The following is a 106,230-nucleotide window of genomic DNA, read 5'->3' on the forward strand; positions in this document are numbered from 1 at the left end:
GCTTTCACCCCAGACATGACCCCTTCTCCGCTCAGGCCTCACCTGGGGTTTGGCAGGGAGAGCTGGAGAGGAAGATCCAGGAGGGGACAGCATGCACTGTCCCAGGAATTAGAATCAGCAGAGACAGCACAGCTGGGTTTGACAGAGAGGGACTCAATGAGGAAGGTGGTGGGCAGTGGGCAGTGGACACGGCCTCCCTTCCACTTGGCTCTCTCTCTCCTCCTGGCCCCTTCCTCCCTCCCTTGCTGGGATCTGGTCTGCTTCCAACCCCAGCAGCCAGTGTTACCTGTCACTGCCTGTCAGCTTCCCCCCTCCACACAGCTGCCTCCGTCTGGGCCCAGAATAATAATCAGGAAGCCACAGACACGAGAGGAAAGGGGCCCAAGAGACACTGCTCTGGTCCAGATAGCCACCCTCTTTCCTTAGCTCTCTTTTGCTTATTAAGATGGGATGTCCCAAACTCCTGGACCCTCTCACCAAACGCACACCTATTCCCAGAGAGGCAGCCACATTCACAGACCCAGGTGTCCTGGGGTGACGAGTCCATGGAAAGGCTCTCAGGCCAGACAGTGCCAAGAAGAAGCAGAATGCCTGTTAAAGCAGAGAGGGAGTGAGATGCCCATGGAAGGGGCACTTTAAATGGTCTCATCTCTACCATGTCTGGTGGAGGAGACCTCAGATTACCAAGAACTGAACTTATGTTATAGACAGAGAGCGCCTGGAGCGCTGTGGATATAGGCAGAGGATGCCTACATTTGCTGCAGAGTAAACAGGATGCAGTGCGAACCCTGGGAAGTGAAGGTCGCCTGGAGTAGAAGGCCCAAAGCAGCACCTGAACACCGTACCTGGCTCATGGGGGGCATTTAGAAAAAGCTTTGATCTGCCTTCTTTGGGCTCCTCTGGGGAAATCCTCCTGCACTCCATTGATTCTAGGGAGCTTAAAACATGGCGGCCTGAACCCCCATGCCATGACCACAGATGTGATCACGTAATTCGGATTGAATTGCCATGGCGTTGCATTCCCCTGGCACAGTGATTGGTTCAGAGACAGACATGAGGTTTGAACCAGCCAATCAGAGCCCTGCTTGGGATGATTCCATCGATCCTGTTGGAAAAATGGTATCTGCATTGTGGCTGCAATCACAGGGAGGGGAGAGCCTGTGGGACCAGTTACCATCTTGCCTGTACTGTGGGGAGAGCTTGCCTAGAGAACGAGGCCAAGTAGAAATTTGGGGAGGAGAGGAGAGAAAGTCCTGGAAATATTGTCTGAACCCCCGTAAAGAGCTATACCTAAAGTCAACACAACTCCTGGACATCCCAGGAACATAGGCCAATAAATTCTAAATTCAAGTTAGGTTTATATTACTTGCAACAAAAATCCCTAAACAGATGATTGAATGAATGAATGAGCATGCAAGCTCAGGGTTTGAGAGAGAAAGAAACAACCCCAACTCCAGCTCCTGTGTTCAAAGCCACAAGACCCACTAGGGTGGAGTAGGGTGGAGCAGCTACCCTACAGAGCTTAGAGCCAGAAAAAGGCAGCAAGTTCCCTCTGTTTTACCAAATTATCTTGTGAAAAGGAAGGGTCTGGTCTGGTGACCCAGCTCAACTCCATGACCCAAGGGTTTGTGCACAAGAACAGATTTTACTGGAGCATACAGCTGGGGTCTAAAGCTCCCCCCAGATCAAATCACCCTGTTTGTACAGTGGGAATTGCTGGCAGAGCCTGGGAGCCTGAGCTGAAAGGAGCTGTGGGCGCGGTGCCCTTACTGATAGCAAATGCCATTCGTTGAGCTGTGCGGGACTGGTCTCCAACAGCGACACCATGTGGTCGCAGGTGGAAATGGTAGTCATCGAGCAAGTGCGGTGTTGTGGCCACATCTGTCCACTCAGCTAATGGCACTGGGTGTGCACCTCAGTACAAGATGAATCTCAGGGGTTTTTGGGCAAACCAAACATGAGGGAAGCCACAGGAGGGAGCACCTACGCATTTTGAGAATTCCAGCAAATAACTGGTGGGCAGTTGGGGGGGCGGGGGGGAGGTGTGTCATCTGTTTATATCCCAAGCTGGATAATCAGGTCTTGTATTTCTCAAGCACTGTTCAGGTAGAAGATCAAGAGCTAGAGATCTGATTCCGGTTTGGTTGCTCATTTAGTGGCCTTGTGTGAGTCACGTTCACTCATTTCTCCATTAACAAGACCCTCCAGCTCTAACACATTTGATTCTGGGATACATGTTGTCTGTCCTACTCAAGACAAAGAAGAGCCACGTGTTCCCGATTGGGGTGTGTCCCTGTCCACTGCACCCAAGACCACGTGCACAAAGCTCTCCAAAGGCCTGACCTATCAGGTGGGGAGGCTCCAGCAGGCATCTCCCCACCACACATTCCAGAACAGCAGACATGGAAGAGAACATTCTCCCAGGGTGAGGAATGATGCAGAAAGCTGTGTGGAGCCAGCTGTAGCATTGGCCATTAGGGCGCCACCTCCTGTAAAGCAGGGCTCACCGCTCCACCCCACCCCAGAGGCCAGGACACCAGCCTGGCACCCTCTCAGACCTCGACATTTCTCCCACCACACCCCCACCTTCCTCTGGAGAAAGTGTCAGCAAGGCAGGGTCACACAGGCTCCAGACACTGGGCTGCAACACCCTGGGAGGAGGCCGAATCTGTCTGACACCAGCAGGAGGGGAATCCTTGCCATCGGGGTTGGGGGTCTGAGCTAGAGGAAACCACTGGAATCTACTCACATTGCCTCATTTTACAGTCAAAGAAACAGAAGCTCAGTGGGTGAATTGAGTAGAACGTGCCTGTCTCCTAGCCAACACTCTCTCCTCTGCCCCACGGCCCACCCCCAGGGCCATACTGGGGAGAGTGCACTGGCCCCCTTGGCACAGCATGCCTGTCTGGTGGCAGCAATCAGATTGGTGAGTATTGGGGGACCAGCAATCCCTCAGCCTGCACCACTGCCACTCTCCGCCCCTCTGCCAGCCCTGCGAGGCTCTGAGCCCGCCGCATTAATCCCTTGAGATTCCCAAGTCCAGGGAAGCTGCTGAAACTCCGACCCCAAGAGCACAGACTTAAGGGGATTTGAGTTGAGCAGGGAGGATGGGGGTGGAGGAGGCTGAGGCCCACGGTTGTGTTACAGCGGATTGGCTGAGATGCAAAGAGCATCATGTGTCAAAGCTGGATCCAGGCTCAGATCTAAGCGCCTTCCTCTCCTTAGAGGGAAAATATACAAGCCGCCTTCAATGGAGGCTTTAAATGGAACGTGGCCAGGCACTTCAATGTTCTCTTCCCAGAAATAGGCCCCTCGATTCCATCTTTTCTGAGCTGGCAGCTAAGAAGGGCATCTCTAACCTTGCTTGGAAGTTAAAAGGCTGCACTTGCAGTTTCCCTCAAAGAGACAATGTGGCTCAGTGGATAGCCTGGAGAGCTGCGCTTAGGTTCTGGGGGAGGACAGCCTCAAATCGTGGCTCTACCCTTTCCTGGCTGGGTGAACTTGGATCATTCCTTTCCCTCTCTGAGCTCCAGTGTTTGTTCACTTATAAAATGATGAAATAACATTACCTACTAGGTTTGTTTTCTATGGCTGCTGTAGCAAATTACCACAAACTTACTGCCTTAAAACAACTCAAATTTATTATCTCATGGTTCTGTTGGTTGAAAGTTCCACATGGGTCTTGATGGGCTGAAAGCAAGGTGTCGGCCCGGCTGCATTCCTTCTGCAGGCTCCGGGGGAGAATCTGTTCCATTGCTTTTTCCAGCTCCTAGAGGCCGTCCACATTCCTGGGCTCAGAGTCCCCTTTCTCCATCTTCAAAATCAGCACCATAGCATCTCTCTGGCCTTCTGCTGTCACATCTCTTTCCCCAGCCCCCATGCCTTCTGCCTCCCTCTTCCACTTTTAAGGACACTTGTGATTCCTTTGGGTCCACCCAAGTATTCCAGCAGAGTCTTCCCATCTCAAGGTCCTTAACTTGATCACATCTGCCAAGTCCCTTTGGCCACATGAGGTATCGTATTCGCTGGTTCTGGGCATCAGGACGGGTACATCTTGGTGGGAAGGGGGTCTTTATTCTGCTGACCACACCCACCTCTTAGTGTTGCCGAGTGGACTTCACAAGAAAATGCACGTTAGGGACTTAGCACAGGGCCTGGGACCTAGGGACCTTGTCGTTATGGTCTCATTTTGTGATATCTTAAAAGGACAGCTCTGTCTGTCAGGTGGCACTGGGCCCCCACCCCGGGGCCCACCATGCCCTGTGCCCACTGGCAGTGCCCAGGGCTCGCTCTGTAGGATAGGCCTGTCTACTTGTGCTCCCTCTGCACACAGCCTGCCTCTGGTATGAGGCTCCAGATGCTGGCATGCATTTTTGTTTACGGCCAGGCCATTGCAGCCTCGTGCCATGACACAGATGTTCACACAGATGCTCACCTGCTGGTGCACACGGGCGCACACACATGCCCTGCCACTCGAGCTCAGCAAAGTGTGTGCACACGCACACACACTTGCCCCATCCAGACACACCCGCACCCCGCCAGACCCGTCACTGTCCAGAGGTCGGCCAGCATTGCCTGTCCTTGAACAGACCCTGCTGCATCTATTATTCCCCAGAGTGATGGTCAGGTGGTCCTAGGGAGACCCCACAACCTGCACTCAGAAGCTCCATCCCATCCCGGGAGCCACCACCTCCCCCTGGCACTCTGAGAGTGCGGGTTCCATTGATTGGCCTTGCAGCTCAGCAGCCGGAGATGTGCCCCAGCTGGAGGAAAACACTTGTAATTTATGGAGTGTCTGATTTTTAATCAGTTTTTTGTTCCTGTGCTGTAATTGTCCTAATTAGATATACATATTTTGATGAAGGTTTTTCCAAAATAAAAATTGTAATCGAATCTTGCTTGACATTCTTTACACCCACTCGCTCTGATCCAAACTCGCACTGCAATGGCGTCTAGAAATCATGTATACAGTTTAGGCATTTCTGCATTCCTCCCCTGGGCCTCTGCGAGCTGGGAGGCAGACCCCAGGGGCGCCAGGGCAGGTTCCTTTTCCCCTGGACCTCCAAGTGGCCCACCAGGGTGCAGCAGCTTCCCTCCTATGGACGTGCAGGGTCTCCAAAGCTTGCCTGAATAGGGCTTTTGACTGGTGAAGGCTCAGGAGCCCTGGAGAGAGATGCGGCCCCTCCGCTCCTGCTTCTGCTCCTTAAGTCCCCGCCACCCCCACCGGGAAATGAGGTCATCCGGCAGGTCTGGGGGCAAAGGCTGGCTTCTGCCATCCCCTATTCTTCTGAAGGATCATACTTCCTGCCATTTTTTGAGTGTTGACCTTGTGCCAAGCACTGTGCTTTATACACGTAATCCCTAAACAGTACAACCTTCCAAGGGAATTTTACAGAAGAAGAAATCAGGACTGGAGGAGGTCATTTGCTTGCTCAAGGTCACAAAGCTGGAAGTGGGAGTGTTGTCGTCCCACTTGAGCTCAGCCACAAAGCTGAGAGACGACGGCTGCCTTCCTGGGAGGGCCAGAGAGGATCTGCAGCTCTCTGCAGTCCCTCCAGGTGGGAAACACACACAGCTGCTCCCCTTAACATCCCCCCAGTGGAGAACTCCCCTCTGCACCCCTGCATGAGCATGCACCTGCTCTGGCACAGCTCATGATGCAAAAGTCCTCCCGCAGAGACTACAGCACAGACTGTGTGGGGGTCTGCCTGAAGTCTGTCTTTGCTCGACTCCCCAGGATCTGGAAACCCAGGTCCAGGACTAATGGTTGCTCAGACTGGCTGGGAGGTTGTGACAAGGGCTGATGGCTAGAATCTTAGACTCCAGAGAGGGCCCCCACAGCACACCGCCCAGAGATGAAGATTCAAGCTGAAAACTGTTCTTGCTGGCTATTGCAGTTGTCTCTCTGCTCCAGCCTTGCCCCCCTAACTCTGCTTTGGGATGTTGGGGCCCGGACTCCGCAAACCACACCTCTGCTTTGCCAGCGCGCCCAGCTAGTTGCTGACAGTAGGGGGCGCTAGAGGAGACGGGAAGGCGGGAACAGGAAGAAGCGACTTATTCCTTCATTTTTGCTTCTGTTCCTCTCAGTTCCTCCCTCCGGCAGTGGAGTTGGTTCCACTATCAGGCTGGCTCCAGTTGGCAGTTTTCTTATGCCACGTGACCAGAACCAGCCTCCTCAGAGACGCCAGGAGCAACTGGCAGCACCTGCCCCTCCCTGCAGAGGTCTAAGTCCCAGCTCCATGGGGGCTCTCCTCTAAGCTTCCAAATTCTAACAATCCAACCTCTTCCTTTGTTCCCCCCGCCCTAGGGGTGGTTGTTTCCTGGCTGAATGACAAGACAAGGCTCATGCCAGCAAAACACGTCCAGGCCAGTCCAAGGCTGATGTGACCCACGAATCTGTGCAGACACGAATCAAGTCTCATGAATGACCAGGCTAGCATTCATGCCGCTACCAAATTCCCTCCCATTTCCATCTCAGCGGCATCATCTTGATGAGCTGACCTTAACAAGATCTTTAAAAGATCTCACTCATTACTAGAAGAATGGTGCTTCCATCCACCACATTGCAACAGAGCTTCCATTTTCTAAGAAAAATCTAGTCAGCCGTCAGTGTGGCTTGACTGTAATGGACTGTGTCCTATTGTCTGCTCGGCACCCCTTCCTTGATGGCTCACTCCCTCTGTCACCCAATGCCCTGAACCTTCTCCAGCCTAGGGTAAGGATAGTTGAGCCAATAAAATTCCTTCTCTATAATTAATGTAATGATGTTGTTGGGGGGGAGAATCTTTTCCCGCTGATGTTGACAAACTGGGAGAATATGAATTTATGCCTATTTGTGGGCCTCTTCCTCCCTACATGGAGAAATCCTTTAGTGGAATGAAGCCAAATAAAAGATGAGCAACAGAAGGAGTGAGAGCTTTGAGTCCTTAGCCCAACCCCCCAAGGAATATCCCAGAATCCCTTGCAGTCCCTGGACCAATACAAATCTTGTTTGCTAAAACTGGTTGAGTTGGGTTTCTAAAACTTTCAGGCAAACGGTTCCTGATTAATACATTGGCTTCATACGGCATAGTCCAGTTCATTTTACCTACACATCTCTGTTTTCCTGCAGAAAAACAGCTCATCGACAGAACCGGACATTGAGCTTTTCTTAAAAGTACATATTCCTGAGCCTAAACCCAGACTTAGGTTTATCAGTCCAGAGTCTCTAAGGATGGTGCCCAGGTATCTCTGTAACGCTGCAGGAGATACTGATGCAGATGCAACATCAAGGTTTCAAAGTAGGCTCGCCATGTCCCAACGGTTGGTTGCTGGAGCCCCTCTGGAGGGTTTTGCTCGGGCAGGCATCCTTTAAGAGAGTCGGTGGAGAGCATGGACAGGGGAAACCAGGTCAGTGAGGGCACTTGGGCTGTTCCTCCTCTGATGTGCTTTTCAGAAACCAGAGAGTTTACCCAGGGAAAGAGAGAATCCATGAGGGACATGCTAACTGTCCTCAACAGTGTGAAAGCTGTCATGTGGAAGAGGAACAGATCAACTCTGCAGTGCTCCGGAGGGCAGGCCTTCAACCACGGGCATCCTGGTGCCAGATTTTAGCTCAACAAAGAGGAGAACTTTCCAGCAATTACAGTGGCCCCAGAGTGGAAGGGCTGCCCCAGCAGGTAGTGAGCTGCCCGCCACGGCAGGAGGCACGCATCAGTTGCTCACTATCTGTCAGTCATCCTGGCGGGGATTGCTAGTTACACCGAGAAGAAGGTTGGAGGAGCTGCCCTTTCCTTGCCACGATCCTACAATTCTAGAACATGGTCTGAGGACAAATGAGATCATACAGACTAGAGGGGCTGAGTGTCCAGGAAGGAGAGAAACGAACACAGAATTGCTGGGAAGGAATCATCCACAAGGCTTGGGATCGATCTTGAAGAGCCATGTATGGAACTGGTAATACAGCATGAACTATCATGAAAGTCAGGGAATGTTCTTCCTCACATAACTTGGTTTTCTTTTACTATATTATCTTATGACTGTGAGTTCCTTTTTTTTTTTTTTTTTTGGTGCCGAAACTCGTGAATTACTTCTATAAAACAAAACAAAACAAAACAAAAATACCAGATACTTCTATTTTGAAAAAAAAGTCTGGTGAACTAGCTGATGTCTAATAGTGGATAGTCACACCATGGGTATAAACATGGTGAGTGAAAGGAGGGAAGGACATTGAAGATGAAGGGGGCTTCTCTCATGAAAAGCAGAGTCCGGTGGTCCCGAGCGCCACCCTCCTTCTGCCTGTCTCAACCCTTCCTCCTTGTCCCTACATGTCCGAGTGGGCAGGAGTGACTGAGTCTAGTCTTCACCCAGGGCTTCCCCACCTTTTTCATAGTGAGACATCTAGAAACTTCTATAAGTATGCTGCTTTATTTTTGGAGCAGGGAGAAAAGCAGAGGCCACGTGCCACATCAGCAACTGAAACAGAAGGGGGAGAAAGGCAGGGGTGCCTGAAAAAGGTGTATCTGATAACCTCGCAGGGGGAGGAGAGCGGAGAGGACTGAGATGAATCCCAGCCGCCGCCGCTCCAGGGAACGAGGACACGCAGATGGGCTGGGACACGGCGCTGTGAAGGCCAACACACTGGTCTGGGCTCTGCAAGTGACAGAAACTGAACTCAATTAGGCTAAGCAAGGAGAAAATTTAATTGGCTCTCATAGCTGGGAGGATCCTGGGATGGCTCACAGATTTAAAGGGGAGCTGTAGGAACCAGAACGTCGGGGCCAGTATCGTTTCCCCGTGTCTGTGCCCATGCCTATCCCTACGTCCCTGCCTCTATCTCTGTCTGTCGGTCCCTCTCACTGCCCCCCACCCAGTTTCCAGCTTTGCTTACGTCTGTGGCTGACAATCTCTCTCGTGCATGTGATGGTGAAGATGGCCAGCGACCCCTCGGGCTGATGTCTTCCCACTCTGGCACCTTCAGCAAGAAAAGTTTCCTTCTCGGAGGGCCCATGGGCCAATTCCAAGGAAGAACTTTGGCCCTGCTCTCCTGTCCCCTTCACCCCTTGGGCCAATCGTTCTTGCCCAGGAAATGGGTACTGTGACAGGCCAGGTATGAGTGACATGCCCGTCCCTAGGGGCTCGGGGAGGCCGAGGTGCATTAACAGCAGCCTGTCTGGGGGTTCGACTTCAGTTCTGGGAGGGGCTGGGGAAGGCACTGGGGATTCGGGGGTCCGGTCGGGGTAGAAGAGGAGATTGGAGAAAAGAGGGAGAGGAACTTTCACTTCCCAGCGGGGAAGTCCTCGTGGGCCAGTGTCACTGTGGGAACTCGCTCCAGACGGGCCCTCCGGACACGCCGCCCCAGCCAGGGGACCCTGCCCTACCACGTGGGAGGTGAGTGCCCGGAGCTGGCGGCTGGCGCCTCATCCTGGCCCTCGGGGGAACGGAGCTCAGCGGGATTCTTGATGCTGGCGCACCCCTACACTTACACATACATGTGTACACACTGACACCTCTCACACACATTCACTCCTGCCTACTCACAGTCACACACTTGCTCACACATACACACGCCTACATTTGCACTCATCTACTCACACGTGCTCTCACACACTCACACACATTCTTGCTCACGTTCACACACAGCTACTCTCACACACTCACTCTCACTCACTCTTGTGCTCCCACACTTACTCCTACACACTCACACACTCATCCAGACACCTACTCTCATGCACACTTCTGCACACAGCCCTCTGTCCCGTGGTCCCTTTGGAGGCTCCGAGGATGACCGCCACACCGCCTCCAGCACTGGCAGCAGGGCAGGCCCAGAAGCTGTACCCTCCACCCTCCAGACAACCGGACAGTCCCCGGTGGACAAACTTCTGTCCCATTTCTAATCCCCATGAGGAAATTTCCATTCCCAGGGAAGATGAGAACAGAGTGAAAGTGGGCAATCGCCTCTAAACTACCAGCAGCCGGGGGCGGCGTCCTATGGATGACAGGGAACGGGATGGAGTGTCTGTGTCACACTGACCCGCCTTTGAGCCCCGAGACCGAGCCCCCAGCTTCCTCATCCGCACAGTGAGGCCAACACGCCTGCCTCCAGGGTCCCCAAGGGGATGCCCCAAGAGAGCACAGCCCCCCAAATGCAGTGCCTCCTGCATGGGGCAGAGCCAGCGAGGTGGGCTTCCTTCCCCAGCTACAGAGCTTCCAGCCGGGCCCCAGCTGGGTGGCTCCCTGTGAGCTCTGGGGAGAGAGACCCCGGGCCCAGCAGAAAACCCAAAAACCTCAGGGTCACTGGTGCCCCAGAGCTCGCTCCCCAAGCAGCCAAAGAAGGAAAGGAGCTCTGATTCCTCCTGGCCCAGAGGCTGCACTTCCCCTATGGGGCTTGGACAACCCCAAACGACCGCCCCTCATTCTCCCTCTGCCCGTGCACTTTCCTCCCCTTCTCTACCTTACACTCCCCCCTCACAGGGTCCCAGCCACTCTCACCACCCTCAGGCAGCCCTCCAGGCTTTGGCTCATATGCTCCCCCACCTGGAATGCCCCCCTTCCTCTCCTCACTCAACAAGGCCTTTGCAAAAGTCACCTTGTCCATGAAGTGTCCTGACAACCGTGGCCTCACTCCGGCCCTCTGGTCACCTCCTCGGGGCACCCTGCCACAGGCTGGGTGTCTGTGTTACAGTCCCTGGCTGGTCAGAGGCAGAAGGGCACTGGCTGTGCCTGAGCTGCCCTTGCAGGCCGGGGCTCCTCTGTGTCAGCGACAGCAGGTGTTCGGGGCCCGCTGGATTGAATCGTGGGGACCGGTCACGAGAACAGTTTCCTCGTCGCCCCTGGGAATACATCAGCTTTTGCTCTCCCTCCAAAACCTCCACATCTCTCCCAGAGAACACGCCTTCTCTGCTAGGTGATATTTATGGGGAATGAGTCAAGCACATCAAAACGTGAGGTGAAATGCCTCTTAAAATAAATACTCTCCCAACAAGTCAATCCATCTAGGTTGGATGGGCTTAGCTGGCCGCCGGGTAATGCGGGCAGGAGCAGTGGGGGTGAGGGGTGGGCACCCATGGCTCCGGGGCCATGAGGGGTGGGGCGGGGCAGCGTTACCCCATTGGGCACTATGGGAAAGCATGGAAATGACGCACATCACTTCTCAGCCTCTCGGACTCGGATTGCAGCTAGAGACGAAGAGGTCATTTTAAAGGCAGGCTGTGGAGTGGCAGAGACGGGCTGAGCAGTGCTGAGCCTCTCCATCCAAGCGGCAGGGGGAGGAGTCAAGGTCACCGACTAAGCAATGCCTCCTTCGGTGCTCCCTCCAGCCGGGAGGGTCCTGGGAAATGAGAGAAGCCAGGGTGACAAAGGGTCCCAGGGCCTGGGGTGGGTCTAGCCAAGTGAGCTGTGCTCATTGGAAGTCATTGGGTGTAGCCCCTGCATCTTAGCACCTCACTAACCTCCCCGCCCCCCTACCTTGGTCTATGACAGCTTCTTCCATTGTCAGTGTCTTCCCAGGGAAATAGGCATTCAGGTGGGTGGCCCAGGTACCACTGGGCTCTGTACCTAAGGAATAGAAGAATAACTCTGGCTCCAAATTCTAACACCTCCTATGAGGAGGGTCAGCCCCTTTCTCCTCCCAGAGGGGGTCTCTCCTCTGTCAAAGACCCACATGCACCAGCAAATGCAGAAAGCTTCACCCAAACACACATTATCAGATGTGCAGATACCCCAGAGCACACACACACACACACACAAGCATAACACATGCACACATACACACCCATGCACATACACACAGGCACCCAACACACCCACACAAACACATGCACATACATCCCCACGCATATGCACACATGTCCAATACACACACGCGCGTGTGCACGCACACCCACACTCACATGTACACACACTCAAACTATTCAAATATATCCAAATTCCTCTAGCACAGCCACACAGAGAAACAAAACAACCCCACGCTTGGTTTACACCCTTAGTTGCCAGAAAAAGCTTGGCAGCATTTTTCAGGAGCTGGGGAGGACCCAGGGAAGACGGGAGAAGATTCTTCCCCACCCACCAAAATTTCCCTGAACAATTCTCAAAGACTCATAATCCCAGTCTTTTCGTGCTGATGCCCATCACCCCTTACAGGGGCACCCTTAGGTGTAGCTTCTCCCTTTGATCTCAACAGTTTCAAAGGGGCAGGTCAGGGCCTTCTGGACCATTTTGCCAGGAGAGAGGAGAGGAGAGAAGAGGAGAGAGGCAGGCAGCTGGGCAGGCGGCTTCTGCAGCATGAAGAGCAGGTCAAGAAATGTAAGTAAAGCTGCTTGTGCCTGGTGCCCCCTCCCCTGGGGCACCCCATGAATTCAGAACAGATGCTTTGGAGGATGCCCCAAGCTGCATTCGTTTAGCATCCTTTGACCTTGAGTTGCACACACACCTCACCGGCTGCCTTCTCTCTGGTCTAAGGCAGTTGGGGACCTGGAACTGAAGACGACTAAAATGAGGTCGTTGGCTGAGCCAGTAGACAGAGGGTCACGGTCTCAGTTACAGGTAAGATTTTTGCTGCAAGCAAAGTCCCGTTTCTTCAGGCCACAGATGGGAGAAGCCAGGGTTCCTCTATTTTCTTTATACTGACCGGGGGGGGGGGGGGGGGGGGGAGGCTTAGGTATCTGTGAGAGGGTCTCTTGTGCATTGCACTGGGGAGATCTCCTGTGACTCCAGTCTCTGTGCCATTCCTCTTCTCTGCCTCTCCTTCAGGGCAGACTCATCTTGCAGGAAAGGACCAGCAGGATTCCAGCCCATTTCAGCAGGTGTTCAATAAGGAGTGTTGCATTAGTGAAAGAACTAATGAATGTGCAACCCCTAAAGAAAATTTTCCTTAAGTACATATCTTTTACTTTCCTCTTTCTCTCCCAGCCTAAAAGTGACAGCTCCTCTCTGTCCCACCTGCTCAGGTGCTGCAGTATGCCTGTTCAGAACCTAGCCCCCCAGCCCTCTTCTGAGCAGATGCCTGCTGCTCTGAAAAACATGCTCCAGTGTTCCATGTTCTTTCCCTTCCTCTCCTATCATCCTCTTTTCCTTTAATCCAATCCAGGAAGTAGCTGGGATGAGGATTGGTGGAGGGACACTGCTGGTCCCTCCCACCTACAACCCCCACCCACCACTGGATGGAAGACAGCCTCTAGTGCCCGCCTGCCTTGCAATCTCCCACTGTCACTGGGTGAGAGCTCCCAGCACCGGCCCTGCCCAGGAACCCAGGCTCCTGCACTGGTAGTCTTCATCCCCCACTAAGCCACCTGACTAAAGGCTGTGAGGGGGTCTCTGCACATCCCCACCATCCTGGCCAAGTCTACATCTGAAAACTGGCTGCAATGGAATGTACAATAGAAAAGGAAAGACCTTTCCCCAAACTGTCAGACCAAAACCCAGCCCCAGGTACAGTGTGGATACTGGAGAACTTTCCCTTGGCCCCTCTCAGCCAAATCCCTCTGGCAGGGAACCAAGAGGAGGGAGGATGGAGAAGGACCCTCCTCTTCTCCCCAGAAGCCCCATTTGATGTCATCTTCCCCAGAACTGCCTCCCTGGACAGAATCACATCCCTCAGACCTCCCTCCCTGCTCTTCTCTCCCACCTGGAAGCCTTCTCTCCATTACCTCTGAGAAGGAGCAGATGAACTAATTCACAGCACAGCGTTAATCACGCAACAATAACTTGGCACTTTCACTTTCACAGGAGTGTCTCTCTGTGTGATGGGGCAGATGCCTTCAATCCCAGAGGCAACCCACGTCAAGTGTGCCAAACGGCCTTGGCTGCCTGAAAGACTGTAAAGAGAAGTCTTCTGAAGCCACCTCTGGGCTCTATGAAGAAGAGTGTTCTAATTGATTGATAATGTCTGCCTTGGACACTGAGGGTGAAAGCCGTCCAGGTTTGCTCGGTATTTGACACTCTGGCCCTAAATTGAAAGCACCCAAGTGGTGGAATTTCAGGAACAATTGAAAGTGGGCTCTGAAGGCCCTGCCCTCAGTATACCAATGGGGTTGGCTGACTCGGCCAATCCCTGGTTGCTTCTCCAGCTCTCCACGCAGTTGACCAAACTGGAATCAGAGAGAGAAAGAACTTCTGTCATCACTGGCTTCCCGAAGTCCCTATGGAAAACACACTGGAAGGATGGATGAGCTTGCGTCAGGAAAGCTGAGCCCTGTCTGGGCCAGAAAAGTGGGTATGGCTCAGTGACTGGGAGGAAAGAAGAACAAATGTTTCCTTCTCCATTCAAGGTCAGCACTGGGTGAGACATGTTCCTGATTAGATTCTTGCAGCTGGAACAGTGGTTTTCAAACAGGGTTGTGCACTGAACTCACCTGGAGAGCTTTGAGAAAACACCAAGGCCTGGGGCTCACCCCAGAGATTCCACCTTAAGTGGTCTGGCTATACAGCATGGCCTGGGATTATTTTAAACTTCCCCAAGTGTTTCTAATGTAGAGGCAATGTTCAGACTACTGGGCTAAAAAGAACCTTGAGAAATCACTTAGGCCAGTGTTTCTCAAACCATAATAGACACACAAATCATCTTGTAAAAATGAAAATCTCGATTAGACCTGGGGTGGGACCCGGATCCTGTGTCTCTAACTAGCTCCCAGGTGGTGCTCATGCTGTTGGCCCCAGGACAATTTTAAGGATTTAAGCCAGTGGTTCGCAAAGTGTGGTCCCAGGGATCAGCAGCTTCCATATCACCCAGGAACGTGCTAGGAACGTGCTGGAGGTGGGAGCCGGGGGGCTGCTAGAGGGTGGGAAACACCGCTACAGACCATTTCCCTGCCTCCGGGGCACCTGCTTGCCTGGCCTGCAAGGTCCATTCAGAGGAGGCCTCTGGGAGGCAGCCCCCTCGGGGTCCAGCCAGGTGAGAACAAGGGCGAAGGAATAAGTGAGTCCAGATGTCAATTTCTGGCAGAGAATAAATGCACAAATTTCTAGTTTTCAGTCTTCAAAGGAGAAGGAAACAACACCTGAAACATACCAGGAGAGCTGAAATTCAATTCTGAACTAAAAATGCGCATTCTTTACCATTATCTAGAAGGCAACTGGGAGGAAGGCCATTAGCATGGGTTTTCTGGTGGCCTGCTGTTCTCACCAGCGGGGGCAGCGAGCCAGAAGCCTTGTGGTCCCCATTTCCCTTGTTGCAGTTATGTGGCAATAGCTCCGGTGCACAGAAGGCCCTGTGCCACATTCTCCCACCAGAAGTGACTTCCAACTATCTGCAGAGTAGCCAGGAAGGCATCAGGGCTCAGGAGGTGCCAGCTTCCTAAGGGGCAAGGCCATCTCTGATTCTCAAGGGAAGAACTCAAAGCCAGCAGTGCCCATGGAGACAGATGTCCCCAGAGGCTGGGGCCTGGGGCCTTGGATGGGGTGGGGTGACACCCACGGTACATTTCGAAGGAGGTCTGGCATCCTGGGTAGACCCAGTCAACTGGAGGGAGCCCCCCATTCTAGGGGTTGAGTTGGCAGGGCAACTGCTCCTGTCTCTCCCCTGCCTGGGATGCAGGGAGCCTTTGTAGAATAATGTGGACAACTTGCCCTGGAACCCATGTAGCAAGGCCAATCTCAACTGGAACTAACCTTAGCACGCAGAAGGACCCAGGAAAGGGGACGGTCAGATTTAAGTAAGGTTGAACCATAATAGGGCTGGGCTGGGAAAGGAGGGGCGGGCAAGGGGCCAGACAAGAGGGGTTCCCAGAAGTCAACAGAGGCTACTTTTACCACCACCCCCCAAAAGGACAAGAAGACAGCTGCCATCAGGGGAACAGTCTTTTTGGAGAGGAAGAGGATGTATTTCTCCTTCCTCACAGCCTGGTTCTCTCCCTCTCCTGTCACCCACCTCCCTTCCTTCTCTCCCATTTTCTTTCTCACTCACATGGACACAGAACAGAAGAAACTTGAGTGGGATGCCAGTGTTTGAAGCCTCCCCTGCCACCTCCCGTCCCTCAGCCCCTCACACAGGTCAGACAGAATCGTTTGTCTCAGAACAAGAGAATAAAATAATGGGTTTTGAGCAGGGGCTTTCAGTCAGACAAACCTGGGTTCAAATCTCAAACCCAACTCCCCCCCCTTATCAGCTGTGTGGTTTGGGGACAAATCACATAACCACTCTGTGCTCCTTTCCTCATCCATAAAATGGAGAAATCTCAGACCTTCCACTTAGGGCTTAGAGAGGGCTTAGCAGGGTGCCTGGCACAGACAGGGCACCTAACACATGCACGTGGAACTGAAAGTGTGTGAACCCCTTCGAGCCCTCACAACCACTACCTTTCAGCTCTAGAGTCGATGCTTCCAGTGAGATGTGCCTCTTCCTTCCTTTCAGTGCCAATATGAGTGAGAAGAAAAATGGGAAAGAGGGAGGGGGGGGAGGAGAGGGAATGAACCAGGCTGGGAGGAAGGAGAAGCTGCAGGGGTGAGACTGCTGGCAGGGGTGGAAGAGACCGGGCATAGCCCGGGAAACCATGCCATCGGGCAATTCCAGTGTCTCAGGCCACTCCTGGCCACCACCCTTCCCTCCCCCCCCCCCAAAGTGCAAGTGATAACCCTTCTGTCCAGGCACAAACCCCTGTGCCGGTGGGGGAGTCCAGCCCTGGCTGAACAAATGCAAATCCACTGGGCAGGGAGGTTAGCAAATGGAAGAGAGCACTAAAGCGCGAGTCTGCAGACCCCGGCACTACTGTGCAAACCCCTTCCCTCCTTCTCCATTCCTGCACCCAAAATCCTTAGGCACCGCCTGTGGCCAGGCACTGGGGGCACGCTAACCGATGAGACAGGCCCCCTGTCCTGGCGTGGCTCACTACCCAACAGCCATCTTGTTGAGCTGCAGGAAATGCACATGTTCATTCCTTCATCAGGACCAGAAGCTTCCAGGCTCCCTGCTGATGAGGACCCCTGCTCCCAGAGCTGATGCAACCTGGAGCGGCCTCCCCCAGGCTCCAGGATACCCACTGTATTTCTCTTCCTATTCTTTCCATGCTGTCTGACAGCCTGGCTGCTGCTGGCTCCCTGGGTGGTCTCTGCCTTCCTTTGCCTTCTTTGTCCATAAACCCCATTATGTGAAATAGCCCAGGTGAACCTCTGGGCCTGACACCTAAGAAACCTCTTACTGGCTGCAGGTCAGTTCCTTAAAATGCTGTTACGAAGACAAAAGGAAAACCAGTCAACAAACACTGAAGAGTTGAAGGCAGCACATAAATTGTCCTAACAGGGGCGGGCCGCGGTGGCTCAGCGGGCAAAGTGCTTGCCTGCTATGCCGGAGGACCTCGGTTCGATTCCCGGCCCCAGCCCATGTAACAAAAACGGAGAAACAGAATACAATAAAACAAGAAAATGTTTCCCTTTCTTCCTTCCTTCCTTCCTTCTATCCTTCCTTCCTTCTCTCTGTCTTTCCTTAAAAAAAAAAAAAAAAAAAAAAAAAAAAAAAAAAAAAAATTGTCCTAACAGCCAACTGGGCACACTGGGAAAATGACCTTCAGAGCATCGGGTTGTTGCTTTCCCTCAGCCCCCAACCCCCCCCCCCCCCCCCCCCCGGCCCTGGGTTGTCGTGGGCTCTTCCCACAAGCCCTCCAGGGACCATCAACAGGCTTCCCACAAATTCTCACAATCTCCCCTCTCAACATGCCCCTATGGCCCGAGGTTCCCACCCCATCCTCACTGATTCCAGTTTAGATTTCCTTCTACACTGCGGTCATAGGGGAACTCAGAAACTGCCCGGCCCTTGGGAACTTCGCAGAGTGGGGAGGGAGGGAGGAGGCACCTGGAGGCAACATGCTCACGCTGGCCCCCAGCAGCCTCTTTAGCACTTCTTCTTCCCAGCAATAGCCCCCCAAAACAACCCAGCTCACTGCCAGCTCTTCCCTTCTTGCCTGGACAGTAGGGATCAGGGGCAGTGGTGGGAGGGAAAGTAACCAGCCAGGACACACCTGCGATCCACCAGCAGCTCAAGAGTTCTCTCTGTGGGGTGACAGTTGTTCTATGCATTCAGTTGGTTTTTAAAAATGGCTCTTTGGCGCCTACTACTAACCTGCACTGTTGGCTCTGGGGGCCCCTAACTCTTCCCTGAGCTCCAGCTCTGGGGCACGGGAGGGTGCATGGGTCTCGAAATGTCTTAAGGGTCCAGACCAGAAGACCCCGTTCACCTCCAGATGTCCAGGATCAAGTGCTTGCTCCCACCTGGCCACTGAGATGCTGTAGGAGGGGCCAGGCCGCGGCTCTGGGCTGCGGGAGGCAGAACTTTTTCAGCCCCAGGACTGCGGCAACTTCCCCTAAGAGAGGTGGGCACACTAGCTCCCTGGACACGCCGCCTTTCCTGCCTCTCATCAGTCACGGAGGTCTGTTGCTTTACTCCACTGGTCACTAATTTGGGGTATAATTTAAACCTTTAAACCTGCGTTAAGCATACAACTCAATGATCGTCAGGGTCTTCCTCAGCCTTTCAGTCCGTCGCTGGTCTTTTTTGGGGTCACCCACGCCACTCCCTCTTCTATTCTGTGCCTCCTTGGAGAAGAACCCTCCATCCCTCTGCTGAAGTTGCCCCTTCTCTGCCTGAGCTCCAGGGACCTCCAACCCCACTCACCGGACTCCTGCTCTGTGTTCCTGATCACAGAGGGTGACGTTGTCACCGACCCAGTGCCAAGCCTGACGCCGCCAGGCCGAGGCTCGCCATCGCTAACAGCTCGGGGTCCTGGTTCCTCACCTCCACGACCCTGTAAGGCCACCACCGCCACCCTCACCGGCCTTCCTCTGGTGCTGCTGTCTTGACCACAACCCCAACTCCCAACTCTACGTGACATCCAAAGGAATCCAAGACACACATGGCATCCGCCACGCCCTGCTCAAAATCAATCCCTTATTAAGGTTCCAGAAGGCTCCGCCCGTGGGTGCTTCGCTGAGGTCACTTGCAACTTTGGAATGTGACAATGGCTGGTGGTCCCGGCCTCTGTCCCCAGGTCACCCCAGCCGAGATTGGAGAAGTAAAGTGGCAGTCAGGATTCAGAGGTACCGCCAGTTCTCCTGTCAGTTTCACGCTGTCCCTGTGGTCTGTGGAGTCTCACTCTGAACTGAATGAACTGGTCACTGCATTGGGCGTCAACTTCAGAGACAAAGAGGGGCCCGTGGGTCAACACCTCCCTGCTCAGCCACACACTGGGGCATGTGGGTAGCTTTGCCTTCCCATTTTGTTGCCAAGAGAAAGATAGACAGAGAGAGAGAGAGAGAGAGAGAGAGAGGGAAAGTTGGCTTTTCATCTCCAATGGGTAAAAAAAAAAAGAGGCAATTTCATCTATTTACAAAATAGGATTACAGTTTTGCAGAATCCTGCTGGGACCTGGGGGGAACTCTGAAAACACATTCATTTCGTTTCATCCTCATCAGAGCTGCCTGCTGCCCCCCTCCCCCATCCCACCCTTAATACTCCGGGACTGCACGGGAGCGGGGGCGCTCCAATTTCTGACCCTCGGCAGGCGCTGCCGCTGCTCCTCGCCCACCCGGACCCCTGGCAGGGAGAACCCCGTCCTTGGTCACAAAATGTACTGGAGAGGAAGCGGAGCGGGCAGCCCTCCCAGGAGAGCAAGTCCGCAGGCCAGCATGCCCCCCGCCCCTTCCCGAGGCCTCGGCGCAGCCCCTAACCTGCGAGGGAGGAACAATTGATTTCCCTCCTGGACCCTGGAAAAAAGAAGCAAGAACAAGAAAAGCCAGAACGAGGGAATCAAGCTATTGCAAGCGGTGCTTGGGCTCCCATAAAATAAACACATTGGGCAAATTGCAGTCTCACTTTGGAACAACTAATCTTAATGCAAAGCCTTTCTTCCCTGCACCAGAGGGGGAGAAAGCCATAGTAAACAGCAGAGGGGAAAATCAATTTCTAATGCACTTTGTTCACTGAATGAGGGAATCTCAATCCAAGCCTGTCCTTTCCTGTCTTCTATTAACTTTGTCAGTTTCCCACCTCCTGGAAACTGTCCTGGGAATTGCTGGCTTTGCAGGATGAAGTGGGGTCGGAGTTTGGGAAGGTGACTCAGAGGAGGCAGGCAGCCCCTTGGGCTTTGAACTCTGTGGCACTGGGCTGGGGGGCAGGGAGGGGCCTCCTGTTTGGCTGAAAGATACAGACTATAAAGGCCTTTGAGAGCCTCTATTTCAGCCACCTCCTTTTACAGATTAGGAAAATAAAGGGAGCAGCAGAGCCTACACAAAGGAGCTCAGTGGATGGGAGACCAGATGTCCTGTTAGCCAGGGTGGGCAGGGCTGAGCAGGAAGGCAGTCTGCGCTGCACTTCCTGGGATGCTGTTGCCCGAGGACGAATGAAGAACTCTTAAAGGGATAATGGCTTCGTAACTCAGGTGCTATCGTACTAGAAGCCAGAGGGGACCATCCCCTCCTGACTGTAAATCTCTGGGGGCAGCTATTGGTGGGAAGGGGAAGAGAAGCCAAGGGGGGCTCTGGATGCCCCTGAAACAAATCCAGAGCCCTGGCGAGAGGAGTGCTTAGGATCTAATCGCATCTAGGAGGGGCCATAGGGGTGCCCTTCAGATAGTAAATCTCTCTATTACCAAAGACGTGTCCTTTATGGGCAGTTCACAGGCTTGGCGGGGCCACCCCAGAGTATGCTCCAGAAACCTGATGTCTCCCTCGCTACGCCCATCTGTGGTGGAAGGTGACAAGTTGGGGAGGCAGGCTGGCCTCCACAGGGAGCCTGTGGGCCACTGGCCCTCTAAGAGGGAGCCGGGAGGGGCCACAGCCCCGTGGAAGTCACCAATCCCTAGGTCTGCCAGAGTTAACAAATGAAAATGCAGGATGCCCAGGTAAATTTGGAAAATGTCTCTAACTGCCCAATTTTTGCAGTTTATTGAGGAAAAGAAAAGCAGAAGTTGGGATATTCAGGATGTTCTGGCAAGGCCACAACAGCTCATAGGACATGTCTCGTGTATGCAGGGTGCCTGGTAACCGCACCCCTCCTGAGCCCCAAGCAGGCATGCGGGAACATGCTATACCCCCAAAATGGGGCCTCCTCCTTCTCGGGCGAACTCCAGTCAGGGTCGACCTGGCCATCCGGGTGTGTTTGCTCAGTGTCTCCAGTCCCTCCCTCACTGGGGCAGCAGTCCCAGAAAAGAAGGACCTCCATGAGTGGCTGATAGTCAACTTGTGCTCTTACCCCACTCATCCCAGGAGGACTTCCTGATAGAAGCAGGCTTTGAGGAAGAGGGAAGGGGAGGATTTACACACACCACAGAGTTCCAGCATCAACTACATTTACAAGTTTGGGGATAGCCTCAAAGGATCAAACAACTAACATTGGAATTTAAAAAGTGGCAGATGGTTAGTTTTAGGTGCCTGGGCTCCTCTGGCTTGCTGGGCAAGCTCTGGCCAGTCCCAGGACCTTTTGGAAACTCACTTTTGTTACTGATGAGCTGGGGCTGGGAGCAGTCCTGCCCAGCCCACAGGGTTGTTTTGAGGATTGTATGGGATGAGGGAAGTGAAAACACTTTTAAATAGTAAATTCCCACTCACCGAAACACAAGCTACTGACAAAATAGGGCATGAATGGACATGGAACCCTGTCTAAACATTTAAGTGCTTTGTCTCCATGTCTCTCAATTAATGTAACGGTCACCAGCCTGTGGGCAAGTACACGCTGCCCCACGTACAGCCCGGGAAGCTCAGAGGTCCCACGTCTCCTGGCCCCACAGTTGGCAAATGAAAGACAAAACCTAACTCCCCATCCAGTGCTCATTCATTCTTTGTTTCAACAAACATTTGGTGAGTGTTTCCAGCATTCCGAGCCCAGTGAAGGGGCATCGGAGATGAAGCCGTGGATGGAAGGGGCCCATGTCCTGCCCTCCTGGAACGTGCATTCCATTGGGTCACAACCATAAGAGAAATCATCATTTACAAAGCATTTCCTCTGCGCCAGGCACCGTGCGAGCAGCTCCAGCTGGTGCAGGAGCTAATATTATTCCCGCATCTTATAGATGAGGAAACTGTATTCGAGATGTTAAATGACAAGCTCAGAGTTCCCCAGTTAATAAGCGGGGGTACCTGAGTTCAAGTCCAGGGTATTCCACACTGCAGGTCGTGCACTTTGCCACCATGGCATACTGTACACAAGAAAAGCTTTTACTGTTGTTGTTATTATCATTATTACTAAAAACTTACCCTGAACTCCAGTGATAGCTGTCTAATCAACTGCTTTGTCAGGTTTTAGGAGTCAACTTCATGAAATTTAGAGAGAGGGAGAGAGTCACTGGGTGCAGACTCCTGAAAACGCTTTGCAGGAAGGAGCTTACATTTTTTTTCGTGCCGAGGGTGGGAGCGGCTTGCAGACAAAAGGGAGAGAAACGGGACTTAACATTTATGATCTGCGCCATTTCCAGGGCGCCTCTGCTGCATCCCATCTCCCCAGATCTCCCCGGAAGAATCTGTTCTCCTCACTTAGAGCGAGCGCAAACCCATCTGTCGGGCGGGCCCCTGGAGCTCGGGGCCAGAGTTCAGAGTCAAGGAGAGGAGGGCGGCCCCGCCCCAGGCGCAAACCGGCGCAGGCTGCAGCTGCAGCCGAGGAAGGAAAGATGGCTAGCCTGGCCTGTACATTAAGAAGCGTATAATTATGCATAATAAAAAGACGCTGGCCCTTGTGTATATAAACACAGCTTTGACTGAGTACCCTTTCCCAAACAGCCCTTCTGGCTCGCAACTGCTGCAGTCAAGTATCTGAAACATATGTTCGCCACCAAGGCCTCCGGGGCAGTGGGGATGGAGAAGGCGGGGGTGGGGGTGCAGGAGACGGTGGCCCGTCTGGGGAAGGGGGTCTGGGCCAGAGCTGGAGGGCCGGGGGAAGGGTCTTTACAGTGAGGATCAAGGCCCCCACCCCAAGTCCAGCTGTCATTCTCTTCTGCCCCCTCCCGCCCCATGTTCAGTTGCCCCAAAGACAGGGGGCTGCCTCATTTCTCCAGGAAAGGGGGCGAAGGGGAGCTGTGAGGGGCATTCGCCTCCAGGTCAGGGATATTCTCTGGTTTGATTTGAGGGTCCCCTCATTCAGTCGACATTGATTTGCACACCCATCCCCTGCAAAGCCCCGCGCCCGATGATGCAGGAGAGGCCTGCATCGGCCAGGGGTCTTTGCAGCCGGGTCCGCCCAGCAGGTGTGGTAAGCCCTCACCTGGTCAAGGCCCCAGGGTCTTGGGTTTGCCCACCTGCCACTCGGGCCCCGCCCTCTGTCACCAGCTGCCCCCTGGTCAGAGCTGTGGCTCCCGGGCTGGTACTCGGTGCTCAGAGGCCAGGCCAGGTCCCACTCCCGGTCCCCAGCGACCCCCCACCATCCCTTTGGAGGGCCTGGTCTCCTCGGTGGTGGGCTCTGTTCCTGCCTCCCCACCTCCCCAGACTACCCCCCACTTCCTGTCCTTGCTGGGAGGGCTGGTGCGGAGCTCACTCCAGACCGGGTGGCAGGAAGGGGGCCGGGCTGGTGTGCTCCGTCCCCGTCGTGGATCTGCCTTGGGCAGCTCGGCCCAGCCGAGCTGTGGGCTCGGTCCCTGCAGGGGAGAGCACTTGGTCTCCTCCTCGGCCTGCACCAGGCAGAGAGCCCCTTCCCAGCAGGCGTCGGGGGCAGCCTTGGTCTGGGTTCCCCTGCAGGCAGGCCCTGAGCCGAGGATGTCGTGCCTATAGTTTATTCGGAAAGTGACCCTAGGAAGCAAGAGCAGAGGGGAAGGGACAGTGAGACGGGAAGCCCAAAAGGTCAATGAAGACTGTGTTCTTGGGTCACTGTGGCCTCGGGACTCCATTGGGGGACCGTCGTGCCTCTGTCCACCAGCTCCCTGAGGCTCCCACGTTGCCAGCTGCACCCGTGGAGCGGCAGGGCCAGTTCCCACCTCTGGAGAAAGGCCTGGGCAGAGACTCAGGGACCCCTGGGGTGCAGCGGGGTTAGCATGAATGGACTGCCCCCCACTGCGACAGACAAAACCGCAAGTATCCAAGGATTGGGACGCAAAAGGTGCTCGCCGAGTGAATGAAAGAGTGAAAGAGCGACTTGAAGAAGGTTTCAGGACCAGGGTCTGGGGGTGGGAACCTCGCCCACCCCTTCCGCCCAAGGACAACTCCTTCGTGAGCCCAGCTTTACCTCAGGAAACAGGGCTACCCCAGGCCACGGTAGGACTGTGAGGCACCCCTCGTGCCGAGAGAGGTTCCCTGCGGCCCCAGCAGGAGGGGTTTGATCGGCACAGGGGCGGGGAAAGCCTGGCAGCTGTGAGGACGAGCAAGTGAGAAGAGGAGGGCAGCAGAAGTGGCTGGCACAGGACCTGCCATCCTCCCAGTGCCACGCTAAAAGGAGTTAGGACCTGATTTTATGACACGCACACAAGGGACCCCCTCCTCAGTGACTTCCGACAACTACGCGAGTTAGGCCACATTCACAGGTTCAAGGCACCGTCCCCACCAGGCTGCCCTCATGTCACACACCAGCCACGAGTTTGGGGGTTCCCAGGTCCGCCTTCCCTCTGGGCAAGTGGCAACACACTCGGGGACTCTCATCTCCTTCAGGTTCAATAATCCACCAGAACGACTCACAGAACCCAGGAAATGATATCCTTGGGATTAGAGTTTTGTGAGAGCAAAGAGAGGACAAATCAGAAGGAGCCAAAAGAAGGGACACAGAAGACCAGGGCTGGGAGGATTCCCAAATGTGAAGTTGCTGTGTCCTCTCCTCCTGGAATCAGAACGCATCACGTTCCAGCTCACGGAAGCTCCATGAGCTTCGGGGTTCAGAGATTTTATGGGGGACTCCTCATGTAGGTGTAATTGAAGGAATCATTGTCCACATGGTTGAACTTCATCTCCAGCCTCCAACCCTCCCGGGAGATCCGCAGATGTGACCCGGCTCAAAGCCCCAGCACTGGTCACCTGGTTAGTCCTTCTGGAGTGGGGAGCCCCCTGCGCCATTCATTATCATAAACCATCAGGCGTGGTCCGGGGCCACCAATGAATACCAAATCACTTGGGAAATCTCAAAGGTTTAGAGGTCGACCCCCAGCCCGGGAAGCCTATTCCAAGCGCAGCCCTGTCCTTGGGAAAAGCTAATTCATCACTCAGCACTCTCCTAGGCACAAGCCAGGCGCTTAACAGCTCATGGCTTGGACAAGACCAGCTGCGATGGGGCTCTGACCTAGCCAGGAGCAGGAGTGCCCACGAGTTCCTCTCCCCACCCCAGTCCAAACACGACCTCCGTCTGGGACAGCGAGACTGAGGATCACAGCTCCAGAATGTGAGAGGCCACAAAGGGGTCAAGGAGAGGACTGAAATGAGCAGCTCTTGGTTGAGAAAGATCCAAGGGTTTGTGAGAGAGCGGCTGGGAGCAGGGAAAAGGTTGGTGGTTTTCCATCACGGTGGCCCCTGAGCATTTGCACCACATCTGCGTCTTCCCTTCTTATACGGGGGGTCTCCTATGTTTAGCAGGAAGGAGCAAAGCAGCCCGTTACGCACCCAACAGCCCCCAGCAGTAAAGAACTATCCCCCCAAAATGCCACACACCCCTGATGAGAAACCCTGAAAGGGGCCCTAGGGACTAGCCCAGGTGAATAATCTGAGGGTCTGATCTAGTTATCGTTTGGCCAGAGAGAAGAGAGGGAGGCAAGTAAAGGAGGAAGGATGGCTGCCAAGTTTCTAGCCCTGGTGCCCAACAGGCCAAATGTTTAGGGATATAATGGGGGGTACGAGGTTAAAAGTGCCTGGGGACAACTGTGGGGTGATGAAAAATGGGTTTGGATGGAGACAGTCTCGATGTGCGGTTGTCATGGGAAACCATGGTGGGGCCGCCCAGTGTGGGCACCACTGAGCTGAGCTGGGCTTTTACAGATGCAGAAAAAGGTCAAACAACCAATCACTCCTCTCAGCCCCCTCCCCAACATCGCCGCCCCCTCCCCAGAGCTCCAGCGGCTGAGATGGACAGGTGCGTGGCCCAGGCACAGAATGAGGGGACTGGGCAAGAAGGGAGAGTTCCCCTTGCCCCTCTGACATCTCCCTTTAGCTCCGCATCGCAGAGACATTTTTTCACACATCCGGTAGCCAAAGGGGGATGAAGATGCTAATTTCATTTCATTAGATCCCAGCAGCCTTCGATTACAGCAGGCAGGAGGGAGGAACTGGAGCTGATGTGTTTTAAAAAGCTGCAGTTTTGCGCTGTTTTTTAATTTAATGCTGCCGGTAAAAGATGCTGCCTTAGAGGAGCTAATGATTCTCGTGAATTATTTTCGTTGATTTATACACCCCTCCGACTTTAAATAACGAGGGAGGAAAGAGAGCCGGGCCCCCCGGAGCTGGGAGCCTGCAGCTGGAAGACGAGGCTGCTAAAACTCCAGGATATTTTTCTTTGAATTATGTTTCCTTGGTGCAGGGCAACGCCAGCCACCCATCCCTGTCCTCAACCCCCAAATATTGGGCATTTATCAACACTTCGCCCATGTGGGGCACCAGTGCCTCAGACCTTCCCCTCCCGAAGCCATGTTACTCCTACTGTCACTTGCAAAATAATAACCATTCGTATATTTGCAGTCTGTACTGAGCCAGATCCTGGTCTAAGCACTTTATCTGCAAAAACTCAAATACTCACATCTAGGCTGAGAAGTCACTGTGACTTCCCCTGCATCCCTGAATAGGAAATGAAACTCTGAGAGGTTATGGAGTTTGCTCAAGGTCACACAGCTAAGAAGCAGCAAAAGCTAGAAGCAGGGCCATTTGGGTTTGGCTCAAAATTGTACTACAGGTCAGCAAGAAATGGATGGTTCCAGAGTAGAAGCTCCTCCCCTTTACTTCCAAGGACCAGGGACCCCAAAGAGTCCCTGTTGGCCAGAAAGGTTGCAATAGAGACCAAACGTGAAACTCTCCTTCCCAGACCCCAACATTGATGGGCATCCGACCACACCAAGTCCTGCTTCTGCAGCTTGCCCAGGGCCCTGGGTCTGGATTTCAGCACGTGCCTGTTGGCCAGGAGAGAGAATGCGGCAGTTGGAACAAGTACCCATAAGGAGCCTCCATTTATCTTGATTCACCACTTGCTCCACCAGGGAAACGTCTCTCATCTACCAGTGCCCCTTTGCTGCCTTCTTCCCTTCAAAATAAAATCAGAGACAGCAGCAAAAAGCATTAAGCCCCTTCCAAATTTCCTTTCCTCATCTGTCATGTCAGAGCCAGAGAGAGCCCGGCTGCTGCAGCCCGGGGTTGTGGGGAGAATCTCTGCACAGGCAGCAGCAGGCGACAGATGCCAGGCTGGGAAGGAGCCCGGGTCAGGAGACCAGGAGGAGGCCCCAGTTTTCATCCCCAAGAAGTGGGGGCAGCAATTAGAGATTCAGTCCAGCAGGGAGCTTTGAAAAAGGATGGGCCAACACAATCAGAAAAACTATCACGGGGAGAGAAAAAGAGGCCCCAGGAAGCCTCGTGACTTTCCCCATCAAAGGAGAAGCAATCAGCTATATGCAAAATCCTGCAGATTTCCAACCCAGGCTTATCACCTGGGCTCCCTGAAGTGTGAAGAACATGGGCTATGGAGGCGGATGCCCTGGGTTCAAATCCCAGCTCTGCCACTTACGAGTCGCATGGGCTAGGGCAAGACATTGAACGCCCTTCAAACTCAATTTTCTTGGATGTAAGATGGGCCTGGCAGGAAAATGGCATTCTCAAACCAGGCGACCAGGGAAGCTTGACAAAGGAACCAGGACCAGCTACATAATCTGCAGGGTTCCTTGTTAAGAAATTATTAAGAATTTCAAGATGGGACATCAGAGCATTCGACCAAGCTTAGGACCCTCCATGCAGTCGTCCAAGCGGTCCATATGGGTCATCCAAGCGGTTCACATAGGTCATCCATGGGTTCATACAGGTCATCCAAAGGTCCAGACAGGTCATCCATGGGTCCAAAGAGCTCCCCCAAGCGGCCAGGGTCTCGCTTGGGCTTGTGTTAAGGTGTCCACCAGGCTATTCATCTGAGGGGTCATTGAGCTGGAGGGTCTACTTCCAGGCTCACTCATGTGGCTGCTGGAAGGAGGCTTTGGCTTCTTACCACATGGGCCTCTCTAGATACGACAGCTGGCTTACCCCTGGAAGAGTGATCCCAGAAAAAAAGAGAAACAGAGAAGAAGATGCAGTCTTTTACAATCTCATCTCAGAAGAAGCGACGTACCATTACATCTGCCACATGCTCTTAGTCACACAGACCAACACCAGGGCCAGTGGTGGGGGGACCAGCCAATTGTCCAAAGACCAGGAGATGAGACCACTGGGGTCCACGTGCATCCTGGTAACAACAGGATCTCACACTTGATGTGCACCAAATTGAACTTCTGAAATCCCCTATCCCCACAAAACCTGCTTCTCTCGCCATCTTCCCCAGCTCCATCATTGGCAAATCTGTCTTTCCAGTTGCTCTAACCAAACCCTTGGAGATGTCCTGGGCTCCTTCCTCTCTTTCCATCAAACTTACATCTGATCCTTCAGTGACTCCTGTTAGCTCTGTCTTCAAAGTATTGCAGGATTCTGATCACTTGTCACCACCTCCACTGCTACTGTGCTGGTTTAAGGCCCCTTGTCATCTTTCTCATATTGTGCAATGGTCTCCTAAGTGGTCTCCGTGTCCACTCTTTGTGCCTCCTACAGCCCCATCCAGCAGCCAGAGTGACCCTGTTGAAATGAATTACTCTTACACTCAACATGAGAGTAAAAAGTCCTTATGGTGATCTACAGGCCCTACACTTCTGACCCCACGCCCCAATTTCACACCCTACCAGCTCCTCCCCATGCCTGCACACACTCCATCTAGCCCCACTGGATAGTCCACAGACACCCCAGGCACACTCCTGCCTCAGGACATTTGCACCTTCTGTTCCCACTGCCTGGGAAGCTCCTTTTCCAGGTGTTCACATGATTTTTCCCCTCATTTCCTTAAAGTCTTGATCCAATACCACTGCTTCCCTGCTACCCTATTTATAAAATCGTACCCCTGATACCTCTATTCCCTTCCCTGCTTTGTCTTCCTCCTTGGAACTTTTCATCACTTCAATTCCATGTTCTACTTATTTTTCTTACCTTTTGTCTGTCTCTCCTATTAGAACAAGTCCTGCAAAGGTGAGGATTCTTGTCTGCTTTTTTTTTTTTTTTAGTGCTCTATTCATAGCATCTAGAATTGTGGCTGATTCGTAATCAGAGCTAAAAAACATTTGTTGAATGAACAGAAGGAGGAAAAACGTGGGAAGATGTTCAGTTATCTATTGCTTTGTAACAAACCACCCCAACCTTAGAGGCTTCACACAACAACAATCATTTATTTAGCTTCTGAATCTGCAATTTGGGCAGGACTCAGGAAGACACTTGTCTCTGCTCCAGGAGGCCTCGGCTAGGGTAGATTGAAGGCAGGGGTGATTGAACAGCTGGGGCCTGGAATCCAAACTCACTCATTTATATCTGCCAGCTCTTACCAGCTATCTGGGACGTCGGCTGGAGCCATCAGCCAGAACATCCATGCTTGACCTCTTCATGTGGCTTTTGACCTCCTCATGGCATGGTGGCTGAATTCCAGGAACCACAGTCCCAAGAGACAGGAAGCCAAAGCAGCCCAATTAAGGCCTAGGCCTAGAAATTGGGAGAATCCCATTTTGACCATAGTCCATTGGTCAAGTCACAAGGCCACATTCAAGGGAGGAAACATCGACCCCTACCTCTTGATGGGATGAGTAGTGTTTTCATTTCCTGCCTGCTAAGCAAATACCATGCAATGGGTTGGCTTAAACAATGGGAATTTATTGGCTCATGGTCTTGAGGCTAGGAGAAGTCGAAGTCCAAGGTCATCAGGGCGATGCTTTCTCTAAGAACACTGTGGCATTGTGGGGCTGGTGATCCTTGGTCCTCTGCTTTTTTGTCACATGGCAGTGCTTCCCCCGGCTTCTCTGGGTTCCATGGACTTCCAGCTCCTTCCTGTGGCTTTCTGACCATGTGTCTGAATTTCATTCTGCTTATAAAGGACTGTAGTCCAGGACAAAGACCCATCCTGATTCACTTGGGCCACATCTTAACTGTAGTCACCTCATTCAAAGATGCTATTTACAATAGGTTCTCACCCACAGGGATGGATTTAGGTAAGAACATGTTTTTCTGGAGTACAGTGGAATATATATATAGCTCCAAGCCACCACAAACCGCAAAGACTTCTAGTGTTATGTTTTAAAACTGCTGAGGAAAGGAAAAGGCAGATAGCACTTAATGGGCACCTCCATTGTATCCCTTTCACTCCGATTCCTGAAAACTTAGACCCAAACCTGTTCCAGTCCATAGCCTGCTAGGGCATGCATTTTTAGTCTTATTTCTGCTCTACTTTACCTCCTTTCTTCTTTCATCCAAGTTTTTAATTTATGTCAGTCGTCTTATATCTTATGCATTCTTTTGGTCTGCCTTAAATCTTTTCTAGAAAAAGGGAGAGTACAGAGAGCAAAATAAATGACTGCTGTTCAGGTAAATACCCACAAGGATGACATCATTAAAAAGCAGATACTTTCCTAGAAGGAAATAGGACAAACCAGCAGGGAGGGAACAGACAGGAATGCAGAACTAGGCTGGTACAGGCCACTCACAAGAGGCAGAGAGCCAAGGGCGGGGGGGCACCCAGGATAACCATCTGGAGGGACAAATTAGAGAGCAAGATGGACAGAGGCTGGTGATGACCAAATCCTCTCCCCATGTCTAGGTGGACATGTACCCTTTTGAACCCAAGGAAAGGCCATCTGTTGGCCTTTCTGTTCACCAGAAGGAAAGGTAATTGATGGTGTTTGGCAATGGCCAGAACCGACTTGTCAACCACCCTGGAAGAGGACCCTCCAGCCTCAGTCAAGACTCCCCAACTGCCGCTGCATGGAACAGGCACCAAATGTCCACACCCGGCTCTGCCCAAATCGCAGGCCCTTGAGCATAAGAGGTGCTTGTTATTTCTAGACATTAGGTTTTCAGGTGGCTCATTGTGCAGCAACAGATAACAGGGACATCTCTGTTATGTTCTTTAACCCCACCAAAAACTCAGGCTCCTCACCTTCCAGGGCCCACCCAAGTGCCCGGCATGGAAAAGGGACTCCACTATTGGGAGGTATGAATGTTACTGCAAAGGAGGGCAGGTAAGAAGCCAAGACACAGCCCATGTCTCTAGCAGACCTGGAAGACCAAACAAGTGTGAGGATGAACACGTGGTCATCTACGCACATAAGGGAATGCTACTCAGTCACAAAAGGGGAGTGAAGAGCTGACCCACTTCAGTTTTACTTGGATAAGCCTGGAAAACATTAAACGAAAGAAGCCAGCTTCAAAAGGTCACCTATCATACGATTCCACCTTTTTTGGATAAAAAAGGTAAACCCATGGAGGCAGAATTCAGGTTGGTGTTTGCAGGGGCTGGGGGAAGGGGGCTGAGTGGAGGGTGTTTGCTAATGGGTACAGGGTTTCCTTTCAGGATGATGAAAATGTTCTGGAGCTAGTCAGAGGTATTGGCTGCACAATATTGTGGATGTACTAAATGTCACTGAATTGTTCATGTTAGAATGGTTAATTTTATGTTATGTGAATTTCACCTCAATAAAGGAGTGGAACTGCAGCAGACCATGGAATATATATTCCTTCATTCAGAAATTGCTTATGGAGCTCCTGCTGCATGCCTGAGGAAGGACCAGAAGGAAACTACAGTATTGGGGTGGGGGGGTGCAGACTAAGTCCGAAAGGGGACATCCCCAAGGCTCACCCTAAGGCCATCTTTGCTCCCTCTCTCCCTTCTCCCAGGACTCCCATCTATGCCATCCAGCTCTGTTACTGTCTCTATCCCCAGCCAAAGTCCTCCCTGAGTCCCCCACCTTTACACCTGTTGGGCCTCCTGGTGTTTCCAAGACCCCTCTGCCTTGACATGCCCAAATCCAACCTCATGCCCGCCCCCTAACTTCTCCTGCTCTCCCAAGCTCAGTGAGAGCTCGTGTCCATCCAGGACCACGAGTGACAAACTGCTGGCACTGTCACCACCTTCATCCCCCCACATCCTAAATTCACTGAGTCCTGACGGTTTTATTTCCTAAATACGCGTCCACTGTTCTCCCACCCTGCTGCTGTCACAGACCATCACCTGTTGCATGAACCATTGCCCACACTTAACTGCCCCGTGATGGTTTGCAGCTATATGTACCCCAGAAAAAGATCATGTTCTTAAGTTTAATCCACTCCTTTGGGGATATATCTACTGTGGGTGGGACCTTTTGATTCGGTTATTTCCTTTTGATTAGGTAATTCCCAGGTGGGTCTTAATCCTCTTACTGGAGTCTTACACAAACAGGATGAATATGGAGAGAAAAACACAGAAGAAATTCCCAGAGAACCAGAGAGAGGACACATAGATGCTCAGAAAGAAAACCACAGAAACAGAGAGAAAGGTACTGAAGCCAGAAACTGGAAACAACAAACCCGAGAGAGAAGGGAGAGGCCAGCAGACACTGCCATGTGACAGAGGAGCTGAGTATGGCCCGTGGCTGGTCTTTGGGGAGAAGGCATCATCCTGGTGAGGCCTTAATTTGGACATTTTCATGGCCTTAGAACTGTAAACTCGTAAGCTAATAAATCCCCATTGTTAAAAGCCAGTCCATTTCTGGTATATTGCATGTCATCAGTGCTAGCAAACTAAAACACCCCCTCTTACCTATTCTCCATACAGAAACAGTGAGCTTTTCACATACAAATCAAACCATGTCACCTCTCTCCTTAAAACTTGCCGCTGGCTTCCTACTGCTCTTGGGACCAATGCTGGTGACCTGCCCCGACCTTCAGTGGGTTCTGCATGATCTGGCCCCTGCTCTCCACTCCCACTTCCCCTCATTCCACTTTCACCCTCCAACACTGTCCTGCTTCTGTGTTTCAATCACACCAGCTTCTTTCAGTTCCCCAAATTCTCCAGGCTCCCTCCTGTCACTGAGCCTCCATGCTCTTCCTTCAACCTGAGACGCTGTCAAGCTTAAACCCTGCCCTGCCCCCACCCGGGCACACTACTCAGAAGCCTTTCCTGATCTTTCTAACCAGGCCAGCACCCCTCTGCCCAGCCCCACCAGTGCCACAAGCTGTCTCTCCTTTGTGGCACAATCTCTATTGCATTTTATGTTGATGTGTATTATCCCTTGATGACCGTGTGCCTTCTGTACTAGACTCCAAGCTCTTAAAGACCATAACTGGTTTTGGTACCATTATAATTCAAGAAGCTAGTCCAAGTGCCTGACCCATAGTAAGCCCTTGATAAATATTTGTTAAATGGACAAGAAAAGTGGATAAGTTGCTGTTGAAAGGCAAGAAAGTTAATGATAGTTAATAGTTGCTAGAAAAGCTGGGTAACATTTCATGGACTAGGTGAGCTGACCTTGAAATATGAACAGATTTTGTATTTATGGAGTTATTTGGAAGGGCATTCCAGGTATGTGGAATGGCATAAGTGAAGAAGCAGGGGTGAGTGTGTGAGTGAGTGTGTGTGTATGTGTGTTGGGGGAAGCAAAGGAGAGGGACCAGACTAGATAGAGAAAGGTGTTGCCCCAGGTCATTCGGCAGATGGATCATCAAGGATCGTGAAGCCAGATCAAAGAGTTGGTAGGTGAAGAGGTTGGGAGATTTCAGAGAAGGGTGGTAACTCCAGGCTGGCACTCAGCAGAATGAAAGGAAGCAAAGTCTTGCAGAAAGGGAGTAGGACATGGGGACATGGCAGCTGGGAGGCTGTTTAGGGCACTGGTCAGTGGTCAGGTAAGAGCTGATGAGGACCTGGTTAGTGAAGGATGTGGGGACAAAGGGGACAAGGTGGGTAAGGAGACGTTGAGAAGAAAACCATCCACCAGGCTGGCTGGCCTCAGAGGCCTTCAACACAGGAAGGTCCCTCTCCACCTGGGAGCAAAAGAAGGAGCCAGTCTATCAGACAGAGGGTGGAACATGAATGCAAAAAGCACTACTGAGATTTCCCAGATTCTCTGTCCCCACATGACTCCATACTGTGCTCTGTGCCCCCTTTTGGTCAAGCCAATCAATACCAGTCACCAGTGCTGGTGCAGGGAACAAAGAATAAGGTTAGATCCACGCGAATATACTGAAAGCCCAGTAGAGCAGTGCCGGCCTGGTGACTTATTGCTTATTAACGATACAAATATGTAAATGTTACGCGGGCCATATTGATTTCAATGTGCGAACCATCCATCATGAGGATAAGGAACGAGGTGTTATAAATATCAAACATCTGCAGCCAAGACTTATCAATGTAGATGGGTTGTGGTCAGGACAGGCCCCAGAGCAATTTTATTAATGAGAACAACTCCCAGCAACGCTCACTAAATGCGTGTGGGTTACACAATGAAGGGGTAAGCTGGTGCGATTCCCCAGAAGAAAGGGAGGTGTGTGCGTGCAGGGCTGCTAGAGAAATTCCTCCCCTTTTCACCTTTTCCATGAGACAGAAACAGCAGTCATCAGAGCTCCCGAAATCTCCTACTCAGGGATCTACCAGCCTGGACATGTACCCTCCCAGGCATGAGAAGAGTCCCCTTCCCCACTTCTCCAGAGGAAACAGTTAAGAGCTGAGATCAGGCTTACATCCACCATGGACTAGGTCTGCAAATGTCACAAGTTTAACCACTCAACTGTGAAATGGGGACAGTGAGGCCAACCTGCAAGGTTGTCATGGAGATTAAACAATTAAACGTTGACAATGTCTACAAAGCCCCTGGTCATCGAAGTCAATGGTGATTGCTGTTACCATGGCAGAGCAGCCAAGAGCTCATTTCCCTTCAGATCCCTCCCTGCACTGGGACATGGTGCTAAGCATCTCCTTTCCTGGGTATTCCATCTGTACCCCAGACCAGGTTCCCACTGAGATGGCACCACTGGGATTTGTCTGTGATGAGGAAGGAGCATTCCAATCCTCGCACTCACCTCTCCTCCAGATTGGTTTTCCCACTTGATTTCCATTTGATCGTCCACACATCCCACGCCCACCTCTGTCCATGGTGCTGACTGCAGTGCAGGAGACCCCGCCCCCATGTAAAGGAGCCTCTAGGAGCCTGTCCCTAGGGCCAAACTGCTTAGTGGGCTCTAAGTGCAGGAGGTTTAACTCTAAGCTGGGACTGAGGTGAGGTAAGGTGAGTTTTGCAAATGCAAGATTAGAGCCTGGTTTTATTTAAAATGTTGATACTTTGTTCATCATGGATGTTTTTGCATTCATTTTTGTTTTCTCAATTTCTTTAATAATGGCTTAAACTATTATTTGAATTGCTGAGGGTTTGGTGCCTCCCTTAAATTTTGTGCCCAAGGTCTGTGCCTCATCTGCCTGGCCCTGACCCTGGCCCTGCTGGTGACTGCATTTTTCCAGATCATTCTACCTCCTCTCCATCTCTCAGCTTCCCAGGTATCCATCCTGCTTTCAGTTAGCTCAGCTGCCTTTCCAGTTTTCTGTCTCTGTCTTCAATTTCAAAAGTCTGACCCCATCTCTTCTCCTATCACGACCTCCCCGGTCTCTCCAATATACCTCAATTATTCACAGTCGTCATGGCTGGTGGTGTAGGAAGCAGATGCTGGATGGATTCCCCCATCAGCGTATCATACCTAGAGAGCACCTCTGCCAGGCATGGCCAGGCCCCACTGTCAGCCAGAGGCTTCAGGCCTTCACACACATTATCTGATTTTTTCATGATCAGATCCAGAGAGGTGGGTTTCATTAGCATCATCACCCAGACTGGGAACCCAAGGCCCAGAAAGGTTGCAGGATTTACCCAAGGTCACACAGCTAGTTAGTAAGTGGTGGATCTGGGATGGGAGCAGATCAACCAATTGATGCCAAGTGCTCTTCCCTCTAGAACCTAACATTTCCCAAAATGTTGTCCTTGGAACTCAGTTTCTGTGGGCTGTGAACTAAAAGAATCGTTCCACTGCCCAAGAAGTTTAACCTGGTGGTGGGCATGGAGACCACCGAGAGGACATATGGCACATGTGAAGGTTCAGGGAAGTCCTGCAATTCAAGACTAATTCTATTTGATCTTGTTTAACTCTCATTTCTATGCATATTGGGTGCAAACCCTCATGCTCATGGAGCATCTCCCTGGCCAGCATTCCACCTCACACTCTTCAGGAAAGGCTGCACTAAGACTCTCATTGAACTGGAGAGTTTTCCAGCCTGAGTCCCACCAGAATCAGTACCTGAGCCTTGACTTCTACCCTTCATTCCCTTTACCAGTTTAGTCCATCCTGGTAGAAGAAGTAGGGAAAAGTCAAGGACGGGGCAACAGAGAACATGCACACTTCACACTAAATAGTTCTATATTGTTCGAACGTCTTGTGCTGAGCATGAATTATTTTCGTGCAAAGGAAGGAGGGAGGGAAAGAAGGAGGGAGGGAAGAGTGGAAGGGAGGAGGGAGAAAGGAGGTTCTTTTAGTTTCCAGCTCCCACAGTTCATCATCTTGAAGTGAAGGAAACCTAAGGAGAGGTGGCTCTGCAGACATCCTGCCTTCCCTCACTTGTCCTCCCTTTTCCCTACCCAATCCCCTCAGCACGAAACCCCCTCCAAGCCTGGATTCCCAGCCCAGACAGAAGCACACACTAATTAAAAGCCATTTCCAAGCCACAGGCTGTCCCTCTGCCCTCTGCCTTAGTCACACAGACTTTCATAACTCGTAATCTCTTTATCCAACTCCCCCCTCTTCCTTGTAGCTGTGCGGGGGAAGGGGGTTCAGGGCCCTGTGAGCACCTGCCCCCCTCCCCAGATCCAAATGTCATTAGTATTCAACATTTCCTCGGTAATGGGGCCTCTTCATGCCGGTTGGATTTTATTATTATGCCAACACACTTGCTTAATTTCTCCGCTGTCTTTCTTCTGCACTGTTGATTTACACTGTTAGTGTTTTAATTATACAATTCAGCACTCCTTAAAACATGAAAAACTGCTCAACTTTTCAAGCAATTAAAAGGCAGTGGAGTATATCAGCAGATCTGAGACGAGATAAGTAAATCAAGCAATTAAAAAACTCATTTGGTGAAAATGTAGCAACCCACCCAAAACGAGCGAGGTTTTGTGGGCTCGCCCGACGGCAACTGCAAGGGGCGCAGCTCCTCCATCTCACCTTCCTGGCAATCCCGGGCATGTTCTGGCTTACTCGTCACCTCCCTCTCATACTCCTGCTTTTGAACTAGCTGCCTCACTGACCCCAGCCTGCCCAGGGGTCCCCAGGCTGAGAGGAACTGGGTGGTAAGAGCCCTGGACTGGGGCAACAAAGGATTTGGGTTTGAACCTGGTCACTGAGCAACTTGTAAATGTGGCCGTGCCATTCTGCTCTCTGGCCTCAGCTTCCCATCTGCAAATAGAACTGCATGGCTGGTTTTCAAACTGGCTTCCGCAGAGTCCCAGGACTTCATCACATCCCCTGTAGGAAATCTGTAAGGAGGACTCTGGCTTCCAGACCTGGGAAGCTCTCTTTTGATCAGTTTAAGCTATTGGGCTTCTGGGTTAGGCTTCATTCATGTAAGAGAATTTGCCAATTGTTTTTTGACATTTGGAAATGACTGGACAAACTTATCTTGAAGACCTTCTAGACTAGAAAGAACCAGGCTGAGGGGCTTGAGGTTCTCCAAAAGAAAGCTTTGCCCCCCCAACCCCCAGCAAGGGGCCCAGGGACCTGCTTCTCTGAGTTCAGAGCAGGACAGCACCTCAGCCCAGAGTGGGAACCCAGCCTCCTCCCCAGCCTTGGCCTCTACCTTTCCCCTTCATGCACGTGGGACATGGTGAAGCCCAGGATTTGCAGAACTTATCGACCCGGAGATTTTTTTTTTAAACATAACAACATACAAACACGAACATTCTTACCATATGATCATTCCATTCTTAGTACATAAACAATAATTCACAATATCATCACGTAGTTGTATATTCATCACCACAATCACCTCTCAGAAGTGATCAATCCAGAAAAAGAAATAAAAAGAACAAAGAATCTGTACATACCATACCCCCTACCCCTACCCCTCACTGATCACCAGCATTCCAATCTACTAAATTTATTTTAACATTTGTTCCTCCCATTATTGATTTATTTTTAATCTGCAAATTCTACTCATCTGTCGATAAGGCAGATAAAAGGAGCATCAGATACAAGGCTTTCACAATCACACAGTTACATCGCGAAAACTTTATCATTATACAATCATCTTCAAGAAACATGGGTACTGGAACACAGCTCTACATTTTCAGGCACTTCCCTCTAGCCTCTCCATTACACCTTAACTAAAAAGGTGATACCTATACAATGCATAAGAATAACCTTGACGATAACCTCTTGACTCTGTTTGGAATCTCTCAGTCATTGACACTCTATTTGGTCTCATTTCTCTCTTCCCTCTTTTGGTTGAGAAGGTTTTCTCCTTGATGCTGAGTCCCAGTTCATTCTAGGATTTCTGTCCCATGTTGCAGGAAGGTCCACACCCCTGGGAGTCATGTCCCACATAGACGGGGGGAGGGTAGTGAGTTTGCTTGTTGTGTTGGCTGAGAGAGAGAGGCCGCATCTGAACAACAAAAAAGGTTCTCTGGGAGTGACTCTTAGGCCTAATTTTAAGTAGGCTTAGCCTATCCTTTGTGGGGTTAAGTTTCATATGAATAAGCCCCAAGATTGAGGGCTCAGCCTATTGCTTTGGTTGTCTCCACTGCTTGTGAGAATATCAGGAATTCTCTCCACATGGGGAAGTTGAATTTTCCCCTTTCTTGCCATTCCCCCAAGGGGACTTTGCAAATACTTTTTTACTCACTGTTTAAATCACTCTGGGATTTATCAGAGCATCACTCTGGACAAACCTACAAAATCTCATGCCCTACTCAAGTTCCATGTACTTATGGTGTTCAATTAAGCTGTCCACATAAGTTATGTTAGGAAATGCACTAGTCAAAATATAAATTTTGTATTAAATACACATTTTTTGCTTTAGTCTCACACATGTTTAAGTTTTAATATATGAATTATCACGTATTTTCAACACCCTGCAGTATTGACATTCCTTTGTTCTTCTTCATGCAAAAACATTTTTAAATTTGTACATTTAGTTACTATCATTATACACTCTAGGCATTCCTAGATTTTATCATCTCAGTCTTTATCATCTATCTTTCCTTCTGCAAATCGGGGATCTTCCACTGCATCCTGAAAGTCAGAGTCGGGGTGAGGTGGGAAAGGAAACAGGAGGGACCGGGCTACTCATCCACCACACTGGGAGCCAGAAAGGCCACAGGTGCCATTGGCACCACACAGTGGCCAGGCTGTCTGGGAGAAGGAAATCGACCAAGGTGAGGGGTCTGAGCATTCAGAGGGAGGTGGGAGGTGGCAGCCAGCAAGGGGTCCTGGTGTGGAAGATGGAGAGGCTGGGCGAGGCAGCCTCCATCAGAAGCAGATGCTGAGGTCTGTAACCTGAGCATGTGGTTCTGCACACGGGGTCCAGGTTTCATGCAGGACACCAGAGCACCCCTGGAGTTGTGCACAGGTCCAGTCCTCCCACCCAGTTCTTGCTGTTAGAGGGCAGACATAGAGAACATCTTTGCTTTTCCTTCTTCAACGAAACAGAGGACATCTCTGCCATTTTCTTTTCAGCATGGATCATTCTCCTTTAACAACGCCCAAGGGGCCAGCAGATCAGGTTTCAATAATGGTGCCCTTCGGGGATGTGGCTCTTTCCTAGTGTCTTTCCCTGTCTGGTCCTGCCCAGCAGAGGTGACCTTGCCATCCGCAGTGGAGGACAGTCATGGACAGAAACCAGAGATCAGGAGGGGATGGGACGGGCAACTCAGGTCCAACCTTTATGGTCACTTCCCGCCCCCCCATCCCCTGGCACCAAGCCCTGAGACATACCTCTTGGCTCCAGGGATGATCTTCTGCCAGTTGCAGCCCACCCGTGTTCCAGGTCATATCTTTCCTCAAGGACACTCAAGTCCCTGCCTGCTCCTTCTCTGGGTTCCAGCCACATCTCCCTCATCTGCGCCCGTGGTCCTCTCAAGGTTATTCCCCTTAGGAATTTCTGTTCCAAACAGTTTCTACTGGTTGCTCTTTGTAATTCTAGACCTTCCATTAATCATTCTTAAGCGCTCTGAATCTAATATTTTCTCTAAGAACTGAATTTCTTCACAACTCTGTACCCTCATGCCATCTCCAATTACCCACCCTCATCAGTCATTAACATAAAGCATTAGCATATCTATAACTTCTGTATACCTTGATTAATCTGGCCCTGACACTCTTGGATTTTTCTCCCAATCCCACTTAATTGCCTGAGGAATGACCAGTCTGGGAGGGGACATATACCTCACTCAATTTCAAAGTGGAAACACTAGAACAGAAAAAAGGTCCCAGTGTTATTAAATCCCACATAATAACAATAGCACAAAGGAATAAATAGAATTTTACTGCTGTAAAATGCTTACATTTCATGGGAAGTGTTACAGCATTAACTGTGCGCATACTACGGTAAGCTTAGGATGTATAGAACAGCCCTGGAACAACCATTTCAAAAACTACAAAGGCATATAGATAAAAAGCCAATTGAGGTCTTAAAATTTAACAATGAATTTTTTTTTAATCAACCTATAAGAAAACAGGGAAATAGGAGGAAAAGAACAAAAAACGAGAGAGACAACTAGAAAACAAGTAGCAGTGGTAGCTACCCAATGCTCCCTACCTCCTGGTAGCCATACCCTGTGTAAAACCTTCCCCTTGAGCATAGGCTAGTCCTGTGGCTTGTCTCCAACTAATTTAATACAGCAAAGGTAATGGGATGTCAATACCATGATAGTTACAGAAGTATGTTAATGCCTATCTTTCTGGCAGGCTCCCTCCTGTGCTGGTTTTGATGAAGTCAACTGTCTTGGCAAGGAATTGGGGGCAGCCTCCAACCAACAGCTGGCCAGAATTTGAGGCCCTCAGTCCATCAGCCTGCAATGAACTGAATCCAGACAATATCCTCGTGACCTTGGAAGCAGACACTTCCCCAGTCATGACTTCAGATGAGACCCTGGCCCTGGCTGGTACCTAGACTGCAGCCTCATGAAAGACCCTGCAGCACAGGACCCAGCTAAGCAATGCCCACATTGCTAACCCACAAAGATTCTGAAATAATAAATGTGTGTTGTTTAAGCAATTGAATTTGTGGTGATACGTTCTGCAGCAATAACTAATACAGCAGGACAGTAGTCTTAAATCAAACCATATCAAAAATTACATTAAGTATAAATGAACTAAAAATTCCGAGTAAAAGGGATTGTCCGACTGGATTATTTCTATTTAATTCATTAAATTCATTAAAATTTATATTTTATTTAAAATAAAAGAGGTCGAAAGTAAAAAGTATGAAAAAAGACAGAGCATGCAAACAGTAGGCATCTGAAGGCTGATCTGCCTATATTAATATGAGACAAAACAAAATTCAAGATGATGAGTATTACCAGAGATAAAGAGGAACATTCCATCACAATAAAAGAATAAATGCATCAGGAAGACATAGGAATCCTAAAATGCAAGCACTAGTAGCAGAACTTCAAGATACATTAAGAAAAATGAATAGACCTAAATGGAGAAACAGACAGATCCACAATCAAAGTTGGAGATTTTAATACCTTTATCTCAGTAATTGATGGAACAACTAGGAAAAGAACAATAAGGATATAGAAATCTGAATAGCACTATCCAGTCTCACTTAATTGATCTTTATAGCACACTACATTCAACAATTGCATAGCACAAATTCTTTTCAAATTCATATGGAATATTCACCAAGATAGACCATATTCTGGGACATAAAATCTGTCTCAAAAATTTCCGAATATTGGAATACTGCAGAATATATTGTCTAGCCACAATAGAATTAAGTTAGAAATCAATAACAGTAAGATATCTAGAACACCCCCACCCAAATATCAGGAAACTAACACAGTTCTCAGTGGTCTGTAAATCAAATAAGGGAAATAAGAAATTATTCTAAACTGAATGATAATGAAAATATGTCAAAATCTGTGGGCTAACCTTCTGTCTCCATTCATGTAGATACTGCTATAGGACTTGCCCACTTACTATAAACAACTAGAAAACTGGATAAAATACATGAGACTACTGCTTCCAGACACTGAACACCAGACAAAACAGTGATCTCTGAAATAAAGGAAACAAACAAGCTAAGCTCTGTGACTCCCCAGTTTACTGTCAAGATTTCCAGGCTTCAGCAAAGGGAGAACAAATCAAAGCAGAGCTGCCGTGCCTATATTAATATACCTACAGCAAATAAAAGACAGACTGGATTCTGTGCAGGATGAGGGACTAAAGTTTGAGGGACAGAAGACTGGACAGAAAGGAACTACACAGAGAAAAAGAGAACAATAAGATCTGTAAAAAGGTCACCTTGACTCTTCAGCTAAATACTGATCTGCATGTCAGTGGGTTAAAATTCGATGAGGTAAGGAAAGAACCATTGGAAAGTAGTAGGTCAAACAATTCCAGATGCTCTCACAGAGCTTGGAATGCACCAAACCTATTTTTCTACAGTCAGAAGAGCAAGACTTCATAATACACTGGACATCAGATAGAGTTCTCAGAAAGGTATCGATTTGGTAGTGGGGCTAAATTAGCTCCAGATTAAATCTTCTCCAGAGAAGCACTAACAAAGATTAAAAGCAAGCTTCAAAAGAATCATATTGATCAAAGTAACTTAAGTATGTGCTGTGACGAAATCCAAAACTCTTTAAAAAGAGAAACACAATCCAGCACAAATCACAATATCCATCATCCATTCAAAAATAACTAGGCATGAAAGGAAAGAGGAAAATATGACCCATAACAAAGAGAACACAGACCCATAAATTATAGAAATGGTAGGGACATTTTTTAAAAGTTATTATAAATACCCTATATAGGCTGAAGAAGATTTTTTTTAAATTAAAAGCATGAACATGATGAGGAGATAAATAAAATATTTAAAAAGACTCAAACGGAACTTCCCGGCACAAAAAAATATAATATCTAAAATGTTCTAAGAGCAACGACCTTGAAAGCATAGCAAAGAAATATCTAAAATGAAGTTCAGATAGAAAAAGGCTGATAAAAAAAAAAAAGAACAGAAAAAATCAGTGACCTGTGGGACAGTATCAAATGTTTTAACCTATGCATACTTGAAATTTCAGAAAAACAGGAAGGCAGAAAACATATTTGAAGATGGCTGAATTTTTTCCAAATTTGATGAAAACTATAAGACTGCAGATCCAAGAAACTCATTGAAACCAAACAGAAAAACATTAAGCACACACATACACACACACAAAAGCACATCAGATATACGAAAGCTGAGAGAATTCACCACCAGTAGATCTGAACTTCAAGAAATGTAATAAGAAGATATTCAGGCAGAAGGAAAATGACACCAGATGGAAATGTGAATCTACAACAAAGGAAGGAAGAATGCCAGAAATCGTTAACATATAAGTATAGATGAAATATATTTTCTCATTTTTCACTCTCTTTAAAGATGATTGTATGTGTAAACCCAAATAATAGTCTCACTTCTGGCCAAGACGAAATAGTAGGGAACGGACTTACTCTGAGAATGCAAAATGGTGCAGCCACTTTGGAAAGTTTCTTCTAAAGTGAAGCTTACACTTACTATATAACCCAGTAAATACACTCTGACATATTTACTCAAGAGAAATGAAAACACATATTAACACAGAGACTTCTACATGAATGTTCATAGCAGCTTTATTTGTAGGAACCCCAAGCTGGAAAGAACACAAATCTCTGTAATGATAGAAGAATAGATAAACAAATTGTACTATATCCATACAATGCAATTCTACACAGCAATAAAAAGAACAAATTACCGATACATGCAATAACATGGATGACTCTCAAAAGCATTAGGCTAAGTAAAAGAAGTTAGATGAAAAAACTACATACTATATAATTCCATTTACATGGTATGGAATTTACATTTCTAGAAAAAGCAAAACTATAGTGATAGAAAGTAGATCAGTGGTTGCCAGGGGATGAGAAGAACTGACCACGAGGGACACAGGGGGATTGTTTTGGGGGTGAGGGGAATTTTTATATCTTGGTTGTGATGACAGTTACAAGGGTAATTACACTGGTCAAAACTCATTGAATTGTATGCTTAAAATTGGTGCGTTTTGTTATTTGTAATTTATACCTCGATAAGGCTGATTTTAAAAATCTGTGGGGTGCCACCAACACAGTGTTTATAGGGAGATTTATACCTCCAAATGCCTTTATTAAAAAAGAAGTAAGATTTATGTCAAAGATCTAAGTTTTCACTATAGGAAGCTAGCAAAAGAAGAGTAAACTAAAACCAAAGTAAGTGGAAGAAATGTAATAAAAAATAATAAGTAGCATTGAGAATTAAATAATGTCCCCATAAAAGGCATGTTCAGGCCCCAATCCCTGGTCCTATGGTGTGAACAGGACCTTTGAAGATGTTATTAGGTGACATGTGCCCAAAGTGGAAGACGATGGGCCTTAATCCAACATGGCTGAAGTCCTTATAAGCAAAGGAAACTGGAGAAACAAGAGAAGACATGGGAAGCAGCTAGAAGCTGAAAGTCAATGTAACCCAGAGAAAAAGAAGAAGTTATCACCATGTGCACTGCCACGTGACAGAAAGGCCAAGGAACCCCAAGGACCACTGGTCAGCCAGAAGATACCAACCCCACGAGGAAGCCAGTCTTCTAGCCTCTGAAATCATGAGCCAATAAATTCCTATTGTAAATTCAACCCATTGGATGGTATTTGTTTTAGCAGTTGAGAAACTAAAAAAAGGTAAGAATCAATTAAATATAAAGCAGATAAACTATTTAAAAATTAGCAACTCTCAACTTTGCTTATTTAAAAAGAGTGATACAGTGGATAAACCCTTACCAAAACCAATCAAGAAAAAAATAAAACACAAATTATCAATAAATTGAGTAAATGAGAGGAATGATTATAAAGCAATATTAGAAGCATTATGCCAAAAATTCATCAACTTAAATTAAATGGAAAAATGCTTTGAAAAATATAAATTACCAAAACTGTCTCAAGAAGAAATAGAAAATGAGGACAGCTATATACTTATTTAGGAAATCAAGATCCAATTAAAATATACTGACAAAGAAAACTGTTGGCCAGAAGGCTTCATTAGTAATGGCATCAAATTTTTAAGAAAGAAATAATATCAATCTTTAAACAAAACTCCTTTAGAAAACAGAAGATTAAAGAATATTCCTCAACTCATTTTATGAGATTAGCATAACATCAAACCCAAAATCTGTGAAAGGTAATATAAGAAAGAGGGTTCCAAACCAGTATCCTTTATAAGCATAGTTAAAAAAAAATTCATAACAAATTTTAGCAAATCAAATTCAGCAATATATGTATATAATGTATAATATAGCATAACTAAGTCAAATTTAATACCAGGAATGCAAGACTGGTTCAATGTTCAAATATTAAGCAATATAATTCAACATATGAATGAATTAAAGTTAAAAAAATCACAAGATCTCAACAGATTCAGAAAAAGCACTTAACAAAATTCAACAACATTCATGACTAAAAACTCTCAGCAAACAATGAAACGAAGGAACAATTCCTCAGTCTTATAAAGGGCAGGTACAACAAAGCTACAGGTGACATACTTAATGGTAAAAATCTGAATGCTTTCCTCCTAATTTGGGGGAAATGGTAAAGCTTTCTGTTCTCTTCACTTCTACTTAACATGATACTGGATGTTCTAGCCAGAGCAATAGGCAAGAAAAAGAAATAAAAGACATACAGGTTGTAAAAGAGGAAGTAAAACTCTCTTTTCACACATAACATGATTGTTTATATAAAGAAAAATTAAGAATCTACTAAAAAACTGCTAGCACTATAAAATTAATTTTGCAAGATTGCAGCACATGGGCCAACATAACAAAATTTAATTATTTTTCTATATACCTACAACAAACAATAAGGAAATAAAACAACTAAAAATCCTATTGACAGTAGCACCCAAAAATAAAATACATTTATCAAAAGATGTTCACAACTTATATACTGAAAACTGTAATCCTGCTGAGAAAAATCAGGCAAGACCTAAATAAATGGAGTAATGTACCAGTCCATGGATTGGATGACATTATATTTTAAGATATAGTTACTTGCAAGCAGTGGGGACAACCAATTCAATAGCCTGACCCCTCAATCTTGGGGCTTGCCCCATGAAGCTTATTTCTGCAAAGGAGAGGCTAAGCCTACCAATAATTATGCCTAAGAATCCTCCCAGAGAGTATTTTTTGTGGCTTAGATGTGGCCTCTCTCTCTAAGCCAATTTGGCAGGTGAACTCACTGCCCTCTCCCTATGTGGGACATGACTTCCAGGAATGTAAATCTCACTGGTAACATGGGACCCGACTCCCTGGGATGAACCAAGACCTGGCGCCATTGGAATAGAAAGCCTTCTTGACCAAAAGGAGGAAGGGAGAAATGAAACAAAATAAAGCGTCAGTGGCTGAGAGATTTCAAACAGAATTAGGAGGTTATCCTGGAGATTATTCTTATGCATTATTCAGATATACCATTTTAGTTTATGGTGTATTGGAGTGGTTAGAGGAAAGTATCTGAAACTGTTGCACTGTGTTCCGGTAGCCTTGTTTCTTGAAGACAAGAGTATAACGATATAGCTTTTGCAATAGGACCTTGTGATTGTAAAAACCTTGTGTCTGATGCTCCTTTTATCCAGGGTATGGACAGAGGAGAAAAAATAATAATAATAAAGATTTAAAAAATAAGTAAATAATGGGGGAGACAATGGGTAAAAATTGGGTAAATTGAAATACTATGGGTCAATGAGAGGGAGGTGTGATAGATATGGGATGTGTGAGTTTTTTTTTCCTTTTTATGTCTTTTCCTGGAGTGATACAATGTTCCAAAAATGATCATGGTGAAGAATACACAGCTATGTGATAATATTGTGAACCATCAATTATATAACATGGCTGGATTGTATATGTGTGGATATTTCTCAATAAAAATAGATTTTTAAAAGATGTAATTTCTATCCAAATTGGTCTATTAATTCAATACAATCCCTATCAAAATCTCAGCAGAATTTTTTCCAGAAAATGACAAACTAATTACAAAATTTATGGGAGAATGTAAAGGATCTAGAATAGTCAAAATTGTTTTCAAAGCAATTTTGAAAACAAGGAGAAAGTTGGAAGACTCACACTAACTGATTTTAAGACTTAACATAAAACTACAAAACAGTATATTGTTAGTGTAAGGATAGACGAACAGTTAAATGAAATAAAACAGTCCATAAATAGACTCACACATATATAGTCAATTAATTTTTTAGTCAATTAATTTTTGAAAGGCATCAAGGCAATTCAATGGTGAAAAATAGTTTCAACAATTGATGCTGGAATAACTGGATATCCAGATGGAAGAAAATAAAACTTGACCCCTACCTGACACCACATACAAAATTAATTAGAGGAGAATCACAGAACTAAACCTAAAAGCTAAAACTATAAAGCTTCTTAGAAAAAATAAGCAATATCTTTGTATATTGAGGTAGGCAAAGATTCTTCATAGAGGATATAAAAAGGCAAAACCATTTTCAAAAATGATAAAAATTAACTACAATACAATAAAAAAAATGTTGATTAAAAGACACCATTATTCACAATAGCCAAGAGGTGGAAGCAACACAAGTGACCATGAATGGATGAATGGATAAACATAATATATACATACAATGGAATATTATTCAGTCATAAAAAGGAATGAAGCTCTGAGACATGCTACAACATGGATGAACCTTGAAGACATCATGTTGAGTGAAATCAGCCACCCACAAAAGGACAAATATTGTGTGACCTCATATGACATTCACAGAATATACAAATCCATAGAGCAGAAAGCAGACTGCCGATTAACAGTGTCAGCAGGAGGGGAAGTGGAGAGTTTATGCCTAATGGGCACAGAGTTTCCGTTTGGGGTGATGGAAAAGTTTTGGTAATGGTCGATGGTGACAGTGGCACAATATTGCAAATGGAATTAATACCATTGAACAGTGCACTTGAAATTGGTTACAGCGGGAAGTTTTATGTTGTATAGATATTACCACAATAAACTTTAAGAAATTTAAGCATTGAGAAAATGAAAAAGCAAAATACAGAGTGAGAGACAATATTTGCAATACATACATCTAACAAAAGACTTCCATCTAGAATACACAAAGAATTACAAATCATTAAAAGAAAGGAAAGGAGCCCAATAAAAATATAGACGATGGGTCTGTACAGACACTTCACACAGGAAGATGTAGCCATTCACGAAGATGGCACCCAAAGTGAAGAAGCCCCTGCCCCTTCCAAAACCGAAGCCAAAGCAAGGGCTTTGAAAGCCGAGAAGGCAGTACTGAGAGGTGTCCACAGCCACACAAAAAAGATCTGCACTTCACCCACATTCCACCAGCCCAAGATGCTGCCTCTCTGAAGACAACCCAAATATCCCGGGAAAAGTGGCCCCTGGAGAAACAAGCTCAACCACTGTGCCATCAGCGAGGTCCCCCGACCATGAGTCAGCCACGGTGAAGGCTGAAACCCACACCTGGGCTCACTGTGGATGTCAAGACCAACAAGCACGAGCTCAAGCAGGCTGTGCAGACACTCTACAACCCCGATGTGGCCGAGGCCAATACCCTGATCAGGCCTGATGGAGAGAAAAAGGCAATTGCTCACCCAGCAATTGACCATAATGCTGGGGATGTTGCCAGCAAAACTGGGACCATCTAAACTGAGTCCGGCTGGTTAATTCTACTTGTAAGTTTTTTCACAATGAAAAAAAGAAGAAGAAGAAACAGTAATGGCAAATAAGCCTATGAGATTCTCTATGTCATGAGTCATCAGCAAGATGCAAATTAAAACCACAATGAGGTATTACTACACACTCACCAGAATGACTAAACTCAAAAGGATTGATGAATGTTGAGGAGAATGTAGTGTAACTGGAACTCTCATACACGGTTGATAGGAACGTAAAGTGACAAAGCCATTTTGGAAAACTATTAAACCTTCACCTATCTTATGACCCAGCAATTTTACTCCCATGTATTTATCCAAGAGAAATGAAAACAGATGTCCACAGAAACATTTGTGCAAGAAAATACATATCAATTTTATTTATAGTAGCTAGAAACTGGAAACAACTCAAATGTCCATCAGCAGGAGAATGGAAAAACAAACTATAGGATATTCACGTTATGGAATGAGACTCAGCAATAAAAAAGATCAAACTACTGATACCTACAATGAATCTCACAAATGTTATATTGAGCAAAAGAAGCCAGACCCAAAATAGTACTTACTGTATGGTTCCATTCATATGAAGTTCGAAAACAGGTAAAACTAATCAATGGCAATAGAAATCAGAGCTGGGATGACCTATGGAGAGAGTGGAATTGACTGGAAAGGGGCACAGGGGGATTTTTATATTTTTGTTGGAGAAGAGTTCCATCACCAGAGTGTTTTCATTTATCAAAACTCAAAAACCATGCACTTAATATTGTGCATTTCATTCTATGTGAATTTTACCTTAAAAATGCTAAGAAATTGCAAGTTACAAACAAGCAAACACAACAGAAAGCCATAATACTTTTTGCCTGGTTTGCCTTTCCCTAGAAGACCTGCCCCAAGCTAGACCACTCTAGTTCACCAAGTTCGTCTAGTCGCTCCTTTACTCATCTTGCTTCAGGATGAAGCTTTCTTTTAGTTGCACAAAGCTCATCCCCCTTTCTGGCCTCTGCATCTGCTCTTCCCCCACTTCCAGATTCTTTCCCAGATCTCTGTCCAACTGTGTTCTGCAGAGAGGCTCTGTCCATCGAGTTCTCAGCAAAACATAGATGGCACCATCAAATCGGGCCATTGGCAGTGGGTTTACTGAGGGGTCTATTTACAGAGTCACGAGGAGGGTGTGAGACACCACAAGGCAGGGCAGTGCCCGGAGCTCGTACCACCTCTGGGCCTGGAGCAGAGGCCAGGAGATGGAGCTGTTTCCAGACCACATTGATTTGCTAAGATAGAAGCCAGGGAAAAAAACCCAGCTTCACTCTCCTCCCTCACCCCAATCTCTGCTGGTACTTCCTACCAGCAAACTCAACTGGAGCCCAGAGGACAAGGGGGCCAGCCTTGGCTGCAGGGCAGCCCTCAGGATGCAGAGTGGGCAAGGGTGGAGAGTGGAATCAGAGGGGCGAAGTGGCCATCCAGGTCTGCACACCCCTCCTAGCTCCTGACCTAAGTAGCTACCCATCCATTCCATCACAGTCCCTTTTTAGTTTGGTCACAGGATTCATCACTCTCTGAACTCATATGATCTATTTATTCGATCTCTTGCTCTTCTAGAATGCCAGCTCCTGGGAAAACAGGGCCCATGCCTTACTTATCACCCCAGAACTGATGCCAAGCACTCCCCTAAATACCAACGAGCAACAGAATGGATGGCAGCCACTGCCTCCCCGACTAGACTGGGGGCCTCTAGGAGGCAAGCACGTCCTCCCCGTCATTTATGACCCCTGTGGGCTGGCAGTCCAGGTGCTCCACAAATATTTTTTGAATACACAAATGAATGGATAAAAGAGGCTTTGGGCACCTCAGGAAGGGGTGGAGCCCAGGGCCCCTTCCTTCTTTGGGGGCTGAAACCTTCATTCCATACCCTTTTATTTTTTGCCCTCCCATCCCCCAACCTCACTCATGTTCCCCGTCCCCTTTAAGTTGTGCAGAGATTTCCTCCTATGAAAGCTCATTTAGGCGCCATAACAGAGACTATATTTAATGTAAATGGAAGAAGTAGAACCAGAAGGATTTATGGTACTAATAACCTCCTTGTAATAACACGGAATAGGTCACCTGCTTAAGAAACAATGGATTAAAGAAAAAGAAATTTACCTCCCCAAAGACCGCGGTGTTACCGGAAAACTGCAGTAGTGCTGAGTCCCGGTGATTTTATTAAATCCCATAGATCTTACTGCGCTTTCCTACTGCAGGAGGGCCACGTCTTTCCCTGGTTCATAAGGGCAGCCGGAAACAGAAATGGGGGTGGGAGGGCGGGGGTTGGAGGTCAGAGGTCAGTTCCTCCAAAGGCCTGGAGTCGGTCTTTCCAGAGGCTCCTGTCTGCACAGAGCCCAGAGTGGGCCACATCAGCTGGACATAGCCTGGAGTCCTAAAGAGGGGAAGGGAGCATTGATCCAGGAGAAGCGGGACAGTGGAGACAGATGCAGGAAGCAGGATGCCTTGGGAGGGAAGGCTATTGCTTCAGCCTTGTCCTGGCATGGGTGGCAGAGGCCAAGGAGTTATCAGGGATCTTTCAGATAGCGGGGTCTAAGGAATGCCACACCCCAGGAGATGGTCAGAAGAAGCAGAAGGCTTTGGTCCAGGGGACAAGTGTTGCATCTAGAGAGATGTGGGTTCAAATTTTGGCACTGGCACTTTACTTCCTGTGTGAGCTTGAGCAAATTGTAAAATAGGCACAGATTCAACTCTCCAGTCCCCTTGGGAAACTGGCCCCAGGATCAGAGTTGCCCTAGCCAAGAAGAAGGAAGCCTCCCAGCTGCTGGCCAGGTCCAAGGCTGGACGTCTTCCCTGTGATAGTAGAACCAGCGGGACCCCTGATGGGCAAGGGTCAAGGACCCCTGTTCCCAGGAAAGATGCCAGGTCCTTCACCCCAAGATGGAGAAGCAGAGGCAGGTGCAGTGCCCCATCTGCTGTCAGCTGGAGCACTGCTCTGTCCCCTCCGCAGAGCCCCTGCCTCTTTCCCTCCTCCTCTTCCCACCTCCTTTCTGTGTTAATGGTTGGTAGGAAATGGGTAATCTGGAGAAGATCATTAATGCAGCCATCAGAAACACTGCACAAAAGGATTATGGTGGCTTCCCCGGAGCACTGCAGCTTTTTGAATGTGTTTGCATAAAATGCCCATTATGAGGATGTTTTCATAGGGGAAGATGGCGGGGAAGGGGCACCATGGCTGGGAATGAAAGCAAAGTCATGGGTGTCAGGGAGAAGGGATGGCTTCTAGGATCCCACAGCCAGTCTGGGATTCCTTAGAGAACTGCATCTGTGGCACAGACAGGGGACTGTGGTAGTTTGAACCTGTTATGTACCCCAGAAAATGCTCTGTTCTTTTAATCCATTCCTGTGAGTGCAGACCTGTTGTACGTGGGACTGTTTGATTAGGTTATCTCAATTGAGATATGACCCACCTCATTCAAGGGGGCTCTTAATCCTGTTACTGGAGTCCTTTATAAGAGGATAAAAGGCATACAGAAAACAGAGAGAAACATTCAAGGAAGCTAAGAGAGCCAGAGAAACTGAGAGACAAGGACACACTCCCAGAAGCTGAGAGAGGAAGCCACTGCAGCCAGAAGCTGTAAGCAGTGACACCCAGGAGAGCAGGACCAGCTGCAGTCACCATACAACAGAGAAGTCCGGATTGCCAGCAGCTTTTCTTCAAGAAGAGGCTATTGTCCTGTTGCTGCCTTAATTTAGACATTTTCATTGCCTTAGAATGGTAGTGCGTAAGTTAATAATTCCCAATTGTTAAAAGCCAGTCCATTTCTGACACTTTACATATCATCAACTTTAGCAAACAAAACAGGGACCAGGTCATCTCCCTGCAGGGGACTGGGGCTGAGTTCCTTCACCAATGGGGCCGGGCTGAGGAGGGCATCGGGGCAGGGGAGGTGAGCTGTCATGTACTTGGCAGAAATGAAGGCTGGTCTCACAGAGCCTGTGTCAGAGGTCACAGCTCATTCCTTCAAGATTCACCTCCCCCGGGCACTTATCTGTACTGCAGCCTCCTCACCCATCCCACCTCCCCACCCAGTCTCATTCCTCATAGTCTCTGCCTACTTCCCCCTTTTTCAGTAACACTTATCACCTTCTAACAAACAGCATAATTTGCTCACTGTTATGTTTCACATCCCACAGGAATGGAAACTCCATGAAAGTAGTGAGCTGCCACACATGCCAAACAACTAGAACTGTTTCTGGGTCATAGTAGATGCTAAATAAATGCTTCTTGATTAACTGCATAAATTGACCCTTAAGAACAGAAGGGGGCCCTGGCCTAATTCTTTTAGTCTCTGTTGCCTGCCATTCCAGGGTTTCCCTCAAAATTTCCGTCTGGGTGTAAGCAGAGTCTCACAAAGCCTCGTTGCATTTCCCAAGCTAAACAGCACCAGGCTCCTCCTGAGGTTGATAGGAAACTTTCAGACAATCCAGAATATTGCTCAGATATAAAATTCTGCTGGGGTCCCGGCAGACAGTGGGACTGGGGGGTGGCTGTGGGACTCCCACACTCAGACACGCCCGGGGTCACTGTGGTGCTTGGGGAAAAAGGGGAAAGGGTGACCCTGGGGGCCTTCCCGACAGCCCACTCCCCGTGGCTGGGTGGTCTCCAGCTTCTCCTTCCAGGCTGTGTCTCTTTATCCCAGAAATATTTGCACATGCAGATGGCAGTTAGCATTAGCCTGTCACCTCTGTCACATTAGGGCCTCCTAATGAAGCCACTGTCTCCAATGTGCACAAGCACACACACACACACAGGCAGCAGGCCCTGCCCTATAGGAACTGGCTTCCATGTGGGCTGTTAGCAATGGAGGCGGCCTCCCTGGATCAAAGGTTCACCCCCCATCTTATCAGCCAGAAGTTCCCCAAAGGCTGTAGGTCTGAAAACAAAGAAGAAATGGGGAATCCAAAAGAGAAAGCCCACCTTTCCTACTGCTCCCAGAGGATGGCTGCCTGTGGATAAACCCCCTGTAGAGGCCAGGCAGGGAGATGGAGCTGCAGAGAGTGGATGGGGGCGGGTACAGGGGTCCCACATGCAGAGGTGAAGTGGTAGGCACCCCTGAGACTTCCGTCTGCAAAATAGAGCAGCATCTCGGAGCAGCAGGCGTCCCAACAAAATTACACCTTTTAATCTAAATTTGATGAAACTGATGCTGCATCTCAGTGAGAAGAAAGGGAAGGGGTGTGCCGTAGAGAGCTCTGGAGCCAGCCTCCACTTTCAGGGCCCTGCAGCCCCTCCTCACCTCCTCTTCTCCTAGACTTGACTTATCTTCTCCAGGAGCTTCTCTCTTCCATGTACCTGGGGAGCCCCAGCCTCCAGATACACTTTCCTTAATCGACCATCAGATGCTTTCCCTGGTGACTTCCCAGCCACAGTCCCCTGGGATTTCCAAGTAGGGTGACCAAATGGACTGGTTTACCTGGAATTGAGGGGGTTTCCAGGATGCAGGACTTTTTTTTTTACATGGGCAGGCACCGGGAATCGAACCCGGGTCCTCTGGCATGGCAGGCAAGCATTCTTGCCTGCTGAACCACCGTGGCCCAGGATGCAGGACTTTTGAGGCTAGAACCAGAAGACTCCCAGGCAAACTGGGATGAGTTGGTCACCTATCTCTAAGAAAGCTAGAAAAAACTCTTGGGATGGCCATCCCAGAATAGGAGAGGCCACTTCCAAAGGAAGGCCTGGTTTACCTACCCAGGGAGTAAGCTGGGCCTTTGACTTGTTTTTAACCCTGTCTATTTCCCCCCATGTCTCCCCTACCTGGGTCTTTTCCATCTCAAAGACTAGCAGGATGCTCAGAAAACTGCTTGAGCATAAATCCTAAAAACAAGGGACTTCCTTCACACTCAGGGCTCCCCCCACCACCACCACGTCCTGCTAATTCCATGCCCTTCCTGCTTGTCTCATCCTTTCCTCCTTTCTGTCCAGCCAGTGCTGCCACCATACTTAGCACCTGGGTTAGGTGGGACAGGGCAACAGTTGGGGCAGCCCAGGCTATCCCAGGTGCCAGTGTGGAAGGAATAAACAGGGCAAAGTAACAGATCAGTTTGAGGAGCCACAAGGAAAGTGGAAGCCAAAGGCTCTGGGAGCCAGGTAAGTCATCAGAGCACCCGGGCTGGGTGGGGTCCCTGGTGGGGCAGGGAAAATGACACCAAGATCCACCAACTAGGCCAGATGAACAGGGCTGCAGCACCTCTCCATGCCCACCCACGTCTGAGCACTGCCTTCCTCCATAGTCCTATCCTGTCCAATTCAAAAATGCCCCCGTCATGGGCCACCTTGAACCCACTGGACCCAGGGGCTCAGGTCACTGCCATGCCCTCTCTGCCAAAACAGGAGGGGCAGGTAAGGTCACCCTACAGACTTCTCATCCCTTCTGCTCCATTGCCTTTGGAGCTATCCCCACCTGAGTCGTCAGGACTGAGTACTGACCTGGAACCTCCAAACATTAGCTCCTCTTTGCTTTTTTGTTCCCCATGGCGACTGAGCACATCCCACTCTCTCTGTACCTCAGAGCCTTCCTCTGTGCCCCAGCCCTGCCTAGCCTGAGAGCACAACCATTAAAAGAGAAAAACATACAGGGCATAAAGGCATGAGAACCAAATGCCAAAGAGACTGGCTGCTGCTATCACATGCTTTGTTTCTTCTGCAGCGCATTTTCTTCCATTGTATGCAGCAAACACAAGGCCCTGTGCAAGGAGCAGTGCTCGGGTCTTACCTTCTCCCTGTTGATATCACCATGAGCTGGTTAAAGAATTGGGTCAGGGGTGCTCTCTGCCTCCCCTCTCCGAGGCTGGATGGTTCTAGCTGCAGACCACAACATCCCAGAGAAGCCAGGTGTCCAGGGCTGGAGAAAAGGAGAACCATTTTTAAGGAAGATAAAGGAGTCACGTTAAGAATGATAAATGACTTGAAGATGCCCAGATTGAGTGTCAATTCGGGCCAAGGGAAGAATAGGGATGTTTTAGGATTTCGGGCTGGGGGCAGGGTGGGGTGACCATAGGCCTCCCCAGGTGTCCAGCCCGAGTCCCAGCTCTGTCCCTTGCTCCCTCGTCCTCCATCACCACCTTCCTCCCACCCGCAAGCCGGCTCCTGGAGCATCAGCCTCTGAGACCGGGTGACCTTCTGAAATGTAGGTGTCTCTGCCAGGGTCCCCCCAAAAGCTGAGATGAGGACATGCGTGTGGGTGTTTTATTTGGTTGGTGATCTGGGGAGCAGGTAAGAAGGAAGTAGGAGAAGGAGATAGTGAAGAAGAAAAGCCAGCGTATGGGGCAGCACTGAGACTACCACCGTGAGCTCCTTTCCTCCGGGACCCCCTAAATGGTCCGGAATGCCTCTAGAATTGTGCCCTGCAAGGGCCGGAGGCCAGAGCGTTTGGCCTTTGCCCCAAGGACATTGTGACCAACTTTGCATGTGCAGGTGGACCAAGCAAGGTCCCTGCAGAGTCCCCGCTGCACCCTCCACTCAGAGGCTCCCTGGGGAGAAAGCCAAGACACGGCTCCCATGGAGCCATGGCCGTTGGATGTGAGGCCCAGAGGACCCGGGTCAGACTCCAGACATGTATTCTCAGTAAATAAATCTTTCTTCAGACCTGTGTGTGAGGGACGACTCATCATTCATAACCAGGTGGGGAGTTTGTCTTCTTCAAGGTCTAGGTTAAGAAAGAAAAGGAAAGGGTGGTTCACGAGAGAGCCTCTGTATATTCCGTCTTCCCACGTTACAGCCCAAGCAAACCTCCAGTGACGGGTGGGCCTGCTGGGTACAGAGTGGGAGACGCAGGAGAACAGAGTCAGCTTCAGAGGGGGATGGAGCAGAGAAATCAGCAGCAGAGGCAGCTGGGAGGAAAGAAGCAGGCCCGGCACCCTGCTGGTCTCTGCCTGCCTGTCTTTCTGAGCCGGAAAACCAGCACAGGCTATCCCCACCCTGGGAATATGCTGGGCTCAAAAGATGCTTTGAAAATCTGCTCTTTGGAGCTGGAAAGCTTGGAATACATCTTCCCATTAAAACAATGTCTTGCAGAGCTACTCAGTCCCTAGCATAGCCAGCAGGAAATCCACTGAGCACAGCATAGGAGACCCACTGAGCACAGCACAGGAAATCCACCGAGCACAGCATAGGAGACCCACTGGGCACAGCATAGGAGACCCACTGAGCACAGCACAGGAAATCCACCAAGCACAGCATAGGAAACCCACTGGGCACAGCATAGGAGACCCACTGAGCACAGCATAGGAGACCCACTGGGCACGGCATAGGGAATCCACTGAGCATAGCAGCAAAAGCTGCTATCATCCAGCATCACCGCATAGATAGCAGTGTCCTAATGGAAAACTCAATCGGGACAACTTGGGGAGCCAGGAGCACAGACCCCCCTGAAAGCCAGGTCGGGGACTCCTCCTATGCTCATACCCTCAACCACTGGGCATTGGAACCAGTGAGTCCCCAGGTTCCAGGCTCCTGATGGTCATTCCTAGAGCCAGAAGCAAGGGTTTTAGCAAACGGGGGCCAGGACGAAGTTGGTGGAGGTTGAGGGGCCTCTGAGCTGAACCAGGTGGAGGGAGGCCCTGTTACCTCTTTCTGCTGAGTGCTGGGCCCAATTCTCTACCCTGCTTGTTTAGATCTACCCTTGTGAGCCCCTCCCTCAAGGTCTGCAGACCCTACTGGAGTTCAATTCCCGCCCACCTCACCTCCCCCATCCCTTCAAGTCCCAACACAACGTCCATTTTCTAAATGGGAAGACAGAGGTCCAGAAGCACCAAGCAACCAGGACATAGAGACTCTGACCCCCAGCCAGCCCACCCACTCACCAAGGAGGTAAAGGAAAAGCCCCTCTGCATAAGGGCACCAAGGCCACTCAACCTCCACCAGAGATGGCACACTGCAACATGGCCTAGGGGAAATTACAGGTATCACTTTATTTTCCAGAGGAAAAAATAACCATGGAAAACAACTGCAATTACAGCTCATCACCGCTGACTGTGTAACTACAGTCTAAGTACCTGGTAATCAGAAGACCAGAGATAATGAGAGCTGGGCTTTATTTAGCACCTTTCCACTCCCTGAGCTCTAGCCATCGAGTGTGATGGGACAGAGGAGTGGGCTTCACCAGCACTCCACGCAGCCTCCTCACCTGCTCTGCCTGGCCCTTCGCCACTCACGAAAATTCTGACTCTTCTTTCCCAGAAATCAAGCTGAGTGTCGCTGGGTCCCCTGGCCCCTCTCAGCCCCACTCTCTTGCCCATTCATAATTGATTCGACCACATTTGTTGAGCATCATCCATGTATCAGGCGTGGAGAAAGGTACAACCCTGTTCTCAGAAAGATTACATTCTAGTCTGGGAGGCAGACAACAGACAAAGCACCATGTGAATAAAGCAGTTACAGCTTGTCACAAGGCCTATGAGGAAATTCAGAGGGTGGTAACCAGAGGGCATCATTTGGGAGGATACAACAGTGGGAGGGCAACCAATAAGGGCATCTCTGATACGGTCACATTTCAGCTGAGATCCAAAGGATGAAAAATGCAGTCAGGGATAGGTGGCCAAGATGGTGGCTTAGCAATGTGCGCGTTTTAGTTCGTCCTCCAAAACAACTACTAAATAACCAGAAACAGTACCGAACAGCTCCCGGAGTCACGTCAGTGACCGGACACACAGCGTACCCCAGTCTGGACCAGCTGGACCGGCTGCGAGCCCCCACAGAACGGTGAGTTCCCCAAGCCACGGTGGCCAGCGCCCCTCCCCCACAGGCTGCTTCCCAGAGGGAAAGGAAAGAGACTCTAACAGCAGCAGGGGCTGAGTCCAACCAAACACCAATTGTGGCATTAATTTACAAATTCTGACTACTAAAAATAGGCCCCCAGCTCAGGTGAACCTGGTCAAGGCGGAGGTCACTCATTGGGCTCACGGAAAAAGAGGAAAGGGGAGGAAAGGGAGGTTTTAGTGGCTGTGTTTCTACGGAGACTTGGCAGCTTCTGGATTCAGCGTGGGACTTCTCGGGCTGTAACTGCCCCAGGCATAGGCAGAAACAGGCTGCTTTCAGGGTTGTCTCCCACCTGTGCCTTCCCCAGGGGAGGGGTGAAGCCCAACGCAGGTGGAATCCCTCCCTCAAGGAATTCAGACCCCAGGGCTTGGCAGTTTGAAGCCATTAAAACCAGCCTACAACCTCTCCTCTGTCTCCACCCCCCCCACCCCCCCAGCAGGGAGAGTCTTCCAAAGTTAAATGTGCCGCAACATCTTTTGCTCATGGGATCCGCAGGCAGACAAGCGCCACATACTGAGCAGGATAAGAAAAACAGAGCCCAGAGACTTCACAGGAAAGTCTTTTAACCTGCTGAGTCTCATCCTCAGGGAAAACTGATGCAGATGACTCCTTCCCCCTGATAGGAGGCCAGTTTAGTCCGGGAAAACCGGCTGGAATCTATAATACCTACCTTGACACTCCTAAGGGTGGGGAGGAAAAAGACACCATACAAGCAGGGCAAGAAACAAGAAAAAAGAACTAAAAAATTATCCTCTGTTAAACAAAACCTAAGCTAGAGGTCCAGAAAAAGCTGAACTGAAGGTCAAAGAACAGATAGACAACAAATTCATCTAGCAAGAAAACCCTAGGTGAGAGAAGTGAAAGCAATCTCCAGAATAAACTAATTAAGGTAATTAAATGTCTAGACGCCAGCAAAAAATAACAAATCACACCAGGAAAATTGAAGATATGGCCCAGTCAAAGGAACAAACCAATAGTTCAAATGAAATACAAGAGCTGAAACAACTAATTCAGAATATACAAACAGACATGGAAAACCTCATCAAAAACCAAATCAATGAATTGAGGGAGGATATGAAGAAGGCAAGGAATGAACAAAAAGAAGAAATGGAAAGTCTGAAAAAACAAATCACAGAACTTATGGGAATAAAAGGAACAGCAGAAGAGATAAAAAAAAAACATGGAAACCTACAATGGCAGATTTCAAGAGACAGAGGTTAGGATTAGTGAACTGGAGGACAGAACATCTGAAATCCAACAAGAAATGGAAACTATAGGTAAAAAATGGAAAAATATGAGCAGAGACTCAGGGAATTGAATGATAATATGAAGCGGACAAATGTAAGTGTTGTGGGTGTCCCAGAAGGAGAACAGAAGGGAAAAGGAGGAGAAAAACTAATGGAAGAAATTATCACTGAAAATTTCCCAACTCTTATGAAAGACCTAAAATTACAGATCTAAGAAGTGCAGCATACCTCAAAGAGAATAGATCCAAATATACGTTCTCCAAGACACTTACTAGTCAGAATGTCAGAGATCAAAGAGAAAGAGAGGATCTTGAAAGCAGCAAGAGAAAAACAATCCATCACATACAAGGGAAACCCAATAAGACTATGTGTAGATTTCTCAGCAGAAACCATGGAGGCGAGAAGACAGTGGGATGATATATTTAAATTACTAAAAGAGAAAAACTGCCAACCAAGAATTCTGTACCCAGCAAAATTGTCCTTCAAAAATAAGGGAGAAATTAAAACATTTTCAGACAAAAAATCACTGAGAGATTTTGTGACCAAGAGACCAGCTCTGCAAGAAATACTAAAGAGAGCACTAGAGACAGATACAAAAACACAAAAGAAACAGGTGTGGAGAAGAGTGTAGAAAGAAGGAAAATTAGATATGACATATAAAATCCAAAAGGCAAAATGGCAGAAGAAAGTACTACCCGTACAGTAATAACACTAAATGTTAATGGATTGAACTCCCCAATCAAAAGACATAGACTGGCAGAATGGATTAAAAAACAGGATCCTTCTATATGCTGTCTACAGGAAACACATCTTAGACCCAAAGATAAACATAGGTTGAAAGTGAAAGGTTAGGAAAAGATATTTCATGCAAATAACAACCAGAAAAGAGCAGTAGTAATTATACTAATATCCAACAGATTAGACTTCAAATGTAAAACAGTTAAAAGAGTCAAAGAAGGATACTATGTACTAATAAAAGGAACAATTCAATATGAAGACATAACAATCATGAATATTTATGCACCAAACCAGAATGCCCCAAAATACATGAGGCAAACACTGCAAACACTGAAAAGGGAAATAGACACATCTACCATAATAGTTGGAGACTTCAATTCCCCACTCTCATCAATGGACAGAACATCTAGACAGAGGATTAATAAAGAAACAGAGAATTTGAATATTACAATAAATGAGCTAGACTTAACAGACATTTATAGGACATTACACCCCACAACAGCAGGATACACCTTTTTCTCAAGTGCTCATGGATCATTCTCAAAGATAGACTATATTGTGGGTCACAAAGCAAGTCTCAACAAATTTAAAAAGATTGAAGTCATACAAAACACTTTCTCAGATCAGAAGGGAATGAAGTTTGAAATCAATAATAGGCAGAGTGCCAGAAAATTCACAAATATGTGGAGGCTCAACAACACACTCTTAAACAATCAGTGGGTCGAGGAAGAAATTACAAGAGAAATCAGTAAATATCTCAAGGCAAATGAAAATGAAAACACAACATATCAAAAGTTATGGGATGCAGCAAAGGCAGTGCTAAGAGGGAAATTTATTGCCCTAAATGCCTATATCAAAAAAGAAGAAAGGGCAAAAATGCAGGAATTAACTGTCCACTTGGAATAACTGGAGAAAGAACAGCAAACTAACCCCAAAGCAAGCAAAAGGAAAGAAATAACAAAGATTAGAGCAGAAATAAATGAAATTGAGAACATGAAAACAATTAAGAAAATCAATAGAACCAGAAGTTGGTTCTATGAGAAAATCAATAAATTGATGGGCCCTCAGCAAGACTGACAAAAAGAAGAAGAGAGAGGATGCAAATAAATAAGATCAGAAATGGAAGAGGAGACATAACCACGGACCCCACAGAAATAAAGGAGGTAATAACAGGATACTATGAACAACTTCACACTAATGAATACAACAATTTAGAGGAAATGGACGGGTTCCTGAAAAGGCATGAACAACCAACTGTGACTCAAGAAGAAATAGATGACCTCAACAAACCAATCACAAGTAAAGAAATTGAATCAGTCATTAAAAAGCTTCCTAAAAAGAAAAGTCCAGGACCAGATGGCTTCACATGTGAATTCTACCAAACATTCCAGAAAGAATTAGTACCAATCCTGACCAAACTCTTCAAAAAAATTGAAGTGGAGGGAAAACTACCTAATTCATTCTATGAAGCCAACATCACCCTCATACTAAAACCAGACAAAGATATTACAAAAAAAAGAAAACTACAGACCAATCTCTCTAATGAATATAGATGCAAAAATCCTCAACAAAATTCTAGCAAATCGAATCCAGAAACACATTAAAAGAATTATACATCATGACCAAGTAGGATCATCCCAGGTGTGCAAGGATGGTTCAACATAAGTAAATCAATTAATGTAATACACCATATCAACAAATCAAAGCAGAAAAATCACATGATCATCTCAATTGATGCAGAGAAGGCATTTGACAAGATTCAACATCCTTTCCTGTTGAAAACACTTCAAAGGATAGGAATACAAAAGAACTTCCTTAAAATGATAAAGGGAATATATGAAAAACCCACAGCTAATATCATCCTCAATGGGGAAAAACTGAAAACTTTCCCCCTAAGATCAGGAACAAGACAAGGATGTCCACTATCACCACTATTATTCAACATTGTGTTGGAAGTTCTAGACAGAGCAATTAGACAAGAAAAAGAAATACAAGGCATCAAAATTGGAAAGGAAGAAGTAAAACTATCACTGTTTGCAGATGATATGATACTATATGTCAAAAGCCCTGAAAACTCCACAGCAAAACCACTAGAGCTAATAAACAAGTACAACAAAGTGGCAGGTTACAAGTTCAACATTCAAAAATCTGTAGTATTTCTATACAGTAGTAATGAACAGTCTGAGGGGGAAATCAAGAAACAGATTCCATTTACAATTGTAACTAAAAGAATAAAATACTTCGGAATAAATTTAACTAAAGAGACAAAAGACCTATATAAAGAAAACTACAAGAAACTGTTAAAAGAAATCACAAAAGACCTAAATAGAGGGAAGGGCATACTGTGCTCATGGATGGGAAGACTAAATATAGTTAAGATGTCAATTCTACATAAACTGATTTACAGATTCAATGCAATTCCAATCAAAATCCCAACAACTTACTTTTCAGAAATAGAAAAACCAATAAACAAATTTATCTGGAAGGGCAGGGTGCCCTGAATTGCTAAAAGTACCTTGAGGGAAAAAAAACGAAGCTGGAGGTCTCACGCTGCCTGACTTTAAGGCATATTATGAAGCCACAGTGGTCAAAACAGCATGGTACTGGCATAAAGATAGATATATTGACCAATGGAATCAAATAGAGTGTTCAGATATAGACTCTCTCTTCTATGGACATTTGATCTTTGATAAGGCAGTCAAGCCAACTCACCTGGGACAGAACAGTCTCTTCAATAAATGGTGCCTAGAGAACTGGATATCCATATGCAAAAGAATGAAAGAGGACCCGTATCTCACACCCTATACAAAAGTAACTCAAAATGGATCAAAGACCTAAACATTAGGTCTAAGACCATAAAACAGTTAGAGGAAAATGTAGGGAAATATCTTATAAATCTTATAATTGGAGGCGGTTTTATAGACCTTACACCCAAAGCAAAAGCACTGAAGAAAGAAAGAAAGAAATGGGAACTCCTCAAAATTAAACACTTTTGTGCATCAAAGAACTTCATCAAGAAAGTAAAAAGACAGCCTACACAATGGGAGACAATATTTGGAAATGACATATCAGATAAAGGTCTAGTATCCAGAATTTATAAAGAGATTGTTCAATTCAACAACAAAAAGACAGCCAATCCAATTACAAAATGGGAAAAAGACTTGAACAGACACCTCTCAGAAGAGGAAATACAAATGGCCAAAAGGCACATGAAGAGATGCTCAACATCCCTGGCCATTAGAGAAATGCGAATCAAAACCACACTGAGATATCATCTCACACCCACCAGAATGGCCATCATCAACAAAACAGAAAATGACAAGTGCTGGAGAGGATGTGGAGAAAGCGGCACACTTATTCACTGTTGGTGGGAATGTCAAATGTTGCAACTGCTGTGGAAGGCAGTTTGGCGGTTCTACAAACAGCTGAATATAGAATTGCCATATGACCCAGCAATACCACTGCTAGGTATCTACTCAGAGGACATAAGGGCAAAGACACAAACGGACATTTGCACACCAATGTTTATAGTAGCATTATTTACAATTGCAAGGAGATGGAAATAGCCAAAATGTCCATCAATGGACGAGTGGCTAAACAAACTGTGGTATATACATATGATGGAATATTATGCAGCTTTAAGACAGAATAAACTTATGAAGTATGTAACAACATGGATGGACCTTGAGAACATTATGCTGAGTGAGACTAGCCAAAAACTAAAGGACAAATACTGTATGGTCTCACTGATATGAACTGACATTAGTGAATAAACTTGGAATATGTCGTTGGTAACAGAGACCATCAGGAGACAGAAATAGGGCAAGATATTGGGTAATTGGGGCTGAAGGGATACAGACTGTGCAACAGGACTGGATACAAAAACTCAGAAATGGACAGCACAACACTACCTAACTGTAGTACAATTATGTTAAAACACTGAATGAAGCTGCATGTGAGAATGATAGAGGGAGGAGCGCTGGGGACATAAATGAAATCAGAAAGAAAGATAGATGTTAAAGATTGAGATGGTATAATCTAGGAATGCCTAGAGTGTTAATAATAGTGAAATGTACAAGGTACATATTTAAAAATGTGTTTGCATGAGGAAGAACAAAGGAATGTCATTATTGCAGGGTACTGAAAATAGATGGTAATTAATATTTTAAAATGTCACCTTATGTGTGAGACTAAAGCAAAAGTTTATTTGTTACAAAATTTATATTTTGACTAGTACATTTCCTAATATAACTTATGTAGATAGTTTGATTGAATGCCATAAGTACTTGGAATCTCAGGTAGGACATGAGATTTTGTTGGTTTGTCCATAGTGATGCCCCGATGAATCCCAGAGTGATTCGATCAGTGAGTGGAAAAGTATTTGCAAAGCCCTCTTCGGGGATTGGTGAGAACGGGGGAGAAATTCAAGTTCCCCAAGTTGAATTCTTGATATTCTCACAAGCAGTGTGGACAACCAATGCTATAGGCTGAGCCCCCAGTCTTGGGGTTTGTTCATATGAAACGTAACCCCGCAAAGGATAGGTCAAGTCTACTTAAAATTTAGGCCTAAGAGTCACCCCCAAGAGAGCCTCTTTTGTTACTCAGATGTGGCCTCTCTCTCCAGCCAACAAGACGAGCAGTCTCACCACCCTCCCCCTGTCTACGTGGGACATGACTCCCAGAGGTGTGGACCTTCCTGGCGACGTGGGACAGAGATCCTAGAGTGAGCTGAGACTCAGTATCAAGGGATTGAGAAAAACCCTAGAATGAGCTGAGACTTAGCATCAAGGGATTGAGAAAACCTTCTCGACCAAAAGGGGGAAGAGTGAAATGAGACAAAGTGTCAATGGCTGAGAGATTCCAAACAGAGTCTAGAGGTTATCCTGGAGGTTATTCTTATGCATCAAGTAGATATCATCTTGTTATTCAAGATGTAATGGAGAGGCTGGAGAGAACTACCTGAAAATGTGGAGCTGTGTTCCAGTAGCCATGTTTCTTGATGATGATTGAATAATGATACAGCTGTCACAATGTTACTGTGTGATTGTGAAAACCATGTGTCTGATGCTCCTTTTATCTACCTCATCAACAGACAAGTAGAACATATGGAATAAAAATAAATAATAGGGGGAACAAATGTTAAAATAAATTTAGTTTGAAATGCCAGTGATCAGTGAAAGTGAGGGGTAAGGGGTATGGTCGGTATGATCTTTTTTTTTCTTTCCTGTATTCGTTTTATTTCTTTTTCTATTGTCTTTTTATTTCTTTTTCTGAATTAATGCAAATGTTCTAAGAAATGATGAATATGCAACTAAGTGATGATATTGTGAATTACTGATTATATATGTCAATGTTTTATTTGGTTTCTTAATTTTTAAATTAATAAATAAATTTTTTTTAAATGCAGTCAGGACAAAAGGTGGGGGAGCAGTGGGTGCAAAGGTCCTGGGGCAGTGTTCTGGTTTGAAACTGTGTGCCCCCTGAAGAGCCATTTTCTTTCAATCCTGATCCAATCTTACAGAACCAAACCTATTGTTGAGGGTGGAAACTTTGACTAGATTGTTTCCATGAAAATTGGCCCACTCAACTGTGGGTGTGGGCTTTTGATAAAATGACTCCATGAATACATGACACACCCAATTGTGGGTGTGAGCTTTCGATTAGATGGAGCTGTTACTCCACCCATTAAAGGTGGGTCTTGACTAGTTTACTGGAGTCCTTTAAAAGGGGAGACATTTTGGGGAAAACACACTTGCTTCAGAACCAACACAGAAGCAGACCTCCAGAGAGGTAGAAGGAGTGGAGACAACCATTTGAACCCAGAAGCTGGGAAAGAAGAAAGCTCCAGCCCTGGGAGATACAAAGCTAAGAGATGAAACCCAGAGTTTTGCCCCAGAGCAGCTAAGTGAGGACCCACGGACGCTTAGAGAGGAAGCCACTGAAAACAGAAGTTGGAAAGCAACACAACTGGTAACAAGGACCAGCAGATGCCAGCCTTCCTGTGTGACGGAGAAACCCCAGACAGGAATTGACCTTCATTGAGTCAAGGTATCTCTATCTAGGTACCTTAGTTTAGACATTTTTATAGCCTTAGAACTGTAAAATTTTAACTTAATAAATCCCCTTTATAAAAGCCAATACACGGTGGCTGGAGACCCGGGTTCATTTCCCAGTACCTGCCCACTCAAAAAAAAAAGAAAAGGAAAGAAAGAAAGAAAGAAAAACAGCCAATACATTTCTATATTGCATTTCAGCAGCTTTCGCAACTAAAACAGGCAGCAAAGATTCCGCCTGCTTCTAAAGACTGAGGAAAGACCAGAAAGTGACTGGAACCCAGTGAGAGAGGAAGGACACGGTACAGGGGGAACTTGAAAAGGCAAGCAGGAGAAAGACCAGGTGGGGCAAAGGAGTTTGAATTTGACAGCTATTGATGGGCTTTAACCAAAGGAATGACCTGATCTGATTTATACTTGAAAAATCTCTTTCTGGCTGTTGGGTGAAGAATGGATCACAAAACAGGCAAGTTCAGGAGGCTGCTACAGTGGTTCAGGTGATGACAGAAGAAATGATGGGAAGGATATTTATTCAAGTGCATTTTGGAGGCAAAACTCACAGAAATTGTTTCTAAAGTGGATGTGGGCATGTGTGGAGAGGATGGAATGAGATGCTCTGGGCATCTTACAATCAACCGGGTGGGTGAAACAGCCATCGATCAGGAAGGACAGGCTGGCCAAAGGCACGCACAAGTGTGACATGCTGGTCTCAGCCTGTTTCCCCCAGCCCCACTCCTCATCCGCCCCCTGCCCTTCTCTGTATCACAGCAGGGTGGGGGGTGGGGAGCGGACCCAGGCATTTCCCAGTTCCTGTGCCAGGGGATTCAGCCAGTGAGAGGCAGGAGGAAGTCAGGAACTGGGACATTTCTCTCCCTCTCTCTCTGCCTCGGGCAGTCTCCCGCAAGCATCTCTGATAAGGGAACCTTTCAGCTGAGACCCCAAGGATGAAAAATGCAGTCAGGGTAAAAGGTGAGGGGAGCAGCTGTCTCGCATCTGAGCTTCCAGCACCCAGCAGGTAGACCCTCCATGCTTCCAGCTTTCACAGGGTAGCCCCAGCTCCTGCAGTCTGGAAATGCCACTTCTGTCCCTTATCTCTCCAGCTCAGGAACAGTCACAGCTCCCTGCTTCTGCTGATCTTTTTGGTAATCTCTGGGTTACCTCATCGTCCCTCATTTAGTTACCTCATCGTTCCTTATTTGGCTTCTCAATGTAACCAGATTCCTATTTAAACTTCTGTCTGTTTGTTTTACGGATTTAGAGTAGTGGATGTGTTCTTGGTGGATCCTGACCGGTAATCTGGCTGAGGTGGGAGGTGCAGAGTTGGTCTGTGTGGAGCTTACAATTTTACTTCCATCTTGATTCTACCCTAGGATTCCTGGGTGCCAGCCTCCAACAGCACAGTCAACACAAAGCCCTTTGGGACATGCCATAAAACCACAGGATCTCAAGGCTGAAGGGGGGATCTTAAAGATGTCCTAGTTTTAACACCTACCTAACACCAGAATCTCCTTTGCAATCTTCTATCATAAGGTCTTAAGCCTAGACTTGATTACCTTTAGTGACCATGTATTGGCTAGCTATTGCTGCAATAATGCTGTGTAACAAATAATCCCCAAACCAATAGTTTACATTATGAATGTGATTAATCCCACTGAATGGTATGCTTGGAAGGGGCCAGAATGGAAAGATTTAAGTTGTATATATGTTTACACAGTTTTAAAAAAGGTAAACTAAAGAGATAATGACAGTTGAATGCAATACATACTGGATACTGGATGGGACCTAAGAATAGAGGAGAAAAGGCTCAAAAGCACATAAGAAAAAACTGGAATAAAGAATGTAAGGTTTAGGTGGGGCAACAGTAGCTCAGTGGTAGAATTCTACCCTGCCATAGGAGAGACCCAGATATGATTCCTGGACCCTGCGCTTCTCCCCCCACCAAAAAAATGGAAGGTTTACATCAATACTGAATTTCTTGAACATGATAACTGCACTTGATAACTGCACTTAAGGTGATTACATTAATGAGTATCCTTGTTCATGGGAAATATACATGGAAGTATTATGTGCTCAAGGAGAATGATGTGTGCAATTTGCTCTCAAATGTTCAGAAAATAGATATATAGAGAAAGACAGACAGAAAGAAAATAGAATGATATGGTAAAGGTGGCAAAATGTTAAAATTGGTGGATCTGGGTATGTGGGGAAGGGGTGGGATATGTTGGGGTTCCCTGTATGGGTGTGCTGGTTTGAAATGATAAACGCACCCTAGAAAAGCCGTTTTAATCCTAATCCCATTTTGTAAAGGCAGCCACATCTTCTAATTCCTATTCACCATTGTATGTTTGAAACTGTAATTAGATCACCTCCCTGGAGATGTGATTTAATCAGTAGTGGTTGTTAAACTGGATTAGCTGGAGGCATGTCTCCGCCCATTTGAGTGTGTCTTGATCAGTTTCTGGAGTCCCTTTATAAAAGAGGAAACATTTTGGAGAATGAAGGAGATTCAGAAAGAGCAGAAAATGCTACAGCACCACGAAGCAGAGATTCCACCAGCCAGCATTTTGGAGATGAAGAAGGAAAACGCCTCCGGTAGCTTCATAAAACAGGAAGCCAGGAAAGAAAGCTAGCAGATGACTCTGGGTTTGCCATGTGCCCTACCAGCTGAGAGAGAAACCCTGACTGTGTTCACCATGTGCCTTCTCACTTGAGAGAGAAACCCTGAACTTCAGTGGTCTTCTTGAACCAAGGTATCTTTCCCTGGATGCCTTTGATTGGACATTTCTATAGACTTGTTTTAATTGGGACATTTTCTCGGCCTTAGAACTGTAAACCAGCAACTTATTAAGTTCCCCTTTTTAAAAGCCATTACATTTCTAGTATATTGCATTCTGGCAGCTAGCAAACTAGAACAATGGGTTTTTATTATTTTTTCCTGTAATTTTGAAATCATTTCAAAATAAAACATTAAACATAAATAAATAAAACAAGCTAATTGAGTAAAATCTGGGATAATAAATAATAACATAATAAAGTCCCATCAAGACTCCCCTTCCATTCAAAAAAAAAAAGCACTCTGTGGCTTAAAAATAACCAGCAAGTTTTGTTTTGGGGTGTGGTGTTGTGTTTGTTTGTTGTTTTTGTTTTTGTTTGTTTGCTTACAGGGGTGCAGTTTGATTGGGGAAGTTTGCCTTCAGGCTGAGGGTAGTTTGAGCTGGACTCTAGGTTTCAGGTTGAGTTAAAGTCTGCTCTGTATATCCATACACTCTCGTGAGTGCTCTTCTGACAGTAGGTGACAGGAGGGGCAAGCCAAAGTACACACACATATAAAAACTTCTACTTAAATAATGTCTGCCAAATTCCATTGGCCGAAACAAGCCACATGGCCAAGAGCAACATCAACGGGGTAGGAAAAAGTACTCCACGCACTCCAGTGCCCCACGCGTGACAAAAGGAGGGCATGAGACTGATAATCCAATCTGCCACCGATGAGGCGCTTACTGTTTCCTGATTTTGAGCTGAAATCTGCCCATCCATGTTGAACCAAGTTTGCCCTTTAGGGACGCAGACAATCTATCTCCTCTCTTCTATGTGACAGATAATCTTCCACGTGTCTGAAGCTAATTACTTGACCCCTGTGAATCTTCTTCCTCATGAGCCTCTCTGATTCCCTCCAAGATGATTTCCAGACTATTCATCCTGGTTGAACACGGTCCCATTTTCTTTTTCTCACCTGGGTGTCATGTCCAGCACTGATTGCCGTGGCTTTTCCTCGCCAGTGGAGGCTGAGCCCGTAGAAGCACGGGAAAGCCACGAGCCCCCAAGTCCTTGCCTCTAGAAGGTTTTCTTGATTTATGCAACTCACCGGAATGATCTCTCCTGGCCCCAGTATGCCAAGGCTACCGTTAACAAAGTACCGCAGACCGGCTGGCTTGAACAACAGAAACCTACTGTCTCGCAGTTTTGGAGGCTAGAAGTCAGAATGAAGGCATCAGCAGGGCCAGCCTTGCTCTGAAACCTGTGGGGCTCTGACAACAGCCAGCGATCCACAGTGTTTCTTGGTGTGATGGTTTGAGTCTGTTATGTACCCCCAGAAAAGGCATGCTCTTCTAATCCATTCTGGTGGGTGCAGACTCATTGAGGGTGGGGCCTCTAATGAGGTTGTTTCCATAGAAATGTGACCTGCCCAATCCAAGGCGGGGCTTAATCCTTTACTGGAGTCCTTTAAGAGGAGACACAGAGAGCTCAGAGCTCAGAGACGTTTGGAAACAGAGAGCAGAGAGGTGAAACCAAATGCAGGACACAGAGAGCTCTGAGAGGTGTCCCTGGAGGAGCAAGCAAGGACCCGCAGAAGCTCAGAGAGAAAGCCACTGGAATCAGAAGCCGAAAGCAATACAGCCCGGGAGCAAAAGACCAGCAGATGCCAGCCATGTGCCTTCCCATGTGACAGAGGAACCCCAGATGCCACTAGCCTTTTTTCAGAGTCAAGGTTTCTTTCCTTGGATGACTTAATTTGGACATTTTCATAGCCTTAGAACTGTACATGTGTAACCTAATAAATGCCCTTTTAAAAAGCCCAACGCATTTCTAGTATACTGCATTCCAGCAACCTTAGCAAACCAAAACACTTGATTTGAGACCCCGCTCAATCTCTGCCTCCATCACATGGCACATGCACATGCATACGCGCTGGCTCTCACGCGCTTTCTCCCCCTCCCTCCCTTATTAGCTGAGTCCAAATTTCATCCGCTCATAGGGCCATCCGTCATTAGGACCCACCCAATCCAGTTTGGCTTCATCTTAAGGAATAAGATCTTCAAAGATTCTATTTACAAATAAGTTCACGTTCACAGGGCCAGGGTTAGGACTGGAACATGTCTTTGGGGGGGGACACAATTCACTCCATAACAAACACTCCTCTTACCATGAACCCCTCCATCCTCAGGCATCCCATGAGCTGTGCTTGCGGATGAGCTGACTCTGGTCCCCAGCCCTGGATGGACGCTGTGTCTCCATCTGGAGCATAAACACCTGGAAAGAAGAGTGTGTGTCATCTCTCCTCTTCAGGTCTTCCCAGGGAAAACAGTTTGTGCCTGCTGATGGCCAGTGGTTGTGACTAAAGGGCTCAAGCAGCTTTGCCCCCAGTCACTCCGATTCTCTTTAGAGTTGAGGTCAGAGTGTTCCTAAAGCAGCCTCCTCCTGAATGCAAAGCTGGTGAAAGAGCTCAATACTGACCAGAGAGCACAGAAGATGTTCACAGGAGCTGTCTGCCCTGATCACAGACGCACACACGTGTACGTGTGCACAGACACTGAGCTAAGAACACAACATGACTTCCAAGGCCTAAGCAAAGCCAAGAGCTGATCTTTAGCTTCCTTCGACTGGGGCTGAGAAACCTCCTCTCTAGGGAGAGAAGCATCCACTGTTGCGGGGGAACAGAATGGGGCATGCTTCAACAGAAGGATGGAATAGCAGCCACTGTGTCTACAGGGGGACCTTCCTCTATAATGTTAGTGGAGCCATAGACCAGGCAGCTTCTACAGTGTATTAGTCAGGATAGAATGGGATAAGCCACTGTAACAACTATCTCCCCAAACTTAATCACTTAGCACAACCCAGAATTTATCTTCTACGTGCACCCCAAGTGCCGCACAGATTGGCAGGGGCTCCGCTTGTGAGAAGCCCAGCTGACAAAGGTGCCATCTCAATGTGTGCTCACCACTACCATGCCAGTGGGAAGGGCAGGGAGCAAATCGTGAACTGGCTCTGACTGTTGCCATCCAGAAGCTAAACGTCAGTTTTGCTCATATTATATTGATTGCTGAGTCACATGAGCATTCTTAACGTAAAAGCAGGAGGGAAAATGGAGTCCTCCAGATCCTCAGAAGGGAGACAGCCCCTCCATCAGCCAAGGTGTGCGGCTCGGCCCAGGGGCATGGCTGGATCCCACTGTCAGGCTCTGCTCTTCTCTCTCTTGCTCACTCTTTTTCCACTCATTCATTCAACAAATATTGATTGAGAAACAACTGTGTGCCAGATCTTAGGGCCACCCAGTGAACCCAACTCTGACCTTGTAAAGTCTCACTCTTAAAATGCCAATGCTGTAGGAGGGGGACAAATTAAAAATAAGTGGACAAATTAAAATAAACCCAAGCCAGCTTAATTTTCACGTAGGAAACAAATAGGGTGCTGAGATAGCAAATAATCAGGGGATGATCTTGAGATGGGGGTCAGGGCAGGTGCTTCTGGAAGGCATCGCCTATGCACCAGCTCAAACTCACTCAGCCCCACCTCTGACCACACTGCCTGTTGCGGCAACCAGTTCCACACTGACCAGCTGCTCACAGGTGACACCTCACGTCCTGTACCTGGGCTTCTCTATCATTGGGGAGTGCAACACCTAAGAATACTCACTGCCATATAGTCCAGGAGACAAGAGCACTTTGGGTCTCAGAGCCACCCTGGACCAAAGGAGGCAGGAGTTGATGGGTAAATGCTTTCCTTTCCCATCCCCGGGCTCCGAGACCCACTTCAGCTGGTCCCGTGGGATGGAGCACCAGTGGCCCTTAGCAATGACCAGTCACCAACTGGTTTCCCCTCCTTTCCTGGTTCACTCCCCTTGCTGTGTTTGAGGAATTAAAAGGCAGTAAGACTGGAGACCAGTGAGCAAGGAGCAGAGCAGCCCGAGGCAGGGGAGGGAGGCAGCAGGGACCAGCCCATGCAAGGTCTTCGAACCAGGCCAGAATTTGGACTTTATCCTGAGGACAGGGGGAGGCCATCCAAGGGTCTGACCAGGTGAATTCATATGGAGTTTGCGCTGAGGAAGACCTCTGCTTGCTTTTAAATTAGTTGTTCTTCTTGCATCCTTCCCTTCCTGTCTTATTGTCTTCCTTTTTTCTTTCTTAATCTGATTCTCCTCCACCTTCTCTGGTCTCCCCACCATCTGGGAGCCGACCTGTCTCTCTCCCTCTTCCTTCTCCTGCCCTCACTGCATTTCTCTAGCCTTCTCTGCCAGTTACCAAGACAGTGAGGAGGGGAGAAAACACGCCATGCAGGGACAATGGCAACCGTGCTTTCTGAGCCCCTTCTGGACAAAGGTCTGAGAAATTCAAGTGCACTGGTTGGAGCAGTGGGGCAGTGTTTGAATCTGAGGCTGTCATGGAAGTTCTGAGATGTACGTTTGCCGTAATTGCACAGTGAATCCAAAATGCAGAGGTCAGATGAAGAAGAATCCCTGACCCTGGGGTGTAGGGAGAGGGAGTCAGGAAGGGGGAGTGTTGAGGAAAGAATGGGCTTTGCAAACACACCAGTGTGAGTCCAACAACCCCAAGCAAGTTGCCTAACCTTTCCAAAGCTCAGCACCATCATTTGGAAAAATGAGACAATAATACTGAATTCATTAGGACCTTTGGTCGCAAGTAACAGAAATACACACCAACTAATTTAAAACAAAAGAGGTACTTTACTCCCATAGAACCCAAGAAGGAAGATTCAGGCAGGCTTCTAGAAAGATCTGGACAGGGGCTCATTTCTCTTTGGCTCTTTCTCTCTTCAGACCTGCTTCTTCTACTTCCCAGCCAGGCTGAGGAGGGCAGGAGAGAGTCCTGGGTTTAATTGTTACAGATCTGGCTTCCAAGAGACAAGAGACTGCTCTCTCCCTTCCCAATTATAAATGTCCTGGAGGTATCTCTGGTCCAGAATAGGTCAGGTGACACCCCCTGTGCCAACCCCTGTGGTTAGAGGGTCATAATTTAGGGAAAGAAGTCTGAGTGACCCAGCAAGAACCAGGTTATCCTCCAGCAAGGAACTCCTGTTTGGGGTGGGGGGGGTAGGTTGTGATGTTAGAGCTGTTCACCACGTGTGCATGAGTATACGTGTGTACAAGTGTGTGCATGTACATGCATGTGTGTGTGTGTCCATGCATGGGTGCGTAGAAGCACGATTCTATGGGTGTGCACATACGCACACATATGAGTATGTGAGTATGTATGAGAGTGCATGAGTGTGTGAATGTGTCTGTGTGTGAGCATATGTGTGTGTTGGTGGAAAGGGAGGACAGACATCCTTCCCAGAGAAAATGGAGAAGCAGCAGGGCAGTTAAGCAAAACCTACTGCCTGGAATGAGGTCATGTCTGAGAGCAGCCCCCCAGCAGCATGGAGCCTAAGGCAGCCACCTCTATGGTTGACATCGGCCATGCCATTTATCTTCTCCTCCAGCAAAACTTCCTAAAAGTTGTCCAAAGTCACTGTCTCCACTTTCTCACCTCACACTCTCCTCATCACTCCAGATGACTAAAATCATGCCTCTGACACTGTGCTCCTCAAGGCTCCATGTTTCTCCACATTGCAGATTCAAAGGTGACGTGTCCATTCTTACCTGGCTTTATTTCTCTGCCACATCCAACATAATTGCCCACTTTGCCCTTCTTTTGTCTCTGGGGTCTCCCTACCTTCCAGGATTTCCTAGAACTCTGTCACCTGCATCTCTCTGTCTCCTTTACTGGCTCTCCTTGACCCATCAATATGGGATTGCCTAGGGGCAGGTCCTTGCTCCACTCTCTTCTCTGACCATTTCTTCCTCCAAGGACTCATCCAGTTCCATGGGCTTCAATGCCATCTCCAGTAAAATCATCCCCAAGTCTCTAACCCTTTCCAGAACCCCAGACCCTGATATCCACCTGTCTCCATAACACAGTACCTCCGTGGGTGCCAGATATGCAACAGGATGTAGCTCTTCAGTCGCTCCCACCCCCAGGCTCCCTTGACCTCCCTTCCCCTTTAAATAGCTTCAAATGGCATGTCCGTGCATGCAAGCCAAAACATCTAGGAGCTATCCTGGGTTCCTCTCATTCCCTAGTCCCCTACATCCAATCCATCAGCAGGTCCTACAGACTCTGCTCATGGATCATATCCTAGGTGCATCCACTTCCCTCCATCCATCCCCACCATGGAAAAGCTGCCGTCATCTCTTGCCTGCACTGCCCTAATCGTCTCTCAACTGGTTTCCTTGCTTTCTCTGCTGCCACATACAATCACTCCTCACTCAGCAGCCAGGGAATGGGTGATGATTTTAAATGTGTAAATCATATTAAGCCACTTCCCTGCCTAAATGGTTTTCTTTAACACTCAGAATATGTAAACTCCTTACTCTAACTTCCAAGGCCATGGATGACGTGGGAGCTGCTGACTTCCCCAGGGTGAGAACACAGCTTTCTTCCTCTAACCCACTCTGTTCCAGGCACGTTGGCCATCTTTACAATTCTCCCATGCTCTAAGATTATTCCTATCTCTGCACCTACTGATTCCTGTGCCTGCTCTCCTCCCACCCCTACCCTACCTCATCCTTGCATGACTTCTTCCTCTTACCTCCCAGCTCCTGGGTGGAAAGCCACCTCCTCCAGCCTTCTCTGACTGTTCTATTTAAAGAAGCATCTCATCCGCTCTATATCATCACCCAATTTATTTCTCTGTATCTCCATCCATGCTTCTCAAAATTATTTACTTGTTTATAGTTTCCCACCAAAACACAATCTTCATGAGAGTAAGAACCTCACCTCTAGTGTTTCTTCTTCAATCCTCTCTGTCTAAAACAGTGTCTGTCATATTGTTGACACCTACTACATACAAAGATAATATAATATAATATAATATAAAAGCAATGAAGGGGCAAGAAGGATAATAAACTAGTAGTTATAAAGGAAGGAAAGTCCTCCGTGCTGGGGAGAGCATTGCACATACTCAGGGCATGAAGAGCGGTGGAAGTTGTGCACCAATGCACCAGCATGGAGGAAGCTGCTGCCAGAATGGGTTGTGTGAACTGCTGAATCTGTACCGAAGGACCCTAGAGAGACTGGGGCTTGCAATTGTCAGTTACAACCTGCAGGGGGAGGTAAAATGCAGCTTCTAAAAAAGCAGGCGCTAACTGAAAGCCTATGGAGCCCCTGCTGGGAATTGACTCCCATCCCCCACAAAAGGCACGCTCAGGTCCCTACTTGGGTCCTGTGGCTGTGAGACCCATTGTAAACAGGACCCCTGAAGATGCTGTTAGCCAAGAGGTCCACACACACCCTGAACGAGGGTGACCTTCGTCCAATATGGCCGAAGTCCTCATAAGCAAAGGAAATTGGACACAGAAGGAGAAATCCCGGGAGCAGCCAGAGGCCGGAAGTCAAAAGACCCCAGAGGAGAAAGTAGAAGACATCACCATGTAGAAGTGTCGCTGTGTGAAGGAAAAGCCAGGAACCTCAAAGACTGCCAGTCAACCAGAAGAGAGCAACCCCAGGAGGAAACAAGCTTTCCAGCCTCTGAAACTGGGAACCAAAAACTTCCTCTTGTTTCAGCCATCCCGCTGTGTGGTATTTGTTTTAGCAGCTGGTGCATCAAAACACCCCACCCTCCTCCCACCTAGCAGAGCAACAGGCAGCATTATAAAAACCAGAGAAGGACTCCTGGCTGAATGAAGTCTCCCCTGTGGAGAATGGGGGCTGTCAGTGTGGACATTGGAGCTTCAGAGCAAAGTGCATCTCTTTCTGCCATTTGTGTTTCCTCTTAACCTAGCTTAAGAGCCACCTTCTGGACAGTCCTCCTACAGTGAAGGTGGCTAATCAGGAAGCCCTGTGCACGGAACCAGAACTTCTAGGCACCTTTTCCATACAGGGGAAAGTACTGAATAGCAAAATTAAAAACATATAAAGACACAAGAAACCCACACCAGCCTCCTAGAATAATTACTACCTTCTTTCTTTCCTAAATAGAAATAGACAAATGAGACACATCAAATACATGACAAATGAATGAGAAATTCCAAGATAAATTAAGAAAATTTACAGCTACCCACAAAGAAACATAAAATTCAGCCAATTCTATCATCAAAGAAATGTGAAAGGCTACCACATCCATGAAAAGAGAACCGATTGCAATGGCAAAGGAATCACCAAAGAACAAGAAAAAGTTCATAGAACTTAAAGTGTATGGTTGCTGAAATGTAAATGCAATAGAAAGGTGAGATGGTAAAGTTGAGTAAAACTCCATTATGTGGAATAAAAAAAGGAAGACAAAGAACGAGAAAATATTAGAGACACAGATGAACAATCCAGGAGATCCAACATCTGAATAATAGGTACTCTAGAAAGTGAAAAGAGAGAAACAGAAGGAAGGAAAGTATTCAATAAATAGCAGAAGAAAGTTTTTCAGAACTCTAGGCAGAAAAAAAAAAGATTTCAGCTAAAATGACCTTCTGAGTAAAATGAATGAAAAATATGCACAATCAGAACTCATTATTAGGAAACTTTTCTTCATCACAAATAAAGTGAAGACTCTAAAAGTTGCCAGAGGGAGCAGGCAGGGGAGTTACCAACAAAAGAATGAGAAATTGCCCATGGTTTCTCATCAGAAAAACAGGATCCAAAAGACAGTAAAGTGATGAATTCAACATTCTAAAAGTAATCTATTTTGAAACTAAAAATCTGTGCCTGGGCAAACCACTAATAAAAGAAAAATAAACAAAATCTCAGACTCCTAAAAACTCGGAAATTTTACCTTCTGTGTCCTCTTTCTACAGAAATTATTGGAGGAGGTACTTTACAAAATGAACAAGATACCAAGAATAAGAAAAGCTTAAGACTCAAGAAACAGCAGAAATATTAGTGAAAAGGACATTCCAAGATGATGACTGGGTTAGAAGAGGAAGTCAATGGATTCCAAAAATAAGACCTTCAAGACATGGCTTCTGAGCAAAGAGATGGACTTAGTTAGAAATTGTAAGATATCTGTGAAATGATGAAGAAGAAAACTTTTCTTCTCTCAGGAAGAATAAAAATATGTACTTGAAAACTCTAAGGGGGTGGGGGGATTCCACAAAATTATGCTCCCCATCTAAACATAAAAAAAAACTAAAATGTGGCAAGATTTTTTTTTTTTTTTTTTTTTTGCATTGGCAGGCACTGGGAATCGAACCCGGGTCTCTGGCATGGCAGGTGAGAACTCTGCCTGCTGAGCCACTGTGGCCCACCCAAGTGGCAAGATTTTGAACAGCTGATGGAGAATGCCCAAAGATAATCCATTTGACTTTGATGTGAGGAACTTTCTCCTTTAAATCCTTGTTCAAGGGTTGGATATAAGATTGAAAGGGAAGAAAACATAATTCCTTCCCATTCTACCTGTTCACTGTGGAAAACAATATTTATATCATCAAAATGTAAAGGCTGTTTACGGGATTTCAACTTTGAAAATCAACCCATAGATAAAACATGGATGACATACACACTGTTAAAGGATAGGACGTAAATGACATAAACTTTGACAATGTAAACGTAATGATAAAGCTGGCAGACCTTGGAAATTCTGAAGGAGTGGGGAGAGAGGTGACGAGAAGGGTAGGAGATATAATAATGTCCTCGTCTTACAGGGTAAGCACACAAGAATTACTGTCTCACACTAAGGGAATAAGAATTAGATATTTTAGGTATATTATTTAAAATTGATAAGATAGTCCATAGAAGAAATAAATATAATTAACAAAAATAGGAAAATACAGAAGTAAGCTAAATCCTTTATCATCTTCCATAGTGGTGAATTGGTATAAAGTTGATAAATGAAGAAATGGAGGCATAAGAATATTGTTTAGAGACCACCAAAGAGGAACAAAAATACAAGAGCACAGAAGTCGCCTCTGAAGAGCAGAACTACACTGGGGACTCATGGCGAGTTCTTGATGACCAGACGACTGAAAAGGAAAAGACTCAGACCTGGTTTACAGGTGACTCTGCATAATAGGTCGGCAACAACCTTAAATGGATTGCTACAATTTTACAGCTCCAGTCAAGAATGTCATTAAAAGACAGGGGTGAAGGGAAATCCTCCTGGTGGGCAGAAGTCCAAGCAGTATCTTTGGTCGCCCACTTTGGCCAGAAGTAACAATCTGCATTACGCACGAGCTGTGGTTAATGGTTTGACCCCATGGTCAGAGACGTGGGAAGAAAGAGATTAGAAAACGTTGATCAGGAGATCTGGGGAGGAGGTGCATGGACGGACCTTGGAGAAGCATAGGGTAAGAATATGTTTGTGTCCTATCTGAATGCTCACCACTGGGTAGCCTCTGTAGAGGATGTTTTCCATAATCAGATGGACAAGATGACACATTTCGTGTATGTCAGTTGCTTTTTCCCCTAGCCGCCCCAGTGTCTACTCAATAGGACTATGCTCAACGTGGTCAGGTGGCAGAGATGGAGGCTACGTAAGGAGTACTGGCAATGGCCAACTGTACAATCTGGTCTTTAAGTCACACAATAGTCAGATGGAGCTGTGACTAAATCTGAGAGGTCATTAACATCACCCAGAAATGAAGACCCTAACTGTCACCCAGAGCTGGACGTAAGGCTGCTGAGATTTTAGGTCTCCCCTTTCAGAGAGCAAGGTGAGTGTTCTCACCCTGTAAACAGCCGCATCTTGTAAAGCCATTTGTCGCTACTCTCATGAGCTGGAATTTAAACATACACATAAGAATGCGCATGGATGCTGAGCAGCCAAAGGGGTGGACTGCGCCAGTCAATAAGCTATTATTTCTCAACTCCAAGTCTACCCTTCTAAACTCTGTATGTGGGGGTGGAGCTGGACCTCTCCTTTGCCAGCTGACGCCCTGTTGGGTTCTGCCAATAACAGGACAAGAGAGAAAGCGGAAGGCTGGAGGAGAGAGAATGGATGTGTTCTTCCTCTCTGCTCTTCTTGACCATGTCACTCTAGGTACAACGCTTTACTGCAGCAGGAGCCGTTTGTTCCAGCATCCAGTTTTCTGAGCACAGAGACTGCAAAACCAGAGTGAGCCAGTGCACGGAGGCATGAGTCCCGCTCCACAGGACCTCCCTCCAAGCTTCTGGAGTCACAGAACCCCAGCCTCTACCCTTTATTCTGCCAGCCCTAGGGTGGTGACTTCTTTCACCAGTTACAATATCCACACGACTAAATGTTTTCTTTGGACCTTTAATCAGTCCTCCAGTGCATGTTTTAGCCAATTCTTTATATTAAATTATCTTTATTAAAATAACAAGTGTGGACTTCCGGAGAAGATGGCGGCTTAGTAAGACGCGCGGGTCTTAGTTCCTCCTCCAGAACAGCTACTAGGGAAGTATAAATGGTACAGAACAGCTCCCGGAGCCACAACAGAGACCAAGAAGACAGCGTACCCCATTCTGAAACAGCTGACTGGCTGGGAGAACCCGCTGTGGTGAGATCACTGAGGGGCGCACACTTCCCCGGGCCGGGGTGGCAGGCGGCCGGAGTCCCTCCCTCCCTCCTTCCCGGGCCAGCTGGGAGAATTGGACAGGCGATCCCCTCAAGACGCAGCGGCTGGCGCCCCCCCACCACGCTTGGCGCCCCGGGCCGGCTGGGAAATTTGGACAGGCGCTCCCCCAAGCCGCGGAGGTCAGAGACCCTACCCACACGCGGATTCCCGGGCCGGCTGGGAGATTCGGATTGGCACTCCTCCAAGCTGCTTCGGCTGACGACCCTCCCCCACAGCGAGAGTTTTCCAAAGTTAAAGGAGCCACAGCACCTTTTACTGGTGGGACCCGCAGACAGACGAGCGCCACGAGCGCCACCTACTGGGCAGGATAAGAAAAACAGAGCCCAGAGATTTCACAGAAAAATCTTTCAACCTGTTGGGTCCAACACCCAGGGAAATCTGATTAAATGCCTAGACGACAACAGAAAATAATGGATCACGCTCAGAAAATTGAAGATATGGCCCAGTCAAAGAAACAAACCAATAGTTCAAATGAGATACAGGAGCTGAGACAACTAATGCTAAATATACGAACAGAAATGGAAAACCTCTTCAAAAACCAAATCAATAAATTGAGGGAGGACATGAAGAAGACATGGGCTGAACAAAAAGAAGAAATAGAAAATCTGAAAAAACAAATCACAGAACTTATGGGAGTGAAGGACAAAGTAGAAAAGATGGAAAAAACAATGGATACCTACAATGGTAGATTTAAAGAGACAGAAGATAGAATTAGTGAATTGGAGGATGGAACATCTGAATTCCAAAAAGAAACAGAAACTATAGGGAAAAGAATGGAAAAATTTGAACAGGGGATCAGGGAACTGAATGACAATATGAAGCGCACAAATATACGTGTTGTGGGTGTCCCAGAAGGAGAAGAGAAGGGAAAAGGAGGAGAAAAACTAATGGAAGAAATTTTCACTGAAAATTTCCCAACTCTTATGAAAGACCTAAAATTACAGATCCAAGAAGTGCAGCGCACCCCAAAGAGATTAGACCCAAATAGGCGTTCTCCAAGACACTTACTAGTTAGAATGTCAGAGGTCAAAGAGAAAGAGAGGATCTTGAAAGCAGCAAGAGAAAAACAATCCATCACGTAAAAGGGAAACCCAATAAGACTATGTGTAGATTTCTCAGCAGAAACCATGGAAGCTAGAAGACAGTGGGATGATATATTTAAATTACTAAAAGAGAAAAACTGCCAACCAAGACTTCTATATCCAGCAAAATTGTCCTTCAAAAATGAGGGGGAAATTAAAATATTTTCAGACAAAAAGTCACTGAGAGAATTTGTGACCAAGAGACCAGCTCTGCAAGAAATACTAAAGGGAGCACTAGAGTCAGATATGAAAAGACAGAAGAGAGAGGTATGGAGAAGAGTGTAGAAAGAAGGAAAATCAGATATGATATATATAATACAAAAGGCAAAATGGTAGAGGAAAATATTATCCAAACAGTAATAACACTAAATGTTAATGGACTGATTTCCCCAATCAAAAGGCATAGACTGGCAGAATGGATTAAAAAACAGGATCCTTCTATATGCTGTCTACAGGAAACACATCTTAGACCCAAAGATAAACATAGGTTGAAAGTGAAAGGTTGGGAAAAGATATTTCATGCAAATAACAACCAGAAAAGAGCAGGAGTAGCTATACTAATATCCAACAAATTAGACTTCAAATGTAAAACAGTTAAAAGAGACAAGGAAGGACACTATCTACTAATAAAAGGAACAATTAAACAAGAAGACATAACAATCATAAATATTTATGCACCGAACCAGAATGCCACAAAATACATGAGGAATACACTGCAAACACTGAACAGGGAAGTAGACACATATACCACAATAGTTGGAGACTTCAATTCACCACTCTCATCAATGGACAGAACATCTAGACAGAGGATCAATAAAGAAATAGAGAATTTGAATATTACAATAAATGAGCTAGACTTAACAGAACATTTATAGGACATTACATCCCACAACAGCAGGGTACACCTTTTTCTCAAGTGCTCATGGATTATTCTCAAAGATAGACCATATGCTGGGTCACAAAGCAAGTCTTAACAAATTTAAAAAGATTGAAATCATACACAACACTTTCTCAGATCATAAAGGAATGAAGTTGGAAATCAATAATGGGTGGAGTGCCAGAAAATTCACAAATACGTGGAGGCTCAACAACACACTCTTAAACAACCAGTGGGTCAAGGAAGAAATTGCAAGAGAAATTAGTAAATATCTCGAAGCGAATGAAAACGAAAACACAGCATATCAAAACCTATGGGACGCAGCAAAGGCAGTGCTAAGAGGGAGATTTATTGCCCTAAATGCCTATATCAGAAAAGAAGAAAAGGCAAAAATTCAGGAATTAACTGTCCACTTGGAAGAACTGGAGAAAGAACAGCAAACTAACCCCAAAGCAAGCAAAAGGAAAGAAATAACAAAGATTAGAGCAGAAATAAATGAAACTGAGAACATGAAAACAATTAAGAAAATCAATAGAACCAGAAGGTGGTTCTATGAGAAAATCAATAAATTGATGGGCCCTCAGCAAGACTGACAAAAAGAAGAAGAGAGAGGATGCAAATAAATAAGATCAGAAATGGAAGAGGAGACATAACCACTGACCTCACAGAAATAAAGGAGGTAATAACAGGATACTATGAACAACTTTACGCTAATAAATACAACAATTTAGATGAAATGGATGGGTTCCCGGAAAGACATGAACAACCAACTTTGACTCAAGAAGAAATAGATGACCTCAACAAACCAATCACAAGTAAAGAAATTGAATCAGTCATTCAAAAGCTTCCTAAAAAGAAAAGTCCAGGACCAGACGGCTTCACATGTGAATTCTACCAAACATTCCAGAAAGAATTAGTACCAACTCTCCTCAAACTCTTCAAAAAAATCGAAGTGGAGGGAAAACTAACTAATTCATTCTATGAAGCCAACATCACCCTCATACCAAAACCAGGCAAAGATATTACAAAAAAAGAAAACTACAGACCAATCTCTCTAATGAATATAGATGCAAAAATCCTCAACAAAATTCTAGCAAATCGAATCCAACAACACATTAAAAGAATTATACATCATGACCAAGTAGGATTCATCCCAGGTATGCAAGGATGGTTCAACATAAGAAAATCAATTAATGTAATACACCATATCAACAAATCAAAGCAGAAAAATCACATGATCATCTCAATTGATGCAGAGAAGGCACTTCACAAAATTCAACATCCTTTCCTGTTGAAAACACTTCAAAGGATAGGAATACAAGGGAATTTCCTTTAAATGATAAAGGGAATATATGAAAAACCCACAGCTAATATCATCCTCAATGGGGAAAAACTGAAAACTTTCCCCCTAATATCAGGAACAAGACAAGGATGTCCACTATCACCACTATTATTCAACATTGTGTTGAAGTTCTAGCCAGAGCAATTAGACAAGAAAAAGAAATACAAGGCATCAAAATTGGAAAGGAAGAAGTAAAACTATCACTGTTTGCAGACGATACGATACTATACGTCGAAAACCCCGAAAAATCCACAACAAAACTACTAGAGCTAATAAACGAGTACAGCAAAGTGGCAGATTTCAAGATCAACATTCAAAAATCTGTAGTGTTTCTATACAGTAGTAATGAACAGTCTGAGGGGGAAATCAAGAAACAAATTCCATTTACAATTGTAACTAAAAGAATAAAATACTTTGGAATAAATTTAATTAAAGAGACAAAAGACCTATACAAAGAAAACTACAAGAAACTGTTAAAAGAAATCACAGAAGACCTAAATAGATGGAAGGGCATACCATGTTCATGGATTGGAAGACTAAATATAGTTAAGATGTCAATCCTACCTAAATTGATTTACAGATTCAATGCAATACCAATCAAAATCTCAACAACTTATTTTTCAGAAATAGAAAAAACAATAAGCAAATTTATCTGGAAGGGCAGGGTGCCCCGAATTGCTAAAAGTATCTTGAGGAAAAAAAACGAAGCTGGAGGTCTCACACTGCCTGACTTTAAGGCATATTTTGAAGCCACAGTGGTCAAAACAGCATGGTATTGGCATAAAGATAGATATATCAACCAATGGAATCGAATAGAGTGCTCAGATATAGACCCTCTCATCTATGGACATTTGATCTTTGATAAGGCAGTCAAGCCAACTCACCTGGGACAGAACAGTCTCTTCAATAAATGGTGCCTAGAGAACTGGATATCCACATGCAAAAGAATGAAAGAGGACCCGTATCTCACACCCTATACAAAAGTTAACTCAAAATGGATCAAAGATCTAAACATTAGGTCTAAGACCATAAAACAGTTAGAGGAAAATGTAGGGAGATATCTTATGAAACTTACGATTGGAGGCGGTTTTATGGACCTTAAACCTAAAGCAAGAGCACTGAAGAAAGAAAGAAAGAAATGGGAGCTCCTCAAAATTAAATACTTTTGTGCATCAAAGAACTTCATCAAGAAAGTAGAAAGACAGCCTACACAATGGGAGACAATATTTGGAAACGACATATCACATAAAGGTCTAGTATCCAGAATCTATAAAGAGATTGTTCAACTCAACAACAAAAAGACAGCCAACCCAATTACAAAATGGGAAAAAGACTTGAACAGACACCTCTCAGAAGAGGAAATACAAATGGCCAAAAGGCACATGAAGAGATGCTCAGTGTCCCTGGCCATTAGAGAAATGCAAATCAAAACCACAATGAGATATCATCTCACACCCACCAGAATGGCCATTATCAACAACACAGAAAATGACAAGTGCTGGAGAGGATGCGGAGAAAGAGGCACACTTATTCACTGTTGGTGGGAATGTCAAATGGTGCAACCACTGTGGAAGGCAGTTTGGCGGTTCCTCAAAAAGCTGAATATAGAATTGCCATACGACCCAGCAATACCATTGCTAGGTATCTACTCAAAGGACTTAAGGGCAAAGACACAAACAGACATTTGCACACCAATGTTTATAGCAGCATTATTTACAATTGCAAAGAGATGGAAACAGCCAAAATGTCCATCAATAGACGAGTGGCTAAACAAACTGTGGTATACACATACGATGGAACATTATGCAGCTTTAAGACAGAATAAACTTATGAAGCATGTAATAACATGGATGGACCTAGAGAACATTATGCTGAGTGAGTCTAGCCAAAAACTAAAGGACAAATACTGTATGGTCCCACTGATGTGAACCGACATTCGAGAAAAAACTTGGAATATGTCATTGGTAACAGAGACCAGCAGGAGTTAGAAACAGGGTAAGATCATGGGTAATTGGAGCTGAAGGGATACAGACTGTGCAACAGGACTAGATACAAAAACTCAAAAATGGACAGCACAATAATACCTAATTGTAATGTAATTATGTTAAAACACTGAATGAAGCTGCATCTGAGCTATAGTTTTTTTGTTTGTTTGTTTGTTTGTCTTATGTTTTTTTTCCTTTTCCTTTTCTTTTTTTTATTATTATTATTATTTTTATTTTTTTCTCTATATTAACATTCTATATCTTTTTCTGTTGTTTTGCTAGTTCTTTTCCTAAATCGATGCAAATGTACTAAGAAATGATGATCATACATCTATGTGATGATGTTAAGAATTACTGATTGCATATGTAGAATGGAATGATTTCTAAATGTTGTGTTAATTTCTTTTTTTCTTTAATTAATAAAAAAAATTGTAAAAAAAATAAATAAATAAAATAACAGGTGTGCATTCTACTTTCCTGGCTAGAAAGTTGACTGACACAGGTAGACAATTGCAACTTTTTCATTAGGTCTGCTATACAACCGACTGGAACTTTTAAAACTCTGCACGTGTATTACTTTCTTATTTAGTCTGTCAAAATTCTGCCACATAACTGTTAAAAGGGTCAGCTATGGAGTGCTACAGGATCATCAATCACGAGAACTTCATCTGCACCGGGTTGATCATGAAGGGCTTCCTGGAGGAAATGCCATCTAAGCTGAATTTGAATCATTAATTGGCATTAAGTAAGCAGAGTTTGGGATAATGAGGCAGGTGCAGAGAATAAACAGCAAGTGCAAAGGGAAGGAGGCAACAGGCCTTGTTTTATGTTCAAGGAAGAATTTGGCTGAAGCATCAAGTGTGTCAAGACAGGAGACTTGGAGGGGTGAGGGGAGGCCAGATCTCAAAGCTTTCTGTTAAGGGTGAGGAGGTGGGACAGCGCAGGGGCCGCCCCAGCCCGGCTGGCTCCCTCCCTGGAGGGGTGAGGAGGTGGGACATTTTAATGGGATCACTAAAGAGTTTTCAGGAGGGGGGCAGCAGGCACTCCTGGTGTCCTTGGGCTGACCTTGGGCTCACTGGCCCTCCCTCTCAGCCAAGTCGTGTCTTGCCCAGGCACATGACCAAATTCCAACTCTCTTTTTCTTCCCCAGGCGCCTCCAAACATACGCACGTCTGGTCTCTCCCTCCGAAACCTTGTTAGGGCACTAGTTAGTGCGATAAACTAATTCACAGTGAAGTGTGAGCAAACGAAAATGGTTTATCCCTCCTCGGGGTATTTTCATTTTAATGGAGACTCAGTTGACAAATATTTACTGAATGGTCTATTACATGCAAGGAACTATGTAAAACTCCCAGGGGGGAGTCATGGTTTGACCTAAATAAATCAGTCTCTAATGACAGAACGCCAGGCCCCCAGGGGAAGCAGTGCAGCAGCTGATAACCTTTCTTATCTCTGGTGAACCCACAGAAGTGTCTGTCTCTGGCTCCCACCCCAGTGGAGGTGGGCTGGGCTGTGGCCTGTGAACTCTGCAGCCCTGAGGGGGTGACCCCGCTTTTGTCCCCGCACTGCAGCACTGTATTGGGGGGTTCAGGAGCCAATCCCTGCCTGTTTGGGGATCCCTACACCTCCCCCATGGGAGGCCAGGAGCTACTGGAGAGCTCGTCCTCCAGTCCTCCTCCCCCAGTCTCAGCGACCTGGACTCCAGCTCCCCTGGGCGCCTGGCCCTGGGCAAGGGAGGGCCGACGTGCAGCCGGGACGCGGGAAGCGGGGACTCAGAGGCGGAACCCCAGCAGCCCCGAGCGTTTCACCGCAGCGCGGGGCCCGCCCCATCCCGGCTGGCTCCCTGCTCTCTCCAGCAAGACCCGGGAGGGCGGGGAGGGAGGCCGGACCCACAGGCCTTCCCAGCGCGGTGCCTCCGCGTCGCCCCTCCCACCCCTCCCAAGCTTGACTCACCTGTACCACCCGCCCCTCCCGCACCTTGGCACTCACCTGTGCTGGGCACCTGGGAGGTCCTGGAGAAAGTGGGGGCGTGTGGGGAAGAGGGGTCAGAACCCTTGGATCCTTCTTCGGGGGCAGAGCCTTACCTGTGACTTCGCTCTGCCCCTGACCCCGTTGTGCCCATCCAGAGAATGGGCCCCTCCCGGGCGCTTGCGCTCCCCTGACGGGCTGGGGCGACCCCTCCCTCTCGCGGCCCGACTCCCACCTCTCATCCCCTGAGAAACAGCGGCATCTAGTGGTCGCCTGGCGGACCTGCAGCGCGACCTCCCCCTTGCAAGGACAGATGGCAGATGAGAAAGGTATAGAAACAGCCCCAGCCGTGTGCTCCCTCCCCCAGTGCAGCCCAGGCGCAGTCAGGGCTGTGGGAACGGCCGTGTGTGCCTGGTCCTGCTGACCGTGGCCCGGAAGCTCACTCCTTCACAAGGGGAGCAAGATTGCAGCTAGACACAGGCCACGGATAAAACGACGCCACGAATAATCCACAAAATGAGTCATTGCAATCCCAAATTCCAGAAGCTACTCAGGCCCGGACCCCATCCCCACTGCCACCGCAGGGAGAGCCACAGACGGTAAGATGTGTGGTGGCAGTTTTCTGTCGCAGCGGCCACCTATCACTCATCAGCCGGCCACTCCATAATGTGGTCACAGATGCTTATTCAGCAGTCCCAGGTTCCCGGGGTTGTACCAGGCAGTGGCAGCGTGTGTGCGTGTGTGTGTGTGTGTGTGTGTGTGTGTGTGTGTGTGTGTGTGTGCTCGCAGGCCAATGGCAGGGGCAGTGTGGGCGTGGAGGGCACACAGCGTAAATCACTGGGAAAACATAAGCCAGAGAACCATAAAATAATCTAAATTCGCTTATTCAACAAATTCTTCCCAGGTATCCTCTGTGCACCAAGCTGATGGAGCTGGCCTGCAGCCCCCCACCCCCAACCAGGGCTGCTGAGAATTCACCCCCACCCATCACCTGCTGCTCAGCACTATCCTCTAATTCACCTACTTTTCATGTAGTAAAGATAATTTCACCATTGTCGCTCATCTCTGCATCCTCAGTATTTTGCACACAGGAGGTATCTAATATTGCCTATTACACCATTAATCCAGTTCTACCCCTTCCCGAAGCAGGAATCCCTTGTCCTAAAGACACTGAGGGTTGCTCCCCAGCCCCTCCTGCTGCAGACAGTACCCCAGCACTGCGGCGGCCCTTATGTTCCTCAGAGCTCAGCTGCAAGTGACAGAAATGTAACTTGGAGCATCTTGAGCCGATAAGGGGGCTATTGGTGCCCATCATCGTGCAGGGAAAGGGGGCAGCTGGGCAGGACTGGACCCCAGGACAACTGCCTCAGGTTTTTCATCCTCTCTCTTTCTTAACCACCCCATTGCCCTCCCACTCTCAGATTTTGCTTCTCTCTGTTACTGGCCTCGCTTGACCTCCCACATCTTGGCTTCCTTCAGATAAAAAGGGGAGAGGAGGGGATGGCTGCAGGCCCCTCCAATCTCACGTGGAGCCCAGAGGGCCCTGTCCCCTCTCCTGCTCAGGATCTCTGAATCCCACATTGGACTCTGACGGCCAGCTCGGCTCCCCGGCCCTGCCTCGGACCCTGGAGACAGGCACTGGTGCAGCCCGGGGCCCACGCAGTGCCCCGCGACGGCCCATCCTCCAGAACCATCTGCAGCGAAGGAGGCGCCGGTGCCCGGAGCGGGAGGAGAGCTGTCGGCAGGGGCTGGGCTCTGGCTGGAGACCCGGCTGGGAAAGCGCCTAGTAAGGAGCCACAGGTACCCCGCATAGACATTTCTACTGCTGGAGCCACAGGGTTGAGCCAACTCCCTGCTGTCAAGGGCCCTGTGGACAGCGGGACCGGCAGAGAGGGGACCCTGAGATTCGCTAGTCTAGTGCCCCTCCCCAGTCGCCACAACCACTGAGACCCAGGGACACTCGGCAGCTGTCACGCGTTCAGACAGGTCAAAGGATTTCTGAAAAAAGGGAAGAATCCTTCAGTAAAACTGATAAATGACCTGTTCCCTTTTTTAAAAACCTGATTAATTAGCAAAAACAGGAGTGTTTGGTAGTCACTGCAGAGAACACTGGAGTGTTCAGGAAGCTTCCGGGCGACGGGTAAAGCACTGGGCTCAACATTGCTGTTCGGGGACCTGAGATCCAAGCTGGGCCGAGAGGACATAAGATGTCCTACAGAGTCTTCATTCTCCTCATTTAATTTAATTGTTAAGAAATTAGAAAGTGCCTTCTAGACTTCTCTTCTCCAGCCTGGAACTCCCCATTCCTTTGAAGTATTTTTGTTTCCTTGATATGTTTCTGGAACCTTCACCGTTAGCACTGGTTAGCCATGTCTGCACGTCCCTCCAGCCGCCTGTCCTTCCGGCTCTGCCCTGCCAGGTGGCCTGGGCCCAGAACAGGGCGGCACCGGAAGCCGGAGGAGAGGAGCACGCATGAGCCGGGGAGGTGCTCTTTCAGCAGCCCCCTCTGCACTGATACAGCTGCAAGCCCCCTCCAAGAGCGCAGCCCTCCCAGGCCCCTGGTAAATAGAAATCTGGAGCCATTGGCCAGGAGCAGCATCTCTGGGCCGGCAGGTGGCTCGGCAGCCTGATTCAGGACCTGTAATCTGCTTCCAGCCCCCACTTCCCGGGCTTTGATGTTCTGGCTCCCGCTTCCCACCCGGGGCAGCCCCTTGGAGCTGTCGTCTCTTCTCCTTGCTCGCAGCCTCGACAAAACCCAGGCTGATTTTCAGGCAATTTGGGGGCCTTCCTGGGAAACCCTTTGAAGCCTCTTCAAAGCCAGCTGCATTGTGAGCAGTCACCAATGGCACAAAGGCCCACACCCTGGGCCACCTCCAATTACCAAGCCACATGAGCAGCCACGGTAACCCGGCCATTCCAAAGCAGGGCTCGGGACCCCGGCATGCAGCCAGACCCCTGGGGACACAGCTGAGAGGCCACTGCTGCAGAGAAGCACATCCGTGGACCATTATTAGCCCAGCAGCCAGCACGGTGCTCCCATCTGCAGATCCCATCGGTCCTCCAGAAACTGGAAAGAGGAGAAGGGAGGCACCTCGTCAGGGAACTTCTTCCAAAGAACAAGCTTCAGAAAGAACTGGTCCCTAAGAGTTCCCTTCTGCAACCAAGCTGGAGTTTGTGGCCAAGAAAGCAGATGCCACCCATCTGAGTATGTATTAATTAGTTGGGAGACCGCATGCAGCCTGCCGCTGAGCAAGACGCTGTGGGAGATACAGAAGATGTACAAAGAGGCACCTCTCTCACCCTCCCCAGCTTCTCCCCTGTAAGCGCTAGGTCCTGGGCTGCTGAGTCCCCCCCTCCCTGAGCCAGCTGGGGCAAGGCTCAGTGGTTCAGCCCTGGCCTGGAGAAGGCTGGCGCTCTCCCTGGCTGCTCACCCAGGGCCTCCCGCCTCGTGTCTCCGCCTCATTCCCCCAGATCCTTACTTAAGATGATACAAATGCTCCTTCTCCATTAGCAGGAAAATTTAAACAGATGCCCACAGCGTGAGAGCCCAAACCTCCCACCCACCTACTCAGCCACCCTGCTCCCACGCCGCCTCCCGGGGGCTGCAAAGTCTGGGTGGGCTTCGGGGCCAACTGGGGCAGGCCACGGCTGCCAGGAGGGCCAGCGCTGCCCGTGCCCTGCTGGGCCCTGAAGACCCCGAGGCTCCTCCCCACCCTCTGGCCCTTGGCTTCAGAGCACAGGGTGGAATCTCATCAACAAGAAATTTGAAGCCATTAAAATACAATAAAAGAGAAATTAAATGTAATCGCTCTGTAAATTATAACTAATTGAAACATCAATTGTAATTTTTACGAACTGCATTTGGAGTGAGTGATGCCGCGAGTCAGGAAATGAAAGTTAAATGACGGTGGAGACATCCTGGAATGCCCTCAGTCCTCCAGCCCTCTCCTCCTTCCCTTCCAGAAACTTCTGCTCCTTCCCACCCCTTCACCCATTCACCCATCTATCCCCCATGTTGTTTGCACCTGCTGGCAAGGGCTGAGGGGGAGGCACCTTCTCTGCCTGGCCTCTGCAAGCCCTCCTGTTTCCCTGCAGCCCCAAGACCCCAAGGTCTCCTGGGCCTCTCCTGGATCCCACATTTGGTCCAGATCCCACTCAGTATGCTGCCCCAGTGGCCAGCCCTCAGCCGGGAAGCAGCAGGAGGAGTTGGATTCTCCCAGAGCGTGGCTGGTTTCAGCCACATAACAGTCGACTCATGCACGAGTCTGAAAGCACTGTAGGTCATCTGGGTCATCCCCCTGTCTCCAGCCCAGCTTGAGCAGGGCGCTCTAGGGCCTGGGCCCGGGTGTCAGGCACCAACACCAGCTTCCCTCCCCTGGCCAGGACACTGCAGGGGACCCCCAGCTGGGCCAGGTGGCTCTGGCTCCCTCTTTGCCTCTGCAGGCTTCGTTCCCCGCCCGAAGCACTGGTTCTCCCTCTAGGCCAGGGAGGGCACAGCGGGTGCGGGGCTAAGAATTCCCACTCTGGAGGCAAACTGACCGGCATGAGAGGCTGGGCTCCACCACGAGGTAGCCCGTGGGGTTCCAGGAGGACTCAGTTTCCTCGACAATAACTTAGAGCCAATATCAGCACCCATTCAAGAATTTTGGGGGTACCTAGTGACAGCACTCATAAAGCTCTTAGCATAGAGCCAAGCACGGAGTGGGCCCCATTAAATACTAGCAATTCTTGTCCTTACCTCACTACTTCTTATGGTCGCTTTTTATCCTGGTTTTGTCCACAGTCCAGTGGACACCGGGGGCCTGGCCCTGCCTCTCCCCCTTCCTTCTCCAGCTGCCCTGGTGCAGCTCAGTCCCAAGGCCCTGGCTGGTGCTGCCCACGGTTTCTCACAGGCTGCATCTGGATTCCTGCAGACCCCAGGGGAACCCCTGCAAGGCAGAGAGATAGACTGCGTCTCAGCTCCGGCTGGCAGGACAGGCTGGGTCCCGGCCTTGTGTCTGGAGATGGGGACCCAGCCTCTAGGATGGGGGACTCCTCACCTAATGGAAGGAGAGTCAAGGTAAGGCGGCCAGTCCACCCCTTCCTTCTAAAATAGAACTTCTTACAAGTTCTGTTTGGAGGTGTTTAGACACAGGCTTCTGGAGTTGGCATGACGCCCCAGTGGCCCATCTCTCGTGGGCTGATGGCTGTGCAGAACACTTGGCGGGTGGAATGGGGGCCCAGAACTCCTGCCTTCCTCACCCACAGAATGGACTGTCCATCCTCCTTGGCCAGAACTGGATCCTTGTGTGAAAGGGCAACTAGCCCAATGCTTCCGAGTACCTGCAGGACGGGCCAGGTTTTTTTTAAGTTTTCAGTCTGTAGCAGATCAATACAGTATTTTAAATTAAGATATAATTCATGTACTATGAAAACTATGGCTCTTAGCATATTTACAACATTGTGCTCCACTAATTCCAGAACATTCTTATCACCCCAAAAGGAAACCCTGTCCCCATCAGCAGTCTCGCCCCCTTCTTCCCACCCCTAAGGGTTGCCCTGGTAACCACTAATCTACTTTCTGTCTCTACAGTTCTGCCTTTTCTGGGCATTTCATGTAAAGGGAATCCTACAGTGTGTGACCTTTTTGTCCGGCTTCTTTCACTCAGCGATGATTTCGAAATTCAGCCATATCATTGTGAACATCAGAGCTTCACTCCTTTTATGGCTGAATAATATTCCATTGGATAATAGACCGCATTTTGTTTATCCATTCATCCATTAATGGACATTTGGGCTATTTCCACTTTGGGCTGCTATGAATATTGCTGTACATGAAAATTCAAATGCAAGTGGTTGTCTGAACATGTTTTCAATTCTCTTGGGCACATACCTAGGAGCGGAATTGCTGGTCTCTGGGATAACACTATGTTTAACTTTTTTAGGAACTGCCAGGCTCCAAAGTGGCTGTGCCATTATGCTTTTTTATCTTTTAAGCTTCTTTGCACCTCTGTGCATTTTTAAATGGTTTTTATTGTGAACTATAACATATATATATATATAAAAAAGAAAGGAAATAATAATTTTCAAGGTACACTTCAACAAGGAGTTACAGAATGCAGTTTAGAGTTTGTTGTGTGTTATAGTTCCACTACTTCAGATTTTTCCCTCCAGCTTCTCCAAAACACTGGAGGCCAAAAGAAATATCAATAGAGTGATTCAGCAGTCACCCTCCTCTGTTAAATCCTATTTTCTCTGTTATAATTCCTTCTTCTCTTTCAGTCCTTCTCCCAATCCACAGGGATCGTTAGGCAATTCCTATTCTGACTTTTTCATTTTGAGAAGGTGTGTCGACACTAAAGGATAGGAAGATGGAATTTGTTGATGATCTTGGAGAGTCTGGTCCCTCCAGGTTTCAGTATTTATCTGGCATAAGAACCCTCTAGAAATTATAGGTTCCAGGAAAGTAAACTTAGTGCATGAAACTTTTATATATCTCAGCTCAAGCCCTAGGTGTTTTAAGAGTTAGCAGAAGGGATGTTGGTTGGGGTTTAGCAAACTATGGCAATTAGCACTGTCTAACTGAAGCTTGTGTAAGAGCAGACTCTAGAATAGCCTTTTGACTCTGTTTGATCCCTCTTAGCCACTGATGCCTCATTTCATTACACTTCTTTTCCCCCTTGTGGTCAGGAAGGCATCTTCAATCCCACAATGCCAAACCAGACTCATTCCTGGGAGTCGTGCCCCACATTGTCAGGGAAACTCTTATCCCTGAATTTCATGCCCCACATAGAGGGGAGGGTAATGATTTTCCTTGCAGAGTGGGACTTAGAGAGAAAGGGGCCACATCTGAGCAACAGAAAAGGTTTCCTGGAATCAACTCTTAGGCCTCGTTATAGGTGGTCTTAACGTCTCCACTTCAAGAATAAGTTTCCTAAGGGACAGCAAGAAAATCAAGGGTTTGGCCTATTTTCTTGGGAATCCCCAGTGGTTGAGAGGGTACTTGGGCTTTTCCAGGTGGGAAAGTTCAATAGTTCAATTTGTTTTTTACTTCAGACCCTTAAGGGACTCTACCAATACTCCTCAATCATCAGCAGAACAGTCTGAGATGTTCCGGGTATCACATTGAGCTATGCAGACCCCAAGGCCTCGTTCCTGCTCTGGACTCCTGGAGCTTGGGCTGTTTAAAGGAGCCATTTCGACAGGTTGTGTTAGATTGTGCATGATGGAAAATTAAGATTCTAGGCACAATAAACCTCTCGTGCAGTAGGTGAAAGTCTAGAGTACAGACACTATCATCTTTTACCCTGTGTTCTGATTTACCTTAGACCCAGCCAGATTGGCTTTGTTTTTTATCTCTAATTAAGGCCTGATCTCTTTTTTGGTTACCTTAACTGTTATTATACACAGCTATGCTAACTTTCAGGGCTGCCGCACTCCATTTCTGGGTCTTAGATGTCACAGAGTTACTCAAAATTCCAGGGATATATCAGCTGATACACATATAGCTCAGGGTCTCAGAATCTAGACGTACGTTTACAACATCAGACTAAGTGTGGCTGCCATAAGGGTTTACAACCTAGGCTCCATTTTTCCATAAGCATTTTCTGAAAGAGACCTTTGCATATTTGCTCTTTTGTTTCTGGCTTATTTTGCACAACACATTGCCTCCAAGGTTTATTCAGTTTGTTCTGTGCCTCTCAACATCTTTCCTTTTTGCAGCCGCACCATATTACCTTGTGCAGTCACTGCACTCTTCAGCTCCATCCATCCACTGGGCGTCATAGATAATATCCCAAATAAACAAACCATGCCTTACAGTGTCCTCACTTAGCCGTAAAATCAACACTCTCAATTTTAGACAATTTTCATTGATCCATAGAGACAAAGAACTGACAAATACAGGATCACCAAATAGCAAATCAAAACTAGCTCTTATCTCTTGCCCCTCTCCAATAATTAGTTGCCCCTGTTAATGCTGCGGTACTGCTGATGTCTTCCTGTCAACTGCTGGCCATAGCATGCCTCTTAATCCCCCCCTCCATACCCTTTTACTATTGACTCTTTATCCAATATCAAACCTTTGAAATAGTTCATGTGAGGATTTATTTATAATTGTGGGTTTGATCAGTGCAGTACATGGCACTGTACACCCCCTTTCAATAATATTCACCTTCAATACGGCGATGTTACTTACAACCCCACAAATCAGCTACCATCACTCCTATCTGTTCCCTTGCATTTAGGTTCAGCCTCATTGGGTAGACTTTCCCCGTCTCTAGCTTCTGTGAGCCTGTAGGTCTACTGCATTCCACAATGTAACCTCTGAGATTGCCTTTACCAGAGTCATAATAGTGAAATTATACAATATCTGTCCTTTTGTGTCTGACTTATTTCACTCAGTATTATGTCCTGAAGTTTCATCCACGTTGTTATATGCTTCGGGATCTTATTTCACTTAGTGTTGCATAATATTCTATCGTATGTATGCACCACTTTTTGTTTATCCATTCCTCTGTGGATGGATACTTGGATTGGTTCCATCTTTGGGCAATTGTGAATAGTGCCGCTATGAACATCGGTGTGCAAATGTCTGTTCATGTCACTGCCCTCAGCTCTTCTGGGCATATACTGAGTATTGGTATTGCTGGATCATAGGGCCACTTGATATTTAATTTTCTAAGGAAATGTCAAACTGTTTTCCACAGCAGCGGCACCACTATACATTCCCAACAATAGTAAGTGTTCTAATTTCTCCACATCCTCTCCAACATTCTTAGTTTTCTCTTTGTTTAATAGCAGCCATTCTTATAGGTGTGAGGTGATATATCATTGTCATTTTGATTTGCATTTCCTTTACAGCTAATGAAATGAGCATCGCTTCGTGTGCTTTTAGCCATTTGTATTTACTCTTTGGAAAAGTGTCTATTCATATCCTCTGCCCATTTTAAAATTGGGTTGTTTGTTCTTTTGTTGTTGAGTTATGTAATTTCTTTCTGTGTACGGGATATCAAGCCTTTACCTGGATTGTGGTTTCCAAATATTTTCTCTCATTGAGTTGGCTGCCTCTTCACCTTTTAGACAAAATCCTTTGAGGCACAGAAGCTTTGTATTTTAAGGAGTTCCCATTTATCTATTTTTTCTTTCACTGCTTTGTGCTTTAAGTGTTAAGTTGAAGAAGCTGCCTTCTATTTAGATCTTGAAGATGTTTCCCTATATTTTCTTCCAGAAGTTTTATAGTACTGACTCTTTACATTTAGGTCTTTGAATGATTTTGAATTAATTTTTATGTGGGGTGTGAGGTAGGAGTCCTCTTTTTTTTTTTTTTTTTGGTGGGGGGAGCTATTGATATCCAATTCTCCCATGCCCATTTATTGAAGAGACTGTTCTGTCCCAGTTCAGTGGATTTAGGTACCTTATCAAAGATCAATTGACCATAAATTTGGTGGTCTATCTCCCCACTCTCGATTTGATTCCATTGGTCAATACTTCTATCACTGTGCCAGAACCACGCTGTTTTGACCACTATGGCTTTACAGAAGTATTAATCCTCCCACTTTGCTCTTCTTTTTTTAGGATATCTTTAGCTATTCAGGGTCTCTTTCCCTTCCAAATTAATTTGATAATTAGTTTTTCCAAGTCTTCAAAGTAGATTGTTGGTATTCTGATTGTATTGCATTTAATCTGTAGATCAATTTGGGTAGAATTGACATCCCAATGACATTCAAACCTTCCTGTCCATGAGCACAGAATGTCTCTCCATCTATTTAGGTAATTTTTAAATTTCTTTATCAATGTTTTGTAGTTTTTTGTGCGCAAGTCCTTGACATCCCTGCTTAAGCTTTTTCCTTGATACCTGACTCTTTTGGCTGCCATTTTGAATGGAATTTTTTCCATAACTATCTCCTCAGATGGGTCATTGCTTGTGTATTACTAATTTTTGTACATTAATCTTGTAGCCTGCCACTTTGCTGAATTTGTTTATTAGTTCAAGTAACTTTGTCATAGATTTCTCAGGGTTTTCCAAGTACAGGATCATGTTATCTGCAAATAATGAAAATTGCACTTCTTCCTTTCCTATTTGGATGCATTTTATTGTCTTCTCCTGCCTTATCACTGTAGCTAGAACTTGTAGTTCCATGTTCAATAATAGTGATGAGAATGGGCATTCTTGTCTCATTTCTGATCTTAAGGGGAATGCTTTCAATCTCTTACTGCTAAGTATGGTACTGGCTATGGGTTTTTCATTTATGCCTTTTATGTACTGAGGAAGTTTCCTTCGATTCCTACCTTTTGAAATGTTTTTATCTGGAAAGGATGCTGAATGTTATTGAATGCTTTTTCAGCATCAGTTGATATGATCATGAGATATTTTCCTTTCAATTTGCTAATGTGCTGTATTACATTGATTGGCACTCCTGTGTTGAATCACCCTTGCATTCCCAGTAAACCCCACTTGGTTGTGATGTATAATTCTTTTAATGTATGATTGGATTCAATTTGCTAGTATTTTGTTGAGATTTTTTTGCATTTATGTTCATTAGGGAGATTGGTCTATAGTTTTCCTTTCTTGTATCCTCTTTATCCAGTTTTGGCATTAGAGTGATGTTAGATTCATGAATTGAATTAGGTAATGTTTTAGTTTGCAAGCTGCTGGAATGCAATATACCAGAACTGAAACAGCTTTTAAAAAGGGGAATTTAATAAGTTACAAGTTTATAGTACTAAGCCTATAAAAATGTCCAAACTAAGGCATCCAGGCAAAGATACCTTAATTCAAGGAAGGTTGATGGGTCTAGAATCCCTCTGTCAGCTGGATAGTTACATACTGGCATCTTCTGGTCCCTTGCTCCTGGGCTCCTTTGCCTTCAGCCTCTGTTCCTATGGGGGTTCCTCACTTTGTTTCTCTGGGCTGGCTTCCATCTCTTGGCTTCCTGTGGCTCTCTCCAGGTACCAGCTTTCTTAATATCTCATGGCAACATCTTCTGGGCTCCACGCATCTCCAAACATCCATGTCTCTGTTCTCCAAGTGTTGGCATCTGTGTCAGTTCTCTCTGTCAGCTCTCTCCAAAATGTTTCCTCTTTTTAAGGATTCCAGTAAACTAATCAAGACCCACCCTGAATGGGTGGAGTCACATCCCCATCTAATCAAAGGCCACACCTACAATGGGCCACACCACACTTCTGTGGGGATAATCTAATCAAGATTTTGCAACTGCAGTGTTGGATCAGAATTAGAAGAAATGGCTGCCTCCATAAGATTGAATCAAGATTAAAACATGGATTTTCTGGGGTTCGTAATACTTTCAAACAGCAACAGGCAGCATTTTTTCCCTCAATTTTTCAGAAGGGTTGGAGCAGGATTATTATTAGTTCTTTTTGGAACATTTGATAAAATTCCCCTGTGAAGCCATGTGGTCCTGGGCTTTTTTTTTTTTTTTTTTGTAGGAAGATTTTTGATGACAGATTGGATTTCTTTACTTGTAATTGATTTGTTGAGATCTATTTCTTCTCAAATCTGTATAGGCAGTTCATGTGTTTCTAGAAATTTGTTTATTTCATCTAAGTTGTCTAGCTTGTTGGCAAATAGTTGTTCATAATTTTCTCTTAGGATTTTAAAAATTTATTCAGGATCCATGGTAATGACACCCTCTCTCATTTCTGATTTTGTTTATTTGTGTCCTCTCTCTTTTTTCTTTTGTCTGTCCTTTGGACCTAAGGGTCCTTTGATTTTATTGACTTTCTCAAAGAACCAGCTTTTGATTTGTTGATTCTTTCTATTTTTTATTTTGTTTGCTGGTTCATTCATTTCTGCCTTAATCTTTGTTATCTCTTTTCCTTTCTTTACTTTGAGGTTAGTTTTCTGTTCTTTCTCTAATTTATCCAGGTGAGCAGTTAAGTTCTCAATTTTTTGGCATTCTTATTTTTTAATATAGGCATTTAGGGCAATAAATTTTCCTGTCAGCACTGCCTTTGCTGCATCCCATAAATTCTGATATGTTGTATTCTCATTAGTCATCTCCAGATATTTACCTATTTCTCTAGCAATCTCTTCTTTGACCTACTGATTATTTAAGAATGTGTTGTTTAATCTCCATATATTTGTGAAAGCTCTGGTTCTTTGGTGATTATTAATTTCCAGTTTCATTCTGTTGTGGTTGGAGAAAGTGCTTTGGATAATTTCAATCTTATTAAATTCATAAAAACTTATTTTGGGCTAAAAGGCACATGAAAATATGTTCAACTTCTCTGGCTATTAGGGAAATGCAAATCAAAACCACAATGAGATACCATCTCATACCCACCAAATGACCATTATCAATAAAACAGAAAACGATAAGTGCTGGAGAGGATGTGGAGAAAGAGACACACTTATCCACTGTTGGTTGGAATGTCAAATAGTACAACCACTATGGAAGGCAGTTTGAAGGTTCCTCAGGAAGCTAAGTATAGAATTGCCATATGATTCCTCAATATCATTGCTAGGTATGTACTCAGAGGACATGAGGGCAAGGACGCAAACAGATATTTGCACACCAATGTTTACAGCAGCATTATTTACAATTGCCAAGAGATGGAAACAGCCCAAATGTCCATCAACAGACAAGTGACTAAACAAGCTGTGGTATATACATATGATGGAATATTATGCAGCTGTAAGACAGACTAAAGTTATGAAGTATGTAACAACATGGATGGATCTTGAGGACATTATGGTGAGTGAGATTAGCCAGAAACGAAAGGGCAAATACTGTATGGTCTCACTGATATGAACTAACATTAATGAATGAACTTGGAGAAGTTCAGTTAAGGACAGAGGTCATCAGGAGATAGAAATAGGATAGATATTGGGTAATTGGAATGAAAGGATACAGGTTGTGCAACAGAACTGATTTTAAAAATTCAGAAATGGATAGCACAATACTACCTAACTGTAGTACAATAATGTAAGTATACTGAATGAAGCTGAATGTGAGAATGATAGAGGGAGGAGGGCTGGGGGCACATATGAAACCGGAAGGAAAGATAGATGATAAAGACTGAGATAGCATAATCTAGGAATGCCTAGAGTGTATAATGATAGTGACTAAATGTACAAATTTAAAAATGTTTTTGCATAAGAAAGAACAAAGGAATGTCAATACTGCAGGGTTGTTGAAAATAGATGGTAATTCATATTTTAAAACTTTAGCTTACGTGTGGATAAAGCGAATAAATGTTTATTTGCTACAAAATTTATATTTTGACTAGTGCATTTTCTAATATAACTTATGTGGACAGTTTAATTGAACACCATAAGTACATGGAACCTTGAGTAGAGCATGAGATTTTGTAGGTTTGTCCAGAGTGTTGCCCGATAAATCCCAGAGTGATTTAAACAGTGAATAAAAAAGTATTTGCAAAGTCCCCTTGGGGGAATGGCGAGAAAGGGGGAAAATTCAACTTCCCCATGTGGTGAATTCCTGATATTGTCACAAAAAGTGGGGACAACCAAAGCAATAGGTCAAGCCCTCAATCTTGGGGTTTGTTCATATGAAACTTACCCCCACAAAGGATAGACTAAGCCTACTTAAAATTAGGCCTAAGAATCACCCCCAGAGAACCTCTTTTGTTGCTCAGATGTGGCTTCTCTCTCTCTCAGCCAACACAACAAGCAAACTCACTGCCCTCCCCCCGCTCACATGGACCATGACTCCCAGGGGAGTAAATCTTCCTGGCACCATGGGACAGAAATCCTAGAATGACCTGGGACTCAGCATCAAAGGATTGAGAAAACCTTCTCGACCAAAAGGGGGAAGAGCGAAATGAGACAAAATAAAGTGTCAATGGCTGAGAGGTTTCAAGCAGAATCAAGAGGTTATCCTGGAGGTTATTCTTACGCATTATATAGATATCATCTTTTTAGTTAAGGTATATTGGAGAGGCTGGAGGGAAGTGCCTAAAAATGTAAAGTTGTGTTCCAGTAGTCATGTTTCTTGAAGATGATTTGATAATGATAAAGCTTTCACAATGTGACTGTGTGATTGTGAAAGCTTTGTGTTTGATGCTCCTTTTATCTACAGTATGGACAGATGAGTAAAACTAGGGATTAAAAATAAATAAATAATGGAGGAACAAATGTTAAAATAAATTTAGTATATTGAAATGCTAGTGATCAATGAAAAGAAGTGGTAAGGGGTATAGAAAAAATAGGGGAAACAAAGGCTAAAATGTATTGGGCAGATGGAAATATTAGTAATCAAAGAGAGGGAGGGGTAAAGGGTTTGGTATGTGTGAGTTTTTTTCTTTATTCTTTTTATTTCTTTTTCTGAATTGATGCAAATGTTCTAAGAAATGATCATAGTGATGATATTGTGATATGGTAAGAATGTTCATGTTTGCATGTTATTATGTTTTAAAAAATTAAAAAAACAAAAACTTATTTTGAGTCCCAGCGTATGATCTATCCTGGAGAATATTCTTTGTGCACTAGAGAAGAACGTATATCCTGGTATTTGGGGGTGTGACAATCTATAGATGTCTATTAGTTCCAAATCATTTATCGCGTTGTTTATGTTCTTTATATCCTTGTGGATTCTGTCTGGTGGGTCTGTCTGCGGTGGATAGTGTGTAGTAGATTGCTTTTCTCATGCTGCTTTCACGAATTTCTGCTTCTGTTCAACATTTGACAGCATGATTGGTATGTGTCTTGGAGTAGGCCTATTTGGATTTATTCTATTTGGGGTTTGTTGTGCATCTTTGATTTGCATATTTATATTTTTATAAGTGTTGGGGAGCTTTCCCCGATTATATATTCAACTAATCTTCCCAGCCCTTTACTCTTCTCTTCTCCTTCTAGGACACCAATGATTCTTACATTTGGCACCTTTTGTTGTCCATCATTTCCTTAAGATCCAGTTCCATTTGTTCCATTTGTTCCATTTTTCTTGCCATTTGTTCTTTTATGTGCTCTAGTTCCATCGTGCTTTGTGATTTTCTGTTGTGTCAGAGCATTTAATTATCTTAGTAAGGTTATTTTGCAAATTTGTTTCCTTCACTCATCTAAAATTTTGTATTTACTTGGATTTGCATTGAAGGCTCCAGTTTCCACTTAGTTTGTCAGTAATTCCCCACCAAACCAAGGCCTACATTTCATGTAGGGGATACAATTCTACTTGAGGGTCTATTAAAAGCTAGGCAGAAAGAAATAAAGAAAAAACAAAGCTAGGCAGGTGTGCCAGTTTGAAAGGATTATGTACCTTAGAAAAGCCATTTTTTAATCCTGAGCCATCTTGTGCAGGCAGCTGTTTCTTCTAATCCTTATTTGGTATTGTAGGTTGGGAAATTGATTAAATTATCTCCACGGAGATGTGGTGCCCAATTGTGGGTATTGACCTTGGATTAGGTTCATCAAACCATTCCAGGTGGGTCTTGATTAGTTTGCTGGAGTCCTTTAAAAGTGGAAACATTTTGAAGAAAGATTGAGAGCCCACACAGTCAGAGACCTTTGGAGATGAAGAAGGAATACATCCGTGGTGAAGCTGCATGAAACAAAAAGCCTGGAGAGAAAGCTAGCAGATGTCTCCGTGTTGGCCATGTGCCCTTCCAGTTGGGAGAGAAACCCTGAATTCCACTGGCCTTTCTAGAGGGATGGTTCCTTAATTTGGACATTAAATAGACTTGCTTTAATTTGGATTTCACAGCTTTAGAACTGTAAACTTGCAACTTAATAAATTCCTCTTTTTAAAAGCCATTCTGTTTCTGGTATGTTGCATTCCAGCAGCTACCAAACCAGAATGGCAGGGGTGCACAGGTAGTTCAGTGGCAGAACACCCACCCACCACATGGGAGATACAGGCTTGACGGCCAGCCCATTCACCCAAAAACTAAAATGAAAAATAAACACCTTAGCAATAGTAGGCCCAGATGTCAGAAGAAGAAACTCCAAGATATATTGGAGTAAACTTAGACAGGTGCCCCTAGAAGAGAGAGAAAATTTAAACGTAAATGATAATTCAAAACTAAAAATATAAATATATATATATCCTACAACTAATTGTGGTGTTGTGCTTTGAAATTTATTGAGGAGTTTTTTTGTATATATGTTATTTTTCACAAAAAAAGAAAGAAAAAAATTATGGTAATAAAAAAATATTTAAGCCCTCTAGCCTCCTATATTCTGGAGCAGCTAGAAGGAAAAATCTGAGAGGATCGTCTGGTAGCCCATGACAAACTATGGGATCTGTCCTGTAACTATTTGTTGAAGAGTGCTGTGAAAACTATTGCTATTTTATTTCTTTGCTTTGTATATTTGTTATACTTACAATTTTAAAAGTTTAAAAAATATATGAGAAAGTATATTTTTTAAAAACCCAGGCAGCGATAGTTCTGGGTCAAGATGGCGGCTTAACAATGTGCGTGTTTTAGTTCGTCCTCCAGAACAACTGCTAAATAACCAGAAACAGTACAGAACAGCTCCTGGGGCCACGTCAGTGACCAGACACACAGCGTACCCCAGTCTGGACCAGCTGGACCGGCTGTGAGCACCCCCCCGAACTGTGAGTTCCCAAAGCTGCGGCAGCCAGTGCCCCTCCCCCACAGGCTGCTTTCCAGAGGGGAAAGGAAAGGACTTTACCAGCAGCAGAGACTGGGCACAATCAAACACCAACTGTGGAACTAATTAACTAATTCTGACTACTAAAAATAGGCCCCCAGCTTAGGTGAACCTGATCAAAGTGGAGGTTGCTCATTTTTGCCCCGGCGCCAAGGGGACAGGACTGACAGAAAAAGGGGGGAAAAAAGAAGGAAACAGAGGTTTTTGTGGCAGTGTATCTATAAAGGCTTGACTGCCTCTGGATACAGCAGCAGGACTTTTCAGGCTGCAACTGCCCCAGGCATAGGCAGAAGTGAGCTCTTTTGGGGGCTTGTCTGGAGCCTGTACCTTCCCCAGGGGAGGGGTGAAGTCCAACTCAGGTGGAATCCCTCCATCAAGGAATTCAGACACCAGGGCTTGGTAATTTGAAGCCATTAAAACCAGCCTACAACCTCTCCTCTGTCTCCACCACGCCTCCAGCAGGGTGAGTCTGCCAAAGTTAAAGGTACCGCATCATCTTATGCTGGTGGGACCTGCAGTCAGACAAGCGCCACATACTGGGCAGGATAAGAAAAACAGAGTCCAGAGACTTCACAGGAAAGTCTTTCAACCTGCTGGGTCTCACCTCAAGGAAAACCGACACAGGTGACTCTTTCCTCCTGATAGGAGGCCAGTTTGGTCTGAGAAAATATGAGTGGGGTCTATAATATCTAAGTAGACCCTCCTAAATGTGTGTGGGTGAAAGGCACCACACAAGCAGGGCAAGAAACAAGAACTGGAAAATTCTCCTCTGTTAAACAAAACTAAGCTAAAGGTCCAGATAAAGCTGAACGGAATGTCAAAGAACAGATAGACAACAAATTCATCCAGCAAGTAAACCTTAGATAAAAGAAGTGAAAGCAACCTCCAGAATAAACTAATTAAGGTAATTAAATGCCTAGATGCCAGCAAAAAATAACAAATCACACTAGGAAAATTGAAGATATGGCCCAATCAAAGGAACAAACCAACAATTCAAATGACATACAGGAGCTGAAACAATTAATTCAGAATGTACGAACAGACATGGAAAACCTCATCAAAAACCAAATCAATGAATTGAGGGAGGACATAAAGAAGGCAAGGAAAGAACAAAAAGAAGAAACTGAAAGTCTGAAAAAACAAATCACAGAACTTATGGGAATGAAAGACACAGTAGAAGAGATGAAAAAAACAATGGAAACCTACAATGGTAGATTTCGAGAGGCAGAACATAGGATTAATGAACCAGAGGACAGAACATCTGAAATCCAACAAGAAACAGAAACTATAGGGAAAAAAATGGAAAAATATGAGCAGGGACTCAGGGAATTGAAAGACAATATGAAGCACATGAATATATGTGTTGTGGGTGTCCCAGAAGGAGAAGAGAAGGGAAAAGGAGGA

General features: G+C 46.6%; 1 long non-coding RNA gene across 2 annotated transcripts; it reads right to left on the minus strand.

Annotated features, from left to right (window-relative positions):
- Window positions 1-10,502: 10,502 nt before the first annotated feature.
- LOC143685815 (uncharacterized) lies at window positions 10,503-88,433 on the minus strand. 2 transcript variants are annotated; one of them, XR_013176755.1, is made up of 5 exons: window positions 88,275-88,433; window positions 71,625-71,731; window positions 55,619-55,747; window positions 11,446-11,535; window positions 10,503-11,308 (listed from the first exon to the last, which is right to left on the minus strand). It is a non-coding gene; the product is annotated as an uncharacterized LOC143685815 (long non-coding RNA). The 2 variants fall into 2 exon arrangements; XR_013176756.1 differs by lacking the exons at window positions 55,619-55,747; window positions 71,625-71,731; window positions 88,275-88,433 and adding an exon at window positions 51,003-51,123.
- Between the last annotated feature and the right edge of the window lie 17,797 nt (window positions 88,434-106,230).

Source organism: Tamandua tetradactyla, chromosome 6, assembly GCF_023851605.1.
Source record: "Tamandua tetradactyla isolate mTamTet1 chromosome 6, mTamTet1.pri, whole genome shotgun sequence".
Taxonomy (NCBI): Eukaryota; Metazoa; Chordata; class Mammalia; order Pilosa; family Myrmecophagidae; genus Tamandua; species Tamandua tetradactyla.